Source organism: Phoenix dactylifera, chromosome 1 (assembly GCF_009389715.1).
Source record: "Phoenix dactylifera cultivar Barhee BC4 chromosome 1, palm_55x_up_171113_PBpolish2nd_filt_p, whole genome shotgun sequence".
Lineage (NCBI taxonomy): Eukaryota > Viridiplantae > Streptophyta > Magnoliopsida > Arecales > Arecaceae > Phoenix > Phoenix dactylifera.
Window position 1 is genome coordinate 38,428,409 of NC_052392.1, and position 126,125 is coordinate 38,554,533.

The 126,125-nt window shown below is 37.5% G+C and overlaps 7 protein-coding genes and 3 long non-coding RNA genes across 27 annotated transcripts; 4 read left to right on the forward strand and 6 right to left on the reverse strand.

Moving 5' to 3' along the window:
• Nucleotides 1–5,346: 5,346 nt before the first annotated feature.
• LOC120105449 lies at nt 5,347–6,315 on the reverse strand. The gene is made up of 3 exons (XR_005507855.1): nt 6,303–6,315; nt 5,800–6,197; nt 5,347–5,710 (listed from the first exon to the last, which is right to left on the reverse strand). It is a non-coding gene; the product is annotated as an uncharacterized LOC120105449 (long non-coding RNA).
• A 9,219-nt stretch (nt 6,316–15,534) lies between these two features.
• LOC103716628 lies at nt 15,535–25,910 on the forward strand. 9 transcript variants are annotated; one of them, XR_005514988.1, is made up of 7 exons: nt 15,535–15,768; nt 15,907–15,952; nt 18,587–18,733; nt 21,772–22,073; nt 22,270–24,647; nt 25,236–25,676; nt 25,769–25,910. It is a non-coding gene; the product is annotated as an uncharacterized LOC103716628 (long non-coding RNA). The 9 variants fall into 9 exon arrangements; XR_005514990.1 differs by lacking the exon at nt 15,907–15,952 and having other exon boundaries at nt 25,236–25,353; nt 25,583–25,676; XR_005514986.1 differs by lacking the exon at nt 15,907–15,952.
• LOC103716627 (PHD finger protein At1g33420-like) lies at nt 25,783–34,695 on the reverse strand. Its single transcript, XM_008804706.3, has 5 exons — nt 33,987–34,695; nt 33,312–33,438; nt 30,768–30,983; nt 27,002–27,616; nt 25,783–26,782 (listed from the first exon to the last, which is right to left on the reverse strand). The coding sequence occupies exons 1-5, from the start codon at nt 34,318–34,320 to the stop codon at nt 25,945–25,947; spliced, it is 2,130 nt and encodes a 709-aa protein (XP_008802928.2). The 5' UTR covers nt 34,321–34,695; the 3' UTR covers nt 25,783–25,944.
• Nucleotides 26,492–30,120, forward strand: LOC120113185. Its single transcript, XR_005514993.1, has 2 exons — nt 26,492–26,803; nt 27,027–30,120. It is a non-coding gene; the product is annotated as an uncharacterized LOC120113185 (long non-coding RNA).
• A 2,252-nt stretch (nt 34,696–36,947) lies between the features above and the next one.
• LOC103716629 (probable beta-1,3-galactosyltransferase 8) lies at nt 36,948–43,384 on the reverse strand. Its single transcript, XM_026808286.2, has 8 exons — nt 42,983–43,384; nt 42,811–42,875; nt 42,528–42,730; nt 42,111–42,365; nt 41,331–41,418; nt 41,124–41,249; nt 37,786–37,895; nt 36,948–37,141 (listed from the first exon to the last, which is right to left on the reverse strand). Exons 1-8 carry the CDS (start codon nt 43,223–43,225, stop codon nt 36,993–36,995), a joined length of 1,239 nt encoding a protein of 412 aa, XP_026664087.2. The 5' UTR covers nt 43,226–43,384; the 3' UTR covers nt 36,948–36,992.
• A 5,792-nt stretch (nt 43,385–49,176) lies between these two features.
• Nucleotides 49,177–53,503, reverse strand: LOC103716637 (protein NRT1/ PTR FAMILY 4.3). Its single transcript, XM_026808280.2, has 5 exons — nt 53,307–53,503; nt 52,365–52,582; nt 51,469–51,909; nt 50,336–50,490; nt 49,177–50,099 (listed from the first exon to the last, which is right to left on the reverse strand). Exons 1-5 carry the CDS (start codon nt 53,431–53,433, stop codon nt 49,205–49,207), a joined length of 1,836 nt encoding a protein of 611 aa, XP_026664081.2. The 5' UTR covers nt 53,434–53,503; the 3' UTR covers nt 49,177–49,204.
• A 7,023-nt stretch (nt 53,504–60,526) lies between these two features.
• Nucleotides 60,527–97,288, reverse strand: LOC103716630 (mitotic spindle checkpoint protein MAD1). Of its 8 annotated transcripts, none has more exons than XR_003387478.2 (18): nt 96,941–97,288; nt 93,705–93,804; nt 92,277–92,437; nt 90,183–90,380; nt 90,017–90,109; nt 89,574–89,696; nt 87,617–87,864; nt 87,321–87,492; nt 85,881–85,991; nt 85,591–85,794; nt 83,311–83,473; nt 81,308–81,395; nt 81,148–81,217; nt 79,097–79,225; nt 78,967–79,005; nt 69,945–70,058; nt 69,760–69,809; nt 60,527–60,991 (listed from the first exon to the last, which is right to left on the reverse strand). XR_003387478.2 is itself a non-coding variant. In XM_008804709.4 (17 exons), the coding sequence occupies exons 1-16, from the start codon at nt 97,106–97,108 to the stop codon at nt 69,969–69,971; spliced, it is 2,157 nt and encodes a 718-aa protein (XP_008802931.2). In that variant the 5' UTR covers nt 97,109–97,288; the 3' UTR covers nt 60,527–60,991; nt 69,945–69,968. The 8 variants fall into 8 exon arrangements, 4 of the variants coding, with proteins under 4 accessions (XP_008802931.2, XP_038989932.1, XP_008802932.2 ...); XR_003387479.2 differs by having other exon boundaries at nt 69,727–69,809; XR_605566.4 differs by having other exon boundaries at nt 69,706–69,809.
• On the forward strand, nt 72,523–74,099 carry LOC120113223. Its single transcript, XM_039134013.1, has 2 exons — nt 72,523–73,102; nt 73,339–74,099. The coding sequence occupies exons 1-2, from the start codon at nt 73,090–73,092 to the stop codon at nt 73,740–73,742; spliced, it is 417 nt and encodes a 138-aa protein (XP_038989941.1). The 5' UTR covers nt 72,523–73,089; the 3' UTR covers nt 73,743–74,099.
• A 2,515-nt stretch (nt 97,289–99,803) lies between the features above and the next one.
• Nucleotides 99,804–103,256, forward strand: LOC103716631 (DNA repair RAD52-like protein 1, mitochondrial). 2 transcript variants are annotated; one of them, XM_026808283.2, is made up of 5 exons: nt 99,804–100,193; nt 100,874–100,911; nt 101,004–101,098; nt 101,792–101,941; nt 102,646–103,256. In XM_026808283.2, the coding sequence occupies exons 1-4, from the start codon at nt 99,910–99,912 to the stop codon at nt 101,933–101,935; spliced, it is 561 nt and encodes a 186-aa protein (XP_026664084.1). In that variant the 5' UTR covers nt 99,804–99,909; the 3' UTR covers nt 101,936–101,941; nt 102,646–103,256. The 2 variants fall into 2 exon arrangements, with proteins under 2 accessions (XP_026664084.1, XP_026664083.1); XM_026808282.2 differs by having other exon boundaries at nt 102,685–103,256.
• Nucleotides 103,257–103,863: 607 nt separating this feature from the next.
• LOC103716638 (RNA-binding protein 24) lies at nt 103,864–110,936 on the reverse strand. Of its 2 annotated transcripts, none has more exons than XM_039134019.1 (6): nt 110,469–110,936; nt 109,951–110,083; nt 108,976–109,108; nt 108,380–108,416; nt 105,999–106,272; nt 103,864–105,305 (listed from the first exon to the last, which is right to left on the reverse strand). In XM_039134019.1, the coding sequence occupies exons 1-6, from the start codon at nt 110,649–110,651 to the stop codon at nt 105,193–105,195; spliced, it is 873 nt and encodes a 290-aa protein (XP_038989947.1). In that variant the 5' UTR covers nt 110,652–110,936; the 3' UTR covers nt 103,864–105,192. The 2 variants fall into 2 exon arrangements, with proteins under 2 accessions (XP_038989947.1, XP_038989953.1); XM_039134025.1 differs by having other exon boundaries at nt 103,864–105,325.
• Nucleotides 110,937–126,125: the final 15,189 nt, after the last annotated feature.

Here is a 126,125-nt window from a genome sequence, read left to right on the forward strand (position 1 = left end):
CATAGGACGCCACCTGATCAACTTTCCTGTTTGCTTTTTAGTACACATGAGTAACATAGGAATCCACACAGCTCTGCAATAAACCATGGATGTTGTACAGAAGAGGATGCTCAACACCTGCCCTGGCGTGACCTAGAATCCACCTAATAACAATCGTGAATCTCCTTCAAGAAGAATCTGGTTAACCCCTAAGACGAGGCAAGCATAAAAGATGCCTTCCTAAGTTGCCCTCATCTTCGCTTCAGAAGTATCATAAGCTGACGGCCCCCTGCCGCGATCAATTTGGAATCTGGACCCCTGCTAACAAACCTAGTAGCACCTCTCCTCCTGTTCCGACACACTACTATTAAAGTTCATCTTAAAAAATCTTGGAGAGAGGGGATCTCAGGATTTAAATATCGTCTGAGGAGCTACCAGAGCTGAATGGGAGCTCTAGGTGTCTCTCACAATCTCGATTCCTTCAATAGACTGAGCCTGAGTGTACTCTGCAGCATGGATAAGCACCCTATCAGCAACAATCCTCAAACTCTACCATCTACCCTTAAAGACTCTAACGTTTCTAGCCAGCCAAATATGATAAGCTACATAGGCGCATCTGACACCACTGGCCGACGTGATTGGTCTCACCATGGTGCCCTTTAGGTAATCTAGGAACACCGCCACTAGGGTCGAAGATTGCAGAAAGCAGCAGACAACTCTTGTCAACTACCACACCAAGAATGCCCTTAGGCAGCCAAATAGAATCCACCGATTCCTCCACCTCCGTGCATGCATCACAAGCAGGGGAAAGCTTCACCCCTCTTCTGCAGAGCACACCCCTAGTCGGAAGACAACCCCACGCAACCTTCCATAGGAACAAGAAGACTCCCGGGTGACAGCGAAACCTCCATAGCTAGCTCCCATCAATCGAATGCGGCATTGTAACTCTGTATAGATTTTTGAGATCAGAGACCCTCACATTGGATCTACAAGTCAAGCTTTAGGTCCTTCTATCTGGTCCACCCCCCTTGGAATCGGCATGACTAGGATTAGAAATCTAGGTATTATTCTGCACATCAATCAATAGAGGCAGATTAGAAATCTAGGTATTATCTGCACATCAATCGACTGGCCATTGCTTACCACCCATCTAATCCGAGGTAGCACTCTCGGAGCACATGTCGCGCCAAATGAAGGAGCAGTGTTGATCGGCCCGAAAATCAAATATTATGGTCTAGTTTCCATACTTGGCTCTTATCAAGGCACCTATAGACCCTCGGGCTCAAGTAGATACCGGGCCACATATCTAGCCGCCAAAGCCTCCCTCATTAGTAAAGAACAAATGCCCAAGGCCCCACTATTGTGAGGTTGACAAAGTACCTCCCAAGCCACCAAGTGAATACCTCCCTTCTCGTTCTGCATCCCCCAAAGAAAATTCATGAACATCCACTCCAATCTCAACAGCGGTGTCTTTGGCGAAACAACATTGGACAAAAGGTAGACCAAAATTGAACTGAGGATAGATCTCACCAACGTCACTCTGCTCATCATAAGTAGGCACTCACCTGCCACCCCTCCAGCCTTCGACTGATACTCTGCTCGATCTCACCACATTCTGTTGCTGTAGTTGTCTCCCTATGATAGGTACCTCTAAATACCTACTGCAGCTAGCCTGCTCTCCAACCCCCAAAATCTTCCTAATACAACCTCTGAGAACAAGCTGGTCTTTGGGCTGAAGTGGATCGCTAACTTTGCAAGGTTGACTTGCAGGCCTGATGCAGCAGGTAGTTCTCCAAGATACCCCTGATCACCATGGCACTCTGTCTCGTAGCTTGAATAAGGTGCATACAGTCATCTACAAAAAGAAGATGGGAGATTGATTCGGCTGCTTGGCCAGGCCTATAGGCTTTAATGACTTGTGTCAAAGAAGCGGCCCGAAGGGCTTGGGACAAGGCATCAACACAAATAATAAACAGATAGGAGGAGAGGGGGCAACCTTGCTGAAGACCAATAGTGGAGTCGAAGAAGGGAGTGGGCATACCATCACCAGGATGGCAAAGGATGGATCCAGTCATCATGAAACCCAAAGCTCTCCATGGAATTAAAGAGAAAGCGCTAGCTCATTTGGTCGTAAGCCCTCTCCATATCTAGCTTGATAGCCTTGAGACTCCGTCGATATGGGGCTCTCTACAAATCATGCATGAACTCTTGAGCGGTGAGAATATTGTTGGAAATACTACGACCACCAACAAAGGCTCCTTGCTCAGGGCTAATAAGACTAGAAAGAATCCCTTTAAGTCTAGAGACTAGGATCTTCACTATGGCCTTGTATAGGCTAGAGCAAAAACTAATAGGCCTGTAGTGACCAAGCTCGGTAGCATCCTGTCACTTGGGAATCAAGGTAACAAATGTCTTCTTCCATTACCTAAGCATTGACGCCGCGCCAAAGGACTACCGGATAGAAGCCACCACCTCATGATGGATGATAGCCCAATACCTCCTGAAGAAGAGAGTGGGAAAACCATGAGGGCCTGATGCTTTGTCCTCTGCCAATGACCAAAATGTCGTTTGGACCTCCTTAGCCGTAACCGGCCTAATGAAAGCCCTATTCTCAACCTCTGAAACTCTTACCTCAGGTATAGGGCCGAAGATAGGACTTTTGCTCTCAGACTGGGCTGACCGCCTCTAACTGAAAAATTGCAAAAGCTCCTGACTAATGGCCCCCACATCCTCTATCATCACTCCACTACTGTCCTTGAGGCTCCATATCATATTTCTCTGCCTTCTGATCACAGCCAACTAATAGAAGAATCTAGTGTTCCAATCTTTCTTTAGAATCTACTGCACTCTAGACTTCTTACGCCAGTAGGTCTCCTGTTAGCATAGGAGAGAGTGATGCATAGACAGCTTTGATCTCAGCTTTGACAGATCCTCCGCAGACAGACTCCCATCTCGCTCCTACTTAGATTGGAGAGAGGTAATCGAGTCTTTAGCCTCTTCCAATCTCTTGAAAATATCACCCACCTCCACTCTATTCCACCTCCGGAGCCGACGCCTAAGTAACTATAGCTTGCAGGTCATCCAATACATCACGTCGCCCTGCACCTCCATACTCCACACTTTCCTAACTATGTTCCAGGACCTCGGGGTACGAAAGCTAGATCTTCTTAAAGCGGAAGGGGCAATGATATTGAATGGAGAATTGCGTGCATAAGAGGATTGGGCACACTACAAAAGAAGGAATAACTCCCGACGCTTTTTTTTGTCTCTACCGACGCTTATAAGCGTCGGCGAATTCCCAGCCCACGCTTCGCAAAGCGTGGGTCAGACGTCGGGCAGGTGGGCGTGGGTCGGGTTTAACCCGACGCGTCAAAAAAGCGTCGTTGGTCTATGCCGACGCTTTTAAGCGTCGTTAGGTTTACCAGACTCCGACGCTTATAAGCGTCGGCGAGAAGATTTGGTTACTATGGTTTTAGGCCGACGCTTAAAAGCGTCGTTAAAGGCGTGCCAGTTTACGTTCCTGTTGCTTTTCCCGACGCTTTTAAGCGTCGTTTGTTCTATCAAACTCCGACGCTTATAAGCGTCGGCGAGAAGGTTGGTTACTACGGCTTTATGCCGACGCTTAAAAGCGTCGTTAAAGGCGTGCCATTAGGTTTACGTTCCTGTTGCATTTCCCGACGCTTATAAGCGTCGGCATTAAATTTTTTTTAAAAAAAAAAATTTTGTAAAAGTAATTTTTAAATACTCTGTGTACATTAAATTCTTACAAAACAATAGAAACAATACATTGAATCACATATATAACAAAATATGAGTCACAAACAAGAACTTTGATTACATTCATATTATCATATTTGATTACATTGTACTTCAAAAACATTCTAAAAACATACAAGTCAAATTCCTAAGTACACAATCTACAATATGTATCAAGGGTCGGCATCATCATCTCTACAATATTCCTAAGTGCGCACGGCTCGCAGCCCCCGCACTTGTGCTCGCAGCTCGGCGGCCTCGATCCCAGCGGGCTCGCCCCTTTGAGCCCATCTTCATGTACCATGCCTTCACCTCTCCCTTCTTCTTTACGTACTCCCTAAATAAATCAAATCATTAACAAATAAGAACGAATTAATAACGATAGTTCTACTTCTACCCTTAAAAGAAATAGTTTGCACCTCACACACTGCCACAATCAGCATCTCATCAAAAAAAAAAAAGCCAAAAAATAACTAAAATCTATCTAAATGCATAAGCTAATATGGGACTAAACGGGAGAGAGAGAGAGAGGGACCTTTGTGGCTTCCCATTCCACCCGGAAATGGCTTGCAACTTGGCCTGCGCGAGCAAACAGAAGGATTTTAGCAGGGTTCAAGAACATTGACAGGCAAGGAAAGTATTAGCACACGAAGTAACCAAAGATTCTTGCTGCGTTATACTGGAGAAGAAGCACGATTAAATCAGAAAAAACACAGGTCTACGAAAAAAAAACAAAAGAAGAAAAAGCTTTAGTAACTCAAATTTGCAACTCTCCATCAGCTGGTTTGTTCTGTTCTTGTTGCCTCATTTGAATTAGCACTGCGAATTGTTTCATATAACGAAGCAAGGTGGATGGTGCAAGAGAGCTGCGTGACATTTTCGAGTCATTGCTCGAAGAAACAGGAGGAAAAGATGGAAGACCCAAGAAAAAATTACCTTGAGCCTCATGTGGAAAAGGTCTTCCTGCTGCTGCTGCCCTGCTCATGATATGCGCAATGCTAAGTAGTAGAATAACCCACACTCTCTTGTGTTGCCCACCCAACATCATGGTGTTATGACAGAAGAGACTGAAGAAGAAATGATAGCAAAAAGAAAAGGTGATTTCAGGCACTGCAACAGACCTCCACAATATTTCTCATCCAATCCCTCTCAACTATCCTGCTCCCTCTTTCCTGAACTCCTATTTCTCTCCAAGGATTTCCAGCACCTTCTATCAAAAACCCATATGATAAAGTCTATTTCTTCTGCCCCTTTCTTCCCCTCCTGCTGTCGCAGGCAAAGGCCTTTTCCTTCTCCCTGTTTCCCTCTGAGTTGTCACCAGTCTCAACACATCATCCGTAATTTATACCGCTTTCAGGTGGTCCTCCCTCGAGGGCACCAAGACAAAGCTCGCCATCGAAGAATGGTTCCTAGCCTATGCAATCCTAGGCTTTAGGGAACTTAAGAGATGATTGCCAGTGAATCGTGCACAAGAAAGGATGACCATCTTACTGTTCAATTATGAAGCACCATGGTTACAATTCCAAACATTATAGCAACATCTCTATCATTCTTGAATCACACATAAGTTTAGCCTGCATCTATAATACAGATTCAAAGGCCATCTAGAAAACTAAAGTCAATCAGTGAAGTAGGTTTACAAATCAAAGATTGAATACAGACTGGCACATACACTAACCTCGATCATTACATGAATCACCTTCATTTACCACAACAGTACCATGTAAACCATATAAGAAAGTTGTATTGCAATCAGAAAATGCCAGTTTGCAAAGTGATCATAAAGCAAATTAAACAAAATTAACCACCTAAAATATGGCATACAACTTAAATTTCTATAACTAACAAATGCATGTTTTTTAGCTGGATGATGCCAATTCAATACTTCAATTGATCAAGCAATAGTAATACATGCTAAAAATTCTCACCCTGCAAATCCACTATGGATTAACTCAGCATTACTGGGATGCTGGACCTGTACCAAGTAGCAGCAAATGATCCATGTCAGTCACTAATTTGCAGAGAAAAGAGCGAGAAGACTTGTCAATAGTGCAAGGGTTATACCATTATACCAGTAATGGGACCGGTCTATTGGCCCTGGAGCCCGTTAGGACCTAAAATGGAGTGGAGTGTCTAGATAGTGTTTCTTCCTTTGGCTGAGGTTGACCGAATCTGCATTATCTATCTTAAACCGATCAAACTCTACAAACTAATTGTTATACATAAGATTTTGGAACCATGTTCCTGTCAAGTCAACATAGAACATACTAATTAAAGTCCTTTCCAAGATCTATACTTATCAAAGTTCTGGCATAATCGTATTTTGGAAATTGAGGTAAGTATCAAAAAAAAAAATTAAAACAATCTAAAAACATTCATCTCAAAATCGTAAGTACACAATCTACGATGTATCAAGAGTCGACGGCATCATCATCTCTACGAGTAGATGAAGTATCAGCAACCTACAAGAAAAAAATACTTTAGAAACTAAAAATACGAAAGTCATCACGCTCATACAAGAATACATTATAATTATATAAAATATTCAAATATATTTAGTTATGTACCGGAGGAGCAAATCTCTGCAAAAAAGATGAAATATGGTCAAGCTGATCCTGCAAAGATTGTATCTTCAACTCTTGGCTCTGCTTCAACTCCGCCATATCAGTCATATGACTCTGCCTCATCTCCTCTATCCTTGTCTCATATGACTGCTTTAACTGTGCCATCTCTGTCTTCAAACTACAAACCTCTGCAGTGCTAGTACCTTGTCTGGCATCTTGGGTATATCGGCTCACTGCAGACAGCTGAGTGGGGGTAACTCCGATACCATAACCCCTCACGCGTCCATAACGTTCTGGGCCCATCAATTCTGCATAGACCTGAGCCTCGACGCAACTGGCCGCGTCGGATGATGATGACTCCCCGACGCGCTCTGAAATGAGATTTGTAGCTCTTTCCTATATCTCTCTCAAAAAAATAAACAGTCACATTAATAATTTAAAGGAAGTAAAATTAATAAAATAATTATGATCAAATAAAAAATGAATACATACAACTATATCTCTCGACTCGTCCCGGACAAGCTGCCATCTCGGTGAGTGTGGGTCATCTTATAAAACTCTACCTCACCAGGCTCCCTTTCATGCTCTACTATCTACACATACGGAAAGTATATTGCCAAACTATATATCATGATACGTGCTATATGTTAGTAGAGTTTCAAATAGTTTCAAACAAACTTACAAATTCATTTCTACGTCTCGCATAACTCTTCGAGCCTGAAGTATGAGGAACTGCTTGAGATGCTCGTGCAGCTCTACCAATATTAGAATATGTCTGCCAAAATAAAAGCACACAGTATAATATTATTCAATGTATATATTTGCAATCTATATTAATAATAAAGATAATAGAAGATATTGAAACAATATACGTGACCTGTCCTTTTTCAGAAAACCAGTAGTGAACAAGCTCCCTCCACTGCTGAGGGTATACATCAGGAGGAGTCACACGAGCAACCTCCTCCTCTGTCATACCCTCACGCTTGAAGTCCGTCTTCAATTTTGCTTTATATTCTTTCCATTTGCGGTTGAGGGACTTTAGCACCCAATCATGGCTCTCTGGAGGGAGTACAAACTTACCCTACAACAAGATACAGAATGTTATAATAATATTAAACCTCAAAAGTAAAATCATGGTAGTAAGCAAATTAACATGCAGGAGGTGTTAAATTAAAAAGAACAAATTCAATTCATTACCTGTATGAGTCTAAGAAGCTCAACCTTATACGAAGGAAGCATGTCATTCCACTTCGTATAGTTGAGCGGACACAGCTGACCCTTGCGTGCAACCGATCCTAAAAAGCTTGATAGAAGACTTCCAGCTCTATTGATGGGCTGCCCCAATTCGTTGCATCGGATGATGATCTTCTCACCCGGAGGAAGCTTCCACACATCCTTTGCTTGAGTGGGTCCCCGTCTCGTCCTCACTGTCCCTTGTCCATCTATTCAAATTAAATAAAATGTCTTAAAAAGTTGAAGACAAATATGAACATAAAATATGAACTTTAAATCGAATTACCCTGGATCCGGAGCTCATCCTCCGAGCAATCAGCAGAAGGCTCGCGCTGAAATCCTGACTCGTGCTGCTGATGCTCACATGGCTACTGGGACTGCAGGGACTGCTCAGAAGTAGATCCCACCTGAGAATGCTGGAACTCCACATCTCTAAATCGTCTCCCTCGGGGCATATTGTTACCTGGTATCTGTATTAAATATCTGTATTCAGAAATGACACCACAGTTGGAGAGCATACAGAAATGATATCTGTATTCAAGATGAAGGATATATGTAAATGCAAGTGGGCAGCACATACTATGCTACATGGCCCGTTGGCCTCCCATCTGTCACTTACGGTCATCTTTTAAACTAACAAAGACAACAAAGGTAGCAACACACCAAATATAAATACAGACCAACCCCTTATATTAATTCTCCTTGTCTCGTATTGCTGGAAAGAGAGATTGGCACAATTCATCTTTGGATTTTTCTTTTATCTCGTATTTAGGCAGACAAGATTAGGGTTTTATTTTCCATATTGAGATGATCCTAGGTTTTAGCATTGCTGGAAAAAAAAATTTAAAAAAAACTGCATGCACAATTTTGACAAAGATGGGAGCTTTGTTAGCATTTCGCTATTTAACAGGCAAATGGAATGGAATGATTCATGAGAGCCGAAATTTGGTAACCTGGTTGCTGGCATTTATTTGAGATCTTCGGGGTGTTTTTGGTCTGGGCTGGGTCATTTAGCTCTTACCTTTCCCGGACACCAATTAAGGAAAGAGGTTGATCACCCATTACAGGCGAAAACAGTGAAATTTTTCTGTCAGCTTGAGGCTGTCAGTCGCCTATTTCTGTAGGATGGAAAGGTATAGTTGGGTGCATGGTTGGGCATCCACTCGATCTCTAACTGCAACATGGTAGCATTTAGCATGCACAATTATAGGAGATGGCGTGCAAATGCGAATGAATACAGTAGGGCAGTTGTATAGTGTGTAGTCCCTGTAAGATGTCCATACTGCAAATCACCTTTTAATTTAATTATGGGTGAGGGTGAGGAATCTGATTCCATCTAATTACTTGTATCACCACCTAGGATACAAGTCTACTAGATACAGTCAGACACTTCGGATATGTTATCCTAGTATGGCATAATAGTGCATTTAGACACCAACAAAACTAACAAGATGTCAAGAATTCAAGGATTTAAAGTACATTTTCTTCATTAGATAAACATGCAAATAATTAGTTTTTATTTAAATATAGACATAGAAATGGTCAAGAAGAATAGTGAATTTGTACAGATTTGGTTATAGAGCTGTGACTATGAGCAATGATTCTTATAGAAGCTAATTCTGTCATTCTCTTGTTTTTGATTTCCACTTCTCTTCAGTGGTTCTCTTTCTTTAATCACACTGTTTTTATTCTATATTCTCTGACTTTGCTGCTGGCAGCATGCTCTCCTTTTCTGCTCCAGCTCCCTGTTTTGTTCTCATGTCATGTTTCAGAATGGGATGAGTCAAAAAATGGACCAAAACAAATGAGACATCTATTGTCCTAAGTGTCAGGTATGCTGGCCCATTCCACAAAAAAACCAGGACAGCTTGCATGGTATTTACAATTAAAACCACTACCTTAATAGTATATACATGAATCCCTCAGTTTGATGAACCAAATCTTGACTATACAACAATGATGGCATATGATAATATCACAACTAGCAATGGAATCATGTGCCACATGATTGAAATTAGTAAACCAAAATGGTAAATCATGTTGTCACCACTGTTAGATGCATCTTATGAAATTGAATCAGCACCTCTACTAAATTACAACGAAAGTTAGACTCCAAATTCAACATAGGAACCAATATTAACACTGATCATTCTACTGTGGCACTATCCAGCTAGAATACGCTATGTTTTATATATGCTAGCTCTTTCACAGGCAAATTAAAGAATATCTATAAAATATTCTATTTATAAAGCTAGCTCTTTCACAGGCAAATTAAATTTTTTTTTTTTGGAGGGAAATATTGGAGAGAATGTTACTTTATAAAGCTAGATGTTTCTATTTGAGTTTAATTGTGTTTCTTTGGATCTTCACAGATGATTGTTTTATGATTATGCGATCCATCTCTTGCCTCCTATGCTCATTGTCCGGTGGTACCCTGACTCCATTCCTGCTTTGGCTTCTTTGGCTAAGGCTTCTCGTGCCCATTTGTTTCTTAATCTTTGGTATTGAGATTACCATGAAGTCCTCCACCTCTGTTAGAATTTCAGAAAGTTCTGAGGTTTGGTAGATTTGATTTCCTTTGAATCAACTGCAATTACTTATGTGTGCCACAATAACTGTATTTACTAGTTATTAGTGATGCGAAACTTTTTTCAAGTTTCAAAATTTTAACTTCCACAGGAAACATTACAATGTCAACTTGATAGGAATTGAGGTTGGTGGGACTTTTTCTAAGGCTTCCTACTTATTTATTTGACGATGGAGCAAATAAAGGTGCCATTATTGACTGTGGTACAACCTTGGCTTATCTTCCAGATGCAGTTTTCAAGCAGTTACTCAATGCGGTGGGGGATCATTTTCTATTGTATTCAATTTCTAGGTTATTTTGATACCCATATATGTGTATTTCTGCTCATTTTGATACCCACTATTTCCAAAATTTCAGAAACTAAATATTACCTTAAACCTTTAAGATTTAGCCCTCTAACGTCAAAAATCTAACGTAAAGAAAATTAAAAATTGGGTCTCACCTTGATGATGGCTTCAACAACTTAGCTTTTTCCCCGTCTACTTCTTCTCCAAAGCACCCACCAGCGATGACGAGGCGGCAACTGACGAGGCTCCATTGAGAGGAGGAGAAGAGGGAGACAGCGGAAGGAGGAGGCGGAAAATGAGAAAATAGAGAAAAAGAGGGGATGGGAGGCGCCGGTGTTGGGTGGTCGGAGAGAGGAGAGGCGGTGGAATGAAGGCCGCGCGAGGGGGGAAAGAGCGCGAGGGACGGAGGGAGAGAGAAAGGCGGTGGCCGTCGGACGTCGCTCGGCGCCGGAGAGGAGAGGAGGGAGGAGGAGAGGAGCTAGGGCTTGATTCGATCGGGATGTAAAATGAGGAGGAAGGGGCCGGCCGCTTGGTTTTGTTGTTAATTTGGCTTTTGACGACGCTTATTAGCGTCGTTTTATCTTGGGACTATGACGACGCTAATAAGCGTCGGCTATTACAACGACGCTTTTGTGCGTCGTCTTTTCTTGAGAATTACCAACGCTTAACTAAAGCGTCGGTATATTTTGGCGGCGAACCCTTTTTTCGCGACGCTTCTCCCTAGCGTCAGGAAAAAAGCGTCGGGAAAGGCCAATTTTCTTGTAGTGGCAGTGGTCTGACCCAATACGAGGCAAGTGACACACATGGTAGTCTGAGAAGTCCTGGATCCACCCTACTGTGGCAAAAGCCTGGTCGATCCTCTCTCAAACCCTCACTCAACTCTGACAATTGTTGTACCAAGTGAACCTCGGCCCGGTGCACTCAAGATCCACCAGACCATTAGTAGCGATGAAGTATTGAAATTCCTTGACCTCAGCTTTGCCCGAGAATGCCCTCCCCCCTCCCCCCTCTTCTGTTTGTCAAGTGACCTATCAATACAGTTGTAGTCACCTACTATCACGGTAGGGGTACCCAGCTGCATCATACAAGCTACTCTTGGAGGACGGATACTCTGAGATACCCCAAGCAGGGTGTATCGGATACCCTAATCATCCTTATCCTACTCCACTTCTTGGAGGACGGCTCGTCTGATTCACCACCTCTGTTGTCACCTTGTTCCCCATTACTCGTTGTCCTGCTGTCGCCCTCCTATTGAATTGTTGGGTAACCGTTCTCCAGCCTTCAATAATGTCTGTCTGGGTGGTAACCAGTTTAATGCTTGAGCGGATCCCTTCCTTTTTCCTCCTTTCTGCTTCCCTGCCCATTATGTGATTGCATTCGTCTTCAAGATGCCCTATCCTTCCACAGGTAATAAAGTAAGGAAATATTTTTATAGTGAAAGGCACTATGTTAATGTCATATCGAAGAGGATGACTTAGATCATTTTGAACGCACACCTTGGTGGAACCTCCTTTGACCACTTCATGGAGAACTAGCCGATGGTGCTATTCTGAGGGTTATCTTATGCTCCCATAACTTTGGCATATCCAGAATAATTCATAACCCCTAGGAAATATCAAACGCTTTTTCAGTTTATCGAGAAGGAAATCACAAGGCAAACCTTTGCTCAGAAACCTACTGACGTAGGAGTTCACCGTTCGTCTACTAGCTCCATTAATTTCAGCATCAGTGAAGACAATGGAGCGAACTCCTGGAGTCTAGATTTCTTCCTTGGTAACCTTCTAGATTTGCCGGTGGTAACGTTGTCTCCCTTGGATAACTTGAGTCTAGGACCTATCTGGGATACTTCCCCGGATCTCGTTCTTTTGTCTTGTTTATTATTTTTTAACATTGAATTGAACTTATACTATACCGTTCATTTACATGCAAAACATGTTTTTGTCTTTTAACAGATTTAGAGAGGTAAAACTTTCTCTGAGTTTAATGACAATAAAATGCATTTATTGTTCTGTGATTGAAACTCCCAGGGCAAGCTTTGTACCTTTTCCCTGCCATATATATTTTATTTGTCAGAAACTCTTAAATATGCACTTATATTTCAACTTGTACGAATCTTTCGAGTATTTGATGAATGCAATTTTCATTGTCACAATTCTCGAAGATTTCGTATAATAGAGTGTAATTATGTAATTTATTTTCATTTTGTTGGATTCATTAGAAACCCTTTATTATCAAGAGGAAGTGATAATAAACTCTAATGCTGTTTTTTCATATCAAGTGCCTCTGGAATGAGCATAAAGGGCCTAAACATTGTAGAATTTTACAAATAAAGTAAGTTTTCCATGGTTGTGCGTGCGAATGCCACAGAATGTGTCCATGGCGGACACAATGTACTTTGATAAAGTAGATCATCTGAAGGAAAAATATTCCCTGTTGGATGAGGTTTCCGTTCTCACTCATTGTTTTTGAGTAATCATTAAAGAGAACTCTCTCCTAGAGCTGTTTCCAGCATTGTTGGCAACTTATGGACCTGAGTTCAAGATATATATTTTAATCTTCCTCAACAAAATGTAATGTCAGTGGCTTGCTTAAAATGTGATATTTCAATTCGATTCGGGCCGGAACTGCAATGAGACCAGCTGAAACCGGTTCTTTTCGAATCGAAAACGGCTGGAACCGGTCCGTTAGTACCAAGTCAATCCGATTTTTGACCAGATTGACTGTGGGCACTATGACATTATTGCCAGAGTGCCGCACGAGCCGTACTGATTTTGGTTCAGTACTGAATCGATATTGAACTGTACCGACTGCCGACCGATATGGATCTCGATATTAGTTCGGCAGTATTTAGAATACCACCTTTTCGACTCAACAATACGTCTTATCCATTCTATATGAAATCTAAATTTGATTCTGATTTCCCTTTTTTTTGTTGTTGTTGTTGATGCTGCTGTACATTGGGTTCTCAGGGATAAAGCGAGAGAGTATCTTCAAGTCTCCAGATGATCCCAGGGGCAAGGTCGGTGTCACTGACAGTGGAAAGGGATTGACCGAGTTCCAAAAGAGGGAGAAGAAGCACTTGCACCTCAAGAAGCTACTGTGGATGCATAGTAGAAGTAGATATTGTACTGATAAGAGTGTGCTATTAGTGTTCTCATCATCACCAGAAAGAGTGGTGACATAGGCTGAATGGGGCTTTATTTTTGTGACCCACTTGGTGCACTTCATGTTCTTATATGCAATTTACCATGCTTGATTTATGAAATTTTCTCTCTCTCGTTTTTTTTTTTTTTGTTGAAACGGATGATTCATCTCCAAAGTTAAAACGTTTCAGTTACCTTCGGGTTATAGGAACACAGGTTTCAGATTGATGTAACGTGTGGCTGCTCCAGGGTTCTCTGGGTTGATAAAAAAAAAAAAAACAGAAAAGGAGCTTGTAATTTCTAGTGCACAGCAGACAAAATTTCAACTCCAGGGTTCAACCCTGCACCTTACTCTATTGCAATAAATAGCTAGTTTCATGCCCATCTTGATGGTGCAGTGTCAGTATTCCACTTCCTGCATGTATTCCTCTGTTTTAAATATATGCTACCTTATAATCCGTGCCATGCATGAAATATATTTTTTTTCTTCTTTTTCAACTATTCTTTATATATAATATAAAATATGTATAATAGAGATCTTGTTCGGTGATCAACAGATTCAGTGAAGGAACTCTGGGGACAGCACCAAAACCCGGTGAGAAATGTTTCAAAACCATCCGTTGTGTTGGTAAATCATGGGTCATGGTTGTTTAGCTTTGAGTCTATAATCAGTCAACAGAAAGAAAAAAAACTAGAACCATTAGTAGTCATCTCTCGTTGGTCATCATTTCTATCCACTACCCTCTCGATGATCTATTTCAAATGTCCGACAACTCAAATTAAGGTGTCCCCACTATAGGTATCTTGCTTCTAAACCTTTAGTAGTTTAATTATTTTTTAAAATATTTTTTTATATTAATATTATAATATACTATTAATATACATATAATTATCGATATAGTAAGATAATATATCATTGTAAAATAACAAGAAGATGATTCAACTTGCATGTAGATAACAAATAAAAAAGTATTGCATGCAAAGTGTATTTCAATACAATGTAATAGAATTATTAGTGATTGTGCTCTAACTTTTAAATAAAAACATGATCATAAAAATATACTAAAAAATAATAAAATATTAGTGCAATATTACAAATTGTGCAGAATATGGACAAGGGATAGTACTAATGAAAAATATTTTTTACTAATATCAACATATATTAAGCAAATAGGTTTATTAATCATATAATTAAATTTTATATTAATTTAGAGATACTAATGAAAGGGTTTTTTTTAATATGATTTGATAATCCAATAAGTTTCTTACTAACAAACTAATAAGCTTCTTATTTAGTATAGTGCCAAATAACAATTTTATTAATATTATTATTAATATAGGTGCCATATGGCATATAGAAAATTCTAGTATCAGTGCTTACCGGACTACAACGCTACTTATAAGTCTCTCTCTTTATATATATATATATATAGTTAGTGTGTGTGTGTATTAGATAATAGAATAGATAATGGTTTTTAATCCTAATTTTCAAGAAATTTTGGATATATATATATATATTAGATAATAGAATAGATAATGGTTTTTAATCCTAATTTCCAAGAAATTTTGGAGCTCCATCACCTATAGCTCTGGTTGCATGGTTATCTTTGGTTGCGTCTAATTATTACAGCTTTTGTATCATACTTGAGAACCATGGAAAATTACACGCAACAAATCCCAGCGTCTAGGGGATGTTGACTATTCCTACGTGTCCATATTTTTCAACGGCTGCGTATGACACTTTAATTACATTATTCAAGATCTGATCGTACGGCTTACATCATAAGTCGTTGCATTTAAATTGCCTTCGACCGTCCGATCGGGTCCACCGGAGCCTCCCCAAACAACCACCGAACCCGCGTACCAAAACCGTATTCGAGGGTCCACTAAATCCCCTGCTACTTTGTCGGCGCCCCCACAAATGTTCCTTCATGTGCGAGACTCACACGCAATTAAGCAAGAAAATAAGCAGTTAAGAAAAAAATCCGTCACTTGGAGTTACCATGAGCGCCCACGGGTAACGCTCCTCGCGGTCTTTCGCTCGTATATATTTTCACCGCCGGATAAAAGGGCGAAGGATGGCGATTTCGATCGCAGTCGATCCAAGAAGAATAGGTTTCTTGGATTCCCATGGATTGCGCCTCCGCTCTCCCAGCCCAGTTTCTCAATCGGATGCGCCACCTCGCCTCCGCCGCCGATCTCGTCCACGCCATCAAGAGGTCCTCCCTAGAGCCTTTGCTCAGATTTTTTATTCACCCGTTTCTTGATTGTTTCTGGAGTTCGAATTGCGTAATTTAGTGCTAGATTGGTTCTCCCTTTCCTGAATTTTAGGGTTCTAATTGTATCTTTTGTGATAGACTTGCATTCCTTTGGATTGGAGCTTGGGCTATTGGTGTCGTTGTGGTTAGGGTTTTATCTCTGCTTTTGTTTGAATGGAGGGCTTGTTCGTTGCTCGCTTGGTGTATTTGTTTGGATGAGTTTGTTGCCTGTTTCTTGTAGGCGAATGGGGAACGGTAGCTAAGTTGTTTTTCTTCTTTTTTTTTGTTTGTGTGATTGGCAGAGTAGTTGATGGATCGTGATATCTAGTTTCGATTTTGAAATTCTTTTTTTAGGTTTTGTTTGGATCTCATATGTTCTTTGATGAGTTTCTTATGGGGACATTGATTTTGAAGATACTGTCTATTTCTTTCTCTCAACCTTGCTGTTGTTTCGGAAAACGGTGATCTTGCTTGGTTCTGTTCTGTATCATATAAAGAAGCTAGAATTTCTCTAGTTTAGGCAATTGAGTTTTAAATCTATGCCATTTTTGAAGTGCTTTGCTCGATTTTAGGGTTTTATTCTGCATCTTGAATGGCAGACCTGTGCGAGGTTAGAGATTTGTTTGGAAACCTCTATTACCTGTTGCCTGTCATCAAATAAGGAGTGCTAGCCCTCGTGTTTGTCCTTTTCTTCTGTTTGCAGAGTAGAATGATATCTGGGTTTTGTTTTGCATCTTGTTATTTAGGTTTTATCTGATTTTCATGTGATCCGTGATAATTTTCTGTTGTATATACTTGTTCTGGAACAGTGTCTATACATCTCTTTGAACCATTTCATTTTTGAAAAATACCATCCTCCTCGGTTCTGTTCTCTACTATAAGCAAGGGAAGTGCCATACCTAAAATTAAGACATTTAGCTTATGATTGTTTTAATTTCTAAAATATAATGTTAGTCTTTATTTAAATCAAAGTTTGGATGTTTGTTCAGTTCATGATTTGTTTGGATTTATTTATGCTTACTAGTTTTTGCTAGAAATGCCAGATTTTGATTCTCTACGTCCTTTCCATTCTTTCTTTGTGGACAAGATGGGTTGGTGAATCATGATATTGGATTTTTTTTCCTCCTTATAGTATTTTATTATTTAGTATGATTATGTATGGTATATAGTTTGCATCCTGTGTAGGTTTTTTTTGAATAAGTTTTATCTTTACCATTTTGTATTTCACATCTTCTTTTAGAATTTTAAACCCAAAAGTTGTTATGTAGAATTAGATGACGAATTTTAATATAATTTCTAAATTCAATTTCAATAGCTTCATTAGTTGGGGTTTCACACAGCTAAGAGAAAGGAGGCAAATTTAACGGCCGATCAACTTCCATTTTCTCATCTTGTCATCTACTTTGCAAACATCATTTTCTTTTAATGACAATTAAATGCATGGTGGTACTTTGTTCTTACTTCTCAATGGGTTATACATTTCCAAATAAAATAGAAATAGTGAAAATCGCTGGAATTATTAGAGAGTCATAATGGCCTGCAACTCCTTATAGTAAGAGTTTCACGTTATAGTTGGTAGCGCTTGCTCATTATTACTAGAGTTTGCTTCCCATATCGGGTAAAAATGCAAACCGATAGCTGCAGAAGTAGGAATAATGGCACCGAAAGTACTTGAATGGCTTTGGTCCAGAGCTGACAGCCGGAATAAGACGAGGATTGGGGCATGATCACTGCAGCCCGGCGTAAGATATTCAGCACTGGAAGCATTCAGCTTTTAGTCTGCTTAAGGGGTCCCAGTATAAGCATAATTTATCTTGAAACAGAACCCAAATATTAGTTAAGCTTCCCATATTTTCTCCTATTTGATCGCCTTTCTTTTCACATAATTCAGAAATCAAATTCTTAATAAATAGACATCAAAAAAGGGGCACGTAGTTTCAATCTCAAGTCTCAAATTGATTGAAAAGAAGGGTTTGTCAGCTGACTTCTATTCGTTATAAATTGGGCCAACAAATAATGATTGTTCCTAAGAAACCTCATTATCTGTATTTTCCACTAATATTATTTACTTGGATTTGTTTGAATGTGGTTAGGTTTTGTTTCTTTAGGGTTTTCATGTAATAGTTAGGTAGTAATAAGAGTTTGTTCAGGTTTTTCTTCTGTGAAAAGCTGGCAAGAGTAAGTGATTGAAGCACTTTGCATTTATGTAATATTCGGGTCTTTCCTTCCCTTCTAAACTTCCTATTTCTTGATTCTTGCCTCCTGTACCTTGGAGCCAATGATCTACCTGAACCACTGAATTTGTTTTCCTTACCAATCTTACTCTTGGAATGGCTCCTTTTTTACAAGGTCATACTTTATAATATGGTTTATTTTTTCCAAGAAAATCTTCATAATGAGTTCAGCATTCACTGTTTGTACTTGTGACTGATAGTTAGGATCAATACTGTTATTAAGAGGATGTGCAAGCATCATCAAGTAATGTTGAACATTCCCTTTTTGTGTTTATTTTAGGTTGTTTCCATCCAAATCCAGGAATCTCACGGTTTAAGTGAACTATCTTATTTGTGCACCAGTATTGGTTGTTCTCCATGCATACATCAACATTAATATTCTTGTCTAACAATTGTATTTACCCGTATGTATGGCTGGTATTTGAAATTCTCTACCTGTTTTTGAATTATAAGTGCATGTAACAGATTATTTTTTTTTTTTTCCCTGTTTTTTGGGAGAGTTGTTAATTTAATATTAACTTGCAAGAAATATCATTTATTTACAGCCTCATTTTGTTCTTCTTGTTTCATACATCTGATGCTGAAAATGATAGTAGAAAGCTGTAAGATTTTCTTGTGACCATGGAGTCTACTATTAAAGAACATCATTATGGGCTCATGCTCCAGATGAAGAAATAGATAGTGCAATTAAGGTAGTATTTTTGCTAAAGAAACATCTATATATTTAGATGCTCTAATATCCTAGTTGTTGTTACAATGCCTTAATGTGCTTCTGACACGAATTGTTTGAATTTAATTATTTTTGTTTAATTTAAACTGATTGTTTTCACATTTATGCTTTGCTATGACAAGTTGGCTTGTGCATGAATTATGGAGCAACTGTAAGCTTCTAATCTTGTTAGCATATGTTAATGGATAGCACTTGACATTCTGATTATCTACAGCCAAATGTAAGCCATGTCAACTGATCCTGCAGTCAATCCCTTGACTTTATATGCAACAGAAGTTTGAAAAGTTTTCACTGCATTTTTCACACATATCATGTGCACATCTTTATTCCTTTTACATCTCCAACTTCAAGGCTTGTTGTTAATAAAAAATAAATAAATATTGTGATACCCCATTTGGTGGTTCTTGCAACTCTTACTCTATTAGCGTAGTTTTGTCATCATTCTTGATATCAAAGATGCCTTTTCTCAGCGGAGATGTGACTGATATATTTTGGATTCACTCTATGGTTTTGTTTTTAACAGTATTTTATTACGGTTGTACCATAAGCTATAGGAAAAGGATTGTCTAAATTTCAACCTTTTCTTGTCTTGAATCTAAATTTTATAAAGCTTTATTGGGGCATCATGCGCATCTCTGCTACACAATGATAAATCAGAACTTGTTATTCAATCTTGTGGTGCTTGTCTGGCACAGCTTGAAATTACACCATTTGCATGCATGTAACAAGTTGTTCTGTTCACATTCAATTCATGTTATTTGAAATGTAGTGTACGACAAAACTTGTCGGAACGATGTAGTAATGCAATGGATCCATTATGGGAAATAACTGCGTATGCATATGTATAGACACAATGCACAAATACATACGTTGACTTATGTAGTGTCCTTTTTTAAATGTCCAAAATGATCGGAAGCATTACCATCGGCAGTTTTATTGTTGAGTATAGAGAACTTACATGCTTAATGTTCTGTCATTCTAGATGATCGAGCTCCGAGTCACTGTTCTGTGTTCAAAATTTTGGCTAATTTGGTGATCCGACATCAAAACCTAATTAAGGAGAACCAGGTCGACTTGAACTGCTGGCTGGTGGACCCTTGAAGCTGGGTCTGAACTAGGGGAAATAGAGGAAGTCGGAAGAGAATCAGGAATAGAAGGAGAACCCATTAATTGAAGGAGTCATTAGAGTAATTTTTGTCTCAGCCGGAGTCACCAACACAACCAAGGGGTCTATAGGGCTATCATTAGAACCAGGAGAATGATCAAAATTATTGGGAGAGCTCATCACATTGACATTTTGTTGGAGAAATTGGATACAGGAAGGGTCTACAAGAGGAAGAGGTTCGCCATTGTCATCCCAATTCCTCAATACTGGAGAGCCACCAAGGGTGGTGGTTCATTCTTGAAGTTCCTGACTGAAATATAGATAATATATTTGAATTTCCTTGCAAAGACATCCATCGACCGAGGAATAGCTTTAATGAACTTGCAGAAAATAGTGAGATCAAATTCAGAGAGATCAATAGTGTCCCTTGGTAACTCACTAGGTTGCGGATGGAATCCTCGTCCCAACATGCAAGAGTAACATGAGTTTTAGTATCCACTTTATAATACAAATCATGTTAATTGGCCAAGTACAGACAGTGAAAGAGGAAGAATGGGAATGAATGGTATCTCTTTGGCGTAAAGATAGTTTATTTGTGAGGAGAAGGAACTAAGAACTTGTTGTGTCTGAAGTTCCTCGCTCTCCAAGCATGGTGAGGGTGATACGAGACAGGAGTGTACATCCACTTCCATCAAAGAATCCACTTCATCCCTACCTTGAAGAGGGTAAACCCTAATGATGCCACCCCTTTTGTGCTTTCTATGTGCCTCCTTTACGGATCTGGTAATAGGCATGAAAAATAGAGGTTCTAGAAGGACGATTAGGTATTTCAGCATCCATCTTCTTTTAGACCAAGCTTTACAGATCCTTGAACTATGACCAACCCCCTTACAAATATAACATATTTAGCCATTCCTACAATCCTTCCTATAATACCCTGTTTCACCATAACAAAAACAAGATCCAACTTTAAGGTAGGCTCCTTGCGAGCCATGGAAGCCTGGCAACTTAGGCTATATGCTTTATCTTCCTGAAAAGCTGCTCCATCCCGTTCATCACCTTTCAAAAGCTCTTTGTTAGATCCAGTTGACTAGTCTCAAAAGGAGCAGACCTGGATGAGTAGTCATTCGAGGGCATGGAAGGGATACCTCTAGAGTTGTTCCATTCAGCTGTGCTGATTTGATTCTCACTTACATCCTCCAGTCGTGCCTTTCTCCACCACCAAGAAGGAAGGAGCATGAGGGAAGGAAGAGCGATGTTGCCAAAGAAGTGAGGTTTTGGTGGGGGGATGCGAACTAGGGCAATGTGGGTAGTGGGAAGAAGGAGGGGATACTCGAAAGCTTTCCTTAGACAAATCAAGCAATGCTATTTCACAACTTTAACTACTTGAGATAAGGATTGCGGGTTATGATTACTGGATTTCTTCCTCACCTGTAAGAACTTGATAGAGAATTTTTCTTTCATAAATGTCTTTACTAGACATTATAGTGGGGGTGGGAGGGGAGGAGAAGAAGGGAGCCATCCTCGAAAGCTTTCCTTAGACAAATCAAGCAGTGCTATTTCGCAACTTTAACTACTTGAGATAAGGATTGCAGGTTATGATTACTGAATTTCTTCCTCACCTGTAAGAACTTGATAGAGAATTTTTCTTCCATAAATGTCTTTACTTGACATTATAGTTTCAACTGTGACTTTGACTTTTCATGATATGGGGCATGAAGGGCAATGTCTTAATCAATAAAAGCTCTTTTGAACTGCTGCTATGAATTCCAGTCTATACCATACAACCTTTAAACCATGCTAGTTTCTATAACAACTCTTTATGTTTTATTTGTTTTTCTATTTGCTTTTTCATTCATAGGTCTAAAGCATTTTAATTCCCTTCTGAATTCAAGTTGATGTAGGCCAATCCCGACCAGCTGTGTTCCAACCTAAAAAATTTATCCAGCTATTTATGAGGCAATTGAAGCTTGTGCCAGAAGTGGAATACTACCTTACAATCTTATCTCAGTGGAAACATTTGTAACAAATATCCATGCCATTCACTGTTTGGAAGAAAATGAGTTCAAAAGAATATGCAATCAGCAAATTTAGCCATTGAAGAAACTGTCACTGTGCATAGCAGTATGCTACATTTATCTGAAATGATGCTCCCACCATGAGAAGGCTTGCTAAGGAGATACATGTCAATCTTGAGGTAACTTTTACAGTGATGATAATTTTATTTACATTTATCATACCTTACATTTTACATAAAGAAGTCTTATTATTAACAGTTGTTTACATACTGGTGCATTTGTGACCAAATTCACAGTTATTCTGCAAACTGAATGTACAATTAGTTGATGCAGCAGAACTGATTTTAACCAATCAAGCTATTTTCTGCTTCTTAGGTTATCCATGCTTATTTACCATCTGAAGTAGCTCGAGCTCGGCTTGGAAAAAGCTCGGTGCAGCCTCAGTTCGAAGCTAAATGAACGAAGCTTGGACCAGCGATCTTGGCTCAAAATTAATTTCAAACCAAGTCAAAAATAGATCCATTGGTCTACGAAATTAGGATCTTTTCAAGCTTGAATATTATTTAACTTTTGAATTCATTAAATGTTAATTCAGATTTGAACCAAACTTGAAATCAAACTAAGCCAAGCTTGAATCAAGCTCTAATTTAAGCTTGGACCAAGTTTAGTTTAAGTTCAAACTCGAATTGATATGTAGCTTGTTTTAGGATTTTCAAGCTGATTGATTAGGCTCATGTTCAGCTCAATTTGAAATTAAGCTGAAACTAAGCTCGACATGGTGTTAAACAAATCAAGCTTGATCTCAACTTTCAAGCTTGGGATTTCAAACCAAGCTTGATTAGACCCAAGCTCAATCAAGCTTGGCTCGGTACACCCTTAGACATGCTCCATTCTCTCTACATGTGATTTTTTCATAAATTTAATAATCATCTGTAACTGCTTCAGTAAAGCAGTTGTTCATATAGGCCATTATCGATATAGTTTATTGCCAATCTTTTTTCGTAATCAGGCTGTAGTTTGAACTAATTTTCTCAAAATAGTCCATAAAGGCATCTTGGTACCTGGTGTCTGGGCTGTATCAATTGCTTAGACTAGGACTATCTAGTCTGTTTAGCGTACTGATAATATTAATAAGTAGATACTAAAATTAGCTTGATATTTGCTTCTTAAGTTTATATGCTTGATTTTTACTTTATATTTTTTGCATCTTGGATATGTAATTCTGAATATGTATAGACATTTGTGTGTGCATTCTAGGATTCCCATCCCAAGAGTACCGATGCATCTCACTAGTGCTATACCATTCCGATCTGAGAATGATACTTGGGATGGCCCCAGGACATTGGTTTGCTCATGTACTGGATGCCCCCACATTCCTGGTTGGTACAGGTTGGGACTAGCCAGTTTGCTAACATGGTAGCCTGGTACTAGTTGGGATAGCCAGGTCTATCTCACAAAAGGGTGCTTATAGGTACAATTTATTAAAAAAACAAAATTACACAAATTTAAAAACGAAAAAATAGAAACCATAAACCATGCGACAAGGGGCATCTTAGTACCATACCTATTTAAGAGGTTCAAAATCCTATTTATGAAGCTAAAAACATCTTAAAATCATTAAATTCTAAACAACAAAATGAAACGAAAAAAAAGGAGTTCAGAGGTATCCCAGTAAAAGTATTGGGATGCCAACTTGTCTAGGCTGTCAAGGCAGGTTTGTCCCAGTACCATACTGATTCAGGATCATACGAGGACATGTGCTGGTATCGGGTCTTGAATCCCAATATAACTTACAAATTTTTATTTTTCTTGATTGCAACCAATAGGGAACATGTAGCCATCTTCCAAGTGATCGATTGATGAGACAATGCTAATATGTTTGGGTTGGAAATATGTTCTTTCTTTTCTGCTATCTCTTATCCTCTCCTTTTTTATGTTTTTGCTACAGACCATCTTGAGCCCACTTTGTTGCTTTGACAACATTGATTTGGATATAACAGCCTGTATGGTTTCCACAGTCCATAGCTACTTGCTAGTTTAGCTTTCCATCTTGCATTAAGAGAGCCCATCCTTTGAAATTTTATAAATATCCTCAGAAATCTTTAAAATATTTATGAATATCTTTGGGTTGACATTTACCTCACAGAAGATACCTCCAATTACCTTGTACAACACAGGAGACCTTCAATTACCATATACAACACAAGAGACGTTAACCATTAAACCGATTCTTATTCTCTCAAGCTATGCATTTTCCAAGGTATCCATCGACTTCCTCAACAAGTTTTTCTATATCTTATTATCTGATCAGGTACATCAAACATTTTCATGACCTGTTGTGCGTACGGTCATTTCTCATTAAACTGATTCTTATTCTCCCAGGCTATACATTTTCCTAGGTATCCATGGACTTCCTCGACAAGTTTTTCTATATCTTATCTGATCAGTTACATCAAAGATTTTCATGACCTGCTGTGCATATGGATCATTTCTCATTAAACCGATTGTTATTCTCCTAGGCTATGGATCATTGTGTAAAGTTCTAAGTAATCAAGCAGTAGTTTGAATTAGTCTTGTCAAAGCTGTTAACCTACACATTTTGGTAGTCTGCCTAGGCAAGGACTGACCTGGCTAACTGAATCAGGTATGTCAATATACTTAAAAGCATGGAAGAGAGAATATGTTCTCAAGTTGACTTGCGTGCCAACTGGTGCAGTTGGTAAATTCATGGGCCATGATACCCAATGACCTAGGTTTGAATCCTGCCTTTGCTAAATTCTCAAGTTAACTGCAAATATGTTTAAGTTTACATAATCTATATTTATGTTCTCCTAAGATGCAAACTATGTTTGGATGTAGATACATGTAGTGTTTATTGTAGTTTGGATTGCAAGAAATGGTGAATGCTTATTCATATGCCAAACCACAAATAGACAATACTTATTGACTTTGAAAATTAAGATATTGACGTTGATTATTTGACTTCTGTTACATGATTTTTGATGACATAGAGGTTATATTATACATTTACTTGGAAGATAAATACAGATTTCCTTTGTTACTCGTCATTGCCCAACAGACTAAGAGGAAGTAGAAAGTACTGTTTTCCATTACCCTAATTTTTGTTACTGGCATTTTTTCCCCTTGAAGCTCTTTATGCATGCTGACCAACAAATTCAGATTCTGTTAATTTATTTTTCTGCTTCCTCACCTTCTCTTGCTATTTCTTTATGTGTTCATTCTCTTCTTTCATTCTCTCTTTCTTGTCGTGAATTTTCCTTCGTTTGTTCCCTTTTTCTTTTGGTTTCAACAAACACAATATTGCAATTGAGTCCTCACAGGTTGTCGAGGGCTTTGTCACCTAGGTACCATGTGCCTGGACAAATTCATTTTTGATGCAATCACCCATCACGGAAGATACCAGGGTGTACAGCATTCTGTCATGCGCCATAATCATTGGTTGGTGTCATCTCCATGTTATGCCATTCCTTCGGAGCGAGCATTGTCGATAAATTCAATATAATAACGTTTAACTACTTAAAAATCTTATTTGACTGGGAAAGCTAGAACCTAGGTATATCTTGGTCAAGACGTAGCTCTGCCAGTGGCAATGCTGATTTTGGGTTTCCTTTTCCCATTCTTTTTTGATGGTGGTCGAAGATCCCTGATGTTTTGTATTGAATTGCAGTCATGGTAGCAGAGGCAAAAGACCTGACGGTAGAGACTAGATTGAGGAAAGGGTTGGAAAGGGTTGGTGATTGAAACAATTGTACATTTAATAAGTAAATTAGCTATTCTTGAACACTGCATTTAATTTATCCACACCATACTAATTTAGTATGCCTGATTTATATGGGCCGTTCATGCTATGCAGGTGCAAAATAAAAATTTTACAGGAAAGATTAGCTTCTTCATTAAGGAGAAACAAAATGTTTCGACAATGGCCTTGAAACTTACTACAAGAAGGCCAGAGCAGAGACTTTAGTCATCATCTCTCATCCTAGGCTACTCTATGTACATACGCTAAAATTTACAATGACAGACATATCTTCACCTCACAGTTGTCAGGCTACCAAATCTACCAGATTTAGAAGGTTCTGTTTCATCCTTGCACATCCCACCAGAGGAGTTCCTTTTCATTGGCCCACCACTGCGGCCTTTGGACTTGCGGAAGCGAATGCACTTCCTACAAACATATTTTGCTGGTACTTCATCATGGTCGCTGATCCCAGCACACCTTGTATGCTGCCAGACCCCACAGGCATCACAGGCCATCATCCTCTCACCATCATCATCCTTCGCACCACAATCACAGTCCACAATCCAGTTCTCCAATCCCCTCTCCATTCGGAACTGCCCGAATCTTTGGTCAACTCCTGAACATGTTCCTCTAATCCTAGCAATCTCATTTAAGCCAAGTATATGCCTGACAAGAGCAAAGTCACTAACATCTCCACGGTCTAATATTAACTGTTCAGCCTGGAATCTTTGAAAGATGAGGTAAGTCTCCTGAAAAGCTCTTGTTGCTTGTTGCTTAAGATCAGCTATAGTGGCAGTCATTGGCAAAATCAGCAGCTCTGGCGGGGGAGTAGTGTAGCCCTTTGGGTGATCAATCAACTCAACATGACACCAGATCGGCAGCATAGATTGACCAGACGGTAACTGATTAGATGCAGGTTCATCATAATGCTTTATGAACTGCTTGCAGTCTAGGAGCTTTGACGCTGAGCTGGAGGCAGCCTCCTCTGTGGCTTGTGGCCTGTAGGATTGCATGGTCGCAGGACTAAGAAGAGCATCATACAGGAATTTGAGGTCCTGGAGAAGCTGATCAGCAGATGGCCTGGACAAGTATCTGGTGGTCATTGTCTGGTTTGAAGCTGCCTCAAGCCTGCATTTTCAGAAGAAAGACGTACACAAACAAATCAGATTTGATGAAAAAGATTTTATTTTGTTCTGTTCGCAAGAAGAAATGATACACTTATCATAAGCAATCTCCTAGTCGTGTGCAGTAGTATTAGTTTCTATTGCATAGAGTCGCCGATGCCTGCTGAATAACGGATTTAAAACTACTAAATAGGCAAGATAAGAGATGTATGTTTCGACTGACCTGTACTCAATTGCACTTGTTTCAGCATTTCGTCGGGCTGCAACAACCGTGCCATCGCCGATTGCCTTACCGCCCAGTTCCTTGAGGCAATGGTCAAGCAGCTCTGGGGATTTTATTGCCTGAAATGTGGCTCCTCTGAGGGCACGCCATGTCACCCACTTGGAACCCCCAACGGCTCGTAGAACCTTGACCATAGCCTTCTCTGCTCGTTCAACATCTTCATTCGTCCATGTACCCGACACGCCTGAGGTGGCTTCAGCCCATTTGCTCAAAGGATTTTCAGGCTTTCTTTGTTCGCGAGATTCATGAAGCAGACGCGTCACATAGCAGAAGAGATTTCCTACTGTGACTAATTGATGGTCAGACATGGACCGATATAGTGCAATCACATTCTGCAATGGGGTGCGAGGAGATCGGGCATGACAGAAGAAGACGGACAGCGGGATATTAGAGAGGGTTTCCACAGCTTTCTGATAGGCCACTGCAGTGAGGGCAAAGCTACCAGCACCAAATCTGTATCCCCAATCCCCATACCAGGGACGGCCAGCGGTTACAGCATGGAGGAGCCGATACTCCATTCCATATTTTTTAGATATATCCAAAACGCTGACCTTTCTGTCATCACAAAACAAATGATCTTTTGGTCACAAACAGAAGAAACAAAATGCTCGAAAATTTTTGTTGACCAGTCATATGCTCGTAACAATAAATGTTCCATCCATCTGCTAACCCGAAAAACAAAAGGCTTCATTCCTACGGTTGATACTTAAAGAAACGTTTCCAACTTTTAGCCTTTGATGCAAATTTAACTAAGAAATTAATGCCTGAACTCATAATAAATGTAAATAAAGAAACAAATCCATAATTCATAATAAAATGCGTTCCTAATTACAGCTATCACGGACAATTGTACAATGTTATACATTGTCGTTCAACTTATATTATATATAACCAAGGATGATGGTCGCATCACAGGCATGAAGCAGAGTCCAAGCAGAAAACTGCACAAACTGGGGGAATCCCAATATCGCTGAAAACAGGTCGGCCTATCTATTTGCAGATTCAAACTAGCGACCGCTCGCTGGATGACAAACACTGAAATCACCATATTACAACATTCAATTTTATTTCATATAGGTAGTTATTCAAAATTTATTCATGCCAATAGTCACTTGATCTATATCAACTTCTCTGTATTTCTATTTCACATATAGCTACAAGCTCTCAAAAAAAAAAGAAGAAGAAATTTCATGATTAATTTTTATTTATTGTCCCCCTAAAGAGTAGTTAGGATATTTGATGCAAAAATAAATTATTAATTCTTACATTATATATATATATATATATATTTAAATAATTTTAATTTTGAATATTTTTAATACAACTTGATCGGACTAGTGACCTCTAGATTGATCTCCATACGAGTTTAATAACTACACCTTGTACTCTCAATTACCAAGCTGTCGCATGCAATCTGACTAGTAGATTCTGTTTCTATGCTTTATGATTATATAATTATTATTATTTTTTATTATTAAATTTTGCAAATCCAATAATGTTCGACTTATATCCATATCTATATAGAAAAAATTAGGATATAACTATATTATTTGACTTGTATCCACATTCTTTTCAAAAAGAATATAGATATACCAATATTCAATCCATATCTGATTTACTTTTGGCGCTAAATCTTAGTAGCCACCATGTAATCAGAATTTGATCCTTTAGAACCTAGTGGGTGGAATTGAAAAAGGAAAATCTAATTTCACAAGGCCCAACAATAAATAGGTACTAGGTTGAAGCCGGAAAACTCCACAAGCCCCCACACAAAAACATCAGCTTCATACCTGACAATTTGAAAAATCTCGAGTTGGAAATTAAATCCATGATCTCCCCTTGATGAAAGGCTGTGGAGAACATGGGCTAAACCATGTAAGTAACATTAGGAGCACAGGCTATTTTGACTCATTGTCTTATGTTTTCAATACAGAGCTCTACACTTTGTTAGCAAGCAATATTCCAATACCTCTGAGCTCCTTGCTCAAAGTTCTCTTTTATTTTCAACTTCTAACCAACTATTTTGATCTTCAAACACTCATTCACAACCTTACATCCACATTATCACAACTCAGCATTCATAATTTGCGGAGTCAATTAGTGACCATGTAGCAAATTTGTTATTTCCAATCCGATCAAACAATAAAATTGTCAATTTTGCATACAATAAAATTGTCAGTTTTGTGGCCTCGTTTTAAGAAGCTGGAGTTTAGCTTGCAATGTGTTAAAAATGGCCATCTAAGGTTTAACCTAAGGTGTACTGCCTACGCACTGCTTTAATATATTGCATCATGTTACAGTATGGGGAATAAAATGATTTATAGATGCTGTCTAGTAAAAACTTTCCCTTGATTCTGGGGGTGAAAGTGAATCAGATATCCGTCCGAATCCATTTTCGTATTCAAATTTATCCGAATATAAATAGAAATTTGAGTATCCGACTAATATCGTATTCATATCCATATCCGTCAAAGAAAAATGGATATGGATATGGATAGATGACTATCCAATCTGCATCCAGATATTTGATTCCATTTGTAATTCTATTTAATTTTATATAACACTCATAAACTTTACAAAAAATAAATGACTACATTAACATGCTATTAACTTGATTTATTATCTACTCGATAATATCTTTAATTCTGTTGTCATAAAGCTTAATTTTTTTTATTTATATCCATATTTATATCAATATTTTTGGTATCCGATTTGTATCTGTATCCATTTAAAATAAATATAGATATGAATTTTTGCATCCAACTAACATCCGTATCCGTATCTATATTTGTCAAACAAAACAAATATGGATATGAATATGCTAGTATCAAATCCGATTTCAGCCCTATTTGATTCACTATATATCTCATTTAACATATGATATCTGTTGTATTCAAGGTTTCAAATAAAGTAGGTCTAGGCCATCTTAGTTTTTCCATGGAATAGAACAATGAACATCTTGTCCCATCCTAATATATTTCACAACTCATCTCATCCTTACATTGGACATTAGGACACTAAACATCTCTCCAGTATTTAGCACCTTGATTGCATTAAAATTTTTTTTTCTTCTTTTATTGTTTTTTTAGCTTATTACTCTTTTGGGTGATCTTGACCTTTGAAAGCTTGTAGGCATCTGACTATTGTCTTGGTATCGAGCAAGCTCCAAGTTGCTTTTAAAACACAGGTACAATAGGCTTTGATTCTATTTTGATGTCCCCATTATCTATTCAATTATTACATTTATAATTAATCCAACATTCCATCCATAGTCTACAGGATTTTACAAATCAATCATGATAATTAAATAAATAGAATACATTTTTTCATCATTATGCTCCTTCAATAAAACACCATATATTGATTTAAAGTTTACACAATCCTGTGTGGTCCCTGTGATTGCAAACCTCCCCTTAAAAACTACACTGCACACTATGCCATAAATTGATTTTTCCCAAGTAACAGAACAATAAAACAATTACAAATTAATATTTGACTGTTATTACCAAAAAAAAACCGACTGTAAAAAGCACAAAGATCTCTAGTATACAAATTTATAGTACAGTTTGAGCACTGAGCATTTTGATAACATATCAAGTAATTATCAAGTGTTAGAATATCACAGAAAAATGTTGCAATCAATAGGAAACCTCTACAATGATCCATAAAGATGACAAGTTCACAATGATCATATGATATCCCATACCTGACATGGAGCATTTTGCATATGCGATCCCAAAAACCCATTATATCACATCCAGTCAAATATTTTGAACCACCTTCTCGGCCATTAACTCTGAGAAGGTGGCCATAACCATTTGCATGCACTACACCATGCAGCAAATGAGTAGAATCTTCCAACCGTACATATGGCCAGTCTTCTAGATCTTCACCTCTCATCTCATATTTGCATTTAATACACCTGATAAAGGAGCATTTGTGTGAGATAAACAAAACATTGGATGATAAACAAATATCATATGATCACTAAACATGGTTCAGATCTACAGGCTTTGAAAAACCAACTCCAATACATAGCTAGCAGAATGCCCTGTTCAGATCTTCATGGTTTACATATATACTGCAGAATTCTAATGATTGTAGGAGACAAGCTGTTATTAGGAAGTAGGAACAAATTCCACTGAAGCATTTCAAAACAATAGCGAAAGTTTACTTCAAAAGATAAACACCAATATGATAATCACTCAAATATTGAACTGGTTATTACACATATGAACATCAAAACAAGACCAAGTTCCACAAAATACAATACTGAAACACTTGCCTACAGATATAAAAATTTATCACAGTTCTCAACCGATGGCTAACATGCCTAGCCACTAACATTGTACCTCAAGAGAATTTACTAGATTACTTTATATTCTAATAATAAAACCACTCCACAGCATCAAACAAACACCGCCTACATCAACATGCATGTAGATCACTGGCAATGATAAAGCTCCGAATAGCTAGTGGAAATAAAGTTAGGAAAGTGTCCCTGCTGTCCTCATACCAACTTTCATAGGCCAGAATGATAACAAATCACTTAATCAGAGGAAATTGCTAATTTGATCCATTAGAAATATGTAAATGCTGCAGTTGATCATCCAGATACAGTCTCTTATATAGCTTCATTTGCAACATGAAATACAATGGTACAAAACTGGCCCATGAAACTGCAAATCAGAACCAATGCAGCGAAGAGCAATCAAAATCTTCATTACATGACATATAGAATCAAATAAAATATAAACAAGACCTAAATGTTATAGATGACTAAGCCATCTGTTCATGGCATATGATCATAAGAAATTATAGTTACACACCTTTCTATCAAATGCAAATAATCCTTGCTCAAGAGGAAGTCTTCTAAAAGCTGTACAATCAAGGACTATCCATGGAAAAAGATCTTACAGAGCTCAAACATAGACCAAAATGAGAAGAACACTCTTCTGATGAAAGGATACAAGTTTTGAGCATACTAAAAATGCAACCTTGAAATAATGATCTGTCATAGAGGAGCGTTTTACAGAAGAAAAGCATATCACCATCAAGATAACAGAATCTTATATAGATACACGATGATAACAAGCTTCTATTATAGGGAACAAATGTGTATGCCCAATGAACCTTTTCAAGCCTGTCAGGCTAATCTAAGGAAAACCACCAACAGAAACATTGCATCAGAATACTTCATGGAAGATAAATAGACTTGACTATCGAGTCCATTAGTACTTGAAGAGGCTTCCATTTGGATTGCAGACCTACTGCTAGGCACATCCTTTTCCTTTAACCGAGATATTTCAATTCATACACACTGGCACAAGAATAATTTATGGTCTAGAGTATAAAACCTTCACTCACACCTCTGGAGAGTAAGAGAGAAAATCAACAAAATCAAGAACCTCAAGTAAGGAAAATGCAACGGATGAAGCAGTTTCTCGAGAAGCAATTGAAATGAAAAATTTCCCCGACCTATGATTTCTTCAAGTCTCCTGAAAGGTACTGAGAATATCCCATTTCTCAACAAACTTGACAAAGACTTCTATAAATCCATGAAAAGATTAAAAATGAAAAAAAATATTAATATAAGTAACGAGATGATATCTAGCACCAACCACGGACACCAGATTTGCAGCTCAAGTTGCCTAATTAATATGGAGAACCTTCAATTCTGTTGTTTTTGATGAGAGTGTGCATCATACAACAATATTCTGCTAAGTTTCCTTCTTAACAAATTGCAGATCAGTCTGTTTGTACAAATTTTAGACATATCATGCATCAAAGTCAAAAGGGTACATAGCCTCCATTACAATCCTTGAAATATTCAAAAACTATTCTGCTTGCAGAAAGTCGGGAATGATTGAAGTTCCACTTCATAAGATCAACCTGACTCAGTACCAGGAATTTCGACTGGATCCAAACAGTTTGTTGGAAGCCCAAGCTGTCTCAATAGCCTAATTGGAATCCTAACTTCAGAAAAGGGGCACAACAAGAAGGAATTATATGTTATGATTCATTAAAGGCTACCACATTAAAGCATAATTTGGTCAATTATTGCTGGCCCCCAAGTTACATCACTTCATATCTATTCTCACCTAATCATCATTCGAGAGATCCCAAATCAAAATATCATATACAATAAACCAATTTTAATCACTCATAAGAACTATACTTAAGATACATGAATAATCAAAATCATGAACCCAACAGAAACAAAACTCTCTCAAGAAAAACTACTTCTCACCTTGTGTCGGGCAAGGGCAACAAGGTTTCGCAATGCATACAAGTCTGGCGACAACCACATGATGACTTGCTATCATTTCGGATTATAAAATGGTAACGCTTTCCACAGACGGGGTGGCCACTCCACCCTGTAGTGAGATCACATTAATAACTAATTGAGCATCAAAAACATAAAATAGCATTTTAATAAGTGCATAAATTAATGGGAAACGAAAGAACAACCACCACCCAACGTTTATTGAAACAGTAACGGCAAGAACAATTGCATCACTCAATTATGAAATTGCTTGTCTGGTTTAACTCTCTAGTAATCATGCAATAAGAATCAATTTAATGAATGCGAACTTAACCAATAAATTATAATTCGATGTAAAAATTAAGACAAAACATTTGAAATAAAAACCAATTTATGTTTAAAATAATATAATAAAACTAATATGATTATAGTAAAGATTTTAAAATCCACAATGCAAAATAAATTAACCGTAAAAAAAATTAAAATGATGGTCACGTCGTGGATGACAGCTGTCAGATAAAACCGGTTTACCAAATTAGATCCGGTCCGGCCAACGACACATAAAAAAAGAAAAATAAAAAAGGAAAAATTATTGCAAACAAAAATGTGAAGTGTGGAACTGTTAAAAAAAAAAAAGTAAAATTATCTCACGATTCTCACCTACAATTCTACAGTGATCGCAGTAGATCGATTTTGATCGCAACACGTCCTCTTCTACAACGTTAAGCTCGACGACAGCGCCTTCTAAATCACCCACCCGCAACGTGATCCGCCAGGGTATCAGATGCGGCGAGGCGACCGCGGAGGGCAACAAGATCGACGATGGCGGCGGCAGCCGGGCGTGCCGCACTAGAAACTCCCGGACGCTCACGCGGAACGGCCCGTCGAGGCCATCGGAGATCCCGTCGCCGGGGGCCGGAAAATTCAGAAAATCGCACAGATCTGCCGTCACCCTTCTCTTCGCCCGCTTCACCGGCCGCCTGTTCACCACCATGGCGTCGGATCCCGTCGAGGCCACGGCCGGATCTCGCGATTCCAGCAAGAACGGCGCCGTTGATCGGCTCCAAATAGAACTAGGATTAGGTGAAGGAGATTGAAGTGGGAATAACAAAATAAATTAACAAAAGATAAGATCAAGCGTTAGGGTTATGGATATCGGCTCCCGCTAGGGTTAGGGTTTCAGAAACACGGGGGAAGAGACGGAGAGAGATCGGATGGGCCGCCTTGGAAATCGATAACCAGGGTTAGGGTCGGGTTAGGGTTTGGTTCGGTTAGGGTCAAGAAGAGAGCGGGAGAGGGGGAGAAAAATTTGGGATCGCGCCCTCGTTTTGGGCTATCTTGACTTGGATACGATATATTTTAAGGCGGTGCAAGACGGGAGGGGTCCGATGATTTATAGAACAAAACCAAAGGGGATCAGAGTCGGTGGACGAGTTCCCGGAATGGCCCTACAGTTAGTCTCAAATTACCAAAATACACCGAAGAGGAGTATTCACGGAAGGAGGAACAGTAAGGGAAATTTGATGAAATTACAGAAGTGCCCTTGCTTTTTTTTTGGCGGGTGTGTGTGCGCGTGTGTGTTTGACTGGTGGTTTCCGAGGTGGGGGTCCATTATTAGAAAATCGAAAATATTTTTGATTTAGAACGGGTTGGAGGGAGGCTTTCCCGGAATATATCAGAATTTGAGGATCTGAATCGGATTAAGTCGCCTTATTTTTTGCTGGTCAATACTCAAAAGAGATCCTATAGCCATGTTATATTACTGCTTCTCTACTTTTATAAATTTATTTATACTAGAGCTGTATGGCAGTGTGAGCAGCCGTTATACCACAAAAAAAAAAAAAAGAGCTCTTTAGATATTTTTAAGAAAATTAGACTGAAAATTATATAAAAATCAAATTTATTACCCTATCCAACTTGTATTTTCTAAAAATTTATTCAAATCTAATTTAGATTTTAATCTTAAGATTGTTTTTTTTCTTCTTATATAATTTGGATTAGGTATAATTTAGTTGGTAGATATTTATGTTTAAGTGGACAGTTTAGTCTATAAATGCTACAAAATTTTTAACTTAATTATGTAAAAATAATTAAATCAACTTTTGATGCATCTCAATACACCGAGCAGTACTCATAACTATTGCATGATTTCAATATTTGCAAGATTAAAACAGTCTTAAGAAAAGTTCTCTCAAACGGAGATTGAGATATATACTTGAGTCGTGATTGAATAATGTGTCAACGGCTATCTTCCGAAGTTAAGAGAATCCTGATCCCGGCAACTGAGCACCCAACCATCTCTCGTACATGAGGGTTGCTACCTTTTTATGCCTCTCCCTTGGTTTAAATTTACTATGGGATGTTGCCTAATTGGAGGGTTTTTTTTTGGCCCTCCTGTTTGCTAATCTAATTGAACTTGTCACCTATGAGTGGAACAGGATCTAGTTAAATAAAATGGAATGAAATAAGAGTGAAACAACAATAAATTAATTAATCTCCAGCAAGTGGTGTCCTGGGTTATGGATGAGCACAAAATATAGCTTTTAGATGGAAGAGAGAAAAAACTCAATGCTTGTTTGCACTTCTAGCTGAAAATAAATAATGAAAAAAAAGAACAATCTATCTAGACTTTGATATTGTCTTATAAAAGATCAATAACCTTTGTTTTTATATTCTTTTATCTCTGAATATCAATATTTGTACAAATAAGTTGAAAAATTCAATCAAAAACAAAATTGGAAACATATATAAAGATAAACATTGTTTATGAAATATTTGAGATATTGAAAAGCTATGTTTCAATCCTTGAAATAATTCGCTAATACAATGACTCTTAGATACTTGTATAAATGAAATTAATCACCTCATTTTTTCATAGAGATAATACTATTATACCATTTTAGATAAGTATTAGTTCCTAAGATATAATAAAATGTCATTTCCAGCTTTCAGATAAGATATTGTTATATCTTCCCTTAATTGCTGATCAAAAAGTAAAAACCTTTTCGAGGTTAGCATACCTCGAGTTTAACTCGAAAAAAGGTGGCCTAGTACATGAGGCTCTCACTATTATCGGTTTAGAGAAGATTAGATGTACACAACTTTACCTCTACGTTCATAAAAGCTATTTTCATATTTTGGACCCATAATACTTACGCCAAAATGGAGCCATCTCATATTTTGGAGTCTAGCTTACCTTTCACACAATCAGACTAATTTAAAGGTTAATAGATACAAATATAAAACATGATTAAAATTTTTTTAATAACATTACATTAGAAATTTCTAGAAGAAGTGTTTCATAAGTTAAGCTATTGTATTATCGATTGATAATTTTATGCATCGAATAGTCTAACTCAAGTTATTGATGCTAATTGGTGAGATTTGGCAAAATACTTTAAGCATATAGAGATCTCCAAAATAAGTGGCCCTCTTTCTTCTAATCTACTACTTACAAGCCCTCTTATTAATCGACATCACGCATTATTTAAAAGCTAAGTGTTAAGTTTGACCCCCACACTCAAGCATGTCGTTGACATCATTCTTCTTCCAAGCAACCGTGTTTCTTTCTAGCCATGCATATAAAAAAAAAAGAAAATATTCATGTGTTGCATCTATTTAAATTATTTTATTCAATAGATACAATAAGTAGATGCATTAACTCAACTAAATAACAACATTCCAAATTGCTCTATCTCCTTCTCCGCATGTGTTGTGAACATCTTTCATCCTCGCCACTGACTTACACACCCCACTGCATGACCAATCAAATGATGCCACACAAACATTTCCAGTTTGCATTTTCCACTCGCAATCTGACATGTATAATATATGTCATACAAATTATGAGAATCAAATGATTGTCCAATGAAAGGAAATGTAATGAAATTTTAATGCATGTTTGTCAAACTAAATAAATATTTTTCAATAATAAAATTTGTTACTGGGGGAATTCAAATTTTTTGATGAGCAATTTGATGCCATATCTTTACATGGCCAGACTATATAGGCATATCATCATCTCAAATAAGCTACTTTTTTTTCTTATTTTTTGATAATAAAGTGACAGATTTATCTTTTCCTATCATGATGGAAAAAATAAAACCAATTAAAAATGAATTTGTCTATGTCGAATAAAAAAGATGAATAGAAGGTTAAAATAGAAATATAAATTCTTAATAGCTCATAATTAACATGGTTAAGTTCGATAACTAATTAATATAATTATGCTATATAAAAATGGTGTTTAAATTACAAAGGGAAAATATTTTTTATGTGAGCTACTAATAAGGTTAATACATGTAATATAACCTTCCAAATTGTAGTACATTATTGTTGCCATATTTTCACAATTTTGTCGTGATTACATTTCTTTTCATTTCTTTTAGTACTTAACACTTATATTTTGGAAAAAAAATCAAATCCAAACCCAAAACTCAAAAATACTTGTTTGATATACCTGGTGGTGTTCCACAACACATCATTCGATCATCAATATGCTCGACTTCTAACCCAATCAACCACGAGCCTAGAGAAACATCTTCATTGGCATATCTATGCAGTATTGGCCTATAAATTTAAAATAATCAGTAACACATGCTAAAAAACATCATCTTGTATATAAATCTAAGCTTTACATAACCGATCTAGTTGTTCTTTTCTACTATAAATTTTTACCGAAGTGCATGATCAATTATACCTTCCTTATGAATGATTATTATATTTGATATATATTTTTTTTAAAAAAATCATGCTGCATTATTTCTCAATATGAAAAACATGAGCATCAAAAAATATGTAAGTACTTCAAATGCACAAGGTTAAGATGAATGTAGTTTTAAATTGATAAATATTAAAAGTTTTATGTATTGGATGAATGGGTGGATGGTAGTAGTTTCACACAAAGAGCTAGGGGGATAGACTTTGGCCCTATTTGGGGGAGCTTTTGGAGGGCCAGAAAGCACTTTCTGGCCCTTCAAAAGTACTTTTAAATGAAAAACTGTGTTTGGTAAATTTTTCAAAAAGCTGTTTCAGCTTTTGCGGGAAGCTGAAAACAGTTTTTGGGAGGAAGCTCCAATTTAGAGCTTTTGGAAGGAAGCTGTTTCAGCTTTTTCGGAAAGCTATATTTTTGACAAAAATGCCCATATTAAAATAACATAATTACATAGTTTGTCCCTTTATAAACCTAAAAATCTGCTGGAGCCAAGAATCCTAGCCGTCAAACTCCCTTCCGTAAGAAAAAGTATTTTTCTTTTCAATTTTTGTATGCATCTCTTGAACCACATTTTAGAAGAAAAAAATTTTAATCCTTTTCGATATCTTCCAAAATCAATCTATTATTTTTTTTTTATCATCAACCTCGCGGCCCACGCTGAGGTCCTCCTCGAGCGTGGACCACGAAGAAGAGCCCATGGACCGCGGAAAATTATTTTATGAAAAATTATGAGAAATTATTATGAAAAATTATTTTATACTAATAATTATAAAATTTTATACCTTTTTTTGTGTTATACTATAAATATAATATCATATTATATTATATCATAATACATTAATATGCTATGTTAAATAATTTAATATTATGTTATATTATGAAAAATTAATTTATACTAATAATTATAATATTTTATACCTTTATTTTTGTATTATACTATAAATATAATATCATATTATATTATATCATAATACATTAATATGTTATGTTAAATAATTTAATATTATGTTATATTATGGAAAATTAATTTATACTAATAATTATAATATTTTATAACTTTATTATTTTATTATACTATAAATATTATATTATATTACATTACATTACATTATAATACATTAATATATTATTTTAAATAATTTAATATTATGTTATATTATGGAAAATTAATTTATAATAATAATTATAATATTTTATACCTTTATTATTGTATTATACTATAAATATTGTATTATATTACATTACATTATAATACATTAATATGTTATTTTAAATAATTTAATATTATGTTGTATTATGAGAAATTAATTTATACTAACAATTATAATATTTTATACTTTTATTATTGTATTATACTATAAATATAATATATATTACATTATATCATAATACATTAATATGTTATGTTAAATAATTTAATATTATGTTATATTACCAAATATTAATTTACTCTAATAATTATATTACTATTATGCTATATTAACATAATATTATTTTATATTACAATAATATTATACTATATTGTATATTTATGTATTAATTTATGTTATGTTTTATTATGTTCTGTTGTATAATACTATGCAATGTCTTTTATGGTAATTTTGTCATACAAAAGTACTTTCTAAGTTTGTTTACCAAACATAAAACAAAGTACCACAACACTTTACGAATGTAGTTACCAAACAGCAAACAGCTTTTTATAACAGCTCTACTTCAGACAGCTCTACTTCCAACAGCTCTACTTCTAACAGCTCTACTGCCAACAGCTCCTTTTGTCCTCTGCTAGAATGACTCGAAGAATAGCTTTGCAGTCTCATAATAAAGAGTCGTTGTTAGGTTAGATTTTTGTAGTCTTGAGAGAAATAAGCTTTTCAAGCTTAGGCTTTAGCCCATCAGCTACATATAATGTGAAAGACTTCATGCAAGGTTGACAAGGTGGAGAAGTGGCTAAGGTTATTGAAATTTTCATGATGCTCTTTGTATTCACTACTATGTAATCCAAGTCTTTAGATGGTGGTCAATTTTATATCTCATCTTATATTTTCCTCATCTAATTATTCATTTTTGTCAAATGGATTATATTACTGGAAAAACAAGTCTACTCTTTGATAATAAGAGCACCAGTATATCAACCAATTAATTTGTTTATTCTTGCTTGCTTTTACAGTGTTTTAATAGTAACTTGGGGTTGAAATCCTTTCTGGGAGAAGCACTGATTTGATTTAATTAACCTTTATGCTTGAGAAAGTGCAATCTTGTTAGCACGCAGTAGCTCAAGGTTATAAATTTGACTGAATCTAATCAAAGCTGACAAAGAATTACTGGAAGTTATTGTCAACTCTGATACAGAAACTAGAAACTATATGAACCAATGAAGGAGTTCCCTGTTGTGGAGCTGTTAGTATGGACTTCAGAATAAAAGAGGGTGTTGACCGTCATTGCAAGTCCAACACCAATGTCAAGTTATTCTTTCTGCCATCGCCAGACTACTCAGATTATGATTGTTTTGAGTCCTTAATAGTACAGGATTTGTACATGTTACTCAAGTTAAAGTTTTGAGCCTTTGACCCTTCACTTTTCTCATGAAAAAAAGGGCTACAACAAGAACTTTAGGCATTGAGAAGGAGTCTATGTTGCCATATTTCCTATTCTAAATAGGATATAGTTATTCAAGTGGGATGGATTACTTAATATTTAGTCATGAAGTGACCCAGTGTCTTGGAGAGAAACTCCTGAGCTCAGTGCTGAAGCCTGAGTTGTGTTGTTCTTCAATTACATCCTGAACTATTTGAAGGAGTGGAATGCTCGTAGCACTTTAATTCAGTAAGAAGGATATTTGAGGTTTCCTGGATCCAAAACTCTAATTAAAGGATCAATTCTTCCACTGATATTTTGCTTTGCCCAATATGATAAATGAGACGATTATAGGAATTCTCTTATTTGAATCTAATATTTGAACCTAACAAGGGTATGTCGAGTTGCTTGTTTGATCTTACACATCTAATTAATGAAAACAGCAAAACTGAAAGGTAGAATCATTAATATCATTTTGTTAAAAGTACTAATGAAGTATGCGTGCTTACGCGTTTGTGGAGATATATGCAGCAAGATCTTTAGAGATGGCATAAATTTGCCCAGTGGCATGTCTAAAGTACTTATTTCTCTCTTCTCCAAATTTCCAGAATTCCGGTTCATGGTATTTCACTCCTCTGCAAATAAAAGATTAAGATAATCTGCCAAGAGAATATGATCACTTTTTATGTCTGTGTTGATGGATCCTATTTACTTACTTCTGCGAAAGAACTGGTCCAGACTTCATGCAGCCAATGTAAATTCTTGGTTTAGATCTATAACGAGTAAGCGTGGTCACCAGCATCCCTGCAATATTAGATGACAATTTATTGAGAGATATTGATACAAAGGAAGATGAGTCATAGTATCTCTTATATTGACAGGCCCAATGATAGATGGAGGCCATGGGTTTCAGACTGCAAAGGCAGAGTGCTGTTAAGGAGTTCTGCTTCAAATTTATTTTTTTCTCCTTTTGCAGATTAGTCTTAGTCTTAATTGCCACATTGCATTTATGGAAGCAGGATTATAATTCTTAGCTTGGAAACATTTCTTTCAAATGAATAAATAAATAAATTTCAATAGTGCAGCACATATTGGCTCCATAGTTTGTCCTTTATTTTCCCTGTGCCAAGCTAAGCTTGATCTGTTTCGGCCTTCTGATATCTTAGTAGGTTAGGATGGGCCCTAGACTTCAGGTCTAACTATGGCTGAAAATTCAGGGGTTTAGAGTAGAGCTGAGGAAGGATGGCCTGTATTCATCTAGTCAATATGAATACTTTGCCTTCTATACACTATCACTAGTAAAGTAGGAAAATTCAGGAGATTTGATCTATATCCTTACTAGGTTATTACATCTTTCTCTTGTATTACTTTTTTTACTACTGTATTCTTTCAGGTCTTTAATTCTTCCATGGAGAACTCAACTATCTTCCATGCTCGCAAATTTTACACCGAAATAGTGCATAAAAATAGCAAGAAGGATGATAGAAAAGGCTCACCAAGATTAACATGCACATCGTCATCAACCTTGACATAGAAATCAGCATCCCATTTGGATACCACTGTGGAAAAGTACACCCTGGTCTTGGATGAGAGCTCATGGTACCCTTCCACATGCTCAAGCCTAAGGAAGTCTTTTGTCTCAGCTTCTTCTGCATCAATTGCACGGTCGAGAACTCCACCTTGTGCCGCACTGCGACCGATCACAAATCGTATAACAATCCCCTTTTCTTCTAGTCTCTTAAGCTTAGACCCTATAAAAAGAGTTGCAGAGATGGCCTCATCATCTTTATATGCATGTTAGATGAAGGGATTGCACCATAACAACAAATCATGTTGGTGCAAGTTTAAAAAAAAGGATCACTTAATTTACTTTCCTTCTTAAAAAATTATAGGAGGTTAGGAGCAATGAGGACCTCTTGGCATCCAGGTTTCTCGAATCGAATCACGCCTCCTCTTGGAGCTGAATGCAGTGTTGATTCCTATCACAACAAATGCCTTCTGAAGTCCCTTGTTAGACCTCATGGTGACTCCTCCAGATGAAGCCTGGCCTCCATTTTGGTTCGTTCGAGCTACTGCTAGTTCCATCTCCAATGAAGAGATCGATTTGTCCAGGGACCTAAAAGAAGAAGAAAAAAAAAAGAGGTGCATAAGCTTAGATGAACATGTAGCTAGCTATAAAGAAGAGCTTAAACTTACTGAATTGCTTGATGAGTCTTTGAGACTTCTCCTATGACATCCTTTGTACTGCCCTCACCAAGCCTCTATAAGTATATATATGTTGGAGTAATTTAATTATCATAACTCATGATTTTTTACAACAAAAACTATTGCTAACACTTTCAATACATTGGAATGCTAGAAAACATACATGCTTATGCTCGCAATCGTGTGCTATGAGAGAGATTTTTGACTCTCGAGTGGTGGAAGTTCTTTGCTCTGTAGTCTCCAATGGCATGACCCCTATTCGATTGCTGAAGAGCAAGCCCATGAAGAAGCTTGCCATGCAGAGCACAACTATTGCCTTTCCAGGCAATGGTCTTCTCCTTGGCTTCTTCTCAGACTGCGGCGACCTTTCGCTGGCTGCCTTCATGAATCCACTCATCAAAAACATTTAAATCCAAATGTTTCGATCAAGAAATGAAGGCAAGGTAGAAGAGCACGGTCTTGGTTGAGCCTTGGAGCAACAACATGGCTTTAAAAAGGGATTCATAGCATCATATCTAGGTCTGTGGCTATAATGTTGTGAGAAGCATGAAAGAGATTGTTGGAAGACTGCAGACTACAATAGAAAATGTGACAACATTAGAAATTACTGAAAATTCTGAAGATTTTGGAGGAGAAATATATGGAAAATGACAGTGTTAGGGTTGATCATCCATCCTCAGTGCAACATTGAGACAACAAGAGCCTAGCTCAACCATTCCAATGCTGCAATGATTCAGTTTGCAAGGCGCTTCATGTGAACTTGTCTCATGCTTTATGTGTGAGATGAGGCGAGGGAGAGTGTGAGTTGCAAGGGACTTGATGCCAGATATCAATCACCATGCATGAATAATAAGCTGCGTAAATTCGGCAGTTTTGCAGGAATGCTTATAAAAAAAAAAAAAAAATCCCGAAATCATTTTCCTCGAAAGACAATTCTCCAATTCATGACTGCTTCGTTGGCAAAGTTCCATCGATGGTTCACAAACCATAAAATAATGTATTAATTTCAGTATTTATGAATTGTCAAGATTGATTTAATTCATATGAAATATTTATTTAATTGTTTCTCTTCTTCTCTCCATTTTTTTATATTTGTGGGCATTTATCTATATATACATATTATTTATTTTAATACTTTCCATACTTGGATCTTTTTATTTTCTAACATTCATTAATCCATATGGATGTTGGCTGAACCTTCAGCATACCTTATGAGCTTAAATGTTTGTTCTCCATGTCAAACCACCCTCAGATTCCAAGGGAAATGGGTTGCAGTCATGAAGTGCTAGCTTTCCTCAACAAAAAAGTTTGGTACATTAATTGGGTATTGCTAGTGTAGGAAAGTGAAGGCTAAGATGTCATTTTCTAGGGTTTTGAATGTAAATGGTTGCTGTTAAACATTACTATTTGTCTCATTCAGAGCTTAGACTTTATAGAAGCACAAGTTAAAGGATGTCTCCGAGTAGTAAATAGGAGATATGTCATTAAAGCCAAAGCTTGAAATTGATCCAGGCTAAAAAAATTGCAGTAACTTGTCCTTCGTAATTAGAAATAGGAGGCTGAAGTATCAAAGTGGGCTTTGATTTGAAATATGAAGGTTGGAGAGGAACTTAGTGAGCTTTTAAGACAGATTGTTTTGTATTGCTAAAATATTTGAAAGGAGAGAAAAATAAAAAAAGAGAGAAAGAAAAGTGATTTTATTTCTCTGTTTCGTAATATTCGGCATATCTCAAGAGTTATATATACTCGTGTACAGATTGACTACAAAAAAAATAATATAGGCTGATATAGAATCATGCTAACAAATGAAAATAATACTCTAATAAAATCATACTAACAAAGAAAAATAATACCGACCGATACAGGATTATGCTAATAAAGAAAAATAATACTGACAATACAGGATTATGCTAATAAAGAAAAATAATATGGGTTGATACAGGTTGCTACATGATCCTTAAAGTTATGCTAACATCTAACATGTATGAATATATCATCATCTCTATTTTTTGGACTCTTCTTGGTAACTGCACCTCATTATGCATTCTCTTTGATCATTAAATCGGGGTTTCACACCAAGAAGGTCGGAGGGGAACTTGAATCAAACAAAGAATTGTTACCAAAGTTACCGTTAAGTTATAGATTGCTAAATTTTCTATGAAATGCTTTGAAATACTATGACAAGTGATCGGTTTTAGTTAATGCTCAAAAACTATCAAATATCATCTAAGAAACATTTCATGTGCTTGGACAACACTGCATCTTCCCTATAGGATGACTATACTTGCATAAAATTGGTGTATATTTGAATCCATGGATATCTAGGAGCTCAAGTGTTCAATAACGTCCAATCAAACACTGGGCTTTCTTTGCATTGCCTTAATGACTGACATTGATAGGGCTAGAATCAGTTATCAGATATTGCACAAAAATCTCACCATTAAACTTACGGATGTGGAATTTATTGAGGGTGACAATGGGTTGTGTGGCCTTTGAGGCCTGCAGGGCTAGAATTAAGCTTCATTTCGAGGCCTTGGTTTTGGTCCAACAATGCTCGACGCTTGGTGCTAGGTCCATGCGGTTGTGCTTTACATGTAGTTTGAGCTCTTTCCTAGAGCTTATGCAATAGGTAATCACCTTTTGGAAAGATATTGGATTGAAGGTACGGAAATTTGTGCAGATGTGTATTTAGTCCTATATTGATTATGCAGTGGGTAAATTTTGGATACTTACATAGGGCCAAGGAATCTAAAATAATATATATGAACTAGTCTTTTTGGATGAGATCTTGAGTTGTGAGAAAACCGATCCGGCCCATAGCCTATATGGACTAGAGGACACAGGCCTATGGAGCTCATCGTGGGCCAGTCGTGGTGTTTATAATTAGATTTCAATGGATTTGAACCCTTAGCCTGCGAAGATGCCAAGACTTGAACAGAAAGACGGGACGAGTATATAAAGATTTGTCTAGTTCCACATCGGCTATGTATTGGAAAGATCTTGGATATTTATCTAGGATGACGGAGTCATGAATTGTGACAGAGGGATTGGTCTTGGGTCGCTCTGCTAAATTAAAAATAAATTTGAAGCAAACTAAAGAGAATTTCACGCGGTTTCACTTTAGATATAAGAAAAATCAGGATATTTCATATTTTAAACTACTATTTATGATTTTGTTTTTGCAATGTTGAATGTTCGATTTCCTGGTGAAATTTCAAAAAAATCCTAAGATTACGGAATTAAATTTTGTTTATCTTTATTGTTTTAAAAAATTTCAATTCTCTTGTTAGCAACCAAAGGTCTCTTAAAATTCAACTTTTAATTAAAGATCAAATTTATTAAAAATTATGATTTTAATTCTATAGTTTCTATATGCAACTTATTAACTATTTGTTGCGTGTACATGAGGAGAAATAGCACAAATTTGGACAAATAATTTTTTCTGTTGTCTACCCATGTTGCAGAAAATTCTTGCAGCCTGGACCTTAAAGATAAAATAAGTTAGAGTTCGTGGCCCATGTAGACTAGAAGACGCTGCAGCATGAAGCCCATTTAAACTAATTATGAGCTGATCATAGTATTTATAATTGAATTTATAGTACTTGTAATTTAGATCCTAAGGCTGGCGAGGATGCCACAACTTAGATGCAAAAAATATGTAAGGATTCATGCAGGCATATATTTAGCCTCACATCGGATATGCACCGGCGGCCGGTAAGACTTTGATACTAATACAAGGTGAAGGAAGCTAAAGAAGCTTTTCTAGGCGACAACTCAAAAGTCAAACTTATTTCTTCATTTAGCAAGCGAATAAGCATATTCTTAGAATCCCAATGAAAGCAGGATTAGTGCTTCCCTCAAGCCCAGTATTAAATAATGACATGGAACTCCAACAAAAAATCTCTCATAATTATGAAGCTCCCTGGGCCTGATATTAGAAATATTAGCCATCAAACTTTAGTTTGGGCATTACGATCCTTGCCACTAAAGGCAAGGGGTGGGGTTTGCAAACGGAAAACACGCACTTTGGGTGCCAAATGAAACTTTCGTGAGCAAGTCCAGCCCTGCCAACGGTCATTACCATGCAAGTAGGTATCATGGTTGGCAAGTCCATATCAATGATGTTGCTGTAGGAGATATCGGAGGGTCAAAAAATCTTGTGAGCACCAAAAAAAACTTTCGAAGCTAATAAATTCCCAACTATTTGCAGTACCGATGGAAAGAATAGAAATATCCCCGATATTACACATGCTATGGATAAGGGCTCTCCATGCCCAAGAAGTACCTTTAGGATTGCGACCATTCCAAGGTTGAATACCTCCCTATTATACCACTGGACTTTAGCTCGGATAGCACCACGTCCACCTTCAAAGGGTGGTAATAGGATGGGGCGGGAATAAGGACAGAATGAAAGATTGGGATTGGGATTATTAACCCCTGAAAAAGTTTAAAAACAAAAAGTTTAAAAAGAGAGGCGAAAAGGATGACACTGGGCACTTTTGAGAATGTTCATCTGCACCGGATCCCATCAGAACTCTGCAATTAAGCATGCTTGGGCGAGAGTAGTACTTCATCCCCCCCCCCCCCCCCCCCCCCAAAAAAAAAAGTCACAGCCCATCATAGCCACTTTGGCCCACCTGGGTAAAATAGCAAGTTAGCCCAAGGCCTTAGGCCAATGATACAGTTTTAGTCCATTTAATGATAAAAAAATCATTATGACCGTCGCCTTTTTTCCTAAATAAAATGCCTAATAGACTTGGAAAAATCATTTTAAATACGATTATGAATCCAACTAGCAGCCAGCCCAATCGTTAGGAGTCGAATTCATGACGAAATTCACCAAGGTAATCTGATCAGGTTGAGATAAGAAATTACATTTCCTAATAGCCTGATTTGTCCATAGTTCCAATTTTCCAAGAGAATTTATGGATATGGTAGCTTTTCTTTGAGATTAAGTTCATCAGAAATCAGTCTCTTAAGTCTAGAAAAAGATCGTTGTGTGCATGATTGAAACCAGGTTCATTGAGTTCTAGACTCTAATGAACTAGGCAACTTGACAAGTTGGCGAGATTAGCTTCATGTTCTTGTGCTTGGATTTATGATATTTTGGCGCTCGATCAATGACTGGAATTTACTAAAGTTCTTGTTATGGTTGCAAGAATGAACCAATAGTTGTTACTTGGATGGAGAGCATCCTCCATCTTATTATCATAAAAGATGATGTTTTAAGCAAAAGAAGATCTACAGAGGCCAAAGGGATCTCGAAATCCAAAATATTATAACTACCTAGACAATCATTCTATAGATAGGAGTTTAGAGGAAAAGGACCTCCTAAATCTCTTTCTGTGTGTGTGTGTGTGAATGAGGATTTTGTGGCCTGATATAAGTTGTCAACTCTTCTCATAATAATTCAAGTTTTTGGGCTTTAATGGTAACTGAAAATGCTATCAGGATGAGAGATAATGGGTTCAAAACTCAATTCAGGCCAATTTTATTTATCAATCTTTTTTCTCTCCTTTTTTTTTTTTTATAAAAAAAATTGACTCGTTCTTGGTTGTGACATTCTTGACTTGTTTTTATCTCGGGTCATTCTTGACTCGTTCATGCTTTCACGTGCATGGTTAAGGCTGTGTGTGAGAGGGGGGTATCGAGGCCTGATTCGATATTGTTAACTCCTTTCCTAATAGCTTAAGCTTTTGCAGTCTAATGCTAAGTTAACAAGGAAAACCCTGGATCTCGTCTCACATTAAATCTCAAAATATGTGAGACTTAGAGAAGGTATCAATGTTTTCGTCCCTTGAAGTATTCCTGCAACTACTGCAATAAGAAATTCGTTCACTTACAACCATTGGATGAGCACCAGAACGGCCATAAGCATAATCCAGGAAGGCAAAGTCAACGAGTGTCACAGATGCTCAAGAGTAAAGGACATGGCTCTAGCTGCTTCAATTGGTGAGAGTAATCTAAGTATGGTTTGGTTGTCCTCTTGCTTCTCTACGAATAAAAAAAAAAAAGTGATAGATCTTTGATGACAGTAACAGTGAAAGAGAAAAGAGGGGGAAAGTAGTGCACTGAATCTTGCTACGACAATGAGACCAAACCTCCTTTTCTACTTTTTACAATGCAGTATCAGTCCAGAGATCCTTGGAATCAAAACAAATCCAAGACCTTCAGGCCTTAAAAGGTCTTCTCCATGACAGTCAATTATTAAAGAAACAAAAGAAAACAAGAGTTAGCAGTCCACCATCGCACTAATTAAGTTGGGTCCAAACCTAACAGAGGCACCTCCATGCCTACTACTACTTCTTCTTCTTCTTCTTTTCCTATTCCTTTTTAACCCTCTTTGCTACATGGACGAGGTCAATAAATATTGGGTTATGCCATTTCACAAGAGTATATCTTTAGGTTCCACAAGCTTTGAGGAGCTGAAGCTGTGGAACTCTTCTTCACCATATGTCTCATTTTGAGGACCAGGGGCTAAAGATGGCTTATAAGAATACCATCTAGACCAGTAGAGATAGTTAAAAAAATTAAGGATGCTAAGCGCCGCGAGGAGCCAATAGAAAAGGTCCAGCCTATCCATGTTTAGGTTATTGTCACTGAGCCAGCCACTCCCATAAGGTCCTGAGGTGACCTTGTTCACCAGTGAGACTAGGAGAGAGCTCAAGAAGAACCCAAATGAGTAGGAGCAGTAAGTCATGGCTGTTAGAAAGGATTGCATCCCTGCCAAGGTCGACTGCTTGTAGAAAAACTCAATCAGGCCCACAGCTGTGAACATCTCTGAGAGACCAAATATGAGGAACTGTGGAGCAATCCAGAAGATGGAAAGCTGCTTGCTCGAACCGACAGCCAGCTCCCTCCTCTTGTTTTCCACCAATGCAGCTGACACCATCGAGAAGGTCACCGTGAAGAGGCCTATGCCGATGCGCTGGAGGGGAGAGATGCCGGAGTCCCTGGAGGTTATCTTGCGAGCGAGAGGGACGAAGACCATCTCATAGATCGGTACTAGGATGATGAGAATGAGGTATGGGATAGATTGGAGCGAAGCCGGGGGAATATGGAATGCTTCGGTGAGCCGGGTATCCATTGAGCTTCCTTGCTGGACTGAGAAGGTCTGCAGTTGAGCAAGGACTGTGTTGAAGATAATGGTGCATGCAAATATAGGGATCACTGAGAGTATTATCTTCACTTGCTCTACTTGGGCCATGGTGCATAGCTTCCACGGGCTCTCCGTTCTATTAGAACCATCTTGGATTCGGATGCATGCCTTGTCCAAGAACCTGAAATTATGTTATGACATCCACAAAAAAAAAAAAGACTTCAGTCTTCGATCAGATGAAGTTTAGAACTCAAATGAGCTATGGAACCCTTACAACTATGTAATGAAGCTTTTACCTACATAGACTTTTAAAATTACTGCCCTTTTGTTTCGAAGGGGCAAAAATTAGGGAAGTTCATGATTTCATGTAGCTGGAAACAAACTCGGAAATAAGAGCATGACTGCATGTATACTAACCTGAATTTCTCGGTGTGGATAAGGTTGGTGGCATTGGAGGAGATCTCGAGGCCTAGAATGAGTATGTGGTCCCTAGCATTGTTTATGCTTCGACGAGGCAATTCGGTATTAGATGGGCAAACTTGCTTTCTCTTGGTAATAGCAGCTACTAAAACCTGCCAAAGTGATAAGAATTTGAGCAAATCTGAATCTGCGACACCAATATAAGCTAAGAATACTAAGAACACCCGCAAGTCCATCTCCTGATCAGTTCCTAAGAACATAGCATAACGGTGTATACTAATGCCTTACTCATGAGAGCACATGAATGGAGCTCAAAGCTCAATTTAGTCTATAGATTTTAGTCTGTTTAGTGTCAGAGCACCAAGATGGCATGAAATAAGAAGGGCAGCTTTAACCATCAGAGAGGATGACCGCTAATCAAAAGTTACTCCTCCCCAATGTTCAAAAAAAAAAACAGAGAAATCCAAGAAACTATTCATGAACTTTTAAAATTACAACAGGCCTGTGCCACTAGCAATAGCTTAAAAGATATCCACAACCAGTATGTCAACAATCATAAACAAAGATGCAAATGGGAAACTTCATTGAAGTACAAACTTCGAAACAATTTATCAACAGCACTAGATTTGTGCGAGATTACCTGAATAGACCATATCAATCAGTAGAAAGAGCATCAGAATAATATCATTGTAATCCTAGAACCGGAAGCAAAATGTTTCGGGTAAATTAATCCTAGTGATAACATAAATAACCACCGACTTAATCCCTCGACCGGTCCATCGTGTATGCCCTCATCAACATGGAACAAAAAATAATAAATAAACAAAATAAAACAACATTAAACAAAATAGAAAGTAGGCAGCACAACTTCGTAAAAAGGAAATATTCTGTGTGCTAATCTATTGAAGACTGAACATACGGTCTTCTCCATTACCTTCAAGGAATTAAACAAGGAAGAACTTCTTTCTATTAGAAAAATAGAATATGCTGAGAAAAAATAAATGCTTGAGAATCATGACAAACAAGGATGTAAGTGCCTGCAATTCATCCCATCTCAAATTTAACCACAAACATCTGCTGAATTTGGCAAACCGAAATAAGGGAGCAGAATGGAGTGTATGGGATCTTACTCTTGCAATTGGGGTGAAGATGCTGCCCTTAGGGGGCTTGTTCCTATAGTAGAAAATACCACAAATCAAGCTAGTTAGCCCCATCACCATAGTAGCTGCTGATACACCAAAACCAACAGCCATCCCTGACTGTGTCTGGACCCAGATGATAACCGTGAGAGCGATGAGTTCACCGACGCAGAAGCTGAAGTAGGCAGCATTGAAGTATGTGGAAAGCTTCTTGGACTGATCAGGATCATCCTTCCTGAATTGGTCAGCACCATGGGAGATCATGTTGGGCTTGAGGCACCCACTCCCTAAGGCCACCAAGTAGAGAGCAATAAAGAATATAGTGGCCTTAAAACCTTTGGCTTCTGAGCAGCGTTCTCCTTCAGATGTCATGCTGCATGGTGGAGGCCTTAGCTGAGGAAGGTTTGCTTGGACTGACAATAGTATGAAACCCTGATATAAAGTAGCACAACGACCTACCATGTAAGAAAAACAATCTCATCCTTTATTAATACCATTCTTTTTTTTTTTCTTTTTTTCATTCACAATCATTCGTATCGACAAATCCTTTATCTTTTGCAGTGATTTTAATGGATGGGTGGGAGGATTTCACTATCCCCGAACAATTATGAACATATACAATTCCAAACAAGAGAAAGTGGTCGAGCCTACTTTGTTCAACTCTCTAGGTGAAGATATCGTTGTTAATTGTTGTACTAACTTACGCTCTATGAAAAGTAGACATAAATTTTCTAGATTAAATTCCATAACGGTATTCTTGTTTTTTCTTTGATTTATCTAAATAATTACTGAATAGTTCCTCTTTAGCAATACATGACTAGCTGAATATATAATTTTATAGTTGAAATCTGAGGGATAAGCACTGTAGGAGTAGGAGAACACTTAACTGAGAGCTCCACAAACCCAAATATCAAGATAGTCCAGAAGCTCCCAAGGTAAGAATCCGAGAGGAATCCACCAAGCAGAGACAGGAGGAAAACAGTCCCAATGAAGTTGGTCACTATATTTGCTGATTTCGAGAGGGGAAAGTGCATCTCATTGAAGACATATGTTATGAGGTTGTTCCCAACTGCAGCAATTGCCATGATTTCAAGTGCTTGAAGGCCTAAACAAGAAAGATAGAAGGAACCACTTTCACCATCAATCACTCGATATGCTTAGGAGAACCCAAAATAAACTTCATACACAAACGCAACAACTGAACCTTTTAAACCCCTTTGGGTCAGAGAGACATCCAGTCAGCTCGACTTATGATTTGTTTAAGAAAAAAAATAGCAGGATATATAAAAAGAAAATAAGCAACAGCAAGGGAGGTCTAAAGCATTCACTATGGTTAGATAAAAGATGTAGTATAGAAGCCAAAATCAATGCATGATATCAAGGAAGCTTCACTTTCTCGGCATCATTTTCACCATGAAACACATGAACAAAACAAAGATCAAAAGAAATCCAAGTACCCAATTACAGGCTGGGGTCATCACAAAATTTCATCCTCTAGCTAAATCAAGAAGAAGAGAAGGTAAGGAAAACATGAACAAGTAATAGGGTCATTTGTTCATCTCTTATATCAACCATAACAATATGTGAAACTATCTGATCCTACTACAAACTAAGCCAGCGCAATTGCAAAACCACTAGGCACTAGCTAGTAGACTAGGAGCTAGATCGAAACCATTTCTCATAAGGTAAAGGAAATATTAATCAGTGGGTCTCTCAGGAGTTCAATTATGAAGCAATCATAGTTCTCAAAAAAAAAAAAAAAATGAAGCTACCATGGGTGATATTATTAAATTTAAACCGCAGACAGGGAAGCATGAAGAGAGAGAGACCTAAAACAAATGCAGCAGCTTTCATGCCCCCATGCTTGTCGGGCTTGCAGGTTCTGCCCCTCCAATCGAGGGATACCTCCGCAAGCAGGGATTCCCCTTTCATATTCTGCCTTGCCTGGACATCCATAGAGCTACTTTAAAACAGTATCTCCTACCACTCTCTCAATATTCCTATTTAGGTGAGTATCTCCTGGGGAGCTAAATTCACTGCACAATGGTAGCTCGCATCCCAATACTTATAATGGCACAGAGAGAGAGAGAGAGAGAGAGAGAGAGAGAGAGAGAGAGAATGGTGGTCCGGAGTCACTTTTTGGCCAGAAGAATGATGCGCTTGAAGGAGATCACAAGATAGTGCAGGTCACTAGAGCTCCGTTCAGGGTGGAGACGGAGAGCAACAGAAAGCTACCATAGAAATTCTTGGAAGTGGACAGCTTATTAAAATCTTTTGTTATTTCACATTGAGATGAGCATTCATGAATAAGTAATCATACTAAATGGTGTAAGTGGCATCGGAAACAGAAAGTTGGCATTCCACACAAAGCCAGTATACATCTTCTCATACATGCAGTCAACCCAAAGTCATGTAAACGACACCGTACGTATTTATGCATAAATCTACAACATGACAAACAACTACAGGGTGAACGTCTCCGTCTCTTATGCTGACCTTTGTGGTTTATATATTGTTGTGTACTTGCATGTACGTTAGTGCGTACGTTGACATGCACATCGTCCAATAAATTTTCAAAGAAAAATTTAAGGTACTTAATGTATTGTTATACTGGGAATGCCTTTCGCAACTGGATTCTCTCTCCCTTCCCTTCTCTTCCCTCCCTCTACTGTTTTGTTTATTTATACATTAAAATTTTTGGCGATGATCACGGTATATTGTGAGCTGGTGGGTGAATCAAGTGGCTGTCCATCTCCTCAAGAAACTGCATCACCATAAGAGTAACAAGTGGAAGATGATGTCGAGAAGCTATGCACATAGACCTGCCTCTGTATTAGAAAGCAAGTTGTTAGGCCTAACTTGAAAATTTCAAACGTACACCCTTTTTTTTTTTTTGATGATAAAGGAAGCCGGTAAAGCAGCCGCCTAACTTTTATAATAAAGAGTTACAGAAAAAAAAAGAAGCTACAGTAGCTAACGAAGATTTAGATTAGGGCAAGACAATGTAATAGAAACGAAACAGTTGTAAAGCAAAAAAAAAATTCTAAAAAAATAAATAATGCAACTTCAGTTCGACAAAAAACTAGCTTGCTGTCCTACATTAAGTTATCTTTTTGCTCAAGTACCAGCAATGTCCAGCTTTATTTATCAAGATAGATAATTTCTTTATTTTGTGTCAGATTGTTGCGTACTCGTTAAGCAACTTTGTGTTCTAGAAGTTGGACCAAAAAGAGAATAGCTGTAAATTTTTTGCAGCAATGAACCTTATAGAAGATTGTTTATTCATAATAATTCTGATATTTCTTCCTTTCCAACACGACCATAAAATAGCACCAATGAGCATTATAACTACTGACTGTGCAACTTTGGAAAAATTCTTCTTTCCTCAATCCAAACATAGCCTTTCAAAAGTTCCGTAGCATACCAACTAAAAAACAAAACCCTCTCCAAAAAATTGCACTCCAAGAATAAATGGTCCACAAATTGCACTTTATTTAAAACGTACACCTATTTTAAATTAAGAATAATCATCTTTTGTGGTCTCCTTCTTTTTGAGACCTGAAGCAGTGAACCAGTTAGAAGGGACTTCACGCTTCCCCTTGCATGCGACACTACTCAAAACTATTACATGTATAACGTTAGAAATATCATCCTGTGCACCCTCGCCAATCAAGTAGCTTCACAAATCCTAGACTTCTTGCTCTGAGTAGGCTCGGTCCAATTTCCAACATGCTGCGCATGCTTTAAAGGATGGGAACGGCATTACTTGCTTGTGAACAACTACAGCTTGAGGTAGTTTATGTTGAACTTTGTCATCCGAACAAAAAATAAATTCGAACATATTGTGCAGTAGTGTCAAGGAAAAGGAGACTGTGTATTAACTAGCATGTTTTTCCGTTGGTTTCTTTGGGGTCACAAACTCAGATGACTTCTTTTGATTTGATTACACATATCTGACAAGTACAAACAGACATTGAGACAAATGATGGCATTCATTTCACTTCTTTCCATCACACTGCCTTGGGTTTGAAGTAGGTGCCATGTTCTTTGCCATTTGTTCACCCTCGCCTATGTCTGCTACCCCTGTTTATTTATATGATCCATGGACGAAGCCTGTGCATTGCCTGATAGATACAGCATGGAATTGCAGCTCGTGTTCTCTGTACGTGCCCCTCCAGACTTGTATCAACGTTGATCTCTCATCAGTGTTTTAACTTTTTTTTGAGAAAAGCTATCTGTATTGCTTGGTCCCATCTTAAATCCTTTCTTGATGTGGCTGGCCTTCAAGCCCTTAACTATTTGGATGGAAAGGAGATAAGAGTAGAAACAAGAACTAATTTATGGAGGAGTGGGACAAATTGGCCATTGTCATTTTCGGGATGATCTGTAAAGTGAGAAACCGGATAATCTTAGAGCTTCTCAGATATCCTTTATGATCAAGGAAACGAAGTTCTTCTCCATATATATCTTCAGACATTCGCCTGGATTTCTTTTGGCCTATCAACTTTTTTCCTTGTAACCATGCATGGAATTTTGGTTGAACAGGATGTGCTCCCTTGTTGCTTTATTGCAACAACTATCCTTTAATTAGACGAATGCCTTTGGAGCTAGCTACCTTTTAACATACAGACATGTTCCATATGACTTCAGCCCATCTCGTAGGAAATATTTAGGCATTGGAAGTCTGGATGCCACTAAGTATTGACCAAAATCAAAACACATAGTACTCCTTTACCGACGTGCATGATGGCCCCTCTATGACTAATTCTATGGTTTAGAAGGCCTTTTCCATGCGACCACTTTCAGTACTGTATTTCAAGTTCCAACCATGTAGCCTATTCCGCAGTCGTTTTATGACCACATTTTCTGCCAACTACCTCATTCACGGGCTGCTATCTTTGCAACTCTGAACTTGCTATGAAATACACCGAAATGCCTATGCACTGGGGTGCTAACATTTGCACACAAGATGACTTGGATTCCCAGTTCGGCTACTCAGTGCACCAAATGGTTGGCACTCCTGCGCCCTCTAGACTTTGTCCAGGTTGCATCCAATTGAAGCTGCATCTGATATGAGACTACCAGCTAGGTCGAACCTAATTTATGCATATGATCAGTGTGTGGGTGTGCACGCTTGGCTGCATCTTTTCGCATTTTTCTGAATTGTTGGTGCTAATGCTATGTGTATTTGAATGAACTTGAAGACATTCCACGCTCTTAAGCCATTTTTCACGACTCTCGATCCTAAGAGCAGTTTTGTCGACATTCTCCAATCCTGAGGGCAGATCTCCTTTGGGGTTGGAAAGTCTAAGGAGACACCGATCATCCTTCCTCCACTCGCAATGGAAAGCAATCTTGGAAGAACAATAACAAACAACCGACCAACAGCACTTTACAAAACCCCTCTTACCTTTCCATCGTCACCCAAGGGTTAAAAACCAATAAAAGTCATTCAGTCATCGGGCACCTCAAAATGGTTGCAGCACAGACTTGTGCTAATTTATTCCTTCTCCCACAGCCACTGGGTACTAATGGCTTTTGTGCTATAAAATAACTCCCCCCTGGAGAGCCTGCCCTCAGGAAGATTTAATTCTTGTCAGTGATGCTTCACAAAGCAAGCTTGGTGACCAGATATACTTCCACTTTGAGTAGGCATAGGCATGCAATAAGCAATTGCCATGGTTGTAAGAAGACAATTCTAGTCAATGAGTTTGTATATATGCTTTGATTCGCCTTTTCTGAGTACTTAGCTCGCACGCTTTGGTCAATGATCTTAATCAATTTGGATGCTCGGCTCCACAACCAGTACTAAGACCCCATCGAAGTCATTAGATTTCTTTCTTAATTCGACATTTGAAAATTTTGTACTGGTTACATCTAAGAATGAAAAGAAAACCGGTGTGATTGTAAATCCTCTAGCTCCAAAGCCCAAAACACTTGCAGGCACCATTAATCGTCAAAGAGCTGATGATTCGACATGATTCTATATGTCTCGTTTTCTCTGTCAACTTTTGTTGGTTTCGTATGGCATTCCATAAAGGAGGGGGATCATGTGTCGTTTGCGAATGTTTAGGAGTGTACTGAGGAAGAGAGGGCCAATAGAGGGAAGAGTGCAGCCATACCACACCTTTTGGTGGTCCTGAGATCATGTGTCGTTCCTTGGAAGCGAACGCATGGCCAGTGTCTCCACATAAATGGTGGCAGACAGCAAGGTAAGAAACTAATGTGTCGACTGATTCATGTGGATTTTGGCCCCTACTTCTTTTCCTGCCAATGTGGTGCAACTAGGGATGTAAGACATCATAGGATATGAGAGAGAGAAAGAGAGGCTTCGCAGTTCTTGGGAAATTACTACACTAATTAATGTACCTATACTAGAATAGGAACACAAAACACATGGGGTATGTGTGAAGAAAAAAAATTCCAAAAATCAAATAAGAATAAAATTCTTGTTACTAGCTAAGTCAGTCGATCTCATAACTTTATAAGAAATAAATTCTAGATAATTAATTACTGTGTGTATATTATCTGGATATGTAGTGTGTACTAATAAAAAATATGTTCTAAAAACTGTATATCGATTTATTTGAAAATACGTATTAGATCAATCCCCGATGTGTATCAGGTAAGTTTGTAATATATATCAAAAAATCGACGAGTGTGTATCACCAGCCATGTAATGTGTATTCATGAATACGATATTATAGAAACTATGTATTAATTTGCTTGAAAGTGTACATTGAGTTGTTAGATGACTAATTTGTTAGGTGTGTATCATTTGACCTTGTACCGTATATTGGTGAACACCATTGTTCTAGAAATTATGTATCGATTTACCTAAATATGTGTATTAACTTGCTAAATAACTAATTTGCTTAGTGTGTATTATTTGATCATATAGTATGTACTGCAATTTTCTTTCTTTCTTTTTTTTTAATCACGAAACTGACGACTCCGTTAGTAGAAAAAATCTATAACTTTTGAGGGTTTTTTTAAGATGTGCACTAAAAAAATTATTGCAAAATAGAAAGTCCACCCTATATTTTTTTTCTTTAGTGCCTATCCCATATAATTTTTATTCCTAAAATAGTAGATGGTGGGCGTTCCAACGTTGGAACGATAATTCACATAGCTCATTATAACTAGTACAATTTTTCAAAATCGTAAAAACTAGAAGGCATACCTTTAAGGCAGGTGCTCCTGGAGCGGAACTTAGGACGGCATAGGAGAGAATCTCCTATGCGAAGTGGGTGCTCGAGACTAGGAGTATCATCCTAGAGGAAGACTCAATGGAGATTTGAGCGGATCCTACAGGAGGGGGTGTGGGAGACGACTCATTCGTTTCTAGTCAACATCTGGAGGCTATTGGAAGAGTGTGCTGCATTTCAAGTTGTACATGTCTACCGGAAGGCGAACAGAGTTGCAGATTAGGTCGCCTCCTTTGCTGCTCACCATTCTGGTGAGATTCTTTGGACCCGCCATGTATCTGTTCTTCCACCGCCAGGGTGTATCCTTTCTCTAGACTCTTATGGCAGTGCTCACGCGAAGCTAGTGTGAGCAACCAATGTACCAAAATAAATAAATAAATAAAAGGATCATGATTTTGTGATTTTTCTGGATCAGGTTGGATAGCTCTTAATCCTTGGCCACACTAGATCATTTCGTTGAGTGATAATTTGGTCTTTATGTTTGGACCAAGATCTTTACCATATAACTTGGGTAAATTATATTATATACAATCCTATCTCCTCTAAGAGACAACAATCATCTTTTTTCGGGCATACATTATCTCAAGTGGCATACTGTTTGGGGCAAGGGAAAAAAAGGTACACAAGAATCCTCACATACTGTTTGGGGCAAGGGAAAAAAGAATCTTCTGGAGATTGTTCTTTTTCTGAGACCGGGAGAGGCGCCAACCCTACTCCACTTGGGAAGTTTTAGGCTCCTAGGCAGGCGGACTTAAAAGCTCGCAAAGCCGGAAGTTTGCTAATTGCGTGTTAACGCAAGGAGGACCGACACCACTGAGAATGGACTCAACTTCTCTCTCCAGCGGTAATGGTAAATAGCACCCAAGCAAGTTCTCAGTATGCGTTTGCAATATTATGGGCAAGAGTGAGGACTCAATGAGTTATCCAGATTGTGCTTTACTGCAGGAATAATGCCCTTGGACACAGGTTAGATGTTTTGGACATTTAAAAATCATGAAAGAGAATGAGAAAGAAAAAAATAAGAAAGATGATCAGGACGCAACGCAAGTCAAGTGATGTACAATCTTTGTCCCGTATTTTTCAGGAGAAAGGATAAAGCGGCTAAGCATATGGATCAACACAGAGTCGTGGATGTTTTCTCCTCACAACTTGATATCGACGAGAGGCACAGAGAAAAGGACATTTTCTAAGCGACATAGTGTCAGCTCATGGTGGTGTTCAAGTATCTAAAATTGGTTGATGATATCCATCAGACCTTGTCAAATGCATACAGTATTAGCCGCCATCATCCCCTTCTACCATCAACGAGCCAACTCCAAACAATATTGCGTTATTTGGCTTCTTTATCTGTTACATCTTAAAGTAGCCGGCATGGATCATAGGATATCCATAGACATCGACAATTAGACACTAAAGATGTCAATGAAGCAATATCCACGTAGGACTACAACTACGGCACACAGATATGCATTGAATGAAGCCACAAAGATGCAAATATATAGAAACAAAAGTGAACAGGTGAAGCACTCAAGCAACTTTATCTATAGCTTAAGAACACCTTTTTTATCCACCCTTCACTGTCTCAGTAAAGCCAGAGACTAGCAACGGCCACGGAGGCGACGAAAAAGTGGCCCTTTGTACGGCAAGCTCTTTCGGAGCAGGAATTAGAAGTGTCTCACTATTTCATCAGCAACAACAATAATTAGAGTACTGCAGTACTCATGCCCTTATGACCATCGCTATTACCTGCGCCACTAAACAACATACCAACAAGAAGAACAACAATTATTATTATTATTATTATTACTATAATGATTGTTGCTAAAGAAGAACAACAACAATAACAACAACAACACGAGTAATAATAGTAATAAATTTCTGAAATAATCTGGTGGTAGTTTTAGATCTGGAGTCATCACTACTGTAATACAAAATCTTAGCTCCAGAAAAAGAAGAAAAATCTACCATTATACACTCCCAAGGATGGAGGTCGCAGTCTATCACCATGCACCTTTTTTTAGTCTCCACTCACCATGTACCTTTTTTGCGTGGAGTTTTGAACATGTTTCCTTCTCTTTATGCTCCTCCAAAACAACAAAGAGAATTATAGCTGACCAATGTGTGATAAGCATTCAATCTATTTCAACAACCATCCATCAAATACTTTTTTTCATAAAAACTCACAATGGGAGGACCCATAATCTGTTTCCACCCTTGTTTTCTTCAATCTTCATAGGTTTCTGTTTTGTAATCAGCTTCCTCTAGCAGACTCGGTTGACGTTTACCTCCTTCATATAAACACCTTCCTAATAAACACAATGAGTATGTTCAGTTTCAAATACTTAAGAGAGAGTACATAAAAATACAATGACATTTATTGAATCAACTCCAACAATCTTGATTAAGTATAACCATCATCCACCAAATACTTCTCTTGAATAAACAGCATCATCGCACATAACAATAATCTCTACAAATTTTTCATTCAAAATCAGCTTTATGGCTCTTCAGCAATACCAGAAACTACTATGACAGCATATTCAGAGCTACAAAAAATATTTTAACATTGAGTTTTCCTCTCCTGTGGTTATAACAGCGAACTTAGTTACTTACTGATACCCTGTTAATTTTTTTCACTAATTCACTATACTATTTAATATCACGAAGGTCTATTGTTTCACCCATAATTCTTGTTTATTTTGAAAATTGTGCACCTAAATAAATTAGAAATTATCAAATTAAGCAAAAGATGCATCTTTTTTCTCCTGGTGTGGTTCATGCAATCTTAAACCATTTTTATGCACTGATACTGCCTCTCTCTCCCAGGAAAAGTGGCTTTCCTCAGAGCTGCAACATAAACATGCAGGAAAGTGAAGTTCACGGTCAGATAATACCATCAAGATCAAATTTTAGCTTTTAGTTCCATTCAAGATAAAAAAGGCTGGAATTACCTTTCCAAATCCAGAAAGTCAATTAGTATTTATGTTAGTGGTTCCTTTGTCCAATAATGGCAACTCAGTGAACATATTTAAGTATCTAATTCTTCGCCCAACTCACCAAACGTCAACCTACTCAACTCCAAGAATAGGAGTGTAATTATTTGTTCCCAGAATCAGGAATATGCACAAGTGTGGGGAAGTGGATATTTTAGAAACACTTTTAATATGGAAGAGTGTGGCTTTGAAGATATGGGATTATTGCAAAACAGGTGCCATAACTTACAAGCAAAGTCTGCCGTATCAAAAATCGGCACTCATGTCAGTGGGCCAGCAAGGTAGTACGATACAGTACTGTACCGTCTCATCCTGGCGCATACCAAAAAAGGAAAACCAAAGAAGGAGAGGGATGGAGAGAGAGAAGGGGCTCTGATGACCCAAAGATCGATTTAAAGATTAATTTTGATGATCACAAAACCTTGAAGTATAATTACTAATGCTTGTGTTGCAAGAAGAAAGATAATTTGTTTTGCAAGGAACATAGCAAGTTGGAAAAATACAAGAAGGCCTCAAAAGCTCTCAAGAAAAGTTGGAAGAAAGCTACACTTCATTGGCCCAAGTTTCAAATTCAAAGGATTCAAGTTGGAGGAGCAAATTCAAAGAAAGATTCAAAAGAATAGTCCTCGAGTCGACTCCTGGAAGTTCAGAGTCGACTCTGGCACTCTGGAGTCTCAAGGAACAGTGCTCGAGTCGACTCCGAGACTCTGCGAGTCGACTCTGACTGAGAACAGACAAAAAGACAGAGAGTTGATTTTCAGCGTTACAGTGCTCGAGTCGACTCCAACTTCAGCGCTACAGTGCTCGAGTCGACTCCCAGCTACAGTACCGGCAGACTCCTATTCACGAGTCGACTCCTGCTTCAGCCGAGTCGACTCCTGCTTCAGCCAAGTCGACTCGAGCACGCTGGGAGGCATAACGGCTAGTTTTTTCTTGACTCCAACGACTCTATTTTTGTCTCTAACGGCTAGATTTTTATTCCCACGTCATCCAAAGCTATAAAATCAAGGAGAGAGCTAGGGAAGAAGTTAAGGAAGTGGGAGAGAACACATAGGGAAGAGTTTTCAAAGAGATTTCAAGAGAAACCTCCCAAAAGCACAAAAGGGTCATTCAAAGCAAAAGTGAGAGAAGAAGAGCATCCAAGTGAATCCCAAAGTTTCCTCTCCAACTGTGTGCTGCCTCAGTGATCCTCTACCTCGTGCGAAATCAGAAGAGGGTCAAGTAAAGAAGAAGCCGAGTTTCCTCATCTACAAAACTTGTTTGAGGGCTTCTCTTTACTCTATTTGTTTATATTGTTATATTTGCTTGTTTAAGAAGCTTTGATTTGTTTTAAACTCTTGTTCTAATATCTTGTAACTTGATTCAATCAGAAAATTGAATCAAGGGGTTAAGGTTTGTTGGTGAGCCAAGTATAAAACCAACATTGTAAGGTTGTGGTTGGTGAGCCTTTGGGAAAACCAACTGGGTTGATTGTGAACCCGGAAAACAATCGTTGTAAGGTTGTGGTTGGTGAGCCTTTGGGAAAACCAACTGGGTTGGATTGTAAGCCCATGAAAACAATCGGATTGGTTCTAGTCGGTGAGCCTGTGAAAACCGATCGAGTTCGTTGTGATCTCGTGAAAACAACAAGTTAGGTTGTGAGCTTGTAAAACAACCGGCTGTAATCTGAGGGATTATAGTGAAATTCCCAAGAGGTCTTGGGGAGTGGATGTAGGTGCTGGGGTGCACCGAACTACTATACATCTTTATGTTTGTGATGCCTTATCTCTTGTGTTTCATGCCTTACATTCATACTTGATTGTGTAATATCTCTAGCTTTGTTTTCTATTGATTTATAAGTGATTGTTTAGAACTTGCTTAGCTTCCACTCCATCCTTACCATTCTCATAGATTATAATTGCTCTAGCTTAATCTTCCACTACTTTACGTGTAATTGCCTAGAACTTAAGTAAATAACATCTTATTATTCCGCTGCATTCAATTCAAAGTAAAAATTAGGGAACATAATTTTAGAAAACCCAATTCACCCCCCTCTTAGGTTGTCACCTTGGGGAACAAGTGGTATCAGAGCTGGTGCTCAAGATTAATTGTTGATCTCACGATCAAGAGCCAAAGATCATGACAACTCAAATAGATAGTTTTCTAGGAGAGGAACAATTAATTGATAGACCTCCACTATTTAATGGCATAAACTATACACATTGGAAAGCACGCATGCGCATTTTCATACAATCACTTGATTATAATTTATGGAGCATTATAGTCAATGGAACACACACAAACACTAATCATAATGAGAAAATGGCTCAACAAAATTCAAAAGCCATGAACCTATTATATTGTGCATTAGATAGGAATGAGTTTAATTGCATATCTTCTTGCATAACTGCTAAAGACATATGGAATATGCTTGAAGTCAAATATGAATGCACTAACAAATCTGAAACATCATGTGTAGAAGAAGAGCAGTATCATATTGCAAATCCATGCTTCATGGCACATGACGTACATGCTGAAACTGAAAGCAATTTTACATTTGATGAACTTCACGATGCCTTTTCTGATTTGTATTTAGAATATAAGAAACTTATTTGTAAGAACAAGAACTTGAAGAATGAAAATCAAATCCTAATAGATGAGCAACTGAAACTAACTAATAAAACTGAAATCTTAATTAAAGAAAATAAAGAACTAAATCAAAGAAATCAACTTCTCACCGAAAGCCATGATAAACTTAAGAAAAACAATAAATTACTTTCAGAAGATAACAGAAGATTAACTAAAGAAGTTGACAAATTAAAACCTGTTGTTGAAAGATTTACCTTCAGCTCTGAAAAATTGAACCTAATGATAAATAATCAAAGAGCTGAATTTGACAAAGTTGGATTGGGATATCAACCATGGTACATCCAAAAATCTTTCAAGAATATAGTTGTTAAATCCTCCGTTGCCTATCCTAAAATAGATTCTTATAAATATGATGAGCAAAAGTTAATTAAAATCCCTTTTGTTCATCCTAAAATAGTTTTTCATAAATTCGATGAACCTAATGAACAAAATCAGAAAATTAAAAATTCATCATCTACTTATGTTAAATCTATGACTGTTAAATTTAACAAGAATATGCAAAAATACACATCTTGTAATCCTAAAATCTACAAGCCTATGGACAAAATAGCTATTAAGAAAATATGGGTTCCAAAAGGAACAATAATAGCTAACCTGCAAGGACCCAAAAGAGTTTGGGTTCCTAAGTTGAAAATCTGATTATTTTTCAGCAGGTGTGTCTAGCTCTCCAAGATTCTAATAAAAGATATTATCTGAACAATGGATGCTCTAGACACATGTTAAAGAATTTAAAATATACTTAAGAAAAGTAATTGAAATGAAAAGAATAATGAAATTAGTAACCCTTGCATTCTCTTTGCCTTACTATCTGATTAAAACATGAATTGCAGGTATTAATCAATTTTGTGATATAGATAATACTTTTAAAAATATATATATAATGAAATCACTTCATTTTATTGTATGCTTTACTTACTGTTGGATAAGTTGCTAAATGATTAATCAACTTATTAAGAATAACGATATGAATTCTCTATATGCTTGATGGAGAGTTTTATCCATGGCATTATCTTCTATTGATCATAGACATAAGAATATGTACTTATTATGCTCTTAGAAAAAATATGCAGTATAAATACTAATATCAAAGAATTTTTTTTGGGGCATGTAAAATTAACTTATGCTAGTATGGACCTAATTTCAAAAGACCTTGTCATTGGTTTACTTAGATTATCTTTTGCAAGGTCAAAGTTTGCTATGCATGTTAACTAAGGAAACAAACCAAAAATCAATTTCTAAATCTAAAGATGTTTCGGTCACTAAGTTTTCAAAAACTTACATTGGGTTTGTTCTTGGTACTTAAACTGAAATATTTTCTGCATTGGAACAAACTCACAAAAAGGGATGAAAAAGGTTTGAAAACTGTGAAAATAAAGAAGTATCATGGCATAGTTTAGAAAACCAATTTTCTGTTAAGTTGTGCACAGAAAATAATATTGAATACAATTGTTTCTGCACCAAGAACACCATAAGTACAATAGGGTTAGTAGAATCCTTGAAGAAATGAAAAAGACAATGTTGTATGATAGTCATCTACTTAAATGATTTTTGTTAAAAGCTAGCATCACTGCTTGTCATACATATGGTCTCTATTAGATCTATTTTTGATGAAAACTCTTTCTGATCTTCTGAAAAATAGAAAATGAGCTATTGCATATCTTTCATATTTTTCAATTATACATGATATGCTTGATATGTTCTTATGAAAATAATGCCAAATCTGATGAGGATATTCCTATCCTTGGATATCATTCATCAAGCAATGCATATAGAATATTCAATGAAAAGATTCTAGTTGTAGAAATATCAATTCATTTTATTCTTTATGAGACTAATGATCTTTCATCAAGATACTAAAATCAGATTATTTAATATGTATATGATTAATCTTTTTGCTTACATATAACAATCTGAAACTAAAACACCTTAAGAATGAACAAGATTATAATTGGTCGAGTTAAACTAAATTATTTTTTTTGAAAGAGATAGAATTTGAAATCCTGTTGATAAAATCTGAAAACTTGTTAATAATTAGAACCAAATTGAGTTTTTCAGAAATGCACTTAATGAAGAAAAATTGGTGACTACTAAAAGATTCAATCAAGAAAAGATAGATCTTGATGAAATTCTTGCATGATTAGTTGTAAAGATCACCAAAGATCGATTTAAAGATTAATTTTGATGATCACAAAACCTTGAAGTATAATTACTAATGCTTGTGTTGCAAGAAGAAAGATAATTTGTTTTGCAAGGAACATAGCAAGTTGGAAAAATACAAGAAGGCCTCAAAAGCTCTCAAGAAAAGTTGGAAGAAAGCTACACTTCATTGGCCCAAGTTTCAAGTTCAAAGGATTCAAGTTGGAGGAGCAAATTCAAAGAAAGATTCAAAAGAATAGTCCTCGAGTCGATTCCTGGAAGTTCAGAGTCGACTCTGGCACTCTGGAGTCTCAAGGAACAGTGCTCGAGTCGACTCCGAGACTCTGCGAGTCGACTCCGACTGAGAACAGACAAAAAGACAGAGAGTTGATTTTCAGCGTTACAGTGCTCGAGTCGACTCCAACTTCAGCGCTACAGTGCTCGAGTCGACTCCCAGCTACAGTACCGGCAGACTCCTATTCACGAGTCGACTCCTGCTTCAGCCGAGTCGACTCCTGCTTCAGCCGAGTCGACTCGAGCACGCTGGAAGGCATAACGGCTAGTTTTTTCTTGACTCCAACGACTCTATTTTTGTCTCTAACGGCTAGATTTTTATTCCCACGCCATCCAAAGCTATAAAATCAAGGGGAGAGCTAGGGAAGAAGTTAAGAAAGTGGAGGGAAGAGTTTTCAAAGAGATTTCAAGAGAAACCTCCCAAAAGCACAAAAGGGTCATTCAAAGCAAAAGTGAGAGAAGAAGAGCATCCGAGTGAATCCCAAAGCTTCCTCTCCAACTGTGTGCTGCCTCAGTGATCCTCTACCTCGTGCGAAATCAGAAGAGGGTCAAGTAAAGAAGAAGCCGAGTTTCCTCATCTACAAAACTTGTTTGAGGGCTTCTCTTTACTCTATTTGTTTATATTGTTATATTTGCTTGTTTAAGAAGCTTTGATTTCTTTTAAACTCTTGTTCTAATATCTTGTAACTTGATTCAATCAGGAAATTGAATCAAGGGGTTAAAGTTTGTTGGTGAGCCAAGTATAAAACCAACATTGTAAGGTTGTGGTTGGTGAGCCTTTGGAAAAATCAACTGGGTTGATTGTGAACCCGAAAAACAATCGTTGTAAGGTTGTGGTTGGAGAGCCTTTGGGAAAACCAACTGGGTTGGATTGTAAGCCCATGAAAACAATCGGATTGGTTCTAGTCGGTGAGCCTGTGAAAACCGACCGAGTTCGTTGTGATCTCGTGAAAATAAGTTAGGTTGTGAGCTTGTAAAACAACCGGCTGTAATCTGAGGAATTATAGTGAAATTTCCAAGAGGACTTGGGGAGTGGATGTAGGTGCTGGGGTACACCGAACCACTATACATCTTTGTGTTTGTAATGCCTTATCTCTTGTGTTTCATATTTTACATTCATACTTGATTGTGTAATATCTCTAGCTTTGTTTTCTATTGATTTATAAGTGATTGTTTAGAACTTGCTTAGCTTCCACTCCATCCTTACCATTCTTATAGATTATAATTGCTCTAGCTTAATCTTCCACTACTTTACATGTAATTGCCTAGAACTTAAGTAAATAACATCTTATTATTCCGCTGCATTCAATTCAAAGTAAAAATTAGGGAACATAATTTTTAGAAAACCTAATTCACCCCCCCTCTTGGGTTGTCACCTTGCGCAACAGGCTCGAAAGCACTCCTCTCCTCCGGTCGTCTGAAGCCCCAAGCCATGTTTTGAACGAAACAGAGGCTTGGAGGGGGGAGAGAGAGGGAGAGAGAGGTGGAGAGAGAGAGAGATGCCAGGGGAGGGATAGAGGAGGCTCAGAAGTCCTCATCTTCTCCTCCGATCATTCGCCTTGTGCCGACTTCACTTAAAGAAACAAAAAAATATATAAAAAGAACGGGATCGAGCCCCTGTTTGTTTGAAATAGAGGCTCCACCCAAGGGCCCCTGCGGACGACCAGAGGAGAGGAGGGATTCTGAGCCCCCTTTCTCTCCCTCTCTCGGCATCTCTTTCCCCCTCCCTCTCTCTCTTCCTCTCTTTTCTTCTCCCTCTTTCCCTCCATCGTCGATTTCTTATTTTGCTTGCTTGAACCGTCCCAGTCCGCTACCAGTACGACTTGGTATGACCCGAACCGGACGGTTCCGGATGGTTCCGTCGTCCTTGCTACAAGTCTTCTAGCCTTAAACATCAAAAATCACAACAACACGACATTGAGGGAAGAGAAATTGACTACATTGAAGCTTGCTGATCATAGCATGCCAAAATTCAACTCACAAACTACATTCTAAGAAAGCTCTGCTTGATTTCCATTTGTCAGATTCTTCCTTTACATATGAATGTTTTTGTGACTGAAGTTGGCTGTTTACTCATCCCTAGAATTGCGACACATGCAATTTGCCTGATGAGTCATTCCAAAGAGAACATTCCCCTGTTGAGAAATTGAACTCATAAGGTCAAGAAAAAAAAAAAAAAAAAAGAGATATGCCACAAAGAGAATGTCACCCTGAATTATCACTTTAATGAAATGTGTAATGGCCATTATTACAGATACATCCCTTTTTTAACTCCCTAAACAGGGATGTTTGTTTAGAAATATAATAGGGACACTATTATGTGTCACCCAACCTTCTGCATTGATTTCCAAACATGCTTCCTATACTGATAACTAGGGAAAAAAGGAAAAATAGTCAGAATTACAAAATAATACAACACTAGTGATTATGTATCTTAGGACAAACAGAACTAAAATTATTGTCCATAAAAGCTATTCAACTGAATTATTACCAATTGAAAACAAAAGGTGAATATTCAAGCAAAAATCTAATAACCCTAAAAGAACTGGGGATAATGGGAAATATTCAATAATACTTAGTCCATCAATCTAGAGATGCCTAAAAAGAGTGCCATATGATTCTGATATTCTTTTTTCAACTGTGTCTATTTTTTCATATTAACAAACACAACAACCCAAAGTAACAAGATGATATCAAATGTAAGAATATCTAAGATGAACGAACAGGTGGAACAAGTAGAGGATGGTCTAAAAACTACACTAAATACTCAAAATACTATTGTAGATATGAATGAGAGCACTTGTGATAGAAAAGGCTCATAGCTCAGCAGAAAATATATGAGAGAGAGAGGAGAAACTTTCGTTTCACTCTATTCTTCCTTGTTCTAAGATATCAAGAATTCAGGCTCACATTCATTAATTTTGAACAAGTGTCTAAAAAAGAAAGATTAATTTTGAAACAATACTAACATTAGAAAATGAACCGATTACTTTATCCTCAGTCTGTGGAAATAAATGACATACAATTTGCCATCATAAAAATTTACATCTCTCACCGAGCAACTTGCCTGAGCCTGGAAATCATATATTAATGAAACGTCATATTCAGATGACAACATCAATGCAGAAGACCATAAAATGCATCACCAAAATGTTTATCCTTTTCTACATGAAACATAATGAAAAGCAGAATAGTAAACTTTGCATACCATTGCTTTCTGGTGAATGGGTCTTTAACTTAAGGTGCGCTTGTTGAACGACTCCATAGTTAAATTAGCAGTAAAGGCAGGTATGGAATTCATCTTCTTTATAAATATCTCAATCTGTAACAGTAACACTTAAGCTTAGTAGGTAGACTTACATTTCAGCATTATGACTCCATGCTCAAATGCATCTTAAATCACGGTATATCACTTGTGACCATTTTCAAGGCAGAATATTGCCACAAACAAAAAGCCTTAGTAAACCATAAACATAACCAACAACCTTAAGAACTTGCATGAGTTTAGTATATCATTTGTCACCACACATCAATTCCAGAGCATATACTCTGACAAATGGATTCACATTGCACAAAGATTCAGGTTAAGGGCATATCCCTTCATATACTAGAACTTTTGACTAAGTTATGGGCACCAGTGGAGGCTATGTCAAGTCCAGTGTAACTTGTATGCCATATTTGATCCAAATATGTTTCTTTATTAGCTACTCATTCAACAATTAGGCCCAATTTTCAGTCAACATCTGGTTAAATCAGAATTTCACAACCAAACTTGATGCTCTGAACTATGTCTGGTAATTAAACTATTTATGTTTGTTGCAGTCGCGAGTTTATGAGAACAATACAGAGTGTAGGTGAAGTTATTTGGCATAGGTTTGGACGGACACAATGAATAAGTACAAGTTCAGTTCAAGTGAAAAATTAGTTCTGGCATGATCCAAATTACTTGACCTACTTGAACCCGTAACAATAGGATACAATTCATATTCCTTATCGAGATTTTAGCCCTTGTTAACCAAGATCAAACTGAAATTGCAAAAGCAACAAATAGGTGATAACTTAAAAATGGCCTAGCATGAGTATATAGTACATCTTAAAGAGTTTGGTGATAATTTGTGATCTTTTGGAAGAGAACTGCAACATGAATGCAATACACGGCAAAATCAAAGCAACATCAGATCAGATCTCATATTTCAGTCTAAGAACAATTCGTTTGCTTGGAAAATAGGTGTTTTAGGTGTTTTCATCTTAGTAATGTAGGCTCACAAACTTTGATACCTTAAAATTTCTTATTATTTTGAACTGATCAGTACAATGCTTCCATCATCCATCAATATTCCAAGACCTGTTCCAAGTACACTTTAGGAAAACTTCATTATCATTATGTTCCAACATATTTAGACATCTAAAATGACATGATCCAGCAGTATATATAGGCTGAATGCACAACCTTCTAGAAGCATCCCACAATTGTTATAGACTGAGTATGAAAGAGGTCAGGTTGCTTGATGTACAAAGTAATATATGCTGGTTTGGGCAGTGTTCTAGTGGCGGCAACGATCATCAGGGCAGCTCTTAGTGTTGTGAAAATGGTGCTAATGGTACATGAAGAAAATACCAGGAATTGCTTGTGATTGGCCAGGATTAGACCAAGAAGATCAACATATGATTAGACCAAACAGGTTCAGAACAGGGAAAAAAGGTAAAACTGCATGGATTTTCGAGTTTCTTCTTAGATTACATTCATTATTGATATAGACCTTTAGAGTTAGGGCAGCAAATAAAACAGACATATGCTCAAACAATTCCAAATCTGGACAAATCAAAACATTCTAATTTTACAGTGATCAACATAGCCTGAAAGAAGGTAAAGGAAGGCAAAGAAAGAGAAGACAAAGAAGAAGTGTTAAAATGGAAAAGCATGGAGACAAAAGAAATTGTAACTTATAAATAATATAAAATTCATCACTGCCCATAGACCCATACTGGAGACACTCAAACATCATAAAATAAAATTTCTAATAAGAAAAATAATTCCAATTTGCTTAAAATGACCCTAGGACTCTAATTTACACAAGATCACTCAGAATAGGACTTTTAATCAACATATAACTCAACAACCTTAAGATAATTTACTTTACTAAAACAACCAAAGATTTTCCAATAGTATTGGAATTTCTATTTGTATAAAATCCAACATCATATAAAGCCATCAAAGCTAATTCAAATCATGATACCAGAAAATAGAAACAATCCCAACCCAACCTAGGTTTAAAATAGGACTTGTAAGGATTAATCCTACTCAAAATAAATTAAAAACCCACTACAAAATTAGCCCTAATGATTAGTACAAGTATTGAAAGAGAATATTATTTGCACCCAACAACCAGAAGACTTAGTATGAACAGACATAGCATCAAGGAAAGCCGTACCGGTCCGTACCGGCCGGTACGGGCCGGTACAAACCGGTCCGGTGCTTGACCGGTACCGGAGAGCGATGAAAACCGGTATATCCGGTTTTCATCTGTGTACCGGCCGGTACGGACCCCGTACCGGCCGGTACGGGTGGTTTTTTTTTTTTTTTTTACGAAACCACAGCTTCGCGCTGTGGTTTCAAAAACCACGCGCGGCGCGTGGTCAAAAACCACGCGCGGCGCGTGGTTTTAAGGGAGAAGTGGCCCGTGGGCCACTTCTTTCAATTTTTTTTTTTTTTTTTTTTGGGGAACCACAGCGAGGCGCTGTGGTTCCCAAAACCACCGCGGCGCGTGGTTTCAAAAACCACCGCGGCGCGTGGTTTCAAAAACCACGCGCCGCGCGTGGTTTTAAGAAGGAAGTGGCCAACCGGCCACTTCTTTCAAAGAAAAAAAAAATAAAAAATTGCTGTGGCCGACAGGCCACAGCTTTCTCCCTTTTTTTAATGGGAAAAGGAGTGGCCTCGGCCACTCCTTCCCATTAAAAACCAAGAAAGTGGCCGACCGGCCACTTCTTTCCGTACCAATTTAACGATATTAAGCTGGGATTTTCTGTTAATCTGGGATTAACAGCACGATCTTAAGCCTCTCGTTCGGTTATAAAAACCGAACGAGGCTCACTTCTTTCCCAAACAATTTGAGGTTGAGACTTGAGAGGTTCTAGTTAAGGTGCGGAGACGGAAAGATTTGAGAGATAGCGAGGAGGAGGTCCTGCCCAAAAAATCCAGCGGAGACTATTTAAGGTGCGGTTTTTTTATCCTATATTATTTTATTAATTTTGTTAATAATTTACTTAAAAAAAATAGTTTATAAATTACTTAAATAATAAGATAATGCAAAAATTTACTTTATTAGCTTAATTTTTTGATAAGTTGTCCTTTTATGATAGAAATGGGTTCTATTTAAGGTGCGGAGACGGAAAGATTTGAGAGATAGCGAGGAGGAGGTCCTGCCCAAAAAATCCAGCGGAGACTATTTAAGGTGCGGTTTTTTTATCCTATATTATTTTATTAATTTTGTTAATAATTTACTTAAAAAAAATAGTTTATAAATTACTTAAATAATAAGATAATGCAAAAATTTACTTTATTAGCTTAGACTATTTAAGTTGTCCTTTTATGATAGAAATGGAGCCATCAAGAAAAACGAACCCTGCAAAGCGTGATATTGGCTGGTCTTATGGGCGAAGACTTGGAAGTGAGGGGCAACGACACCAGTTTCAATGCAAGTTTTGCGACAAGGTTTTCAAGGGAGGAGGGGTAACCAGGTTGAAGCAACACTTAGCCGGAAATTCCGGTGAGGTTGCTACATGCCGAAATTGTCCTAACGAGATTCGTGTGCTGATGAGGCAGAATCTTGCTGAGGCCAAAGAAGCGAAGGAGATGGCTTCCAAGAAGAGGGCGGAGGTCGATTGCCAAGCGGCAGAGCCACCTTCCTATCACTCTAGGGAGCCAGAGGAGGTCGAGGATCTAGATGAGGAGGAGGCAGATATTCAGGCGGCCATGCATGCAAGCCTGGATGATCAGTGGCAGTAGGAGGAGGTGGCCAGGCATAGGGCTCGATTTGGGCCCTCTGCATACGAGTCGGGCGGCGGTTCTCGAAGCACTAGACAAGATCCAGAGTTCTTGAGGACAACTTCAGTAAGGGAGGGCGTCGGCAAAGAACGTGGCCGGATTGCATCTATGCTGGGTGGTTTTGGTAGCCGAAAGAAGTCATCTAGAGGAGTTGCAGAAGGAGCGACAATTCATGATGTAGATCCGCATGCTCTCCCCAGTAGAGATTCAAGGCAGCAGAGGGTAGACACAATGTGGATGAAGGATAAGAAGAAAACTATGTGGCGAGCTATTGGATCCTGGTTTCACTTCAGCCACATCCCAGCGAATGTGGCAGACAATACATACTACAGGTCTGCCATTGCCGCCATACAAGCTGCCGGTCCCGGTGTAGCTCCTCCAGGCCCGAAGGATATATACGGTGAGCTTCTTGACAACAATAAGGAGGAGCTGGAGAATTGGATTGACTCCTACAAGAGCAAGTGGCCCATATATGGACTAACCATCATGTGCGATGGTTGGACCGGTCCGACCAGGCGGAGCATCATCAACTTCCTGACATACTGTGATGCTAAGACCTTCTTCCACAAGTCGATTGATGCTTCGGCTTCTGTGCACAACACCTCGTACATGCTGAAACTTATGGAGGATGTGATTGATCTGGTAGGAGAGGAGAATGTCGTGCAGGTCGTCACTGATAATGGGCCGCAATATAAGGCTGCCGGGCAAGTCTTGATGGAGCGGCGGCCACATATTTTCTGGACCCCATGTGCTGCACATTGTATCGATCTTATGTTGATGGACATTGGAAAGATCCGTAGGGTGCAACAAACGGTGGAGACAGCTCAACGCATTACGAGGTATATTTATAACCATAACTGGGTTCTTTCATTGATGAGAAAGTATGCAGGGGGAGAGATTCTGAGACCAGGAGTCACACGGTTTGCTACCAACTTCATCGCACTTGATAGCATACTCGAGAAGAGAGGAGCCCTACGTCAGATGTTTGCCAGTCCGGAGTGGTATGATAGTAGATATTCTTATGCCGGCACTGAAGGGAGCAAGATAGAAGACTTGGTGACGAGACAGCCATTCTGGCAGCGGGCTACTACAATAGTCAAGGCTATCAAACCATTATATGAAGTGCTGCGGGCCGTAGATAGCGAGATCTACCCCCAGATGGGGTTTTTGTATCACATGATGGTCAAGGCAAAGGATCAGATTATGGAGGCAGATCCAGCACATGGCCGTAGATAGCGAGATCTACCCCCAGATGGGGTTTTTGTATCACATGATGGTCAAGGCAAAGGATCAGATTATGGAGGCAGATCCAGCACATGGCCGGTCATACATCAACATCATTGAGCAACGGTGGGGAGCGCAAATGGGTACGGAATTACATCTAGCAGGTAAACTAAGATATAATTATAGTGACAATTATAGTGATGGATATAATTATATAATTATGCTAAGATAGTCTCGTATATGTGCAGCATACTACCTAAACCCCCGGTTTCAGTACAGCATAGATGGAATTGGTATGGATGAAACACTTCTGGATGCTTTGCGTAATGTGATTTACAAGATGGAGGCAGATCCAGAAAAAGCGGCCCTATGTGTTGAAGAGGTAATTATGATTTAGTAATTACTAGCATGTGTAAGTATATCAGCATCTTCAATTATTAACATGGTTTTCTTATGCTTATTTTTCACAGAGCAAATTATTTAGAGAGGGCAGCTACAGTTTTGGCCAACGAGCGGCTGTCGTCAGCAAACACAATATGAATCCAGGTACGTGACACATCAGCAAAACATTCACCTGGTGTTACTTAGTTACTATTATGGAACTATCATATATGTAATCTTCATAAATATTTTTGCAGCTGAATGGTGGGTGCATTTTGGCGGATCCGCGAGAAATCTAAAGCGGATAGCTATCCGGATCCTCTCCCAAACAGTCTCCTCTAGTGGATGTGAGCGCAATTGGTCCACCTTCGCCCTTATCCACAGCAAACAAAGAAACCGTTTGACGCAAAAGCGCCTCAACGACCTTGTTTATGTGCATTACAATTTGCGGTTGAGGCTAAAGTGCATCCAGGAGGAAGTGGAGCTCAAGTATACAGATCCGATTTACGGGTCCTTCACCGCTGATGACGATGATCCACTACTCGGCTGGCTTGTAGGCCAGCAGCAGGAGCCCGAGCTTGACGAGCCAGAATCGCCTCCACGACCAGCTACCTTCATAGCCACCGAAGCTGGGGTCGATCCAGAGCAATGGGCTGAGCGCAATATTCCACGCACTCCCAGAGCTGATCAGCCGCAGGCACAGGGGAGCTAGACAGAGAGGGCCAGGAAAGGAAAACAAAGAATCCCAATGGAGAGTGTCGAGGAAGAGACTTGGACTAGTAGCGATGAAGGTTCTGGTGGTGATGGATCTTCTAGCCATGGAGGGAGCGGAGGACAGTATGGTACTCATGAGACACAGACGGAGGGTGGTCTTTATTTCACCGGTGAGTCCCAATTTATGGGTGCTACACAGGATACGGACCACGGTCGACCACCTGATAGAGATCGTGAGGATATTATTGGATATAGAAGACGGGCTCCTCAAGGTCGTTCAGGAAGACAGGATACGACTGCAGATCCGAGGACATACGGATACGGATTCTATTATCCACAGCCTCAGCCTGACGAATACGGATATGGTGCATTGGATTTTGCTTCCGCCATATTTGGATGGGCCCCTACACAATCAGAGGACACCTCTCAGAGCCAGAGCGTGAGCGAGAGATCCGACAGTTCTTATAACCTGGCGCGTGTTCCTTCTGATTGGGTTGATTTGCCTCCTCCTGATTATACTTATGATCCAGATATCTACGAGAGCCATCGACACTCGTCCCGATTTTAGATATCCTAGAGTACTTTAAATGTATGTAAATGATTGTATCTTAATTCGAAGATATTTTATGTGTATGATTTTATCATTTCGAACGGGAGGAAAACATAACATGCAATCATGCATCATATATGTTTCAAATTTCAACCCTAAATTTAAATATGAAAATATCAAAAATCATGAAAAAAGTAATAAAAAAACATCAATTTTCATTTAATTTAAGATCCAACAGAGACAACATTAAAAAAAAAAAAAGTCTGGCTCGCGGAGCCCGGCCGGTACCGTACCGGTCCGGACCGGTACGGTACCGGTCCGGACCGGTACCGTACCGGTCCGGCCGGCGACCGGTACGCCGGACCGGACCGGTACGGCGGACCTTGCATAGCATATTAGTTAAAAAACTCAAAAATAAAAAATAACTAATCTTAACCTAGTTTAGACTAACTTATATCAATAGGTGGCCCAAAATTTGAAAAGTCAGGTATCATTTTCATAAATGTCAGAGACCGGACAGATTATTAGAAGGTTGTAGGTTAGCAGACGGCCTTTTCTTTGTAATGAAAATTATGAAATAGATCCCACTAAAAGGCAGAGATGAGGTAACCAAAGTTCTATTGTTCGATTGTTCTCAAAGGTGATAATGCACAAAAACGAACACTGTGAGGTTTAGAGTTAGAGGTGGGTGCACATTAAATTATAATGAAAGAAATAAGTACAAATCAATGACAGGAAGAATTTGTGAAGGATTGTTATTGTAGTAAAGAAACCAAGAGAATAATCAACTCATACGAAGGATTCACAAAGCTAGCTCCCAGTAAATGGGACAAATCATGTAGAATTTATTGTAGAAATTCCGGGATCAATGATTGGACATGCAAAATAGAAATACTTTTTCTTGGGTAAAGGAACAGATGACTCAATCGATTTCTATATCGATCATGATATATGTAATAACTCGGGCATTTTTGTGGCATAAAAATAAATAATATTATTTTTATAAGCAGACAAAACATGTATTGCATGCATATGCACAGGTACAAGTTTGTCAAACTATAATGAACAAGAGTTTTACTTTATACAAGAATTGGGTAATAATGATAATAATAAGCATCCATCAAACTGACTCCAGACGTAGTACTTGACAGGAATGGTAGGTTATACCACATAAAAAAAACAACAAGTTCATTACTTCATTTCCTTCATTGGAATTTATACAAAATAAGAAAAGTGGCAATAGTCTTCAAGAATTAATTTGGTTTTCTCCCAAAATCATCAAGCATGAAGAACTTATTCTGACTCATATAGATGGGAGAGGTTTAGAATAAAGATAAAGAAGACATGTACTGCTGTTGTCATAGAGAAAATACATCAAAATTTGGCATATACAAACAGCGTTAAGCAGCAACGATTAATTAAGAGAGTATACCAGACCAGATAACGAGGAACAACTATGTCTTAGGAGCAGCTATGATGAAACAGGTAAATTAATAACCGCAGTAGGCCAGCACCAAGAGTTGTCCTCAAACCATATTCACACCTTCATATATGTATGAAGTACTAAAACCAGATTTTCAGTTACATGCGTTCTGAAAAAAGATAACTTGCAAGACACATATGGAATACATTTTTCATGAGAAAGGACGCAAGTGGCCAAACTGACGCCAAGAAAAGTTAGCTCATGAAGAATGAGTCAACTCTTGAGGTGGTGTGGGATTATTCAATGAATTTAAATGATATAAGAAAATTTATTAAAAGATAGCATATAATCCACAATTTTGTATGTATCAGTCAGCAATATAAAGAGTCTAGGTACAAAAATTAAAATGTTGAGGTGGATTTGTAGAAAAACCAAGGATGCAAGATACAAAATCAGTAGATTGGCAGAGCATAGGAGTTGCACTGATACAACTGAAGAGACAGTTCAGCTGCTAATGGCAGGTGCAACTGATCTCAAGCCTTGGTAAGGAAAGAGGGTGGACGATCTAGGGTAACATGAGTCAAAATTGTGAGAGGAGATTTAAGGGTCGCTTTTACTAAAAAGTAGCCCTTAATAGGAAAGAAGGCAAAGAAATAGCACATAAGCACAATGGATACAAAAAGGCTTTTATGTTATCTATGTCAAAACATTTAAAGTTTTAAACAGCTTCGCAAATGATTTTCTGCCAATTCTTTATGAGCATTGGAAAATTGTCCTTGCAAAGATGAATAAAGGTAAATATCACCTACTGCTTGATAATCTTTCAGAGGCATATTGCATAACCATAACTATCGAATCTATACTATATTACGACTTAACAAAAAAAAGAGCACCTGATGGGATATTTCTGACTGGGAAGAGTACTCGTTAACCTATAGCAAGAGAAGACAATGTTAAGATCAAAAAGGAGATATGCAACATAATTGCAACAAGAATGATCACTCAAACGAGAGGAAATCCTACCAAAATGTTTGTATTTCCTGATTCATACTCAAATTCAAGCTTTTCATCGTCACTTTGTGCATATATAGATTGCAGTGTAAATCGTGTCACCGGAATTCCATTAGGTCGCTGCTGATCATCCATTACAATCTAGCAGGAGCAAAGATCAACAATAGAATTAGAAAAACTAAGTGTTTCAGCAAAGATAAACAATAGAATTAGAAAAACTAAGTGTTTTATATGTTATATATGGCATACATGCATGTGTATGAACTTTATTCCATACTCATGAATGTATACAGTAGGTAAGGACTTTACCTACTGTGTATGGAAAATTTGATTGATTAAAGCTGAAAAATAAAATAATCAAAATCTTCAAGTGATTCCAACCAACTGAACTGAACTGCCCGGTTTGGGGTATACTGACCCGAATTGGCACGGTATCATGTCAGTTCAGCTATTTGCATTGCCAAAGGAACCGAGCAGAACCACCTGGTTCTGCACAGATTGAAGCAGTTCGAGGCGGTTCAGGCCTTTACCACCCCAATAATAGAAGGGAGAGGGAGAAGACCATCCCGTGGCCTTCTCCTCTCTATTCTTCATTCTTTTCAGTGGTTTCAGGGTGAAAATTCAAGGAAGAGGGATTCTTTTGCTGATTTTGAGGCTAAATTCATGAAAAATCAGGATGGCCTTCTCTCTTTTCTTCATTCTTTTCAATGGTTTTAGGGTGGAAAATTCAGGGAAGAGGGATTTTTTTTTGCCGATTTTCAGGCTAAATCCAAGAAAAAATCAAGTATACTCCCCACCCTTTTCTTCATTCTTCTCTTTTTTTTCTTCATTTTGAAGCCCAATATAGATTGAAAATTGGTAAAATCAGGGAAAATCATGCCAAAGTTCTATATTTTGGCATGATTTCAAAAATATGCTAGAGATGTAACGATAATCTACATATTAAAGAAGAAATCATGATTTTTTGTTGATTGTATAATTTTTCCTGCTTGCTGTCTTACTTTGACAACAATTTATTTAAATTTGGGCATGTTATGGCTATCGAACCTAACAAATTCGAAAAAAATTCAAAAACAAGTGGTGATTAAGACATACTCATGATATTGACCATCCTAGACCTGAAAATATCGTTTTGAGCAGCTACTACCCTCCACAGTCTCAACTGGATTATGAGTCATATTTTGCCGCCACTTTGTTCGGAAAGGAGTAGGAAAGCCAACTATCAGACAGAATCATTATTAGGCTCGCTATCTAGGAGGCTCAAATAATTGGATGCAAGGTGGGCACAATATCTTGGTTAGAGTCATATCCAACACCCTGACTATGAACAAGATCCTGAAGCCTACGAGCGACAATAGACACTCCACAAAGAACCAAACATCGATTTTAAGCAAAAAAAAAAAAAAAACATCGATATGTATTTCGTAATTCAAATCAATTTGATATATGTACTTTCAAGATCAAAAGTATGCATTATCTATGTTTAATTATCACAATTGCAACCATTAAGCAATCATACAGTCTCTGACCAATATGACAATAAATAACAATGAAATACCTTTAAAATCATAATTTAAACATCCATAAACCTTAATCTTCTTAAAAAAAGAAAAAAGAAAAGACAAGCAAACAAATGCTGTATTGGTATAGAACTGGTATACATCTGCATATTGAGTGTTAGTATGGTACTGTTCGGTACTATACCCGTACATAACTGATACGACACTGGTATCAAAACTGCAGACTTTGATACCAACTATGCTATTTTACTGTTACGTTGGACATCATCTCTCCTCAAAAATAATTGTAGGTTGTTGTAGACATAAATGTGGAATTGATAGTAGATGCACTTTAAAATGAGAAAATGTTGATGGTGTTGGAGATGCTGCCCCATGGAAAGACATGTTGAGCAAATCATTCTCAATGACTAGAAGGAATTAGGTGCAAATGACAGATTCTGGATTTGACACATTTAGAACTATGATGAAACCGAGATGGACTAGAGAAGCAAAAACAAGAAGTTTTGCAATCCTCTGATATAGTTTAAACAGCATAAGCATTACCTTGTAACCAAAAAGTGAGCAGCAAGCCCTTCTGAAGACTGAAATCCTTTCTGCAAAAACTGCCTTGTATCTGTTTCATGCATACAAGCACAAGCATAACAGAAATAATGGCAACATTTAAGCAGTTATGCAGATTCAAAGATATGTATCTGCAGCTCACCTTTCTTCACGCTTCTCAAGTATTGCAATTTGACCTTTAAGCTGTCCTAGCTTTTCAGAAATATCCACATTTATTACATTTCCAGCATCTGGTAGGGAATTGAAGGGGCATATCTATTAGACAAATATTTGTGCATACAATGCCTGCATCAGAACTGTATGAAAATCTACAAAACTCACAATTAAATGAGAACAATAAATTCGAAACAGAAAAGAATTCATTGTCCAGAAAAGAGTAGGATCAAAATCATTACTGAACATTTTATCGAATCCAATTTAATTAACAGCTCGGAGGGATGTATTCTAGCAAGTCATCAGTGGTTCAGTACATAAGCATGCAATCTCCCATTCACGAATTGAATTGCCAGGAAAAAAATTTATCCCTCCAGATGATCAAAACTTCTAACTCACAAACACTGGTGATGCTATGGATAGTTTCAGTCCTATTGACCAGGTGAAAATTTTAACAATCCACCAGGCAGTCTGCCATCATTTCTTTCTAAGCATCACTTCCCAAAGATGCTTCCAAAACATCAACTTGGCATCAAGCTTGTCCTGACAATGTAACAATATCAGCATTACACACTGAAAGTTCATACATGGATTTGTCAACTTGAGGCAAATGAGACAAATAGATGGATAATAACTACTCCAGCTGTCTCATGGTAAAGTCCAAGCTTCATGTTTAATACTTATGGAATGAACACTGGATATCTTGTATGTGAACTCATATACACACATGCAAGGATGTTAAATATATAACTTCAACATATAAATATACACACAGATTATGTCCCTCAGGTATTTCGATGTAGCGTAAAATACCAGCACCCAGCACTTAAACAGGGGAATTTGTATGACACCTGGACACAGCTGCGTAATAAATTTATAGATATTGAAAGGATCTAATGCTTGGAAATGCAATTGCACCCAACACACAAACCCAAGTCCATGTAACAAAGCACACATGTCTATAAATAACAATGTTGCTAGATTCCAACAAACCTAAAACTCATATTGCTTAATTACGTAGACCATCACATTTCTAGATATCTACCTCTGAAACCGCAAGGAGATAGTATGTGAGGTAGTTTGAAGAATTGGATTTAGATGTTCCCTTCTGACAAGAACAAGAAAGGAAGGGGGAGGGGTTAAGATGATTCTCCGGTGAAAATGAAAAAAAATAAAGACTTGCCAAATATGTCTGGGGCAGTATAGGCGATGGCTGCCTACATGGTAGCAAATAAGGCTAAGGCATGAGACCAGTGTCAAAAATGTGCCAAAAACCAGTGTCTTGATGGACATACAATATTCAATAATCATGTTCCCAACAAAAGTTATATTAGTGCATGCCTATTTTTGCTTTTAAGATGTTCCACGCAAACAATGCACTCCAATTTTACCCTGGTTCCGTGAGGAAAATTTCACAGGTCCACTCAGATGTGCAATATATCCAACTTGCCGCAATTTAGACTGATTCTGATGAAAATTAAGCAAAAGTTGTTTAGAGCTACCAAGAAATACCATGCAATAATGGCTCCCAGAAAGGAACAACTCCCACACCAACTAGAACAAGACAGGATAAAAAAGAAATCTAGATATTATACTGAAACAGAAAGAAATAGCAAAACCCAACCCCAAAGAAATGAGTTAAGACTTATGGGAATTTCAGTATTCCTAATCATACTTAACATGTAGCTTGGAATTTACAGTGATTTGATAAAAATAATTCAATTCTATGTTACAGCATGTCCAGTCATATATTAATTATCTATTAATAACTGATTGGTGCAAGACAAAAATATATTGCAGAAAACAGGGTGCAAAAGACTACGGAGTCCATAAAGCATTTTCGTGGATGAATGTGCAGATGCAAGATGCAACAGAAAACCCATTAGTCAATACTTAAAATATTACAAGGAGCAGTCCCAAAAACATCAACAGCAAAAAGGAGAAGCTCATATTAATCATCGCTACTCACTCCACTAAAGTTGATATACATACCAGACTGCCCCTTCAATTCTTCAACAGCTTGCAGCTTTGCCCGTGTTTTCTTTAGTTCAGCTTGTAATGCTTCTATAGTTTGTTTTGTTTCATTGTCAACTGCTAGAGTATTCACCATGCGCAATACCTTAGTGTTCGCCGCAGAGTAATCACCATGACCCAACTGTCAAAAAGAACAAGTTGCCAACCTACTGAATAATGTTTTATGGACAAGTATAGACCTAAATGTGTACAACTTCTAGATGCAGTTTCAACTTTCAAGATTGTTTACATATCATCAAGATTGTTTACATATCAACAAGATAGGCTAATATCAACCAGGCTAACAAAGATACAAAGAAAATATTAGTAGGCAGTATCTAAATTCTTATAATAATGTTGGAATAACTAAGTTGCTATAAGAATCTGGAAGGCCTTTGACAAGAAAATGGAACGTAATCCCATAAAACTGCTGGTTTTAACAGCATTACAAAGAAGAATGCAAACCTATCATAGTAATTAGAAGAAATTATGTGTTAAGAGAATCAGCATGTTTCATTGTATCTTCTTGCAGATAAACAAGCATAAAATTCCTTGAATTGCCCCCCAAAAAACCTCTTGACAAAGTTCCCTCCATGAATTGCATCATATTCTACGAGTAATTCATGCACGGTTCATCTTTCTTTTTTTTTTTGAAAATGGAAGGCACTACAAGTATAACACGTGAAGATGGGTGGACATGGGCAGTAGGCTAATTTTCAAAGCAATGCATTGTCGTTTCAAACAGCAACGAATTCTGTCAGGCTACCAGCTGATGAGATATAAACTAGTCAAAACTCTTTATTTGTTAAAAAAAACACACACACACACAATCGAAGAATGAATCAGAATGACCTTGAAGTACTTCTCTTATTGACTCCACTATAGAGTTAATTGAGTTTAATGTGCCACAATTACATGCCTGTCTGACTTGCTGAACACAAAAACCCAACCTAATCTTGAAATGCCCAACATAAGCATGTCCGTCTAATGGTTCAAGTGATCCACCTGGATCAGGACTTGTAATAGTAATAAAATTTGTGCTCAAATAAAATTTGAAAATGAGCAATTCATGTCTTTTCTTTTGTTGCTGTACCTTGCTACTGTACTTTCTTATGCCAATAACCCATTAACTTCTTCCCTACTATGCAACTCACCAATAAATATGAGGATATGTACTACTTGAGCATATTCAAGAGGTAGTTATGGATGCAAACAACAAAACCTCAAATGGCCTCTATCAGCTAAGAAGGATCAAGATTGTCATCACATATTAAATTCTATTGTCTAAGAAATTCTTTTCTACCATTATCCATCACAAAGATAGAATAAGCCTCCTTTCGTTTTTTCCAAATTAAAATTGTACTCGTTCCTTCAAATTATACTGCTAAAAGCATGTAGAAAAATGAGTGATTCATCTCACTTTTGGAAATGGCTGATATGTAGATTAATAATGTAGTATGTGGATGCACATTTTAAAGATAAGTCAACATATTACATATTAAGGAACAGATAAATATTGGGTGCCAAATGGCCTCCTGATATTTGCATCTTAGAGTTAAGTTATCCACTACCTTAAGCAGCAAATATTACAATTAAATCCTTTCTCAATTAAGCAGGACTTTTACATCTCTTAAGTTAGCTTTATTTGTATTTAAATAAAAGAAAAGTGTAACTTAAAACGGCAATCCCTTATAACATTCTATCCTGTAATAAATAGAGTCTATCTAAAAAGATCAGTAACATCCAGCACGAGTTAAATCTTCAAGAAAGCAATGTTCTTACTTTTGGAGTTCTTACTACATCGACACCTAGATTATAGCAAGTAACTTCTAACAGCAGCATCTGTCATTACGTAATACATTAAATGTATGAGAAAGGGTCAGCAAAACCTAAACCAGTGTGAAGGACTTCCATGGGGTCAGTTGGAAGCTTGGGCAGGAAAATAGAAAATACATGGCTGGTTATTCAACAGGGATTATTTATTGCAACATTTTTTTCTCTAAATGTAGACAAATTTCATCAGCTAAATTCGCTATGTTGTAATTTAACATGTAATGTTGAACACCCGAGTGGTGCAAGCAACATAGTACTACAGGAGTCCAATAAGCAATCTTTGGTTGCAATATAAGAAAACAATGCTTGGCAGACAGAGGAGATACAATAAATGATTAAAAAGGTAAAGGTTCAAGAAATCAATGAGGCTCAACAAAGCCATCTATCTACCTTTAATGACAGGGAATATAAGCTTTCTGAGTATACCTTCGATTCTAATAAAGCAATTTCGGAACGTAAGCGGTCACCCTCCCGCTCCAAAGACTTTATTCTTCTTGCTTCAAAACTAAGCTTTTCATTCAGTAGCTTTATTTCATCATGTTGACGATTCATAACTTCTCTCTGCTTATGTAAGTTATTCTCCAGTTCTTTAATAGTCTGTTCCCTTAGAGCAAGAGTTGATTCCAGATCCTGTGCTCTCAAAAGAAGCAGAAAGATGAGTATGACAAGTTATGAAATGTGACAAATAAAAGGGCATGGTAGGAAAATTGTCTAACCTTAACTAAGGTTTCATTCATCATTCCACCGTCTGCATGCACAGTCTTCTGCTTATTCAATGTTGTAGCATCCTTATTTAGCCTATCTCTTTCTTCAGTAACTGAAGAAAGCTATATACCACAAGGAAAGATAATTATATTCATTGACATTTAGACCAAATTAAGAAAAATTTTTCATAGTTTCAGCGTATTAAAAGCCCAATAGAAATAATAACAATAGAGTAATGCAATAAATCTATCCAAAAAACAGTCTTGGAAAAATATGAAACATCAAGATCCAAACTTAAAAATTTCCATGAATTTATCTCCAAATAAGATACACACAAGAAAATATAACATATAACAATAAGAGTTGTAGAAATCAGAGGAACATGTGATGCACATATGAGCAACTCCAAAATCACTCAAGCAATTTAAGGAATTGAACTCAGGTGCAAGCTTACACGACACAACAAAGATGCAGTTAAAGATCTATATATATATAGTTGAAAGACTGGGACAAAGAATACTATGCTCTTCACACAATGTTGCCAGGACATGTGACAATGTTGTCCACTATCAAAGTGCCCATGAGAACATTGACACCAGTGCATGGACCTAGGAATAAAATAAAAAATATTCTTAGAAAGTTGCTGCCATCTGAATAACAGAAGCTCAGATATCCTGTAATTACACATTATTTAATATTTTTATGAAAACTGCAAAAATGCTTTCAACTCAGAAACCAATTTATAATATATCAAAAAAAGGTGAGGTTTGAATTTTGGAATATTCATCAAGATTCCATTAATCACTTCATCCCCAAAATAACCTTGATCTACCTGTTACTCTCCTCATTACAACATCCAAATTAGGAGAGTGGATATATGGTGCCTAAATGTAGATGGCTAGCACTATATCTCATGTTACAGTAAAAATATGCATGCCGCTAATCTATTTTGCTAAAACCAAGATCTCAGCTACCTATTATAACCACAGCATGTAGGTTCTTTTTTGTTTAATAATGTTCTCCTTCTTAACTTTTTTTCATAAAGAAAGAATTAAAAAAATGTAGATCAATAGAAAAACTGGAGTATTATTAACAACTTGCAAACAAAAATAAGTAAATGAATAAATGAATAATTTCAAAATATCAATGCTTGATGGGTTAATACCCATCCATCAAATATTTTCTCATTTCTAATTAATTTTTACTTAATTTTCTACATATTTCATTTTTCCAATTTTTTAATCATTTCCTCCAACATGTATTCAAACATGCCAGTTTGCCAGTATACAGAAACTAGCAAGTTTCATTAGATACCAATTCTAACAGCAATACAGCGACATCACTGTATGTAATTTGTCACTATGTCAAGATGAGCAAGTCCATGAGACTACATGAGACACTAGAATTATGTCGGGAGTTTTGACTTTTGAGTATCATGATATGATACTCACCATCCGTTCAAGCCGCTTGACTTCTACAGCAGAATTTTCAGCTTCCTCTTTGGCCAATGCAGACTCTTTTTCAGCATGTTGTTTGCTAAGTTCAGCCAATTCCAGGGAAACCTCCAACTCTTTCAAATGCGCACTTATTTCACCGACTTTAATCATGCTTTCAATTGCTTCTCTATAATATAAGATGATTAAAAAAAGAAGCATCAGCTCTAGTTCACCTACTAGATTAACCATTCTATAAAATAGCGATAAACAGGAAAATGGCATTACAACTGTCTCAAACAATAAGCACATACTTTTGCAGTCCTGCAATTTTTTTGGGTATATCATCATAAGATGTCACATCAGGAATCTCTTTAAGCAATGATTTCCAAGACATTAATTCAAGTTCCAAATTCTGCGCATTTAGTTGGGCCTGCTGGAATTTGGATAGTTCCATTTCTGCCTTCTCTCTGCGCCCCTTCTCCTCCAGTAACTTTTCCTTCAATAACTCATTATTCACATGGCAAGATTTCAATCTTCTGGCTTCTTGTACTTCAGCCTCCTATGATCGAGTAATAACAGTTTAGCTAACAAACAGGCTTTGGACAAACATAAATAATACAAAAACGGCTTTGGAAAAACATAAATAATACAAAAAAAAAGGCCTTGGATCAAATCTAAGACAGATAGAATAGATGTTCATGGAATGCTCGATACAAATTGAAGAAATATTAAATTGCATATATTCACTTGAATCTGTTGCATTCAAGATGTTTGGAATGCTCAATTCCAATCCATGGCATCAATGATAATCCCACTACTCATTTTGGTCTGTCTTTACTTAGTAATGGCAGATGGATGGATGATGGTCTAAGACAGATAGGACGGATGTTCATGGAATGCCTGATACAATTGAAGAAATATTAAACTGCATATTCGGTTGAATTTGTTGCGTTCAAGATATTTGGAATGCTCAATCCCCACTCAGGGCATCAAAGATACTCCCACTGCTCATTTTGGTCCGTCTTAGTAATCATCAGGCAGATGGATGGATGGACAGATTGATGGTCTAAGACAGGGAGAATAGATGTTCATGGAATGCTCGATACAAATTGAAGAAATATTAAACTGCATATATTCAGTTGAATTTGTTGTATTTAAGATGTTTGGAATGCTAAATTCCAACTCATGACATCACGAAAACTCCCACTACTCACTTTGGTATGCCTTTACGGATAGATGGATGGATGCACATGCACCCCCCTCTGCGCGCGCGCGCGCGCCCACACACACACACACACACACACACATATATATATGTGATTTACGTAACTATAAAGCGCCAGCATAAATAGCAACTACATGACTAACAATAGCAAAGTTGAAAGAACAACTCTAATAATGCCATATAGACCGAGACATTTGAATAGCTGAATAGATCATTAGTAGCTATCTTGGCCAAGAATTCAAGTCCTGGTGGGACATCCCATAGGATTTTGGACACAAACGCATATATATGATTTAGCGTAACTATGCAAATGATGGTCTACGGAGCATCTTGGCACCAGCATAAATAGCAGCTACAAGATTAACAATAGCAAAGTTGAAAGAACAACTCTAACACCAAATAGACCAAGACATATGAATAGCTGAATAGAGATCATGAGTAGCTATCCTGGCCGAGAATTCAAATCCCGGTAGAACATCCCATTGGATGTTTGGATAGAGCACTGTCCCACGTGTCAAAATAGGATTGTCCCACCATTGTATCAGAATCCCATTCACTACAACTAAGGACATCCCCTATCCCAAGTGTCGGGATGGATGGGACGGCGGCATGACCTATTCAGCAAAAAACCAAGACAGCCCCATCTCAAGAGATTTGAATCATAAATCCTAGAAAGGTCCGCCGAATTGGTATTGGAATCCATGCCGGTCGGCTACCGATTTGGTACGAGGTGAACTGGGCAATTCGCCCCAGTTCAATAGACCATGATTCAAGAATTTTTAAAAGATGGGGGTGCCACCCAAACCAGTTCAAACCGGTGCGAACCAAGCAGTTCCGGGCGGTTTGGGGGGATTTCAAAATTTAGGGCCTAACCGACCCAATTCTCCACCGTTCAATTCAGTACGGGGTGAATCGGGCGGTTTGGCCCAATTCAGCATAGTTTAAATCCCAGCCTACTAAAGTTGTAAAGAATTATAAAAAAGATAACAATTTGCTTAGACATGATCAACAAAATTGAGACTCAAATATTATAAGCAACTCACATAGTTCTGAAGCTCGTCTCTTAGATGCTTCACCAAATTCTGGTCCTCTGAGGGAGTACTTTCCTGTGATGGAGTAGGGATCGTTGATAGCTCGTGTTCTAATGCACTCTTCTGATGAAGACACTGGATAAAACGATAAAGATGGGTATAAATAGTGTTTGTTCATAAAATTTCAAAATGGCCCATACACACGAATGTAAGAGTTTTGCTTATCCAACCCATGTTTCCCATAGACAGGCATAATATCTAAATACAGCTTGCAAATAAATATACTTTGAATTGACTTTTGTCAGGCCAACATTGTCTATTTTTCTTTCAAACTCAATCAAGGAACAGCCAGATAACAACAAGAATGAGAAGCCATTGAAAGAAATGATGTTACTTCATTGACATGTGTACTATCAGGCAATGACATGAACAAACAACATCTAGACCCTAGCTACCTCATCCAGCTGTTCTCTTATGTCCTTGAACTGCTTCCTCAGTAACTCTGACTCTTCCTCTAAATTTTCTGCTTTGAGCCTCATTTTCTCAAGCTGATTCAAATTAAAAAAATCAATAAATGCAAAGAAAAAAAGGCAAATATGGTAAGCACTATGCATTACTCACATCAGCAGTCTTTCTAGAGACAGACAGCTGTGACTCATCTTGCAAATGTGAGAGTTCCCTTTGAAGACGGTTTTTCTCCCTTTCTGAGCTTTCAGAAAGCCGCTGAAGTTTCTCTTCCAGATCTGTTACTCTCTCTTTAGCTGATGCTGCTGATGATTCAAAATTTTTACGAGAATCAACTTCTTTCTTGAGTTGCACCTGCAGTCAAAAAAATTGTGCCATTCATTTGTCATAACTAACAAGATTAATGCATAAGACCACATAATGAAAATAAGAGGTTTCAGTAATCTGTTTTCACAAGCCAATAGAACTATTCTAGTCAACATAAGCTTGCATCCCTGAAAAAGTATATGTATTATGTATAATGTCCAATATCCCAAAGGAGTATGCAATTCACTATTACTATGACTATAAGAACCAAAAGCAAATCAAGATGGTTACCAAAGATCAGTGATCATTCCTGAATTTATACTTGTAAATGATAATACATTTTAAGTACAACATAGGACAAAAAATGATATTACCACTGTCATGACCCCAACCCGAGATGGCAAGCAAGGGTCGCGGCAACTACCGCATACTCATAGGGAACCCTCCCCACAAGCATGCAAGACATCTCAACACGATATCATAAAGCAAGCAACGAAATAAATAATCAATTAGCTAAGTATAATATTTAAATAACTAAAATCCAAAATTAAAGTATCACAAAATTCTAATAATATCCAAAGTCTTACATCAGACTTTAAGAAAGTCACTTTTTAGAAAGTGATGATTTTCCACTTTAGCTGCTTTCTTGCAACCAAACAATCCTTAAGCAAGCATCTTGTTATCTATGCACCCGTCTTTTGAAGTCTCTTCTCTCTATCCTTTTCCCACTTCTAAAACATCATGAGTTCCTTTTTTTTGTTTTTTTTTTTTGTTTTTTTTTTTTTGGGGGGGGGGGGGGGGGGGGGGTTGGTTGGAGGAGTGTTCTTTCTATGCAAACGAAGCTAAGGTATACATCTAGAGGTGTACATGCTGATGCAAACTCTGTGAATATCATCAATGTACAATTTCATACAAGAAATCTAAAATACTAAAAAGAAGCAGCTAAACATGCACATGCTATATATAACACATAAAATAAAACAGGCTGCCATATTCTCTCTAGTGCCATCTCTCAAATTGAACCATATACCAAGAATTTGCAATAAAATAAATTTGACAATTATGCAGTTCACTATGGATAAGTCAATAAGGAGATAAAAGGGGATAGCATCTTAGCCAAGTTAGAAGTGACTAAATAGTAAGTGTTCAAGGTTGTGTCCAGAAGATCAAAGAAGATGATGCTTGAGGATGCATGACTAAAGACAAGGTTAACAAGCACAAGACAGAATGTATGTAACAAAAAAGCAAAATATATTAAGGTAAAGTTTTGTGGCTAAGGCAAGTCCAAGTGCGAGTTAGAATGAGAAGCTATCAGGAAGTGATCCAATAATCACTGGAGAATGACATATGATTGAAGGTTATTGATGTTACAACAAGGTGCCTGATGCACTAAAGCCAAACCACCAACCATGGAAGTTATACACATCAACAAAAGCATTAGATAGATTTCATAGCACGTGTGGTTCCTACAACTACATCAAGCCTCCAGCCACAAAACTGATCTTCTAAAAAGATGATATCAGCAAAGCAAAACTTAACCAGTGCAAAAATTTCACCACTCTCATTAGGAATAAACTTGCAACAAAGGAGAAAGGCATTAGAGTATGTGAGTATACTTTATAAACATCCAGTCCACATAGAAATCATACAAAGAATAAAGAGTATACATAAAAGGACAACATACTAAACATGTACTTCTAATGAATAAAAAATAGAAAAGAATACTAGACTGAATGTCTCTAAAACATATTACCAGAGTTTAGGACCACAAGAAAACATAAACAGTAAAAACAAACCTAATCTCACCTTTTCTACTTTGTTTGAAATTGCCACAATATCAAATGCCATTGTATTCTCACACCAAAAAGACACAAGTAACAGAACTGATGAAGTAATTGTTTCATAAAACGAAGGTTTTCGATAGAATGAAGAATCGAATTAGACCTCAAGCTCATGGCACCGCTTTATTTGAAACTGATATCGCTCCTGAGAATCATTGACCTCCTTTAACAATCTTTCTTGCAATGCATGTTCACGCCCTTTGGATGCCTCAAGTTCTTGTTCCAAATAACTAAGACGATCTTGACACTTTTTTCTCTCATCTTCTGCAGCAGCAAATATAAGTTGTAACCTTGTTAATATTCACTGTGAATGTAGTATAGATGAAAAAAGGCAAGACACACATCGCCTCATAGAAAGGAGATAATAGGAAGGATTAGCATGTATCTAAGTAGAAATATTCAACACTGGAACTTATTCATCTCTGTACGTAGTGATGCCTTAATACTACACTTAATTCAATGATGTGCATACCTCCACAACTAGTTAAAACATACCATGAAGAATAATATATAGATAAATACACATATAAAGCTAGGTTTCAAATATTGACAGCACCATAACATATCAATTGCATATCGAACATGTATATTGATCCATATTAACCTGTACAGACATAGGATATCGTCTAGTTTGGCATCCCATGGTTACATACAAGGGGTGTACCACATATCCAACCATATCAAAAGATGAAGGTTATGAAACCATGCTACACAATTTCAAAGTTCGTTATTGTATAGCAAGCAAAACTTTGCTAATTATATTCAATGATGGTTTTAATAAAATTTAAAAAAAAAAATCATGTATGAAGTTTTTAAGTTAGTTCAAGAGAACTTCTTCATACTACATATATAAAAGGGACACTAGTGTCCTATATCTGACCTAGCATTCCGACCACCCTTTATAATACATAGAGGAAAGTCATATATTTCATATTGCATACCATATATAAATCATTGAGTCTAGGTTAGCTTGGATGCATTTGTACCAGTCCGAGACATCAATCAAATTTTTTCATGGTTTTATCTTTGGACCTATACCTAACCCAATCCACAAGTCCAAATTGGGTCACATTAGATAGTCTACGTGGCAGCCCTATTTGGATCCTTAGCCTTTCTTTCTTTTGAAATGTTATCTACTTTATAAGTAGAATCAAGATGACTCATCTTTTTCTCTATTACCTATTTTTCTTGATCACAACTTGAGGAGAATCACACCAAACATGTCCTATGAATCATCATGAAAACTCACTAATTGTTGTATCAAAACTTGCCACTCACCCAGACTTTAAAAGTATCATATGCATTCATATAACAACATCACACATCAACTGATGGAGTAAATATCTAATGCACAGTTCACAGACACAAAAGATGATGGCAAATCATGTGATCACAACCATGTACAAAATACTCCTTTCAACTAGATACCTCAAATGTGATAGAATCATGGTCATCCATAAATTAGTCAGATCATCAAACTTGCAAGAAACTTGTATATCATATCAAAAAAGAAAAAGAAAAAGAGGCACACCGCTCTCATGCAGCTCCGTCTTCCATCTCTCCAATTGGGATTGATATTCACGTACTTGCTTCTCCGCCGTATCAAAAGCTACTAGAAACTCTGATTTAACCTATTAATTGCAAGAAAATACTCATATTAACAAAAACAAACATCTGGAGTGGGGAACATAGTTTTTCTGTTGATCAAAAATCTAAGCAAAATTTGGCACTTCAAATTTTGAACAAAAGCATTCATGATCTATTAAAAGTGTATGATTGGAACTTCAAACTTTGAAAGGAAGCATTTACAATCTATTAGAAAGTGTGTGACAAGAATCCAATGTAAGATTTGAAATGAGGTTAAGAAAAAAGGGGTTGTCTTCTATCTTCCAAGCATGATGAAGAAAATTTTCATCTGTAAAATACACGATGCGTAAGATTTGTTGACAACTGATTGTCAGAAAAAAAATGAATAGAAGATACTATGCATATTGTCCTAATGCCATAATAATGTTTAACAAGAAAGAAGTAATATCATCTAAGAATTGTTTGACTATATGATAGAAAATACAAATATACATCATCAAGTTACATCTTTATAGAGACTCATCATGACAACATGTTCAAGTAATGAGGTTGCTAATAAAGAAGATGAATATTATTCAACTTAGAAGACAATATAAGAGATGCAGAAACTTGCTCTTACTACTATACCAATCAATGAGCAAAAATTCTTGGAAGTAAAAGATAAAATTGTGTAATAGGAAAATCAACATTACAAGTAGTTTTCACCATTCTCATTCTAATAAAATGTCCTATTTGTAATTACAAAAAAAGATTTGGTATGATTTTTATTTGTGCATGCAAATAACTATTTGGGAAATAGTAGCATTTCAAACACAGGGCTTGCACAACCGTTCTAGCAGACACCTCGTGCAAAAGACTTCCACAGCTCTTGAGGGATTTGACTTGAACAAGACATAACTGATAGATAGCTGATATATATATATATATATATAGTGCCTGACAGTATGAACATTGGAAATCTGAATTGTACCTTTTTAGTGACTATTTCTAGAAGTCCATTAAATGTTGAATGTGCATAGTTGGAAGAACCATCATTTGGGTCTAAGGGAATAATTAATGCATCAATGAATTAGAGACAATCATCAGCATGATCTAACACATGCATGGAGATCAGACATCTTTTCATGGCAAGCAGGCACACAAGCAAGAAATTCAGGGACATGAGGATATCCCATTATTGCTTACAAGTTCTGCCACCATGTAAACAGTTTGCATGTTGAAAATATATATTTTCTTCATTGCAACAGATTTTATTTACTGGTAAAAGACATTTACGAACTAAAAATTACAGTTATCTTCAAGCAAGAAAGCAAGTGAAGAGCACGACCATTAAGAGCATAAAAACGATAATCCGCAAAGGCAACCAAATGGTTTCAAACAAAATGCCTTGCATTATTACTTGACCTAAATACATGTGCTTGCGAATCATACATCAATATAGTTTTCAAACCAATCATTCCTATCCATGCCTTATTGTAAATTTATAACTAGAATCAAGATGACTCGTCCATCTACAAATGCCCTTGTGGGAGTTTCAAAGAGAACCAAAAGAAATTCTACTACTATATTCCAATTCTACTTTTTTTTCTTGCCTACTCTCTTTCTTTCTCAAGTCACTTCTTCTTTCTCGTGTAATTTATGTCTTCAGCCCTATTCCCATCAAAAATTTGCACAAGACCAGATTTCAAGGTTCTTTAACTTCCAAAATGTGAAGTTCAATATGACACCGTGCAAGAAAGGAGAGGAATAACTTAGAGAGGAAGAGGAAACCTCAAAAGCACTTGGCCCTACATCCAGTCCCTTCTCCTCCTTGAACAATATTAGCATGGACTTCATCCTTGGTCTCACTAGTGCTGCAAAGGGATCTAGCCACAGCATTTACATTCTAGGATTGCACAAGGATAGGACCCATCCCTGTGGTGGCCAACAGATTATCTAAAATTTCCCACCTTATTTCTTGCTGGCGTTACCATATAGATATCGTAAATGTATGAAGTATGAACAAGTTGAGCGAATAAAGATCTGTAGCAAAATTATGAACAATTTGAGCGAAAAAAGATCTGTAGAATAACAGGAGACAGTTTGAGCGAATAAATAACTAAATTAAAGGTAAGGAAAGAAGTGGCCGCAATTAATCAATATTGAATGGACATACGCAACGGAATAACCATTCAATTTCAAAGTGCCAGCCCTAAAATAGTTGTGTTGCGGGGACGGACGCTTTGGCCGGAGCCTCACGCAACAGTTAGCCCACATTAAGCTAGCAGAGAAAGAGAACTGCGTTCCTCCCGAGGTATTGTCCGCTTTGGGCGCTCCGGCCCGCGCGTCCAGCGCAGACGGGGGGAGACTGGTGCCTTCACGGTTTTGTCCCACAAAAGGGCCCTCGAGAGGAAAGGATTTCCACCCCCATTTAAGGCACAGAACCTTTCCGCTACTAGCCGATGTGGGACTAAATTCGGGTGCACCCCCCCCCCACAACATAGCCCCCCTAGCGGGAAGGTTCCTGTGGCGCCTCCCAGTCCTAGGGGGTAGTCTGCGGCAAGGGGCGCGGCCCTTCCTCTAGCGCCAATCTGTTGCGGGGAAGGACGCTTTGGCCGGAGCCTCACGCAACAGTTAGCCCACATTAAGCTAGCAGAGAAAGAGGACTGCGTTCCTCCCGAGGTATTGTCCGCTTTGGGCGCTCCGGCCCGCGCGTCCAGCGCAGACGGGGGGAGACTGGTGCCTTCACGGTTTTGTCCCACAAAAGGGCCCTCGAGAGGAAAGGATTTCCACCCCCGATTTAAGGCACAGAACCTTTCCGCTACTAGCCGATGTGGGACTAAATTCGGGTGCACCCCCCCCCCCCCCCCCCCACAACAAGTTGGAACAAATATTGATAGCTATTATGGATTATTATAATGGTTTATATCAACAGGACAAGCCAAGAAAAAGAAAAAACAGAATTTCTTTTTTTGGCAAAATAATCTTAAGAATTCAAGATCTGCAGCTTTTTTTAAAGTTTACGATCAATAGAGACGATGAACCAAACCAAATCTTGGTACATAAGTCACGATTGGTGATCGAAAAAATTCTAAATCAATAGACAAGATGAACCAGAACGAAATCTTGACATGGCAAGTAATTGACGATGATCAAGAAAATATAATTTACGAATCGAAAAGGATCAGGAAAGGGAGATACCATCTGACGGCAGTGGTAGGTGCAGACCATCTGATCGGGCGGCGGGTCGACGGAGGAGACGGGGACTGCGTCATCGTAGAGCACGAGGCGACGGTCGGAGACGGGGCTCTCGTGGTCGGCGACGGAATCCGCCCTCCTCTTCCTCGGCGGCGGAGTTCGTAATATCATCTCCTTCAGAATCGAAAACAAGAACCCTCGATTGCTGGAAGAAAAGCGCTAGGGTTCTCCACCTCGCTCGCTCTCGAAGAGCGCGGTGTCTGATTTGGAGGCCAAGAAGAGGGACGAAAGCTTCCGCCCTTTTTATAGGTGGGAAAGGGCTTCTTTGTGCCGCGTTTCGAATACACTCCAGAGAAAATTTTACGCTTGATATAATTCGCCTCGGAAACGCTGTTCCACACGATCTAACGGTACACCAGATCCTTCTTGATCATGACCGCCCGTGTATCACATGACGGCCGTGATTACGTGGAGCTCAGCTTTACTCAACTTAGTGAAGCTCGGACTCAGAGTGCCCAGGATTCATTTAGATCCTTTTGCGGGTTTGGTTTCTGCTTTTGGACCAATTTTGATTTGATCGGGTTGGGTTTGATTTCATGAGATGTGTATGGAATCTGATTGAAGGTTGGGGCGGCGCAATTTACGAATCATGTCGCTCCTCGTATGGATCGGATTGGGCCTCGCCTGCTTGCACCTTTCTTGATTAAGTTTATTCACCCTAATCTTGCTTTAGTAAGTAGGTTATTTTCATATGAATGCATGGAATTTTCTGTGAATGTATCATCCACCTCTAATCTTCTTATGGCTCATGTTATGGTGTTGGTCGTGAACCAATTGGATGCCTTGTGTATAATGCACCTGAATTTACATGTCAAAAAAAAAAAAAAACCTTTTTGTTCTTTGAATTTAGGAAAATAGTTAAGAGAACATGATTGGATTGTTGGTTGTTTTGATTTAGTTTTATTATCTTGAATGTAGGCCATGCTGCGTCTTAAAATTTAGTTATGCATTTTTATTATCCATGAGAAGAATGTTGTAAACATCCCTTAATGATTGAATTAGTCTTTAATAGATGATTTCTATGATAATGGTTGTCTTGGAACTTTCTATCCGAAGCAAGGCAAAAAAAAAATAGCCTTTTGGTTCTTTGAATTTAGAAAAATAGTTCGGAGAATATGACTAAGTTGCGTTCCTTGGTGATTCAACTAGCCTTTAATAGATGATTTTTATTATATTTTAGAATATCGACCGTCTTCGATATTCCAACCTAAAGCATGGCTTTGTGTATATATTATTGAGGTTCACTTGTGTTGGTGTGTGTGTGCAAGGCAAGTGACTATGAACATGAAAATTTGAAAATAATTTGACTAGCTGGGAAGGTTAAGAGCTAAAAAATAGTTGCATGACTTTTTTTCTAAAATTTTAAAAACAATCCTCCTTTTACTTGTTTAAATTATTTTCTGCATCAAAAAAGTTTGTTTGTGAATTCAAACTCAAATAAATGGATTTTGTTTTACATTTATTTAATATTGCTCGCTAACTTAAAAGATTTAAAATAAAAAATTAAAAATATTATTTTGGTCGGACGCCATACTACTTTTAAAATAAATTTCTCTCGCTATATGGTTTAAATCATGTATCCTATGAAACTTCCTGAGGTGCTAATAAAATTTCAATTCCAAAAGATTAAATGCATCTTGTGAGCTATATAATTTTAGGTTTTTTTTTCATTTTTTTTCATATGATCCCTCCTTTATGAGTATATATTTTTACTTTTTGATCTTTTTTAATTCTAAAAATCTCTAATAAAAAATTTATTAACTATTTGTTAATTATAATATCATATTTATTTTATTTTTTTATTTTTGTCTTAATCTTCTGAGCTTCTAATCAACAAGCCACTCATTCGTGTTGTCAAGACCATCATCATAGTCTTTAAGTTCCATGCCACCATCATTGTTAGAATGAGAATAATATTATTTTTTTTTGAATTCAAAGATGATAGTGTTGTGTACTAATATTGTTTCTAACATAAAAATTCAAAAAAAAATGATAAAATTTCATTAGATAAAAATAATATAAATTTTGGAATAAGTGGTTTAGATTTTTTTTTTGTGAAAACGACAATTTATATAGCTCTAACATGAGTACAGCCTGCCAGATCATCAAAAAGTAAAGAGTACAGGAAATAGGGAATATCGCCTATGGAAGTCCAGAGAACCTCCCTAAAATGTCGAGCGACGAAGGAAGCAACCTAGTCTGCTGCTCGGTTTGCCTTTTGAAAGATATGTGCTACCTGAAGATCATCCATCTTCCGAACCAATCTGCGAGACGCTCTGATGAGAGCGTGACCATCTCCATATCTATCTAGCCCACGTATCCAGTCAATCACCATAGAAGAATCTTCCTCGAGGTGCACCTGAAATCTTGAGTTGCAAAAATATAAAACAAAAATGTTTATATATAAAAACATGGTAAAAAAAGATTATATATTACAAAATTAAGAATCTTACATAAAAAATTGTATATTAATTATTTTCCAAGAAAAGATAGGAAATTCATATTTAGGAGTCCTTGAATAATTTACCTCTAGGTCTAAGTATAAGATGGTCATTAATCTATCTATATATGTGTGTGTGTGTGTGTGTGTGTGACATATTCAAAATATATGAAATCAAAATAAATTTAGGAGTCCATCATGTAAGTATGTAGCCTGACCCTTTTTTGTGCATCATTTTGCTAAAATGAAATTAAACTAATTTTTTACAAAATTAATAATTAAGAAGACATTTTAAGTATAAAACTTACTTTATTTTATTTTTATTAAAATTCGTCAAAGTTAATGGCGTCGCTTACTCTCGCCAGGTGACGCGACTCGCAACCCCATTAGCCCAAAACTTCTTCGCCTTCGTTCCCAAACATCCGCCGCTAAAACCTTTCTCCCGACAAGCCCCGATTCAACCTCGGCTTCGATGGCGAGCTCTGTCCAAAGCCACCTACTCTCCAGGCTATCCGTCTACGCTCCTTCACGGCCAAGTTTTCTTTCAATCTCCCGCTCCTTCGCGGCCAAGGCATCCGCGCCCAAGCCACGGGAGAGCCCTCTCCTCGAGCCGGCGCCGGCGGACGACGAGGAGGTCCCCACCTCGGGGATCAGCCGGCCCCTCTCGGAGATCCTTAAAGAAGTCGGCAAGAGAGTCCCCGACTCCCTCGTCAAGACCCGCGTCGAAGACGATTTCTCCATCAAATACGTCCCCTGGTTCGCCTCCTTCCCCCTTCTACCCTAACCTGCAAATTTATAAAGCTTCCCATGTTTTTAGCAGCTCCAAGCTTGTGAACCATAGCAATCACCTCTTGCTCTAGTTCGAGTTCTTTGGCTTTTGTTATTCTCACAAGAATTCACCCTGCTGTAAACTATTTTTGACTAAAAAAATATGATTTTATGCAATAATATATTAGACTTGAAATTTTTGTCACTGAAAGCGATTTTCAGTTACTTCTATTTCATGCTTGTTATGTTGAAGGTCATGTGTGAAGTTTACTCCAATATCGAGTCAATGGTGCGAAGAGGGAGGGTTGATACACATGTTTGGTCTGAAAAGTGGCAATCTTTTGGCTCAAGTTGGGTTTTTACATGCATATCAAGAAACCAACATGTTCCACTTATGTTTCGTAAATTTTCAGACGCTAGCTAGAATTATTTCCGACGGTCATAGATTATCTTGTAGCTTGCCATTTGGGTTCCAAAGTCAGTTATATGTCGAGGTTTATTTAATCTAAATATTAGTTCCATTGCAAGCATAAACTAAGTAGGATGTTTCTGTGCAGCCATATTGTTTAGCATTGACAGTCAAATCTTCTTATTGGATGTGAATGAACTCTAGTGAGCACATATAAACTGATAGCTCGTTCAATATTTCTGTCATTTCTTGCTTGCAGGCACATCCTCAATCGAATTCTAAATTTACATGCTCCAGGTATGTCTGTCTAACTACCTTTTTCCCATCATATTAGCTTATAAACTTCGTTGTATTTTTAAATGCTCTGATTTCCTTGGATCTTGTTGTAGAATGGTCTGGTGAGGTCCGAAGTATTGTTTACTCAGCTGATGGCAAGTCTGTGACTGTAGTTTATCGTGTAACTCTCTATGGAACTGATGCTGAGGTACTGTTTAATAGTTTCGTTGTCAACTTTTGTGATGGTGAATGGACAAATCATTATGAAGATTAAATAGCACGCTGAAGAACATAGTCTCACTGGTTAATATGCACATTTACTTGCATGGGTGGATGGATGGGTATTGAATAACCTGTTTATATCAAGGTGTAGAATCCATCAAGCTTACATGGGATCGCATCTTTATGCAGACATATGGTGCAAACAAATTAAACTCTAGCTATCCATTTAAAAATGACACAAGTGTTCCGTACTTCCTTCTGATTGAAGATCATAAGCATTTTATTGATCAATTGGCTTTGTTGTTAGCATGTCTATCTCTGCTAACTGATGCTATAATACATTTGAATCCAAGTGCTTTATTTATTTGAATGTTCATTCCACAGCCCTTTTGAATCATCCTACTCTGTGTACAGGAATAATCTGGATTTTTTTCTTAATTTTTTTTCTCTTCCTAGGTAGTTTCTTATGTTTCATACATAGGGTTTAGATTTCAAATTAACTTGTGCTTTGAGCGATGACCTAAATTTTCCTTTTATACCATTATTGATTCAATAAACAGCTTAAAAATATTATTTAAATACTGAACATGTATAACTAAGACCTTATGCCAATGAAATTCCTACTTAAGCTTTAATCCTCCACACCCCTCAATTTTATTCTTCTTGAATGCATCTCCAGATTTACAGAGAAGCAAGTGGAACTGCTTCTGTTGAAGATACGAATTATGGAGACCCTGTACAGAAGGCAGAAGCAATGGCTTTCCGACGAGCTTGCGCACGTCTTGGGCTTGGCCTTCATCTCTATCATGAAGATGCGTCTTAGCAAAAGGTCATCCCCTTCTGTGGTATGAAATTTTGTTCCTTAGCTTCTAATTGGGAAGCATTCCATGGAATGAAGGTGATTCATGACTTTTGCTTGTTAGTTTTGTGGAAAGTGGAAGTGAACGCATATCTACTCCTTAGGAGAGCATGCCACTTTATGATGGATATCCATTGATGTAAGAAATGATCTATAATTATGATAGAACAGATGTTTGTTGGTTGGACCAAAGAGTGGTGATGGGTGGGACTGAAGGCTGGCCTATTCTCCACTCAACCTGGCCTGCCTTGGTTGGCTTGCTTTCAGGAGATTCAAGTTTCTTCTTCCACTTTCTGAAACTCTGAAAGTTTTGAATCCTTCCTCTCTATCAAGAATTCTCCTATTTCTCTTTGTTTTACATGGATTTTTGACTTTACAAGTAAAACCTCAAAACCTAGACCATATGAAAATTAGCTGTCACATTCTGAAGCTATATGAAAATTCCTTGCATGCTCAAATAACAAACTGGGAGCAGGTACTGATGATACAAAGTTTAAGCATATAGCGAAAAAATAACTTGGTTAACATTTTGGGAAACTAAATGGCAATATATAGCTACATTTTGTGAATCTCACACCTTATGTAGGATATAGATCTTCCAAAACTGTTGTGGGTGTTAGAAAACGATTTCATAATTCAATTTTCTATGTCAAGAATTTTTGTTGGGACAACAGTAAGATACTGAAAATCCAATGTTGTGGCGTGGAATCCAGTTGCTCACATGGAGAGCCAGTTTTCAAAATTAGAGCAGCAGCATCATACTACCAAATTCCAACAGTTTCTACAATACAAAGTGCAACTCCAAGCGCAGTCAGCCCAGTTAGTCTGGATCTCAGGTCAAAACAGTAATGCAACTGATGGAGTGGATGACAGTCTGCTGATTGATGGTCGTCAAACTTAATTTTGAAAGAAAGATGACCATTCTGTCAAGGAGGGAGGGAGGGACATGGGCATAAATTTGAGTTTTAAGTTCAATTGGAGCGGCAAAGTTCATTTAAAGACTTCTGTGGTGTGTTTCCTCTGCTTGCAGGGGTTCGGGTGTTGGAGTGTTGATCTTTTGAGTCCGTTCTCTCTCTCATTTAAGCTAACTAGGATCATATTATGGTGTTGATCCTTGCTTCTTTTCTCTCTTTTTTGGCGGCTGTCTAATTCTTTTCTTTTTTCTTTTTATTTGTTTTTTCCAGGACAAGTGTAGAGAACTTCTATAGATTTGATTTCTGTTTTTGATTGCCATTGTTAACTCAAATAATCAATTGTTATTTAGGTGCTTTTGAGCTTTGATCCACTTGGTACACTTGCTGCTCATGTTTAAAGTTGAACCATTTAGAACTAGAGGAAGGATGGGTAGAGAAATAAGGATAGCTAGTAAGATTAATTGGCAGGCATGGTATAAGGTTTGGTCTTTTGTTTTTATTTTTGTTTTTAATGATCTATACTCCTGTGCATAAAGTATTGTTATCTTTATCCCATCGTTGTTTTGCTTTACCTCACCTGCTGAATCACCTGCTGTATGGAAGAAAAAACCCTTTATAATATGAAACATTTAATTAAATAAGTATAACTTAATTAGAGGCATCACACTGTCCCCCATGCTCAAATCAATTTGTCTCACTGCCTTGATGAGAGTAGTTTTCAGCTATAATATTGGGGCAGCTTATAAAAAATTTCCTCTGGTGCTATGAGCAGCATCCATACCTTTTGCCCATTGACCACCACTGTTGTTGGTAGTTGGTACTACTAGACCCATTGGTGCTGCTTGCACTTAAAGCTTACGAGCAAATCTTTCTTCAAAATTAGAATGAACATTGCTTGCATGGGAATAAAAAGTGACATATTCTTTTCTAAAATAAAAGGACCAGTTAAGATATCATATCAAGAGCAGGACATCCATGTGATATGGGGGAAAAGTTAACTTTGATGTACAAGCACAGCAAAAAGGAGCTTTAAACTACAGCAACATCAGCTAAGTCCATCATCATGTGGCTTAGAATATAGATAACATCAGTTTGGTCCTAGAGTAGCATGCTTGCTTATTACAATCCATGTCTTATAAAAGTACACATAAAAGCATCAAAGTCTGTAAATGTAAAACAAGAGCGAGTGGGAGACAGATAGATAGACAAATAAAGATAGAGAGACAGACAGATGGAGAGAGACAGATAGAGAGCGAGAGATGACTCTTGGATCTAACCATGGTAGTGTTGGAGGTGTTAGAGGAGGTGGGACCCAAGAGACCAAAAATATCTCCCTGGGGTCTTGTTAATGAGGAACAGTTAGGGGTGGTTGGAACTTCAAAGCCATCAATGAAGTTCATCTGAAGTTGGTGGCAGGAGGTAGCGCTAAATGCCAAAAACAAACATTAGCACTCCTCTGATCCAGTCTTGGATTAAGGCTAAAACTCCCCTTGGAGCCTAGCCGCTTCAATGTACAGAATTGGTAACAAAGAGGGTTAGTGAAGGTATCTTACCTTTGCCTAGGTAAGTGAGTGGCTGGTTGCACTAAATTTTTATAAGTGAAGATTAGAAAAGTTGGTAGGTTGAGTGAGGAAGGAGGTTCTGAAGGTTGGAGAAGGGTCATAATTCACTAGGTTAAGAATTACTTCAGCCTGTCCAAGGCTAAGATTAGAGCTAGCATGGACTAGGGCTTGCCTTTGCCCTAGGGTTTGGCCAAATGCATCTTTCCTTCTTGAGGGATTTGACCCATTGGATGATGATGCCACACTTGCTTATTAGGTTATTTTTTTTTCACAATGCTGAGTCCCAGTTGGGTTGGTGTTACCTAAGCCCTCCTTGGGCTAGGCTTCACTGTCCAAGTCTTCTTTATCCCAGAGCCTCCTTGGCCTTGGGTTGAGTCCAAGTTGGGTTTTGTTTTAACTCAAAATCCTCCTTGGGCTAGGGTTAGAAGGTTTCCTGCGCATGGAGTGCCATAGCTGGTGAATGGTGTCATTTCAACACAACCCCACCCTGGGTTGTAGGTGCTTTGAGCCCATCCCTAGGGCTACAGCAAGATGGGAATTCTTCGGCCACCATTTAAACAAGTGGGACTTGGGACACTTCTCCAAACTTGGAAGTGGTTCTTTTTAGTCCCCCTGGGGACTAAATTTGAAGGGATGACCCTGAGGTCTAAAGTTTGTGTTAGAGATGGAAACAAGGGCAGACAAGCACAGGGAAGGAGCACGAAGAAAAGAGAAGGATGACGGAGATGGGATAATAAAACCATGGTTAAGCCAAGGATTGCTCAGGTGCTGTTGATGCGGTGAAGTGAGCAGGGATGAGTCTGTAAGGATGGGCAGCTGGAGTTGGCAGAGTTGGAGCTGAGAGAGCCATAGTCATGCCTGTTTTAAGGGAAAACACACTGTTAAAGATATTAGTACCACAAATATCAGATAGTTTGAGCCGCAATAGGCATCAAATTAAAAGGCATGCATGCATGCAAAGCATGATCGTATCTGTATGCAGTGCAATGCTTCAATAATTTTGTGCCTTAGAACTATAGGAAACCTTAGAGCCTATTTCTTTAAATTTCCCATCGAACAAGTTCTACGAGAATGCATGATAATGTGATTACTTGAACAAATAACGTACTTTCAGTAGAATAACATAGTTCTGTTTGCTTCGAAAAGAAAGATTAAAAAAAAGTTAATGCTATATCCAATATCATCACTGCAATAATACTAACATATTCCGAGCAAACGATCGAGAAAAGGAAAACAGAAACTGTAAATGTTTGCTTCCAAATTTCAAGCATTTTAATAGACTGAAAATCTGAAATCCGAAACAAAAATCTTTTTTTTTTTTTAACAAAAGGAAAGAAAGCTGAAAAGATATTTATTCAGTCTCGTGAAGAATGTTTTACAGGCCTATTCATGAATGCGCAATCTAAAACTAACGATCTTTCAACAAAACAATCAACATGAAAAAGCATGACATCGAGAAAAAAAAAAATGAAAACTTCTTCATAAGATGATAACATAGGAATTTGTTCAAGATCGCAAATCATCTCTAACAATATGAAGTTGGAATTCTACCTGCTTGTGCCGAGGGGGTCGGTGCAATGGATAGCGGGCCTCCATAATGTTGTGTTAGCCCAGTCAACCCTGCAGTTGAGGCCACTCCAGAGTAGTGGAACATCTGAGGATACTGCATGCCATAGCCATGTCCACTGCCGTATGTGGCTGGAGACCCACCTCCCTGACCAAACTGGAAGTAAGGGTAGAAGCCAGCAGTTCCAGTCACCATCCCAGACCCCCCTCCATAAATTGGATACTGGGCAGCTGCCCCTCCATACAAATTGTAATAATTCTGTCGATGCGAGGGACCAGACAAAAGTTCAGAAACAATTCCACCTATGTTCTATAATTAACGAACGATTCGACGCTGTTAATGAGCAATAGAAACAAACATTAGATGATGAATAATTCGAACGCAACGATCGATCATAAATAACTTGTGAGTAATCATAGAATTAGTAAACCATTTTTTTGCTCATTAGATTTACTGTACTATTAGAAAGTCTGCCCATCATTTAAGAACTTTCAAAATGATTAGGTAATGTTATGACCAAAGAACTCATCTTTTAACCACAATCACTATTATGAAAACAAGAAACACTTAACTGATGAAGCTCATCTCATACACAGGTCAAGTGTAGCTTAGCCAAAGTGTCCTTGCGATCGATTCGGTGCATTACAGTGCATCATGACCTACATTTGGGTCCACATTTTCTGAACCTATGTTGGTGTGGCTCTTTTTCTTTTGTGTCAAGGGACCATGCATGCATGTCTGGTAGTTGGATTTGGATAGAACGGGGCGAAACCATGTGCACCCTCACCTTTAATGGGCAACATATATAGACCCGGGAGAACAAGTTTGGACAGACCCGGGCCCAGATCATGTGCACCCGTACAAGGTAGCCTAACCATTGGATGATGCTTGTGGATAAATGGTACGCATATCCTTTTGGGAGTGACAATTCTCCAGTGCATGTAATAAATTTAGCTGTAAACATGGCAGTGTAGAAGCTGGACCCTAGTTTCTTCCAATGGTTGGTTGGTGGTTCTGAAGAGCCCCTCCATCAACTCTCAGATTCATATTCCAATGGTAGGATGCTGTATATATATATATATATATATATATGTGTGCCTGTATAGCTGTAGTTTTAAAGCTACATCAAAGTTATCTTGATAAAATTTAATTTGGAATATACTATTATTATTCTTTAATACATTAAACAGGTAAGGATGTTGTCAGAAATGAATTATGATCCAGTAGTTGTATGATCAACAAGTTCCAATATCATCGCTCGTAATTGTCTGGTGATCGCTATCTTTTTCTGTTAGAAATTCATGTCTTCACCAGTCTGATATGACAATCAACATGTACATTTAAAAATAACATCCATCATATGTTTAGTTTGCAGTCCTTTTCATATGTTTTGGTTGAAATGAGGGTAGTGATCCCTGTCGTTGGAATTATTGGATGGTTGCTTGGAATGTAAGTCGCAAGCATGTCTAATTAATTTTTCTGAAAAGTTTAGTTTCTCTTCTTGTTTTATGAGAATAATGCATTAAAAAAATTTCTTAAGACAATGTCCCGAAGTTTTTGTAATTCCATACTCATGCTTCTCTATTTTAGTTATATTATAGCTCTTCAAAAAGAAAGGTTTAATTTTGCAGGAGGAGAGGTTCGTTTCCTTAGAAAAAGCGAGTTACTAGAAATTATATTAAGTCAGACGAAGAGAAACCATTAACTTAAATAATCTTCAAATAATTTTTTTCCAAATCCAAGTTCTATTTGTTTTAGCTAACAAAATACATCACATTTCAAACACCTTGCCGCATTGCTGCTTAAACTTTTCTGCTATCTATGCTGGTATTGGAATTCTCAGGGCCATGGAACAGCTAGTCGGCACTTCTACTTTAGCCTAGAATTAGGTATTACTTAACCAGAAAATAATCAAAATTTTGATAAATATTTGCATATATTTTTTATTTTTTTAAAATTATATGATTAGCTCATACTATAAATGCCTTTATCACATGTGATATATTAATATAATAGATATGTGCACTAAATACGCATAACTAATCTTAGATACATACACTTATTTTGTGCCCACGTATTAAAAAGAAAAAGTTGTTTGAAGAGAAAAGGTTAAAAATTAAAAGATCAGAAGGGAAAAGATATATAGTATATTATCATTTTGAACACGCAGAGAAGGGGAGAGAGAGAGAGAGAGATAGTATTATCAATATGCTTGATTTTTCTAATATATATGTATTATATATATATATAAGGAAAACAAACAACAGAACTAGAGAGGATAGCAGACCTGTAGATTCTTCATATTCATTCAGTTAACAATTAATGCATTAAGAAGGGCAAATGGGAGGAAAGAAATAGAACAAACCATGGGGTAAGCGTATTCTGCGGAGTATGGAGAGTACCTGAAATTTGTATGGTAAGAAAACTGAAGGTTAGAAGTTTGCGTAGGTGCATGCCATCATATGCATGAAGATAGATGAGTGTGCATGATCCATGAAGGTTAAGGAAGGTAGTGCATCAAATTAAGATGCTCATGCACATGTATCGGGCTTCGTTGATGTTGTTGTTGCTTGTTGTGTGCGTGCGAGAGAGAGAGAGAGAGAGAGATAGCACCAATGCTAGCTCATACATTCTTGACTGCTTCGTGAGATTACAGCATAGATAAAATGAGATTACGGTATGTGTTATGTGTGTGTGAATGAGTGAGAGAGAGAGAGAGAGAGAAGGAAAGCATTCAAAGTCGTCTATGATGGATATAACTGTGCCCAAACTTATGGCAGCTTTAGAGAGAGAGAGAGAGAGAGAGTCACTGTGGTCATGTGTCATGGCTACCATTGGACCATCACCATGATGATGATGTACCATATGCAGTGTGGCATCCAAAGGCATGTGTATGTGCACGTGCAATGCATGTGCCTCTTTCTCTATACTTGTTCAGTTCCTTGAATCCGGAGAGCTTACCCATAGACATTATACGGGATTCCTTGCTGTATGGCATAATGAGGGAAGGTGGCAGGAGAAGGAAAGACAGTTCCCATCCCACCTTGAAGCCCAGTATGAAAAGATTTCGTCGCCCTAAACCTCCTGCTTCCCCCTGGAAGTTTGATTAATTTTAATACATTACAAACTAACCAAAACATAGCATTAACATATATAATCATGATAACAGCTTTTTTCTTGTGGCTAAAAAGCCGACTGCAGCAACAAGTTTGAATACTTAAAACCAGTCATGAAGGAGAGTACACTTTTGTTCAGAAAGAAATACTTCTATACTACTACTTGCAGTACGAGTATATCCTATTGCCCCAAATGAATTATGAATTCCTAGGATAACTAACATCTTGTACCATGCTCACCTCATCCACTTTTCTTAAAAGGAGATTCTTTTGAGACAACTGTTTCTTATTACTGTAACCCCAGGCTTGTGGTTGGGTTTCACTTAGGAATTTATATACAACATTTTTCTAAAAAAAAATAATAATAACTTGATCACCTTAAAGAACAATGCACATCTCCCACACCATGGATCCAAACAATAATTTATGTCTGATTGGAGAAAAAAAGCTCAATTTTGCTAACGTTAGATCGACCGCAAGTGAATCCACAAGTCATACTCATATGCTGTGCAAAGTTCTTTAGTTAGGATCAAAGATAACATCTAATGATCGAAGAAGCGAAAGAAGTCTATACACATGGCTTAATTTGGTAATAGTGTGCAATTAAACTCCTCCTAAGATGATGGATATCACCTGCCCCTAACATCGTGAAACCATGATTATGCTACTAGAATTATGAATAATTTAGATCTTTACTTGTTTCCGCCATTAGAGTCAGAAAACAAGCTAATTAAAGAGAGCGATGGAATTACTTTAGATGAAAAACATAGGCTAAGCTTAAAGAATATATATTAGCAAAAGATGATAGCGGTCCTCATACCATGTTGGGGCGTTGTAGGCCTAGATCTCTGAACACCTAGAGAAGCAAGGTTGCAATTAGCCCTCCTCCCATCGATCACCGGCGAGGGATCAACACAAGCTCTCATTGCAGCCTCAGGCTCACGGAATGTTACCTGCAATATAAATTGCAAAGAAATATATGAAAACTAAGAAAGGATTAAGCCATTAATTGATGTAAACAAAGAATATTGGAACAGACAATAATGGAAAAAAAAGAAGGTTTTTCTATTTTTTTAAAAAATATCAATTAATCTAGTATTAGATCTTGATTCCATGATGAACAAATTTTCCTCGAGTTATTGAATAAAGTCTTGGATCTTCTGAAAACGGGGGTGGACAAATTAGATCAAAATAATGAAACAACAAGCCAAAATATATAAAAGCAACATAAAAGCAGAAGAATAATAGCACATGGATACAATAAAAGGAGATAACATCGATCATATGCGGCCGGAAAAAGGTAAATAATAGTTCAGGGAAAGGGGAGCGAGCACTCACAAATCCATATCCTTTGGATCTCCCGGTGTTCTTGTCCGTGATCACCACAGCCTCCAAGATCTCTCCAAACTGCTCAAAATACTTCCTCATGGTCTCTCTTTGGGTCTCCCAAGCTAACCCCCCAACAAAGACTTTGGTGTAAGTGGTGTCTCCAAACTGCCCTGCTAAGTTTGGTGGAGTCATCCTCAAATCCAGAGAAGCCTTATCTCCTCTCAATCTCTCCCACCTCTCTCCCCTACCCTCCCTCCTATCTTTCCTCCAAAGCTGGCAATCTCTTCAAGGCCTAGACAACAGGTGCAGCAAGCGATCCGGATGGAGAAAGATGACGAGAGAGACCGATTAGAAGAGGAGTTTCTCCAAGTTTTGAGGTGAATTTGGCCGAGGATAGGGACTAAGGAGGGAGAGAGAAGAGAGGGAGGGAGGGAAGAAAAGCTAAAGGCAAGGAAAGGGAGAGACCGTAGGGCATAGCTCATATGACATTATATATACTCCCTTGGTGCTGCAGCTATCACTCATCATCCTTGTCCTATTGTCCAACCTTGTTGATATAATATTGTGGTCCAAACAATTAAATATCGAGTGGGGAAAACAACCATGTTGACTAACTTGCCCTTCAGTCTTCCCGACGATTTACGATATTACCAGAGCATGACGGCAACATGTCCTCGTCCATGGAGTGGCAAAAACGGAACGGGGAGATACGAACGGGGGCGTTAGGAGGCCACGGGAGAGTTCGACTGGAGAAAAAGTGTTGATCCGAATCTTTTATGCATAAACTATGGATTTGGAGCAGCCCAATCTAGGTGCTTTGCAAAAGCTACATGGTTGTTATTAGTGTTAGGCTATGATCACCATCAGGTGAAGTTACATAACTTCAAATAGTGCAACAAGTGGGCCGGGTCGAGCTAGGTTTGCGTCTGGCTTAACCGAAAATGAGTTCGATCCAAAATAGCTTGGGGTCTAATTCATGCACGAGCTAGATTTATCCATCACTAATTGAATGCATCGGTTCTAGGTCAGGCTGGAGTCGAGTCCGAGATTTATACTTAAATTCTTTTTGGTCCTCGATCGGAAAAAGTCTAAGCAGGATCCATTTAGCTCTATTGCGAGATCCATACCTACATTGTTTGGAGGTTAAGTAGATGTTAATTCGAGATCCATGCGTCAAACTATGGATTTAATCAAGCAATCAGGTTGGAACTAAGTTGGATTGGATATGGGTGAGATCCAGGGTTTTTTTTGACCCACCTGCATTCTTCCTCTTTAGCATGTGGGGACTGCTAGGTGAGTATGATGAGCATAGAGGCTAGGCTGGCAGCAGGGTACATGATGTCCTGTCATGATAGAATGGATGTTCATGTTAGCCCTCTCAAGTCTGACAGCTGTTCCACTGATCACTCACAAATCTTGAGCTACATGAACTTGGATTCACCCACACCTCATTACTTTGGCTGCAATAATGGAAATAGATAGATTGTTTTGTTGGTATCTGACCAAATTTGGCCATCAAATTATCAGTAACTACAGCAAGAATAAAACAAGCAAGTTACTTCCTTTGGGATCTCATATATATAGAGTTATCTTCACCAAAAATTGAATAGAAAAAAAAAAAAAAAGGAAGACTGGCAAAAGCTCTACTAGTGCAACAGAAGAATCTCAGGTAAAAGGACCCTGCTAATGATGATGTAGAGCCTTCCCATAGGCTACCACCATATCTACTGCCAGAGTGAAGCATAACAAGTAATATCTCTCATTAACTATATGAGATTCTTTTTTTTTTTTTTTAAGGTGAAACATATGTGCTACTGTATCATATCGGCTATGCTTAAGTGAGTATTAAATGTTTGATAGTTGAGTATTAATTATCTTACTATATGGATTTTTTAAAAAAAAAATAAGATAATCCTATAACTTTGCTTTTTGTCAAAGTTCAATTAATGCTATCAAGATCTTCCTTGCATGTTGAAAAAAAAATAGAAAATATCTTACAAATGGTGACAATCGGCTACATTGATTTTGTTTTATAAGAACTCAAACCCATATATTTGCTAAATAAAAGAACTCAGGGTCTTTAATTAACTGATGTAAGATTCAGATTTAAGTTTGAAAGACAAGTTGGAGTTCGAGGCAATAGGGTTTGACTAGTAGGAGGGTGGAAAGTGGAGACAAGATGAGTGTGACTGAGTGGTTGAATTATGAGCGTACAAGCAGTTGGTGACTGTGTGAAAATGGTGCTGAATGTTGAATACAGGGTGACTACACAATTTGTCATTGTAGGAGGAAGAGTGAGCCCTTCTCATTCTAGAGAGAGGTTTCTTGCCTCACTAATTGCCACTATTTTCTCTCTCTCTCTCTCTCCAACCACCACCCCATCTGGCCAACCTTCCTTGACCGAAAGAAGAGAACCAATGGTTTACATATTCATATATATCTCTCAATTCATATAGCTTAGCAAGCTTTTGTCTACTTCTTCATCTCGTAATTTTTTTTGATACTTTTTTAGAGTAAGCATTCAATTTTAAAACTTATTAGATGTCATTTGTATGATTTAGCTCCAAATATTCACATCAAATTAATACAAATATTCAATTCATCAGCCTCTGTATTATCATCTCCTTTTCTCCTAAAATTTTCAATAATATAAACTTTAGCTATCATCTTTACAGAAGCTTTTTCTCATATTTTTCCTTACATCCCTATACCATCATGAAGTAAAATGCCGATATCGCAATAAAATTACTGTTTTGTGCAACATCGTGCTGCATTTTACTTGAAAGCTATGATAAGAAATTAGTAAGATCTATGTAAAACTCAAGAAATTTCTCTTGGCTTGCAACTAATCTAAATCAAACTTGCACATCTTAAAAACTAATAGTTATATAATGTTCTGTCACACTACCACCAGATAACAAGATCATATGTTCTCTCTCTCTCTCTCTCTTTTATATTTTAATTAATATCTTTAATAGCCTAGGAAATTAAAAAAAATATCTTTTTAGCCACCTAGAGTGAAAGCCACCATTCGTTCTCCATGTGTTCGGTTGCTCATTAAATAGATTTAATTTTAATGTCAGGCGTAAAGAATGTGAAATGGTGGTGGGAATCAATTGAGGTCAAATATTCCTTCTTTGGTTTTTTTCTCTTGAATGATTTGGATTTTTATTACTTAATTAATCTCGTCAGAAGTCCGCTGTCGACGACGACCAGTTTGGCGGCGGGTGTAGTAGTTTATTAATTTAGTTGTGGGCAAAATAGTCATTTGGTCAAAGTTAGGCAGTTTCTTAAGCCCGGGACTCATTTTTTTCTGACCAAAAGGCGGGAAGCTGTTCCCGTAGGCTAAGGTCTTGACGCGTTTATCTAATCACGGTAGATGATTTTTTTTTTTCTTTTTGAAAGATAAAGAAGACCAGCTTGCACTATTTAAAGATGCATCACAGGATTTTTAATTTCTACTAAGTTGAGAAGTGGAAGTGTAAACTATTAGAGTATGAGCTGTTGGTAATATTTTACAAAACAAAATGCTATATCTTTTTCAGTAAATAAATAAACAATCATATTATAATTTAGATGAGCACATATTCTACTATTTTATGAATTGTATAGTTTGTTGCATGTCAAAGCAATTGAATAGTTTATATACCAAAAAGAAAAAAAAAAGAGCAATTGGATAAATCAGGATTTAAGGAGTCATAAAATTTTTTTTTTGCATGTATACGCTCCAAAATATATAAAATTATATGAATATTCTCATAAAATTGCCAGTTGCATATATACCCTCATATATAAAATACTTATTTTGCACGTATAGTCTTTTTTTATATATATATATATATATGTACCCATACCATCTAATATCATTAAAAATAAATGATTTAAATTCGAGGGAAAAAAGAGCAACTTTATAAGAATACACATGCAAATAGCAACTTTGTAAGAATATTCATGCAATTACGCATATTTAGGAGGGCATACATTTAAAAAAATCTAATCAAAATAATCAAAATTCAGTAACAATAATTCAGTTATTCTTAATAAAATAAGGTGGCAAAAAAGTTTAATATTATCATGTCACAAGATCTCATGTTAATATCAACTCTTACAGAATGACTTATGCTATTTTTACAAATTCTTGCCTAAAAAACAAACTACTCAATATTTACAAATTACTAAAAAATATATAACCAATCTAAGCATTTATAATTAATTTAAATTTGATATGCTTTAATCTTTTAAAAATAATGAAGAATATATAGATGCCATGTAATAAATAATAATAACTATATCGAAATCAAATAGAAAATAGCATTACCAAAATGATCACCTAATATTTCTATTTGACTAAGTCATGATCTTAAAATAGAAAATCGACAATGTGACGCAATCCTTTTTTGACTTGTCGATCCAACTGAATTATAAAAGACTAAACAAGTTTCAGACGAGTTTTTGATTTTTTTAATAAATTTTTTAAATGTATACTCTTCTAAATGTGAGAAATTATATGAATATTCTTGCAAAGTTGCTATTTGTGTATATACCCTTATAACTTTTTTTTTTGCAAATCTACCCATAAGGATATTTCATTTATTTTAGTTTTAAATTATTTATTTTTTAACGACGTTAGATGGTATGGATATATATTGTAAAAAAAAAAGAAGGATAAACATGCAAATAGAAATTTTATGAGGGTATTAATGCATTTTTATATATTTAGGAGGGTATACATATAAAAAAAACTTAATTATTATAAAATTATCCCATCAGCAACCACATATTATAACCTTCATATAAAATACTCTATGTTAGTCCTCTAAAAATTGGACTTTTGCATTTTTTTTAAAAATAACAATGATATTACAACCATCCAAGATTAAATTTGGAATCTTTCTACTAAATAAGAAGGCACCAACCTAACCCTAATTTTTTTTTTTTTTTTTTGTACAAAAGGAGGCAAAACCTGAAAATTAATATCTTACAAACTGATACTTCAAGTTTAAGGTAGCAAAATATACCAGATTGCCCAAGGAAGATGGTCCCCATCCTGCAGCACAATATCAAAGTCCCATGCATGCTTGGCCATCCAGTCTACCGTCTAGTTAGCTTCCCGGTAAATATGACTGAAGATAAAAACTGGGGCAACTCCTTTTCCATTGCCAAATATCCTTAAGAAGTAACAGCTCTGCACATTTGTAATTAAGATGAAGAGTTATTAATTCATCCTATAGCTGTAGTTGAATCTTCTCAAACCAGATCTGATCTACATGAAACTGAAGTACTGCTTGTCGAAGTTCAGCCTATTCTTCCGCACGCTCTATCATTGGCACTATGCATGGATTTAGCGTGAATCTCACTGCCTTTAACAGAGTATACCCTGTGCAGCAACTGCTGAATGATTATTAGATAAAGAGACATCAAGATTCATCTTTATAAAGAGGGATCCAACAGGGGAAAAAAAAAAAAAAAAAAGGCTGAAGAGGAAGTCCCTAAATGTTGTTCCCCAACAATACAAACTTGAGATGGCACAGACCAAACAATTTCCACTGATTGGCCAACAGTAGCAGAACTCAGAAATAGCAAAGCTGCTCTGCTTTGGTACTGCCAGCCCCTAAATAGTCGGATCCAGTTTTTTTAGAACAGCCCTGTATATATAGTTCTTTTACTTGATGAAGAAGAATGGAGAATCTGGGATTGTCCGGCCATGACGTGACCCTGAATAGTTCCAATCATCCGTCGTAATGGAAGTGAGAAAGGTTGACGTTTAGACAGGGAATCTAAAGGACTGAAAGCAGAAGCCAAGCGCATGGGCGAGGGGTATGAGGCCCAAGAGTGGCAGCGTCGGGGAGCGACGTGAGGTGATCGCTGATCCACGACAGCGTCCTTGTCCTTAATAGTGAGAGAATAGGGGAGACATACATGAACAGCCGTACCGTCCAAATTAAGTGTCATATGATATTATTATATCACTGCTGTCAAGAACGGCTGTTTGCACAATTATGAGTTGATAAATTATTCCAAACAAAGAACTCAGGATTGTGCGAATGTTGGGCCAGTGGGTTCAAGTCTCATATATTATAACAAAATCTTGTGAAAAACAGATAGAGAAACATATGCAAAGGTCTATATTTGGTTGGGGGAGTTAAAGATTTGAATCTTAAATTTCGTATCTTTGTAATCTTTGCATTTTTATCATCTCAACTTAGTAATATTTTAGTGGTATTAGGTAATTGCTAATTAAAAAGCAGTAAATATCGCATACATAATAGCCTCTAGCTACTAGGTTACATAATTGTGCACTAGGAATTTGAACTGTATTTTTTTGTTTGTGTGCGCGTACGTGCATGAAAGAAAGATAATTAACTCTACTTAATCTTTACTTTAATGTAAAAAAAAGCACAAAAGGGTCTACCAGAATAGGGAGGAGAAGAAACTATAAAATTTAGAGGTGGCAATCAGATCGGCTCAAACAAGAAACGGAACGGGTCAGAAATATGATAGATCAAAAATTTGTCTATCCAAGCTCAACTTATTTGCTGTACAGATCAAAAATTTAAATCAAATATGACCATTTTATTAAATATATAATCTAGCTTAATTTACAATAAGTTGAAATAAATTAAACGGATATGCATTGCCATCCCATAATTTATTCTCCTACTAACCTTACAGTTTAAAATTTTATAGGAAAAATCATCTTTTGACCTCTTAGCTTTTTATCATGCCCTTTAAGATAGTTAAATAATCCAATATATCCAATATCATCAACATGTGATATATCTGCTATAGAATTTTTTTTTTTTTGGATCTTTTCTAATTTCTAGCAAATTAATTACTTACCTCACATTCCAATAATCAATGTATTTTAAGCCAATTATGGCACAATGAAATACCAATTTAGTCAAATTTAAAATATGTTTCGGTTGGTTTCATAATTTAGAGATAATACTTATACAATCAATTGTGCTTGTATTTTCCCATCAAAAAATTTACTTGCATGCTACCAAAATTATTTCCATCACTAACAAATTCTGCAAGCAAATTTTTTTGATGGAAATAGATGACCGGTCGACGTTGATGCAAGCCATCATCATACTCAGAACAATGCTGGTGAGTGCCTGACTTGCAGGTTTGCACGTAGCCGGCAATCATACTGGTTCATGATACGATATTTCTTTTGGGCATTGCTCAAAGAGCGAATAATGCCAAGAAAACGTTGGTTGCTCTCAGGGCTCGTTTGGTTTGCGGAAAGCATTTTTCCTCCTAGGAATTATATTTCTAGAAAACAAATTCATAGGAAGAGGATGCTTATAAAAGTACTTTTGGGCATATTTGGTTGACCATGGAAAAGTGACAAATTTATAAAGTGCTTATGTTTGGTTGGCCATCTATTTTCATGGGAAAGTTATGTATAATTTCTATTATGCCCTTAATAAAAATTAGGTCTTTAATGCTTCTTTAATACTTCTTTAATGCTGAATGGACTTTTTAAAAAAATAATAAAAATGAAGTGATTTCCGCCTCATGGGAAAGTAACTTTTCCATGTTTCTCATGGAAAAGACTTTTCCATGAAATGTGGGAATTATATTCCCATGAGAATACAATTTTTCCGTCTCTCTCCTTTGAAAACTCCAACCAAATAAAAGGCATCTCATTACTTTCCCGTTGACCACATTTTTTCCCTTTTTTTTTTCCGCGAACCAACGAGCCCTTAGTGGGCATGCTGTCAAAGATCTTTTAAGCCTTCCCTACGATGAAGCCGGAATCAGCTTCGATAGTGTGCTTGATCAAAGCGGTCTTGCGTAGATGTCAAATTAATCTAAATCTGACTGCCATAACTCATGCATTCGCCTGCTCTCCTTGCTTTTAAAGCGATGGCTTTGACGTAACACAAGCATTGAGAAGGCAGGCAAAGGTGAAGCTGTAGGGATATGCACCACTCTCATGTGCTTCGTAAGCTAGAACAAGATGGCGGAGCCAGCGTCCATGGGGAGGGGCATGAGGGGAAGACGCTTCTGCAACCAGCATTGCATTGGAAAAAGCTCAATGGCAGCGGAAAATCCGAGGAAGGAGAGGAGTTGGTTGTTGAGAGTGGAGTCCTTGGAGCCCTTGACATGATCGAGAGCAGGGAGAAGTCGAAGTCAGCTCAGCCATCGAAATGAGCACGAAACGAGATGGTGGAGCTGGCGTACTCCTCTCTCCAGGAAGAATAGGAACAAGAGGGGAGCGAGGAAGACGAATAAAATATGAAAGTGATGATCGAGACATTTTGGTCGTTTATGGATTGGCTGTACGCCAACCACGTCTCAGAGGAAATGCAATGCCACTCGAAGATGCATTAAAATTCTTTAGAAAAATGCAGGGGTTTTCGTGCATGCAACGTAGCCAAAGTTGACGTAAATTTTCTCAATTTTACGTAGCAGCTGGAATAGAAAGCAAGTTAACTAATTAACGCAAACCAAAAAGTTCGTCGGTTGTACCGACTACTATGAACTAAAAAAACAGCATGTACAACCACTGATGTGGACCTCAAAATATTATCTCCAATAGAATTACAAGAAGGAAATAGTAGCTCCAATTCTCTATCCTTAACAGATAAAAAAAGCAATTTAAAAAACTTTACCTAGGGAAAATGGAATACTAGGAGTTTGCATGACAGTATTTTTATCACAAATATAAGATCTAGCCAAGCAGATGATGCTATTAGTAATTAACAGTATAAGGCCAACATGTCTTTTGCCATGGCTATCATGGCATCATCAGCCTTCAGAGGTGTTTCTTTGGCAGGGTACGATCATGTGGGCACCAAAGAAGGATTAATTCTAGCACGGTGCTGCCTTGGACCATGGTTGGTCCTAATGTAGAGGTGGTACATCAGGCTCGAGGACCATGCATGGCTGCACGCAATAAAGAGTTTCGGTGTGGTCCATTTATATACACTGTCCACATCACTACGTACGCACGATGACTTCTTTTAGGCATTACTTGGGCGTGGTGTTACGTGTAAGTGGATGATTGCTTGGGCTCCTTGTTTTAATTCTTTTAAGCGAGATGCAAATGGGCAGTGGGAGGTTTAGGAATATATTACGAAGATATAGATATAATAGGATGGCTTCGTAAATAAACAGGAACTTTTACCTTTTTCTAAGATCTCATATCGATATATATATATATATATATATATATATATATATACACACACCTACGTGTTGCCACCTGCTCATGCTTCTCAATCATGCAATTATTAAACATTCAGCAGTGCTTCCCTCAAGTGTTCATCTTGCGTATACGTGGCGACGTCTAGGTTTTCTTGAGTGCCCTGATGACCATCATCAAGAAAATAAAGGGATGAAAGAATAATTCTTGTATGTCCTAAATATATATCATCTAGTAGTCTGCAGTGCTGTAGTTTTGCAGCACCGCAGACTACTAGATGATATATTCTCTTATTATAATTCTTGAAAGAAAATATTCTCTTATTATAATGAACTAGATTTTAAGTTGCCTAATAGAGAAAAAGGGTCCAATATGTCTATTGAAATTCAGAGTTTTTGCTCGTTAGACTGATCTCGGAAGCTTGTTAATTAAAAGGACGATATAAAATTATCCAGCTAACCAGCTAAACACTATTGAAAAAGTGATGAATAAACTTATTCGATTAATGGATAAAAAGGGAACTTAATCAGGTTAAACTTATTTCTGGAGAGGGAAATTAATAATGTTAACCATCCAAGACCTTTTCTCCCTGTATACTTTTTTCTTTTACCACAACTTTATCCCAATGACCATGGGAGCTAGTAGGAACTAAACAGTAAATAAATTTATTCACTGGTTAGGTTATTTATACGGTTCGCAAGCCATTCAGCTTGAGTCCCCGACCACCAAGAAATAGTCCGTTTAAACTGTTAACGGTTGAGATCTGCTGGCCCACGGGAATCCAAGCACAGTGCTTGTACATGGGAACGATGGTGTAGCAGAACATGGGTGCACAGGGCCAAACTGGGGACCCCAGGGAGGGTGAGGGTGACGATACTGCATGCGCATGGGTCTACACGCAACTCAACCTTTTGCACCCCCGCAGCCATGCATTCCCATGATATCCGGCCGGCCATGTCCTCCTTTCCCGGCGCAAAAGCCACCGCCCAACTGCCGTCCACCGGGCCGCCACCACGTGCGGCGTACCATCCACCGCATGCGGCGACGACGACGGTGGTCCTAAATTCATCTTCGCCCGTTTGCATGCGCGCATCTCGGGGCGTCAAAGATTCTTGGGGGCTGGTTTCTATATATATATATATATATAATATCATGCGGCAGGGTAGCTGAGCTAGTTGATGGGAATTTCTAGGCACAAGAGAGGGTTGCAGAGAGGCGTTCCTAAAGCTAGAAAACATTTATGTGGAGGAAAGCTGCTACTATGGTACTGTTGTTTAGAGAATTAGAGGCAGCAGCTGTGACAAAGAGCTTCACGGTGTGCAGGCTGCTGAAACTGTAACACGCCAGAACACTGTGCTTGCTGGAGAGATTTAGAAGAAGAAGAAGAATGACAGTTATCTGCTTGAGTGCACAAGAATATAGGTCAGAAATGCAGTTGAAGATCTAGAGTTAAGGTCCTAAAGTGAGAGAAAATCTAATAAAATAAACATTTTATCTTTACTAAAATCCCAAAACGAGAAGGTCAAAAGAATTAAGACGAAATTAGTGTTGCAGAGGAGTCGGCGAGCTACATTTTGTTCGCCTATATGTATTCCTTTCAATCTATATAAAGTTGTTCAACCGGAGTAGTTGAACAATTTCACTCTAGTTTGTCCTTTCATATTTGCCCCAGTATTATGTTGCTTATTCCATTAAGTTTAATCTTGAAATAAAACATGGTGTTAAAATGAGGCATGCTTGAGTTTTTTTTTTTTTTTTTTGTAGGCATCCTATTGTTGTACATAATTCAGGCACTAATCGTTAACATGATTGGAGAATTCTCTTGAAAACGAACTCCTTGTTAGTTGCGTATTAGAGCAAAATTGTGTGTTCTCATGTGCTTGTAATATTAAAGAATCTTTGACACTTCTAGTTAATTTTAAAATATTTCCAAGAACGATTCGCTTTATTTCCGTATTCACAAAAAGGAAAGTGTTCTTTTTTCCCTAGTACTTGTTCTTTATAAATTTGCTACAATATCTTTTTTTTTTTTTTTTTTGGGGGGGGGGGGGGGGGGGGGGGGGGGGGAATTAATTAGATGGCAGAAAGTTTAAATTAACAAAAATCAAGGAGCGAGCGAGACTGAATCTATTCCACTAGCATCTAATATCTAATGATTTCACCGACTAAATTAGCCCCTTCCTCGTGTTTTCTTATAATTAATTAAGAACATTGTTTATATGTTCAATGACTTCTATATTACGTGCATCCATTACTAATATGTTGCATCAACTAAGATAAATGTGTGCGCCCTTTTGAGATCAAGGTTGGTGTAGTGAAGTCCAAAATAGACCATTTATTATTAAAAAAAATATCAATATGACAATAAAGGTATTTTTTTTATTTGCAAAGTCTCTTTAATCTAAGACTACAATTACAATAGATACTTGACTCTCAATATTTGTTGGTGACTAACTCTTGCATTTTGGATCTGAAGTGCCAAACATGTACATAACCTGCTAAAAAATCGTATGATCGTTCGCGCCCATTTCTTCATGTATTTGCTCTGCATCATACATGTAGCATAGGGGTACTCAAAAAACTCCACAAGGGTGCTTCTTCAAGCAGCTCTCTCCTTGGGATTTTTCAATTATTAATTTTGCTAGATGTTACTAATGAAATAACCTAATCCAAATAGCATAATACCCAACATTAGCCTTGCCAGTATTTGAAACTGTGGCCTCAAACATTGAATAGCTTATCATGGACAGTAGAATGTGCTGAAGTTCCACTAGCACATGTGGTCCATGCTAAAGTTCTAACTGTACGATGGATGCTTATAGCTATAGACTTGGTTGGCATTTTTTCCCTTTGAGATGCTTAAACTAATTAGCATTGCATATGATAATTAGAAATAACTAATAATTAAAAAGCTAAGCCTAACTCTCCTCATAAAAGGTGCATGCTTGGATAGATGCCACGTTCCTCATCATCATGAAAATGAAAGACTTTTGCTCATCTTCCTATCGCGCATGTTTGGTACCCCAATGTGACGCTCTCCATTTCGGAGATGAGCGAGAGCTTCCTATTTCCAAGTTGAGCGATGTGGTCAGGTATGCACTACTCTTTGTAATGCAAAATGTTTGATAATTTATGTCAAGATAGGAGTGAACACATGTGGTACCACTTAATTTACATCGGGTATCGGTGTATCTATAAATTGCAGTATAATGCAACAACTTGCAAAATCATAACCATAGGAGAGCATGACATTCACTTATTTCTCTAGCATATCAATTGTGATTGTTATTGGTCTAGTTGAAGTTTGACTACTAGGTTGCTAGTTTAATGATGGCTGTAATTTATTTTCATCCTATGCTAAAATTTTTGGAAGTTCAATGCTTTACTTTTTTTCAAGAATAAAATGTTTTCCAGCATTTAATGTAATTACCTTTGGACTCCATCAAGCTAATGCACTTGCGGTGTCCACTAGTACAATTTCACAAAACAGTTTATGTGAATTACAAAAATCAATCATACAGATTTGTAAGAAATTAACCCCATTATTAGACTAGGCGTTCTTATAAAACTGATGTGAGTTTTGAACACTATTTGCTTGGTTTTGAACATAAATTGTAGAAGACCTTCAACTATTAGTCTTTCCGCATGGTGGCTACGAGGACTATTTTCAAATATCATGGCATTAAATGCCATCAATTAAACATAGCATGGTCGTCATCGTCTTTATTTTCGTACTTTTCCAATATTATCCCTATGCCTTTGCAATATTAGTAGAAGTTGTATTATATAGAAAAATAATCCTAACAGAGGACTCGATTACGGTGACTAAGTAAATTTGCGTCGCCGAACGACAGAGCCATGATCACTCCCTACTCAGGGATATCCAGAGCTTGGTGGCCGGTTACAGATTGTTCCAAGTGGCCAATGTGCATCGAGAGGCGAATTAGGCAGTAGACTGGGCTCCAATCGAAAGAAGTTTTATGGACAGAGACTGACTCCGCTCCCCCATACTTATATACTCTTATTTTCTTTGACTCTGATAGTAGAATTCATGCCAGGTTGGCGTGAGTTACCGGGATACCCAATTTTTTTTTTTTTTTGAAAGAGTAAATTTGTAAAAACAGTTCATCGAATAAGATTAACAAAACTCAGAATACTGGAGAATATATATATATATTTTTTAAGAGAAGAGGAGGCTGGGCCACCCAATTTATTGAGTATGCGAGAGTCCTGGAGAATAACTTAAACAGTAAATCTTGAAGACCAGAAATACTGTCATGACATGCTAAACTTTAATTCCTCATAGTCTCATTGCACACGCTGTCTTGGCCTCTCGAGTCCATTTGGCATCCACCTTCAGGGCCACGGTAGGCTCAACAAGCAGAACGGAAGGGCATTCCTGTTATTCCCTCAAAAGCTGGGGTTAATAGAGCTATTAAGTTTTTTTTTTTTGTTTACGTACAATTTCTGAGGAGTCGAGGAAGCAGGAAACCTTTTTCTCTTTTCTGTCGTCGTATTTTTTTTTAATATTTTTTAAATGAGTAAAATATCGGTGGCAGCTGTCTCCAACTTGCGTTCTTTTTGACCCGAAAGCGACAGCGGAGCCTCTGATGAACGCAACGTGGGTTCTGAGCCTCCCTCCGCACGCTCGACCCCACCCCGCAACCCACTAACCCCGGCTCGGCTCGGCTCGGCTTAAGAGCCGGACCGTCTCGCCGGCCCTAAAGGGATCGGGACCGTTGCAGCGTTGCACCTTCTCGTGATCGTCAAGTTTTACATCGGACGGTTGTGATGATGGAACAAAAAATTTATGAAGGCCCTTGGATTACATGTCTAAAGCACTCTGTGATGTATTATTTTTTTATTTTTTTTAAACGTATCCATATTAGAAATGTCTGCGCCATCTATTATATTTTTTTTAAAAAATTTAGGATTGTTAATAGACACGATGAATCCGAACGGTTCTAAAATTGAGAAGGGTCATGATTAGAAATCAGTGTGACATACAAGTTTAGGTTGTAATGTTGGTGGATTTATAAGCAATTATTTTCTTGTTCCATGACATTGAATCCAGAACACTTCCTCCACTTCCTCTCTTTCATGTGAGGTAATTGATATTGACTATCATTTCATTTTTAGTCCCTATTGACTACAAATTTAATCCCTACCTCTTGATTTTAATGATCATATAATCTTTAGTCCCCAATCTCATACACATTTAAATGTAAGCATATGTAGAACATAAATAACTATGTTCCAGAATAGGGATAAGCATGTGAAAAAAATGTCAATATATGCAAAACAATGGACTAATTTTATTGAAAACTAAACATAAAATGTTGTGTATAATGTAGGGAAAAAATAAAAAGATCAAGGGTAGGATAATGGCTTAATCATTCGTAGGACAGTGAGTCGAAGGTTAATCTATCTTTCAAACAAATATTGCTTCCTATTAATTGCAGTTGGGAAATCCAGCAATTTTGTTTTCAGGATAAAACACTGTCCTGTATTCTTGAAAAACAGACTGCAAAACTGGTCTTCGAACCATTAACCCAAGATTTATGATGTAACAACCTATTTAAAAAGATGAAAGGGCACATTGAAAGGCTGTATCAGTTGGATTAATACTATCATGGAAGTTATGTTCGAACAGATATCAGAGAAGTTCATTTTTTTAACGGTTAGATGAAGCGATTTTACGCACTTCCCAAACACTAGACAAGCTAGACCTGCATGTCAAGCACTTAAAGTTGGAAGTGTATCAGACCTGCATGTCATTGGGCTTAAAGTTTGGCTTGTGGGAGTGGATTTGTCTAGTGCTTGAAGTGCATGTCATTGGCATCCCAAAAGTTCATGGTTGGGCTGTCAAGCAGTGCAGCCAGACCTGCAACTGTATCAGACTGCAACAAGCTACACCGAACCATATCGAGATCACATCAAACTGCAGTAATTAAACTTTTTGTAAGGAAAGCCATGCTAGCCCATGTATTTACTACGAGATCATGTCACTCCACAGCAACAGCCACATGGCAATCACCATGGAAAAGGGTTTAAATCATCATGCAGGCAATAAAAACAGATGAGTCCTCTTGACCCCAGATCCAGAAGCGACAGTTTCTGGAGTATCATGTTCTTCTAAAGTTCATCCAAATGAGATCCTAAAACTCTTCAATATGAGAATCGAGTTAAATATGCCAATAGATAGAGAAATAATCAATCAAGAGCTAATATAAACTGCAGTATAATATAAGGTCCATAGCAAAACCATGAACCAATTAAGTTAAGTGCTACTTATCTAGTTGAAACTTGAAATGACAAATTGAAGAATATAATGACTCAGGATTATTTTCGGAAGCACCTTACTAAATTTAAGAAGACATCTCTCAAACAGGTCATCAACAGATTAATTTGACTCAGCCAAAAGGCATCTAAGCAGCACAACATACTTGAGAACATAAAAAAAAACTTAAAAGTAATAAATTAAGCTATTGCAAACAGAAAACAGTCTT

What these genes read in the sequence shown, in the direction of transcription:
- LOC103716627 (XM_008804706.3), bottom strand. Translation starts at nt 34,320, where the DNA reads ATGGTGGTGAACAGGCGGCCGGTGAAGCGGGCGAAGAGAAGGGTGACG. An exon ending in TGCAAAATGCTCCATGTCAG is followed by an intron (nt 27,617 to 30,767) that starts GTATGGGATATC and finishes TTGTGATGACAG; the next exon opens with AAAGGTCAGCGTTTTGGATA. An exon ending in ACAAGTGCAATTGAGTACAG is followed by an intron (nt 26,783 to 27,001) that starts GTCAGTCGAAAC and finishes CTGAAAATGCAG; the next exon opens with GCTTGAGGCAGCTTCAAACC.
- LOC103716629 (XM_026808286.2), bottom strand. Translation starts at nt 43,225, where the DNA reads ATGTTTTTGATGAGTGGATTCATGAAGGCAGCCAGCGAAAGGTCGCCG. An exon ending in AAGACTCATCAAGCAATTCA is followed by an intron (nt 42,731 to 42,810) that starts GTAAGTTTAAGC and finishes TTCTTCTTTTAG; the next exon opens with GTCCCTGGACAAATCGATCT. An exon ending in GTGTTGTGGAACACCACCAG is followed by an intron (nt 37,142 to 37,785) that starts GTATATCAAACA and finishes TATACATGTCAG; the next exon opens with ATTGCGAGTGGAAAATGCAA.
- LOC103716637 (XM_026808280.2), bottom strand. Translation starts at nt 53,433, where the DNA reads ATGGATGTCCAGGCAAGGCAGAATATGAAAGGGGAATCCCTGCTTGCG. An exon ending in TCTTCACCCCAATTGCAAGA is followed by an intron (nt 50,491 to 51,468) that starts GTAAGATCCCAT and finishes TCACTTTGGCAG; the next exon opens with GTTTTAGTAGCTGCTATTAC. An exon ending in ATCCACACCGAGAAATTCAG is followed by an intron (nt 50,100 to 50,335) that starts GTTAGTATACAT and finishes ACATAATTTCAG; the next exon opens with GTTCTTGGACAAGGCATGCA.
- LOC103716630 (XM_008804709.4), bottom strand. Translation starts at nt 97,108, where the DNA reads ATGATATTACGAACTCCGCCGCCGAGGAAGAGGAGGGCGGATTCCGTC. An exon ending in TAAGAGAACAGCTGGATGAG is followed by an intron (nt 89,697 to 90,016) that starts GTAGCTAGGGTC and finishes CGTTTTATCCAG; the next exon opens with TGTCTTCATCAGAAGAGTGC. An exon ending in TTGCTTTATTAGAATCGAAG is followed by an intron (nt 83,474 to 85,590) that starts GTATACTCAGAA and finishes TCTTTTTGACAG; the next exon opens with TTGGGTCATGGTGATTACTC.
- LOC103716631 (XM_026808283.2), top strand. Translation starts at nt 99,910, where the DNA reads ATGGCGAGCTCTGTCCAAAGCCACCTACTCTCCAGGCTATCCGTCTAC. An exon ending in TCCATCAAATACGTCCCCTG is followed by an intron (nt 100,194 to 100,873) that starts GTTCGCCTCCTT and finishes TCTTGCTTGCAG; the next exon opens with GCACATCCTCAATCGAATTC. An exon ending in TCTAAATTTACATGCTCCAG is followed by an intron (nt 100,912 to 101,003) that starts GTATGTCTGTCT and finishes ATCTTGTTGTAG; the next exon opens with AATGGTCTGGTGAGGTCCGA.
- LOC103716638 (XM_039134019.1), bottom strand. Translation starts at nt 110,651, where the DNA reads ATGACTCCACCAAACTTAGCAGGGCAGTTTGGAGACACCACTTACACC. An exon ending in GATCCAAAGGATATGGATTT is followed by an intron (nt 110,084 to 110,468) that starts GTGAGTGCTCGC and finishes TTTATATTGCAG; the next exon opens with GTAACATTCCGTGAGCCTGA. An exon ending in GCCTACAACGCCCCAACATG is followed by an intron (nt 109,109 to 109,950) that starts GTATGAGGACCG and finishes TCAAACTTCCAG; the next exon opens with GGGGAAGCAGGAGGTTTAGG.